General features: G+C 33.3%; 1 protein-coding gene across 2 annotated transcripts; it reads left to right on the top strand.

The window, feature by feature from the left end:
• The first annotated feature begins 37,171 nt into the window (after positions 1-37,171).
• Positions 37,172-140,932, top strand: LOC115886333. Of its 2 annotated transcripts, none has more exons than XM_030905427.1 (13): positions 37,172-41,040; positions 53,594-53,739; positions 66,170-66,326; positions 69,480-69,584; positions 96,435-96,637; positions 118,112-118,339; positions 118,405-118,555; positions 120,473-120,616; positions 125,784-126,066; positions 132,546-132,737; positions 136,334-136,629; positions 139,441-139,605; positions 139,699-140,932. In XM_030905427.1, exons 1-13 carry the CDS (start codon positions 39,381-39,383, stop codon positions 140,433-140,435), a joined length of 4,467 nt encoding a protein of 1,488 aa, XP_030761287.1. In that variant the 5' UTR covers positions 37,172-39,380; the 3' UTR covers positions 140,436-140,932. The 2 variants fall into 2 exon arrangements, with proteins under 2 accessions (XP_030761287.1, XP_030761286.1); XM_030905426.1 differs by having other exon boundaries at positions 37,173-41,040; positions 139,675-140,932.
• The last annotated feature ends 3,247 nt before the right edge of the window (positions 140,933-144,179 follow it).

The following is a 144,179-nucleotide window of genomic DNA, read 5'->3' as shown; positions in this document are numbered from 1 at the left end:
GGGTACCAGCTCAGCTACCAATTTATGTTCGGTTGCTGAAGTCGATGTGATTTGAACTGGTGATCAACTGAAAATTCCATTGTATTATTTCCAAACGTATTTTTTTTTTTTTGAGGAGGAGGGGAAAAATCTTGCACAAGACACCGTTGGGTAGTGTCGGATTCCTACCGACTAAAAAAACCCTCCTCGCATTCCATCGCTCTATCCAGCTGGAAACCGCTTGCGCATTACTTCAGATGGAAGGCTGTCTATGCTGTTAGGCCCCGCATTCTATTTCCTTTGGTTTCTATTATTTCTCGAATGCATCTATATGTAATTTTCCATGATGTTTCACTACTTAGCAGCCCTTGCATCATATTTTTGGCATTAAAGACTTGTCAACCACTGTCCCGTTGCAATGACTCTCTAAACTGCTTCCATTCATTGCAGAGTAATAGTGTGTGTTCGACACTGTCAACTTCCTTGGAATACATACACAAATTTGAGATGGATCTCTCCCTTTTATGCAAATAGTTGTTAAAGCATCCGTGCCCTGTCAATGCCTGAGTTAGGAAATAGTCCGTCTCTCCAAAGCTTCTGTCTAACCAGATATTAATGTCTGGTATGAGATCATGTGTCTATCTACCATATCTATCTAGATCCCACTCCTTTTGCCATTCAATCATCAGTATGCTTGTTGCCTCCAGTTTTGATGTCCCTTTGTATCTCTCTCTTCTCTCCTCTACCAGTAGGTGAATAGGCGGCACCCCGGATATGACATTTAATGCTTCAGCGGAGACGGTTCTATATGCACTGCAGATCTTGAGGTTCAGTTTACGGTGTATAGCTTTAAGTTTTTGCCTTATATATCCCTTTGATATTGCGAAGTGCCACATTGGGGCGGCATATAACAGTTGAGAGTGTGCTACACACGCTAGGATTCTACGTTTGGAAGCAAGTGGCTCTCCTATATTAGGCATCAGCCTACGCAGTGCGGTCAAAGTTCGTTCCGCCTTTCGTATAACTTGATTTATATGCTCGCCGAATGTAAGCTTTGAATCAAGCCAAACTCCAAGATATCTTATTGCATTCTTTGGTGAAATTGTTGTACCGAGAAGCTCAAATGATATATGAGAGAGTTTCCTCTTGGTGGTTAATAAAACCGCTTCAGTTTTGTTCGGTGCTAGTTTTAAACCTTTGCGCTCGATCCAGTTGGCTACTTTTTGTAGTCCTGCATTAGCAACACTCATGAGTGTCTTTTTGTTTTTGGCCGTTACCACCATCGCTACGTCATCGGCAAAGCCGATTAGTGTTACTCCTTCGGGCATAACCGTTTCCAGTAGGTCGTTGTATTGGATATTCCATAGTGTTGGGTCAAGTACTGACCCCTGTGGCACTCCACTGGTTACGTTAATCTGCCTTTTAGTAGTATCGTTTTCAATTAAAATTGTCCTTTCAGAGAGATAAGATGCCACCATGTTAGTCCAAACATATGGATATCAAGTTAGAATATGATGTTCTCTCAAGAGGACTATTGTAATATGGACCTTATTTTTGCTGAGTATTAGCAGTTCTTTTGTGGTTTTAGAGTTACTTCTTTGGTCGTAGGCCTTGCTATGTTTGTGCCCCTTTATATTTCTCCAATGGACACTCTCAAGAGACACTCGACGTTACAAGGAGCTGAACAGGGCTGTGCGAACTGAATGTCGAAGAGCAAAGGAGCGTTGGCTAGCAGACAAGTGGAGTGAAATGGAGACCTTGCAAAAGAAACATGATTTGTTTAACATCCACAAAAATATCATAGAATTTACAAACACAGGAATTTTACAGGTAAACAGTGTCGAGGTATTCTGAGAGATGCTAACAATAGAATCTTGGGGTAGGCGTCGAGGAAAAGCTCGCTCGGTGGATGAAGTATGTTGAGTTACTCTACGCAGATACACGGTCCGATCAACCACCCATAGCTAGTAATCTCAATGATTCTAGTCCTGATATTACAAAGGAAGAAGTCAAACGCGCCATAGATCTTCAGAAGAAAAGCAAAGCTGTAGGACCAGACCTGATCCACGCGGAAACCCTAAAGCTAATCGCCGATGCAGATGACAGGGGTCTTAAGATTCTTACAGAACTGTTTATTCGATATACAAAGCCGGCAAGATACCCACTGATTGGCTAAAATCCACTTTTATCCCATTACCCAAAATAACCAAACGCTTCTCAATGTGATGACCACCGGTTAATCAGCCTGATGTCGTATGTCTTTAAAGTATTCCTCCGCATAATTCATACCCGTATATACAACAGATGCGAAGGACAGGTTGAGTATACACAGTTTGAAGAAGAAGAAGAAGAATGGACAGTCTGCTGTTCCTTGATTCAGAGTTTTACTACACTACGGATCATCATTATCATCATTTCCAGTTTATTCAACCATTTCCAATTTATGTTGTAGCTTCCATCACATACTCTCTTTGTTATCCCTGCTAATTTCCTAATATTATGGTCCCATCTCCAGATTTTGTCTCGTCTATGTCTCTTCCTCGTGAGTACCATTCTCTAATTTTTGTGGTCCATCTGTTGTCCGTTCTTCTTGCTTACGGATCATATATTTGCTTATTTCCAGTACTGGTTCTAGACCAATATAAATCATGTAATGGTAAAAGTAAAAAATATATTAAATTAAAGGTAAATACATAAAAACATATTAGTATTTAGTCTAAGATTATTAAATTTAATGACGCCATATCGTCGTATTTTCGTCTTTCAACCGCCAAAATTTGTACAAGTTTCGATGGACTAGGTGTTTCCTGGAATGTTTGCCAGACATCTCACTCAACGCGTCGATATTGTCATGTATTACAGTGTTGTTTCTCTGGCATTGAAAAGGAAGATCTACGGAATTTTATTTTAAGACGACAGAAAATGTTGCTGTTTATATTGTTTGACTTAAATAATATTTTTTTATGGAGAATAGATTTTATGGATATTTCTTTGGACACTAAATGCCATTTTAAGAACCATTCTGAAACCTGCCTCTTAATACTGAAATAGATAATATTAAAACGGATTAACGGTTTCCTCTCTCAGAACGTTAGAAAAGATCAGCCGCATAGCTAAACATAATAACATTAAAACTGTTTTTAAGTCGGGAACTACTTACTCTAAAGACGAGTTTTAACAAAAACAATGCAAGAAATTTCAAAATAAACACATCGCCAAAATTATTGCATATATCGTTTAAAAATATGCGGAAAGGAATTTAAAGAATCTTCTTTATACATAGCTTTGATAATCTGTAATAAACATTTTTTTGTTAAAATGGATATGGTAAACAATGTTTATCCTTCAAACCCAATATTATTACAAATTCTTGCACATTTCGATTTGTGGTCTCTTGGGTTTCAGAAGAAATGTGACCATTGTCTTGGCCTTAAAATGCCTAGAAACATTATTTCACAGTTTAATAGAGTCAGAATAGGAACAGTGTCTCAACAGGGCTACCGGCAAGTTGCAATAGCTGAAATTGTAGGAGTTGTTAGCCAAAACGATGTTTCGCGAATATTTAAAAGAAATCGGGGAGACAAACGAATTTCCAGATCGGCCTGGAAGAGTTAGAAAGAGAATTTCTACTGCTGTGCAAGACCGTCAAATATCCCTAATTGCACGACGCAATCCCATGCTTTCTAGTACTGCTATTAAAAATGAGTTAGCTCGCTTTGAAGGAGTAAATGTTTCAAGAAAGACCATAGCAAGAAGACTCCATGACAGAGGATTACATTTAAGGAGGCCTCTACGTGTTCCGAAGCTTAATTTACAGCACAAAATTACGCAACTACAATGGGCTGAGGAGATGAGAGCAAATGGACGTAATTGGAATTTCGTCATGTTTAGTGATGAAACAAGAATAGGCCTAGTGTCAGACTCGCGATGAACTTTGGTCTGGAGAGCATCTGGAAGACGAGCACGCTTGAATGCAGCTCAATCCCGTGTCCCGTTTCAAGGGGAAGCATTATGGTATGGGCAGGTATAATGCACGGAGCTCGAACTCCTCTTGTTTTTATTGATGGCACAATGGCAGGTGACTCATATTTTAGAGACGTTTTGCGTTAATGTAATGGGCACCTTGTAATGTTTACTCACTTGTTTAGTCGAACTGCTTGAATCCATTTTTGCTTTTGATTAAGTCGGTGTGAAAAGCTGTGTATATGTAAAATGTTGATTCGGAAGAGTTGAATTTTCGGGAAATTTGAATAGCCCTTGATTACATTGAACGCGGGTCCGTGCGTTTTTTTATACGTGCGAGCTCTGACGGAATTTACACGCATGACTATTTTATTATAGTGGTTACATTAGATGCGCGTTTATGGTGTCCCTTCTGTTGGTTTTGTCAAAACAAGCGCCACTACTTTGATGCTGTGTGAGGATATAATATTAAAATAACTACTCATGAAAAGAAGAAAATGTTGGGTAAATGATTTATATGCCAGAGAGATGAAAATGAATATGTAAAACATTTCATGAATTAAGACAGCAACCTGTCAAATTTGGTGAATATTTTAGGATGTCTCTATCAACATGTGAGAAACTCTTCTCACAGTATATCATGGCAACTTTCATTCCCATCTGATTTATGCTATTGTTTGCTGGGGTCATTCATGTCATGTCAATAAGGTTTTTGCGCAGCAGAGGAAGTGCGTGCGTATTATTGCAGGGTTGGGTTACAGGGAGGATTGTTGTAATTTATTTAAAAAATTTAAGATTTTAACTTTGCCCTGTGTGTACATTATGCAGTGTTTGTTGTTTATCAAACAAAATCTTGATCTATACAGGCCACATGAATATTTTCACAGCTACCCAACAAGAAATAATAGCAATCTTGTACCGGACTTTTGCCGGCTTGAGAGATCCAAGAATGGTTCAAGATATTTGAGCATAAAGTTTTATAACCTGGTACCAGCTAAAATTAAGGCTTTTGATTTTAATCAGTACAAAACAGAAATCAAAAACTACCTTATAATGAATGAATTTTTTTCTTTTGAGGAGTAATTCAGTTCCAGCTTTAGTCTGTGATTTCATTTGTTTTGTCTGTGTTAGTCTGTGTGTTGTATCTGTTCATTTATAACATATATTTGACATACATATTTGTTTTAATTTTAAGGTTTTAATGATTTTTCTATTGTTTAATTGTATAAATTTTATTTTATCAAATTTGTGTATTAATGATGCAATGTAAAAACAACAAAAAAAAACTGTAGAAACTAAATTTTTATCAATTTTTATCATTTTATATATATATTTTTTGACTTGTAAAAATATTTTTCTTGTATGCTATTACTAATAAACTGAACTGAACTGAACTGAACTGAACTGAACTGAACTGAACTGAACTGAACTGAACTGAACTGAACTGAACTGAACTGAACTGAACTGAACTGAACTGAACTGAACTGAACTGAACTGAACTGAACTGAACTGAACTGAACTGAACTGAACTGAACTGAACTGAACTGAACTGAACTGAACTGAACTGAACTGAACTGAACTGAACTGAACTGAACTGAACTGAACTGAACTGAACTGAACTGAACTGAACTGAACTGAACTGAACATTAATATATCCCAAATAAAATTAAACCTGGTATTCAAAAACATTCAAATTTTTCGGCAATATATTGGGATCAGAGAGGAAAAAAACGAACGCTCGAATATGCACGTATTAAAAAAACAAACCAGTTTGTTTTCATCCGACCAACGGAAATTGAAGTACGTGCACTGACGCGCAAACTCCGATGCAATGTAGCCGCCTGCGTAGATACCATATACCCTTTGTTTGTTTTTGCTGCGTGCACGTCCGTGCACGTACGATCAAAAAAATTGAATATCATTATATTATTATTGAATGCTATTGCATCCAACAACCACGTAATTAAGCCCTCCTTCACGCGTTAACATTTTTTCGACAATTTTATTAACATCTGAAATTATCAGAACACGACGCGACGCCCAGTTTGAGTTCTGTTTTACTTAATTAATTTTTACTACCCGAAACAGCGTTACATCACGCAAACCTCGTACCTGGGTGTTTTATAGTTCCAATAACTGCACTAGCAAAAAAAATATACTTAAATATTATGACAAAACCCCGATTTCAATATTATTTTAATGCGATCGACATGAGGGCGGCGCGGCGTTGTTGATATTTTCTGATTTCTGCAGTAGAGTGCGCTGCGGTCGGAATTTGTTGAAATCAACTGAAATGCACCAAGCCTATATGGAGGATCAGTCTCCAAGTTCCTAGGCTTCTTGAAAAAGTGTAGAACTAGAGAATGTAACCTAAGTGTCAGAAGTGGAGCACAATAGATCAGAAAAGGTCGCAGTGAATCAGCTCTAATTAACATTTTGAGCTTTTTAGATGGACATATTTATAATATAGAAACAAACTCTCTATCGGGAAGTTGTTAGAGTTATATTTCAATCGACTGAAAATTAATCTTTAATGGCAAATTCGTAGATATTTTTAGACGAACAGAAATTTTCGGATTCGTTACAAATGCGATGCAGCTGGTGCCTTACCTGATTAGCTCGTCCCGTTTCCACTTCAATTATTACCTCGAGTTAGTTTATTTAGAAAATAATTCACCGTGGAAATTTTGAATAACGAGCGGATAATTGTGAAGTCGTATAAGAAGCGACAGAAAAAATTAATTGATTAGAATCACAGTCATAGACTAAAGTATTATCATTTCTTAGAGAAGATTGGAAGAAAGAAACGCTTACTCAGCATATAAAAGACCAAACCTAACCATAACGTGGTATACTGATGCTTCCAAAACCAAAGCAGGGACAGGGATAGGAGTATTTGGGCCGAAAACTAAATAGTCCGAACCAATGGGCACCTACCCCAGTACACTTCAGGCAGAAATTTACGCTATCGAAAGATGCGTACAATTTATCTTAGATAGGAACTATCGAAAACAGGAAATTGCCATCCTATCCGATAGTCAAGCAGCACTTAACGCGATCAACTCAGTAACCATCAATTCGAAGTTGGTCAAAGAATGTCTAGAGAAGCTCAACAAATTAGTCAAAGAAAATAAAGTCCTCCTTCTCTGGGTGCCTGCTCACAAAGGGATAGAAGGCAATGAAAAATCAAATGATCTAGCTAGGAAAGGAGCGAACACTCCCGCACTAACATAACCAGAACCGTTCTGTTTTCCAAACGGGAACCAACTGAAAGCGGAACTGAAGAATCTGGAAGACTCCATCCATAACTTGGAATGGGTGTCCTCCAACGGTCTAAGACACTCGAAAAAGTTCCTCAGAACTTACGACCGAGAGAAATCGAAAGTTTTCCTTGAGTTAAGTAAAAACAATCTTCGGATTGTCACGGGGTTTCTAACAGGACACTGTCTCCTCAATGAACATCTCAGTAGGCTGAAGCTGAGAAACAACGGCGAATGCAGATTCTGTGGGGAAAATGGTGAAACACCAGAACCCCTTATCACTGAGTGCGCCGAGACGACGACCATTCGTGCCATGAACTTTGGTACGACTGATGTCGAGGATAAAGAGCTGGCCTCTGTGGAGCCGTCTCAGATACTGGCTTTTGTTAAAGCCCTGAGACCGTATGATAAGTTATAACTTGTTGTAACTCAAGAAAGGGGAATACACAATAGATCTGTAAGGTCGCGGTGATTAACTCCCCTCCTAAACATTCTACATTCTATATTCTAGTGAGGCAATGTCTAAATTAAAGAAATTTGACAAGCGATAATTCATAAACTATCCATACATATTATAAAAGCTCAAAGGGTTTTTTGTTACATCCATCCCGCCGAAACCGCTTCACCAATCTTGATTCTTTTTTTAAATGAAAGTATACATGTCTAGATTTGTTATGAAGTATTTTTATATCGTTAAATCGCTATTTCTTTATGTAAAACGAATAAATATTAAAACATACCTGAAAAACACCTACACACAATACCTCCAGAAATAAATTATTTGTCATTGTCAGTGGTGTGTCAGTTAGATTATATATCAAGTTTTTAGATATTTTAGGGGTCACTATGGGGTCAGTTCATATCGCCAGCTTTAGATACATAAATATTAGCACAAATGTTCGTTTAAATGACATTAGTGATTAGTGAATTAGCTACGTAAAGCGATTTTAGGAAATACTTCCTCGAGTGTAAAATTATGTCGAACAATTTGTTGTATGAAAATTCCATCTGACATGACTATCTACTACAGAATGAATTAGAAGAGATTTTTGAAATTCATCAACCAAATGGGTAAAATTAGTAAAAATGTATATAAACCTTCGTGACCTCTGGATTATACACATAAAAATTTGCACAAAGCATCATTTAAAAGACATGAGTTAATTATTTGGACAAAGCGAATTTATGAAATTCATACCCTTAGGGAGTAGAATAGGGAATGAAAGTTTGGCTCTACGAAAATGCATTATTATAACATCTAAAAGTATAAAATTTTATACAATGGTTTATTTAGTGACATCAATAATATGAACGAAATATTTCTTCTTTAAATCATCCTTACAGTAATAAAAAATAACGTATAAAGAGTGTATTAGTGCTCTTGAAAAATAAAAAAAGGGGAGTATATCAAGAAAAGCGACAATTGAAAACTTCAAAGTTTAGTTTCAAATATTCAATGGAAAACTTTATTTGTCAGAGCTATTTATTTTAATAATATAGTTTATACAGTTTATAATGGGACCATAGGTAGGGTTCTATCCATAGAGGGTACATAATCATTTCACTATTTATGTTTTTCGAGAGATCTTCTTTTTTGGGATTTTGCAAAATTCGTAAATTACCACTAATAATATTCTAGTAACTAAATCCACTTAAAATTATTAGGACTCTTTCTATTTTTCATTCTTTATAACCTTCTTCCTTTAAAATTTAATTTAAATCGCCAATAAATCATTGCTAATCGTCCCGAAATACATAAATGTCCCCTCTGTTCCCATAATAAACACGTACACACAAACCTCTACACTACTAGTAACAATAAATGTATTTTTAGCCTTTACATCATGGAGTATCATATGTATTGGTGCTGCTGTAGTGGTTTTGTTGCCAATCTTTCCCCTGTGACGTCAGAACAGCATAGTCGATTGCATCGCGAAAGTGACATTTTCGAGATTGTTTATACTTTAAAGAGAATTTTTTTTGAGACTTTCTATAAACAAGAATTGGCTTGTTTTAATTACAAGATTTACAATTACAGAAATAAAATAATATAACTGAGATATGAAAAAATATATTTCTGTAGTTTCAGAGATTTAATAAATAAACAAAAAATATATTTTTCCAGACCTTTTTAAAAAAAATTGGCACGTATAGCCGCCCATACTAAAATATGTTAATAAAAAGTTGGTAGGCAGTTCTTTTAGTTTCACAGTAAAGGAATTTTCCCAATTTTTTTAAACAATATTTCATATTTTTTTATCTCAAAAACTGCGACTTTGACTGATTTTGATGTTATTACAAATCTTGTTGCAAATATTATTTTTAATCTTAAATTGAAAACCGCGTTTCGTTAGCTACTGTAATTTTGGCGTTACGATTTTTTAAAATTTTTAATCTCCACCCATACCTCCTTACCAACCCCCCACCCCCAAAAAATTAATGGCCAGATTCTCGGGTGCCACAGTATTTTTGTGCCAAATTTGGTTAAAATCGGTTTAGCGGTTTTTGAGTTATCGTGTTACAGACGGACAGACAGACACCATGAAAATATTTTGTATTTAGGTCATTTATGACCCAAATAACTCATTTTGAGTGAAATTAAAAAAACTTTTTTTTGCCGATCTTAATAGCCTACCATACCTGTTGGTACAAACTAACCGAAACCATTAAAAATTTTAAAATACTCTAAAAACAAAAAATGTTCAGTTTTTAATTAATTGTACTGAAGCTGTGGTTGGTTCCTTGTGAAACATCGTTGAAATATTAGTATTTTAATAAAGCACGCTTTTAGATGTTTCAAAAAACTTTTAATAAGAGTAACTTTAACTCTACATATATGTTTCGGCTTGTTAGGCCTTTTTCAAGAGTTTTTTAAGAACTAATCGTCTAACTACACTGTAACTATATATATATTTGCTATGGGGGTGGGTTCAGAGTCAGTGTTTAGAAATCCTTGTTGGTCGTTAACATTATTTTCGTTTTTAACAGATTTTAGTATTTCTAACTGTTCAATGTAATTTAAGCGTCTACCTTTTGTTTATTAAACAGTGCCTGAAAAATAAGGTGACACCACAACACATGAAAATTGTGTGCAACCACAAATCTCGTGAAGCACAGGAATCAGTGAAAAAAGCGTACACTATATGGCTACAAAATGAAATTAAATTCTGGTACAAAAGAAGAGACAACATCAACCTACATAAGAAGCTACATAACATGCTACACGGAGTTGTTAGAAAAAGAAGGTCATTTTGTTTTTCAATACAGAGACAGACTCATAAGAGAAGAAATTAGTGACTTAGTTAGTTTACATTATAACACACAATTAAAGAAACTTAATAAACTTATTAAATCCAACAATTGTGACAATGTTAACAAGGTGGTAAGTACACAAAATAACAGTCTTTTTGCATTTCACCCTACACTTATTAATTTATCAAATATTACTTTTTCAAATGATGAAATTTCAACATTGGAAAAAGGATTAAAATATTCCCCAGCTGTTTTTAACAAAAAAGATATAGAATTGCTAGCAGTTAACACTGAAATCGCAGTTGGGACTTTACCTCATGCCTCAGCATGTAATAAATATCGCATACTAGAAAATTTCAATAATTGTAACAAATATTTAAAAACTAACAGTAAAGAGAAAAATATCATACAGTCTATAACCAAGAAAATAAATGATGACAATTTAATAATTACAAAAGCCGATAAGGGCAACACTATAACAATTCTTACAAAAACAGAATATGATAAGAAAATAGCTGATATTTTAAATAATGGAGATTTTACTAAAATTTCTGATCCAACATGTAAAAGTCGGGTGTATATAGGGTGGATTGCAATGATTGTGATGCCGTGTACATAGGCCAAACAGGTAGAAATTTAGATATAAGGATTAAAGAACATGTAAAGTCTATTAATAATCTCCAGCATAGTTCTGGTCTTGCAACTCATTGTATAGTAAATAATCACAAAATTAATGAAAACTCAATTAAGTTACTACACAGAGAAACAAAGGTAGACGCTTAAATTACATTGAACAGTTAGAAATACTAAAATCTGTTAAAAACGAAAATAATGTTAACGACCAACAAGGATTTCTAAACACTGACTCTGAACCCACCCCCATAGCAAATATATATATAGTTACAGTGTAGTTAGACGATTAGTTCTTAAAAAACTCTTGAAAAAGGCCTAACAAGCCGAAACAAATATGTAGAGTTAAAGTTACTCTTATTAAAAGTTTTTAATTATCCACCTAATAAAAAAATAATCTGCAAGGTGTTCCAATTAAAAAAAAACGAAGAAAAATTATTTTATATTTTAGAAAGTTTGGCGTAGAATTTTGAACACCCTGTATGATCTAAGACTCCGATGTTTATAGTAAAGTAAGTACAGACCATCTAAACTAAACACCTAATATAGTTTTGATTTCAGGACAGTTCTTGTATTTTTAATAATTTTTTAAGAAGAAAACCCGAAAAAATCAAGCAATTTTCAAAATTTAACCAAAAAATCTTATTTCTTTTTAATTTTTAAAGTAAAATAATTCGGTTATTTTGGACTTATTTGAAAAACGATTCTAGGAGAAAATATGATTCTTTTATCGATATCCACCATCCCTAAAAATATTTGCACTTATTTAAGACTCACCCTGTATATGGTCTATTATTTTTCTGTTTACATCTGTTTTTTTATATATTTTAGTAAGTATACATATTATGTCTTTTTGTACTATTTGTTTAAGATTGTTATTATTTTTTTTTGTTTTTCAAATTTAATAAAAATCAAAAAATTAATTTTAAAATTCGTAAAGTACCTATTTTATAAATATTTATATAAAACTCATAATAAATGAAATGTTTCAATAAAAATTATTGAAAAGATGCAACTACCGCCGCCTGCCGGGAAATCACGGAAAATCGGGAAAATCTGGAAAAGCCATCGACGTGATTCAAAACTCAACAACAGGGAAGTGGCGCCACCAACGGCTTAGAGATAAACTAAATAATATCGGGCAAGGCCAGGCGGCGCTTATAAATAGATATTTAAATAATATAGCGAATAGTGTGAAACACAAAGATATATTATTTCTTATTTTTATTAAAGGCTGTATCTCATGAAAGCTCTAATAAACTAGTTAAGTTTCAGTGTGTTGTATATCGTGTACCTACAGGGTGGCCTTAAATTTGAATCTCATCACTGAGATCTTTGTAACTAAAAGAAATACCTACGGGGGCGGTCAAATGTAGTCAAGTTGCGCAATTTGATACTGATTAAAATCCTATTTTAGAAGTTAAAAACAGGCAGACTGCAAGCAAAGAAAGACGTTAACTTAAAATTTGTACTTTATGTTCCAATAGCTTCGGAATTAACTATAACCTATAACATGCAGCTACCTCCATCTAGTGGGCGATCTAGGCGCACGCCACGAAAAAAGGCTCGACATGCCCCTTTCCTAAATTTACCGCAACTATGACGTAAGACAGCGAATTTTTCGCGCTAGTCGCTGCCGTACGCCCGATTTAATAAGGCGATCTAAAATTAGCAGTGGCGATAGGCGATGGCGTGTCTAGAGTAGTCGCTTCTATAGAAGAAGCCATTTCCGTCATCAATTTTTTGTAGGTGAACATCTCTTCAATATTCGGCAGTACAATAGGAATTAGCGAAGAGAAAGCCGCTAGTGTCATCGCCTAGTCATCATCTGTATTTCTTGCACTGGTGCATCCATAACTTATCCAAGAGCGAAGCGCCTATTCCTTCCAGCATAATGCTTCTCAGTCGTTTTGGTTTTAAAAGCATTTGATTGATTCTGTGATGTGGTACTCTCATATCTACTGGTTTTAAGGCCGACAGTGTTTAGCCTTGAGTAAAAGCAGCATTAACAGGCACCTAAAAATATCTCGTCTCATATGTTTGTAGGAAATTCGAGACAGAAGCTTAAATTTGCAAAAATTTCCCCGAAACTCATGAAATAAATTGGAATTGTTCGAATTATTAATCAAAAACTGTTCTGTTTATTATTACTGTTAAAATTATTGTTTATTAAAGTTTGACGATGAATATCTTTCCTCTTCCTTCTTCATACTAGGCGAATCGCCTGTTTGGTTTCGTCGTCTCTACCGGTCAGACTGACAAGTTGTCGCTCCATCGCTTTCGTGGACGTCCTAAGTTTCTGCGACCTAGCGGTGATTTGTCGCGTGAAACTCTTCACTATCTCAATTCTCTTTGTCCATTCTGCTGATATGCTCGTTTCATTCTTCCTTTCTGCTGAGTACCCACTCATTTACATTTTCCACCTTGCATGCTATTCTTATGCTTTCATTTCTCTTCCTGTCCAGAAGCGTCTTTCCAGCTATTCTGCGTAGTACTCTCATTTCGGTTGTCTCTAGTATTTGTTTAGTTTTCGCTGTATCAGGTCGAGTTTCTGCAGTGTATGTCATTATTGCCTTGTAAATTCTCGCTTTAGTTTCCACCTCAACCGATTTTTGGGAACGCTAAGTGTCGGTTCTGGGCCCACGAATGGCGAGCCTGCACCAATTTTGGCGAGGGAATCAGCACGTTCATTTCCCTCTAGGCCGACATGTCCCGGTATCCATATTAGCGACACTTTGTTCCTATCTCCCAGTATATTGAGTAGTTTCTTACAATGAAGAATCGTCATAGACGTGCTTTTCGTTGCCTCAAGTGCTTTCAGCGCAGCATGACTATCCGAAAATATGCATATTGTTTTCCCGGTGTATTGCTGTTCTACCAGCAGTTGCACACAGGTTTCAATAGCATATAGCTCAGCTTGGAAAATCGTGGTGTGTTTTCCAAGACTGTGGTAGATCTCAGTCTTTGGACTGCTGCAGTAAATTCCTGCGCCAGATCCTTTTTCGTTTTTGGATCCGTCCGTGTACCAACACATTTCCGCATGTAATAAGCCGTTTCCCGGCTTATCCCATTCGTCCCTGTTCGGAAACAGGACGTTGTAGGTGCGCGTCAAGAGTTGGACTGGTGGTGTAAGATCCGAGATCATTCCCATAATCTCATCTGACTGTAGTTCTTCTACTAGGTCATCGGCATAGCACAGAATAGTAATTTCCTGGTCGCCCATACTGCATCCCTTCAGTAAACGTACATTTTCTATTATTTCGTCCATAATGATGTTGAAAAGAAGAGGGCTCAGGGCCTACATTTATTGGTTCGGTCAGGACCCCGTTAATTTTGGCTTGAATTTCGTTCGCTTCATATGTTTTGTATGGTTTTAACGAGGTTGTGTGGGATTTGTCTGTTGTAAAGAAGGTGTACAACGTCTCTTAGCTGCACACGGTCGAACGCTTTTTCTAAATCAATAAATCACATATACACCTAACCGCACGGGTCGGCGTCGGCTGTTTACATTTTTTACTTGCCGTTCAATCTGGATGAGTCAACGGTTCGTTGAACGCTTCCTTCAATAAAACTAGGAAGACCTTTCAGCATTTCATCGTTCAATTTTAGTGTACACTTTGGATGATTCATCCAAGTTGTACATCCAAAGTGACAAATGTAAATGAGCCTTTAGCTCATGTTCATGGATCAACATATTGATACTTCAAGCGGACGCAAAGGTTGGTCACAATGCAATCATGCAATCGGTGACGCGATGGCTTCTTTTATAGCAACTACTATACACCCGATTTAATATGGCTGTCTAAAATTAGCTGTGGCGATGCCGTGTTTACATGGGATCGAGGTCCCGCAGACCTGGCTATTTTTAGCCGGCCGGCTGCCGGCTCGACGCGACGGTCAGTCAGATGCTGCGGAGGCCTGTAGGCTGGACCAGTGACCGGTCCGCAGGTTGCTGTGGAGATGCGGTTCAGAGGCTCCGCTGCCGATTTTTTATGAGAAATAACGACGAGAGGAGTGACTAATCCAGATATTATCGCAGCGTATTTTTTAAGATTCGGCTTTTTAAGGAATCATAAAAACTAATTTTTGAAGTAAATTTGCTACAGAGTACAGGGTGGGCGCCTCTCAGATGAGGCGGAGGCTTCATGGAGAACGGTACTTTATATCGAAATGAAATTTTGGTAGTATATGTAGGTTACTTTAGAGCATTTTTGAAAAATATAGAGGATTCTCCAGGCTGTTCCCAAAAAAGTTACGCATCAAAGTAGTTTTTTTTTGTAATGGAACATCCCTCTTTCTCTTTCTCTTTCTCTTTCTCTTTCTCTTTCTCTTTCTCTTTCTCTTTCTCTTTCTCTTTCTCTTTCTCTTTCTCTTTCTCTTTCTCTTTCTCTTTCTCTTTCTCTTTCTCTTTCTCTTTCTCTTTCTCTTTCTCTTTCTCTTTCTCTTTCTCTTTCTCTTTCTCTCTCTCTTTCTCTTTCTCTTTCTCTTTCTCTTTCTCTTTCTCTTTCTCTTTCTCTTTCTCTTTCTCTTTCTCTTTCTCTTTCTCTTTCTCTTTCTCTTTCTCTTTCTCTTTCTCTTTCTCTTTCTCTTTCTCTATTTCTCTATTTCTCTTTATCTTTTTTATTTTGAAGCACCTGGGTGCAACTTAATTTCCCCCCATAGAAAATCCAGCGTCGATTCTAACAGTTTATATTTAATTCCTATCGATCGGACTCAAGGTGATCGCCGTTCTATTTTCTAACATGTTTAATATAAGTCTCCTATAAATAAATGTTGGAGCTTCGAACTAAATATTTATTAATCGGAAAATGATTCAAATATCGAAACGTAAAATAAATCTAATAACATTCGGATAATATACATCGAAATAAATATGTATGTAGCCATAATCCGTCCAGAATTAATGTCTAAATTTCGTCCAACTAGCCAGGGAAAATTTCTACAAGAATGACAGAATATTAAGCAATTTATCTGCGAATTAAAATGACAGATGTATGCTCTTGTTTGACATACTTTATATACAGGGGGCATCTCAAAAGTGGCTCACCCCTATAGCTTATTTATTTTTTCGTAATTAAATATCTTTAAATATCTCAAAAACCAAAGCTTTTAAACACATTAAACTCTTCAAAAAAATCCAAAAACGAAATAAAATACCGGGTGTTCCATAAAAAGATATAACTTTGGTATGGATCTTAGTTCTGACACACCCTGTACATTTCAAAATAATTTTAAATTATGCACATTGCCTCTCCACATATACCCATAAAATATTTTGTTTCTACATCTTTTCGTTTTCGTATAATCAACCGAGGCGAATGATGTGCGCTACCCTGATAGATATACAGGGTGTCCCAGAAATAAGTGGAAGTATTTGAATTGGTAGTATAGTTCAACCCCCGAAACACGCCTATGAGGTTTTTTCGCGAAAAAAAAAATCGAATTTTTTTTTATTTTTTAGTTAAAAAACATAATTTCTTGATAATATTGCAATATAGGTATTAGATTAAATTTACAAAAAAGAAAATCCAGAAAAGTTCCAGTGGTTCGTAAAATTTTAGCAAAAAATAATTTCTTTTGGAAATTTTCCAAGTAAAATAACTCCGTTATTTTGGACTTATTTGAAAAACGATAAAGAGAAAATATGTTTCTTTTATCGAGATCTACCACCCCTTAAAATACTTGTACTTATTTCTGGGACACCCTGTATATGCTACTGTAAATGTCCGAAATGCGGTAAAACCTAGGATAAGTGCGCTAGACCTAGGATTTACCAAAAGCGTTAACTAATTAGGTTAGCCTGGTTTTTTGGAGGGTGTTAATGCATTGGTTAGCCTGGTTGTTTGGAGGGTGTTAATGCATTGGTTAGCCTGGTAATTTGAGGGGTGTTAATGCATTGGTTAGGTGGTTATGGTTGGTTTTTACTACCACTTGCTTTTAGTAAATCCTAGGTTTTACCGACATTAACATACACATAACATACAGTAACATATACATATATTGCTTTCTTTAAAAAAAAATCAGAATAACATGGAGAATGGAGACTGCTATTATAACCGATTCCACTTAAAAATTAGGGACAAGAACAGATTGCCAAAAGATATAAACATGAAAACGTTGTTACAAAATAGTTATGCAACAGTTCCAGAAAATATTATCGTTTATTTTTTAGCTAGGCTCTAAAACGTGTCAAAATATTTTCATTGTTATTATTAGTTTTACTAGAAACGCTTCGATAACATCAAACAAGCATGTACCGCGACGTTCAACCGGAGTTAATATTTTTAAATTCCTGAGGAAACTCCCTAGTTTTGCATATGCCGTTAACATATGCTTGGTTTGGCATTTTCACAACATAATATTTTTTTCAAATGTGTTTCTGGGTCAGTTCTAAATCCCGTTGACCCGGAAACTTTGACAAAAATAAAGAGGTTTTCGGCCAAAAGTATAGTGGCAGTCAGTAGCGGCGCGTGGTTCGATATTTTGTGAGTGGCGCAACCTTAAACCTTGGTTTCCTACAACGTGGTAGCGCTAAAGTGCGGCCGTAATTTAACGGTGAGCTGTACTGTACTTACAAATTGGTGTGTGTTCCGCCAAAGCGTTCGGCTCGAAAAAAACAGCAGCGTATTTTCTGAAGCGGCCTCTCTGTACGGTGGGATATCGCAAGCACGTTTTTTGACGGTTCATTATATTTGATTCGAACCATAGAGAAACCAAAAAAAATATTATATAATAAAAAATATTATACAAGGTGCTACAAATTCGAGGTACGAGCAGTGGTATCTCGGTAATCATAATAGACACGAACATGGTTAAATTTTTGGGATTGCTGAGTTTTTTGGAAAAAACGGATTTTTTTGAAAATTAATTTTATCTTTTTCTGTTGTTAGTTTTAAGAAAATCGAAAAACTAATTGCACATTCTCATATCTACTTTATTAGGGCTATCTGATAGGATTTTTAGATTTTCAAGTTAGCTGATAATTTGTGAGATATAGAGGCCAACTTATTTTTTTTAAATACGGACCTGCATTTTTTATTTCCGGTTTTGAAAGAACTAGGTCTCCTGAGTACAATGATATGCCTCACTTTATACTTTTTTTGTTTTGGGTACCTTAACACCAACAAAACTATTAAATTATTATTTAAAATTATTTCAAGTCCAACTCTGTTTTTTTAATTATTTAATCTGATTGTATTCATCGCAACAATATTGATCAGCGCTAATCAACATGGAATAAGGAAAATGAAGCCCAATTGGAAGATTCAAATAAATTATATCCAGGTCAGCAATTTAACTTTTTTTATTGTGAATTTGAAATATCAGTGTTCGATCTAATAATATGCGTAATATTCATCGTAGTTATTATAAATAAATCAACTTCTACAAACTAGTTTGTAATGCTCTGACTGTTTGAAAGGGTTACCACCTTCCCTATTGCACAAATTTATTTTTCGTTCAATTTTATTGATAGCTCTTTGAACTTTCTTCTTATACTTCCGAAAATATTTTGTACTCTTTATTGTAAATGTTGAGATGTATTGATTTCACTTTTACAAATGACGTGAAGTAATTATCTAAATTTGTCCATTAGATTGAAACATATTGAACTTTAAAATACGTGAAATATTGATAGAATATTAGTAATAAATTTATGAGCAGATTAGTTTTGAAGAATTACCCTGTATACAGTATGTTCCAGGATTGTCTTTACAAGAGTAAAAACTTTATTATTGACATTTTGAGAAAAATTTTTGCTTGTTCCAAAATTAATCCCATTTATACTTTTACAAATTTCCATACCCCCTTAGAGAGAATTAAGAAAAACATGAAAATATGGTTGAATTTTGTCCTATAAATCAAAAGGCGTTTCCATGGTAATATCTATTCGATTTCATTCTTTGATAGATGGTTACCATTAATTTTGGTTACCGTCATATTCTTTGCTGTTAAAGTATCCTATTTTCCGATAACTATCATCACCCTTTCCTTAGCATTGAACTAAATAAATTTTGCGCTTCTTTAATATTTTAGAACCGCAAAAAATATGACGCTAATTAAAATTCTATCAATAACAGTCTATTAAAGAATGAAAACGAAATTACATTTGCCAAACCTACCATAGAAACGCGTTTTGATTTTTAGAACTTAGAGAAATTTTAACCATATTTTCATAAAAAATGTCTATATCTATGTGGCGGATTCATCTCTCCATAAAAATCCTATATGTGTATTTCGCCATTGCAAGAAAACTTACAAAATAAAATAGTTATTTTTTGTAAACACTGCTGGCGTTAATCCAACGGAAACTACTTGTTAACAGTTAGGTTTACAGATAAACAAATTTGCCTAACGAACAAAAAATGCTTAACAAAAAGCTTATCTTCCGTCGTCGGAAACCAAAAAAAAATACAATAATATACAAAGAATAAAGAAAAAAACTATTTAAAATATTTAAATGCAACTATTCGAGAACACTTTACTTTTTTTAGACAGATACGTCTACAAAATCCGTTGACGTTGGTAAACGTGTCTTGTAACCTTTTTTGCTTAAGTGATCTTTAGGTGATTTGGACAACGTAGTTACAACGTTGGATAATATAGAGTTTTCCGACGTCAGTTTCAGGACCTATTCCAACGTTATGCAAACGTCGTCTGTTTTACTAATTCCAACGTTGTTTAGATTTCCTTATTCTTACGTTGGTAGGACGTAGAGTCACTACCTTTTTGCAACTGTATTGAACCATAACCTTAAATCTTAAATTTTCACTTCATTGTTCTGTTCAGTCAGACAGTTCAGTGCTGTTTTTGTTTTTATAAAAAAAAAACTTAATTAAAATGGGACATAAGAAAGGTACATATAAAACTAAATTTAAATATACATCGACATATATTACCGATAGTTTATCCACTCCCTCGTTTATTTATATTATAGAGGGCGGCACAAGCTAGACTCTAGGATGACTAAATTAGGCAATTTTGCGACTAGTATACTACCTGTTAAGGCCGAACTGCGACTTTATTAGTCCAGTATGCGACTACTCGATCTACTCCATCTTAATCCCCAAAACAACAAAGTGAAAGCCGCCATGTTGTTAAATAAGAAAATGTTTCGTTCCTAAAATAGCAATTTCTGCTTTTTGAATACATTAACTTGAAATATTTGACCCTAAAATTTACTAATCACAACGTTGGATTAGTTACAAAAAATAGTTAGCTCCCTACCTTGGGTATTAAAATAAATTTAAACGTTTTTATAACGTTGTGCCGACGGTGGACTAGTACTACAGCAAAGTAGGAAGCTTCTGCGACGTCGAATAAACGTTGTCTTGTAACCTTTTTTGCTTAAGTGATCTTTAGGTGACTCGGACAACGTAGTTACAACGTTGGACAATATAGAGTTTTCCGACGTCAGTTTCAGGACCTATTCCAACGTTATGCGTTGTTCAGTGCTGTTTTTGTTTTTATAAAAAAAAACTTAATTAAAATGGGACATAAGAAAGGTACATATAAAACTAAATTTAAATATACATCGACATATATTACCGATAGTTTATCTACTCCCTCGTTTATTTATATTATAGAGGGCGGCACAAGCTAGACTTTAGGATGAATAAATTAGGCAATCTTGCGACTAGTATACTACCTGTTAAGGCCGAACTGCGACCAGGTGGATGACACTTCTTATGGGAGAACTGGCAATGATTGAAAACTTGACTACAAGCGATTTTCTAGGAATCTTCCTTACCGATAAATTATTGACAAGAGTGACAGATACAGCCTTGACGTTCTTTCAGTATTCCAGTTCATTTCTTTTTCTTTCTAAAGTGTGCGTTGAAAGGAGACAAAATTAATTTTTGGTGACCCATAAATTGTTATTCGAACACCACTTTTCTCCTTGTCGGGTCGTTGACGTTGACTTGTCGCCATTTTATTTATTTTGTTTACACGCTGCATTTTGCTTTGCAAATTTAATACATAAATTATTTAGGCAAATATATAGGTTTTTAATAAAACTCCTCGGACTAACGTGTAGGTAAGTGTTGATAATTTTTTTTTCATCTTAACATGCTCATTGTCGTTCTCCTGATTTTAGGTGACAGAAAAGGATCATCAAATCAAATTGAATTTTATATTTTCCTTCCTATTTATCCTTCCTAAATATCAACGAGATGAGCCATCGGAAGAAAGGGACCATAGTACAAAACAGAAAGGTGATCTTTTTTCTTTCCACTTCGGATATTGAAATTATTATATACTGTAGTCGTGTTCGGCATTATGCTCTGAGAAATATAGATAAACAAAGAACAACAGATATAAAGCATCCCAGAGGAAAAGAGAGGCAATACCTGTATGTACTCTCTCTGATATTTGTGAAAGTTACAGCAAAGTATTGTTGTAAATGTCATCTTTTTGATCGACCTGAAAACTTCGAGCAAAAAGATGACACTTTCAACAATACCCTGACAGATATCAGAGACGATACAGGTTTTTCCTCTCTTTTCCCCTGGAATACTTTTAATTTATTATTCTTTGTTTATCTAGATTTCTCAGAGCACTATGAACGAACTCAGCTTGTATGTTTGAAATAATCGTCCAGTTGGCTTAAAAATGATGATCGAAGACATTTCCCATATAATTTTACTTTCAAAATTATGATATATCTTTTATTTCTAAGCCATCTATGACGCCATTTTTTTCAGTTTTGTTATAATTAATTTTGTCTCTTGATCTACTTGTAACATTATTCTTTTAATTTTATTAATTTATTGTGGTGAAATTAATTTCTGTTGTATATTTGATATTGATATTAAACATATTTTTAAAAAATGGTGTATTTTTTGTGTTTTTGTGTATGTCATAATTAAAAATAAATGAAGAAATAAATTTTTTATTTTTTAAACTTCCCGCCATGCGTGACAATTTAGTCGGTAGTTCCTACAAGCGAAATTGGGGGCGCTAGTAGCAGTAGACTTGTCAACAGTGTCAAATTTAAACGTCAATTTCACTTTCCAATATTTAGCAAGGCGCTCGCACTTCTTCTTGTGTATGTGTTTTGTGACTGCGACTTTATTAGTCCAGTATGCGACTACTCGAACTACTCCATCTTAATCCCCAAAACAACAAAGTGAAAGCCGCCATGTTGTTAAATAAGAAAATGTTTCGTTCCTAAAATAGCAATTTCTGCTTTTTGAATACATTAACTTGAAATATTTGACCCTAAAAAACACGCGGAAACAATTTTTTCGACTGCGAATAAATTATTCTCATTTTACTAAAAAAAAATTCAAGAAAATTTTTAAAACTTTTCAAAGTAGAAACAATACATTTATCAATAAAGTTGTTTGCGTTTAACTTTTTTGCCTTGGGTAACGAGTTACAGAGTCGGTTAAAGTGTTTCAATAATTATGATCTTCAAACATCCTCCACACTTAAATACTTTTGTTTTGTTTTCCTTGACTGCCATTTGACATATGTCTCTAACTAAATCATAAAAGTAATATTTTTACTATAATTATCTCAATTTAGGATAAAACGCGACTTAGACGCCATATTAGTTTTGTATTTCTGTGAATTAGGATTTTAAACAACGTTGCAGTTTGTACTAAATTAGGCTTCTAGCCAACGTCGGTATCCAACGTCGTTTCGACCCAAAAATTATTCTCCAAACTAGTGCAGACTAGAGTTGGCACGAGGTTGTGCCGACGTTGCGCCCCGACGTTTGGTCGCGTGACACAACGTTGTCCCGACGTCCAAATGCTGCTTGGGCAAATTTGCCTAACGAACAAAAAATGCTTAACGTTTCGGAAAGCTTATCTTCCGTCGTCGGAAACCAAAAAAAATACAATAATATACAAAGAATAAAGAAAAAAACTATTTAAAATATTTAAATGCAACTATTCGAGAACACTTTACTTTTTTTAGACAGATACGTCTACACAATCCGTTGACGTTGGTAAAACCAAAAAGCCTCAAACGTTCTGTATTTTTTTTTGTTTCATATTTTCTTTATATAATTTTCTCTAAAACGGTATGGAAAGTTGGAAAAGTATAAAGGGGATTAATCATTTTGAAACAAGTAAAATTTTCTATGGAGAATGCATTTTTCTCAAAATGTCAGTAATAAAAAAGTTTTTCCTCATGTAAAGACAATCCGGGGACATACTGTAGATGTAATCGGGTTCTGATAGCATGAGCTCTACTCTATTTTTGCCTAAAACCTATTTCTCTTCCAATACTTCTGCTTCCATTGTGTTGTCAATTCAATTCGCACAGCTCTACAAACTCTATAATATCGCCAGATTGAAAAATGTACTACATAAATTCCCGGAGTATATACGTCTGCCTGGCTGATTTCTCCATTGTCGAGAATCTCTGCTCCAAAAGACATTATTTTTGGCTAGACAGGGTGTTTCAAAAACATGTACAATCTCTCGTGGGGCGATTTCTAACGTAAAAATACGATTTATTTTTCATATCAACATTGGTCCGATTCTGCTTTTTTTCGTAGCTACAGGGTGTTAAAGTTTTAATAATCTTTGGATTTATTATAATTTTCTTCCAAGTTCTTTTAGTGGTTCGAATGAAATTTTGAAGGTAAAAGTTACTATAAGTGCTACATATTTTAATGCTAAAGAATTGTCGATAAATTAATCAGGGACTTGCATATGGGGTATCACTGGAGTATTTTCCAAAATAAACATATGCGCCACTGACTTTTTTCTTTTAATAAAAAGTTATCTCTTGATATTTTGTCGAATTCGGCCTCCTTGATGAGATAAACGCAATTTTATTAATCACAATAATTAATAAAATTAAAAAAAAAAATTAATAAAATATATTTTGCCTAATTTATTATTAAATATTGTTACTATTAGTCCCGCCTACAGCAATTTCAATTAAAAAAATAAGTAAGTATTTAAGATAATTACAAAAAACCTAAGTTTAAAAAAAATTATTATTAAAAAAATTATTATTATTATTAAAACTAATTTTAATTTATAACTTTTGCAAGTCAATGCTATTAAATTTTTTTAAACTTAATAAACTAAATAATAATACTGCTGTTAACACTTAAATTAAGGCAGATTAATAAAATTGCGTTTATCCCGTCAAGGAAGCCGAAATCGACAAAATATCAAAAGACAACTTTTAATTTGCATTAAACTGCTTACACTATTTCTCTAATAAGAGGAAAAAAGTCAGTAGCGTACATGTCTTTTTTTTAGAAAATATTTCAGTGATAACCCATCTTCACGTCCCTGGTGAATATGTCGACAATTTTTTAGCTTTAAAGTATGTCGAATTTATAGTAACTTTCACCCTCAAAATTTCATTCAAAACGCTAAAAGCACTTGGAAGAAAATTATAATAAATCGAAAAAATATTAAGATTTTAACACCCTGTTGCTACGAAACAACGCAGAATCGGACCTATGTTGATATGAAAAATAAATCTTATTTTTACGTGAGGAATCTCCCTACGATAGATGGCACATGTTTTTTAAAACACCCTGTATATTTTTAAATATTTCAATAATACCAAATATCTACCAAGCACCAACCAACCATTATTATTAATAAAAAAATTTCGCTGTTTATAATAATGTACCGATTAAAATTAAACGTTCGTACTCTAAATGTAACTTTACGAAAGCTAAATATAAAGCCGTAAAGTTATTTTCGATGCGCTTGTTCTGAGTACTGAGTACCATTATTTATTTATAATGCACCGCTTCACGACGTCGCACCTATTATTGAAACGATTCCATGCGCGGTTTTTTTTCGCTTCGAAAATATGTGTCAAGATTTTGTAATAAAATATGCGAAATTAATGGTATTGTGACACTTTATGAAATACCTAGTGTCGCCTAAACATTAGAAGATCATACATAAAACGCTAAGTGATCTAGTGGGCCTGTTGGAATTTTAGTCGAATCCTGTTAGAAACTTTTAAAAATAATAGCTGCACATTATTTTTCGACGGTTAAGTGAAAAATAATAAAATCGCATTTGTGTAAAGCGTATATGTCGCAGAGATTAGCATCACCTTAAGCTGAAGGACCAGTAATTTCATGTTATTAATTATTAAGTGTATTATTAGTGAGTTAAATTTAAACAGAAATTTAACTCACTCGAAAAAATTATAAGGATAGTACTGTTATAATATTAATAAAAATCAATAAAATTAGACATGACTAGTCATGGAATATTTATATATACAGGGTGTCCCACTAAGAATAGCTCTCGGCTGTATCTCGGAAAGTATTAGCCGTAGGGGCTGCGGAAAAAAAATATTTATAACAAAAGAGGCTATGGGAAATTGCTGGAAATTATTTTCAAGTTTGTAGAACGACCGCTAGGGGGCGCAACTGCAACAAAAATAAGAAAATGGAGTTTTTACACAATTTTGCCTAGATAAGGTTTACTATAAGTAATAGCTTCATAATCTTCAGCAAATTTTGAATATTTCTTGTTAAAGCCATTTCCCCCTATCTACCAAAATAAAGTGGTGGGGGAAGGTTAGATCTGTTTTTATTTAAATATTAATAACTGGACTGGATGATCGGAATCCAACAAGCGAGGGCTCGTTTAAAAGAACGTTTCTTACTCTATATTGATCCATATAAACAATAATAATAAGCTTTTGAACGTAGACGCTAGGGGGCGTTGTCTTACAATTTAACAAACATTGCGCGTTTTTTCAAAAAAATTAAATGCAATAGTATATGTAATTTTAGCTGATAGTAGAGAGTCGTAAAGGCTTACAAAGTCAGCGAAAACCGCATCTTGATATCTTCTTTCAAACCGAAGATATTTGCATAATTATAATAAATACCAAAAAATCAGCGCTTAATTACCTTATTTTTACAACACGGTATCAGTAGCCCTCTTAATTATGCCCATTCTAATAAAAAATAAGATAGAAACAGTTAGTTTATTTAAAAATCGACGAAATACCAGAATACCATAATACCAGAGGTATTAATATATAATAATTAAGATATTAATAACAGTGAACAAGAAACGATGATTCGTTGAAGTCATGGTAGGCTTTGGAAAAAAGTTGCTTTTGACGTAATAGTATAAATCTCAAATTGTTATTAGATCAACATTTTGATAGCCATATCAGCGTTTTTTTATCTTTTGATTGCTTTTTCTAAATGCCAACAACTTCAACTATTTCAAATGATAATGGCATTTTGAAAAAGCAATTAAAAGATAAAAAACGCTGATAAGACTCTCAAAATGTTGATGAACTACAAGCACAAATTAACGAAGTTAATACAGCCAGCAATAAAGTGGGTCTCAAAATGAACTTAGCAAAAGCTAACGTAATGTTCAATTACTACGTAATGCAGAGGCTGATGATACCAAACTGACTTGGAACCGACATTTGGAAAATGTCACAAGGAGGGCGGTGACGACTTCATTGAAAAATCAAGGGCCTCAGATCACAGATGGTGCACTGGCTGTACTGAGGCCTTCCGTAACACCTGCATCCTTGGTATGGTGGTCTAAGGTAATGCAATAAACAACAATGCTCAGCCTCAGCAAGGTGCAAAGACTTGCTTGTCTGAGCATAACAGGGGCGATGAAATCAACGCCCACTGCATCAATGGATACGCTTCTGGACCTCCACCTCTTTACATAGGATCCAGGCGGAGGCAAGAATGGGACTCTATCGACAACAAAGTGTTGTCTCTACAAAATAGGAGAGAAACAGGACACTTAAAGATGGGGAATTCTATCGGGGGACCTCTGCTCCAAATAACCCCTCTTTATCATTACCACAAACCATTCGAGGTGAAAAAAATGGATCGAGGAATGTAGATAGATATAACACTCCTTCAGGATGGACTAACCTGGTACACAGACGGGTCAAAGACCGCTGAAGGAACAGGAGCTAGAATATTTAGGGAAAGACCAAGGGTAAACGTATCCTTTTTCTTGGAAAAATATTCTTGTATTAATATTAAGCTAAATATTCTTGTATTCCAGGCAGAAATCTTTGCCATTCTACAATGTGTGAGAGAAAACAAACAATGCTCAGAAAGTCAGGCGGCACTTGGGCTTATGAGCCTGGGAATGCCTAGATGAAATGGTAGCTCTGGCACGAAGGAACAGAACTAAATTATTCTGGGTCCCGGGCCACAGCGGCATTCAAGGCAATGAAAAAGATGATGTGCTAGCTAGGCAAGGATCATCGGCATCCTATCTTGGTCCAGAGCCAGTGGGGAATACCCAAATGTATGGCCCGTAGTACACTAAAACTCTGGATCAGGGAAAAACAGAATGTCCACTGGAGAAACAGACAGTGGCACAGGCACAGCAAGGCCTTTATCCAAGGATCTAGCTCTAAAACTGCAAAAGAACTGCTAATGCTTAGCAGGAATAAAGTGAGGATTACAACAGGCCTCTTGACAGGACACATGGCTGTCAAGTGTTACCTGAACAAGTCTTTCCTGCAGACTCTGCGATAAATATCCTGAAACAGCGGAGAACATAATATGTCACTGTGAGGCTCTGGTTCGCAAGCGATACTTTTTATTTGGGAAAGCTAGGCTAGAACCGGAAGAGCTATGCTCCCATCCTATGAAGGACCTGCATAAGTTAGTGCAGAGCACAGGGATAGGAGAATGGGTGCAGATATAGGAAGGGGAAAAAGACAATAGGCCTCACAGGTCGCAGTGTTTCCGGCAGAGGACGGCCCCTTGTTATTGAAGAAATCTACTACGTAATGTTACAATGTAACTAGTGGACAGAAAAAGACATTCTCTCTAATAAATAAAACAAAACTGGAAATATTAGAAGAATACATATATTTGGGACAACTAATACACAGCTCGGGATCTCTACTACCAGAAATCAACAGAAGAATTGTTGGTATGGAGTACTTATGGAAGAAACAATCATATTCAAGGTAATAGATGTCATCCACAGAGTCAAATCCTTCAATTGGCAATGGACAGGACACTTGGGAACAAGGACGGACAACAGCTGGACCACAAAAATTGCAGCATGGTGACGAGGAATTAAGAAATTTAGAAGAAGACCGAAGCTGAGATGGGATCATGATATTAGGACATTAGCAGGGATAACTACAAAGATAGTATATATACATACTATCCATACGCCATAATTTGAACACCATATTGGTGTTCATTGGTGTTCATGGATATGGCTACACCATAATTGGAAATGGTTGAATAAGCTGAAAATAACGATGATGATGATATTATACAGGGTGAGTTTCCTACGATGTTCTCTATGGGTATCTCGGAAACTACTGGAGATAGAGAGTCCGTTAAATGGGGAAAGAATTGCAGTTTTGTGGGGTCATAAATATGCGCCTTTCAGATTTTTGAAAAAGTTCATGGCTTACTAGATATTTCGAAAAAAACAAATTTTGGCTATTTTAAAAATTGTCCCTAATTCCATTATAAGCTATTTTGGACAAAAAGTTTTCGGATAAAAGTTGTAGATAATCACATCCTTAATGAGATTGTGTCCTCCGTTTTTTTTCTAAAGCCTGTCATTTTTGACATATGACACAAACATATGTTTTTTTAAATGGAAAACATAGTTGGCCATGACTTCATAAAAAGCGCCTTTTGATATAGAGTTATAGCCAATTCTTATCATTTATAAACAATTTCACTTAGTTAGCCATGGAAACAAGTTTAATCGTCTCTGCTCTCATAAATGTGAAGCTGTCACATCCAAACTTTGTAAATTAAAATAAATAAAAATTGTAAATATGAATTTTTCGAATGAAGAAAAGCGTGTAGGATTATTGGTTCAACTTTTCTTGACCATACATTTTCGAGAATACGTTGACCGGTGAATGTTACGTTTTTTAGAGAACGGTTTTCAAGACATCTTAGGAAAGTTAAATTTAGTTAAAGCCAATTCTTATCTTTCTTGACTAATTTCACTTAGATTGCATGGTATTTTTATTCTGTTATGATTTATAAGTTATAAAAAGTCAGAATATATTACTAAACGGTTCTTTACAATTTACATTACACAAACTAAAGCTTAAAAATATAATATCACTACATACACTTTAAGTTATTTTAGAAAATGTTCCGCCATTGATTTGAGTTGCATCTTTTTAAAACTGAATTACTACCTATTCTCACAGAAGGACCGATCAATTTAATTAAACTTTTCTCGTACCGCCACTTCGAGTGCCTCTCTTAATTCATAAGTTCTTTTGTAAACCTTATTGTTAACCATACCGCATAAAAATTCTAAAATGGATAGGTCAGTTGATCGAGGAGGCCCATGCAATTAGTCCACCTCTTCCTATCCCTGCGTTTGCATAATTATGATATAAATAATTTTTAACATTTCTTTCATTATGGGGGGTGGGGGGTAGTGTGTCATAATGAAAGTCATGTTGGAACCACTCTATTGATGCGCGAGTATCTACACGCTTTCCTTCATTTGAAAAATTCATATTTACAATTTTTGTTTATTTTAATTTACATTTTTACAATTTACAATTTATGTTTGGATGTGACAGCTTCACATTTCTGAGAGCAACGGCGATTGAACTTGTTTCCATGGCTAACTAAGTGAAATTGTTTAAAAATGATAAGAATTGGCTATAACTAAGTAATTTTTCGAAGAAAATATATTATAGCTTATATCACTAAAAAGCTTAAAAAATGGCGCTTTTTATGAACTCATGGCCAACTATGGTTTCCATTTAAAAAAACATATGTTTGTATCATATGTCAAAAATGACAGGCTTTAGAAAAAAGCGGAGGACATGATCTCTTGAAGGATGTGATTATCTACAACTTATATCTGAAATTTTTTTGTCTAAAATAGCTTATAATGGAATTAGGGACAGTTTTTAAAATAGCCGAAATTTGTTTTTTTCGAAATATCTAGTTAGCCATGAACTTTTTCAAAAATATGAAAGGCGCATATTTATGGCTCCACAAAACTGCAATTCTTTCCCCATTTAACCGGCTCTCTATCTCCAGTAGTTTCCGAGATACTCATAGAGAACATCGTAGGAAACTCACCCTGTATATGTTACAGTGAAGGTTTGGTTTGGGTAAAAAAAACACTCGAAGAAGTTTGATTTAAATAAGAACAACTTTCGGTTTTTCATAGGGTTTAACAGGACACTGACTTTTCAATGAATACCTCATTATATATTGAAGCTAAGAAGCAACGGTGAATGCAGATTTTGTGGGAAACAACAAAACACTTAATCACTGGGTACGCCGAAACAACAACCATTCATGCCATAAACTTTGGTACCATTGATTTAACTTCTGTAAAACCCTCTCATATACTGGCTTTTGCCAAAGCCTTGAAGCTGTATGCTGCATTATAACTGAAGAAAGGGGGATACAATCTATACTAATATATAAAATCCTTAAGTGACCGACATACTGATTAATCACGATCCTGCTCAAACCACTCAACGTAAGAAGCTCAATTTTGGCATACAGGTTGATTCTAGGGTGTAGAGGTTCGATAAGAAAGGATTTTTCGAAATTCCAGTTCCAAGAGGGTGAAACCACCCCTCAAATATTACAATATTTTTTATTTAAAAAACGTTCAAGTTTCCGAAAAAACGCTTAAACACGTATATTTTATTTTGTTTTCTACATATTTTAAGATTTTTTAAAAATGTATACAGGGTGTTTTGAAAAATCTGGTCATTGATAAATAACGATCCTGCTTAAAGCGTTTGACGTAAAAAGCTGATTTTTGGAAAACAGATTGCCAAACCAAACTCGAATTCTAAGGGGGTTGTAGTGTTTTTTATAAAACATTACCACTGCGAACGGCAGCTTTTCATCGGAGAGCAGTCGTGGATAATGTATTTCACTAGAGAGAAAACTAATCAATAACAATAAACAAAAAAAAAATGGACGTCTGCCCATACGTTGGACACAGTCCGTCCATAAGACCCTCGAAACATTTCCGAGGGCTCAATAATAAACAAAATAACTGTCCTTTCTTCCATTTAACATTCTGGAGGACAACAGCAAAAGTACACCAACGTGTCAGCAAAATAAAAATACGAGCTAAGGTGGGTCAATCCAAAACTCTACCCTGTAGCTTCGAAATGGCAGCTGATTCAGATTTTGCAGCAAGATTTAAATTGCCATTTCTAAAAGCAGGATTTGCAACCATGCCGCAAACTGGCCAAAAACAAAGTGAGGGTAAAACGCAGAGAGGCGCCTTCACATATAACAAGGATTTTGACAGCGCGCGCCTCCACAGAACAGTGAAACGATAGCAGGGTTGGAGACTAGGGAACGTAAAAATTACGCCAAGCGTGCCAAATAAATTATCAGGCCTGAACGATACGGAATCCGGTGATGGTAGGCCAGACATCATATATTATATATAAAAAAGACATGTAACGAACCAAAAACGTTACAGGGTGAAACTATCCCTCAAATATTAAAATATTTTTTATTTAAAAACCGGTGAGTTTTTCGGAAAAACTCATAAACACGTATATTTTATTTTGTTGTTTTACATTTTTTATAAATTTATACAGAGTGTTTCATAAAATATGACCATTGAGTAATCACGATTCTGCTTAAACTGCTTGACGTTTAAAGCTGATTTTTGGCAAATGGATTGACTGTGGGGTGTAGAGGTTCGATAAGGAGGGGTTTCTCGAATCTCAAATTCCAAGAGGGTGAAAACGCCCCTCAAATATTTCAATATTTGTTATTTAAAAAATAGTTAGTCTTTCGGGAAAACGCTTGGACAAGCATAATTTATTTGTTTTTTTTACATATTTTGAAATTTAAAAAAAAATCATACAGGGTGTAACCAAACCAAAAAGTTGGGTAATTTCTTAACCACGATTAAACTGCTTAAACTGCTTGACGTAAAAAGCTTATTTTTGGCAAACGGATTTTTCGAAAGTCAAATTCCAACGAGATGAAACTACCCCTCAAATATTACCAAACGTGAAAAAAATTTATCCAGTTTGTATGTTAATGGAAATTCTTGCTTTGCTTTATCATCACCATTACAAATGATTAATTCGACGCGAACGAAGTCGCTGGTACACGCTAGTATATCTACAAAGTCGCGGTGATCAATTTCTTCCTAGAAGATCTACTGTTTTAAAACTCGTTATATAAAAACCGTCCTCTATACTGATCTTTATATTCTTTTTCGCTACAAAAACCACTGGAAGAATAAAGAAAAAAAAAAAGAGTAAACTAAATAAAATTTCGACCAGGCAACGATAGATTTTCGATTATCAAAAACGAGCGAGTGTTAACCGTTCCTTTCTAAAAATATCCCAAAGAAAAATATTATTTTTCATAATGCTCGGACGTGTTTTGATTAGAAAAAAAACGCAAAATGTATAAAATATTCCTCGAGGAATAAGTTTATGTTAGGGCCTGTTGATGTAACCGCTTGTTTGTTTTTATTTTGATCAGTTGTCTGGGTTGAGAAAGATCTTATTTTTTATTGAAAAAAGCGCATAGCAGCTGTTTTAAGACCTACCTTCTGTAGACTGGTTCATAGTTCACTTTAAGCATGCTTATATTTTTAGCCGACCATACCAGCAGGTATGGTAGGCTATTAAGATCGGCAAATTTTTTTTTATTTCACTTAAAATGAGTTATTTGGGTCATAAATGACCTAAATACAAAATATTTTCATGGTGTCTGTCTGTCTGTCCGTCTGTCAGTTTGTCTGTAACAAGATAACTCAAAAACCGCTAAACCGATTTTAACCAAATTTGGCACAAAAATACTGTGGCACCTGAGAATTTGGCCATTAGTTTTTGGTGGGGGTGGGGGGTTGGTAAGGGGGTATGGGAGGGGGTTAACAATTTTAAAAAATCGTAACTCCAAAATTACAGTAGCTAGCGAAACGCGGTTTTCAATTTAAGATTAGGGATAATATTTGCAACAAAATTTGTAATAACATCAAAATCAGTCAAAGTCGCAGTTTTTGAGATAAAAAAAATGGAAAAATTGCTTTACTTTGAAACTAAAAGAACTGTCTACCAACTTTTTATTAACATATTTTATTATGGGCGGCTATACGTGTCTCCCGGCGCCATTTTCTTATAATAAACGATCTCCAAAAACGGCGTCCAGTTGGCTTACAAACAACGATCGATAACATTCCCCATATAAGTTTACATATAAAATGACAGCGATCTTCATTTTTTCCTAGCCATCGCTGACGCCGTTTTTTTTTCGATCACATTGTACATTAAAATGTATAGAAAATATTTGAATAGAAATGTTAACTAAAATACTGGGTGTGTTTCACAAGTGGCTCACCACTATAACTTTTTTATTTTTTCAGATAAAAAAAAAACAAGATTTAGTATGTTAGTATGCGACATAAATTAGGATTGATTGATGTGTTCAATTATTGTTTTCAGTCACTTCCTGTTTCACCGGATATAGTAGTTATATCCGGTGAAACAACTTGTAGAAGACTGATACCGGAAACGACTACAACTTTTGAGTTTGAAATGGTTTGACTTTTGAAATGGCACCCTCCTCAGTATATTTTTACTTTATTCGATAGAAAATAACACTGAATAAAATGACATATCGTATGTCAACTTTTGACATTTTCGCATATGGTTTTATTTGAAATTGTAACATGGGGTTCATAACGACACAAATTGACTCGAAATACCAAGTGTGTGGTACCAAATTATTCGTAAATTTTTTTCGCCTTTTCCAAACATGCTAATGTACCAACTGGTTCCATTTGAAAAATTGAGATGTGATTTAAAAAAAAATCATTTGGGACTATTGATCACCGGTGATTCAAAAAATTCTTTTTTTAAATGGAACACCCTGTATATTATTGAATTTTTGGCTTCCTTTCAGATCATTTTACATAATCCTAATATATCAGTAATATATATTTGGATAGTTTCAGAGATATTAATAAATAAATTAAAAAAATATACATTTTTTAGTCTTTCTTAAAAAAATATTAAAAATACAAGAACTAGCCTGAAATCAAAACTGTATTAGCTATTTACTTTAGATGGTCTGTACTTACTTTGCTATAAATCGGCATACGGGATGTTCAAAATTCTACGCCAAACTTTCTAAAATATAAAATATTTTTTTTTAGTTTTTTTAAACGGAACACCCTGTGTATTATTTTTTTATTAGATGGACAATTAAAAAATAAACATTTTTTGTATTTAGAAAGTAAATTTTTATCAAAGTATTTGTATTATATGTATTTTCTCTCGTATTTTATCACTGAAACGGCCATATGAAATAATATTGCGTGTATCTGCAAAACCATTAAAAATTTTGAAATACTTTAAATACAAAAAATGTTCAATTTTTAAATCTCCATCGAATAAAAAAATTATATACAGGGTGTTCCATGTGTGTTCCATTTTAAAAAGAGAAAGAAAAATTATTTTATATTTTACAAAGTTTGGCTTAGAATTTTAAACACCTTGTATGATTTACAATTACCATAATTAGAGCAAAGTTAAGTACAGACCTTCTAAAGTAAATACCTAATATAGTCTTAGTTTCAGGACAGTTCTTGTATTTTTAATAAATTTTTTAAAAAAGGCTGAAAAAAATATTTTTTTTACATATTTATTAATATTTTTAAAACTATACAAACATATTAAATATCTTAGGATTAAGTAAAGTGTTCAAAAAGGAAACCAAAAATATAATAATATACAGGGTGTTCCGTTTAAAAATTCATCCCGATCCACCCACTCTTCTACATACACCCTAGTACTGTGCTAGTACATACTTTAGGCTAGTTTTTTATTCTACGCGAGCTACAGATGCCCGACGCCACTATTGCCGGACCATTTAATCACTGAAACGGCCATATGAAATAATATTGCCTGTATCTACGAAACCATTAAAAATTTTGAAATACCTACTTTAAATACAAAAAGTGTTCATTTTTTAAATCTCCAATGAATAAAAAAATAATATACAGGGTGTTCCATTTAAAAAGAGAAAGAAAAATTATTTTATATTTTACAAAGTTTGGATTAGAATTTTAAACACCTTGTATGATTTACAATTACCATAATTAGAGCAAAGTTAAGTACAGACCTTCTAAAGTAAATACCTAATATAGTCTTAGTTTAAGGACAGTTCTTGTATTTTTAATAATTTTTTTAAAAAAGGCTGAAAAAAATATTTTTTTTTACATATTTATTAATATTTTTAAAACTATACAAACATATTAAATAAATAAATAAATAAATAAATAAATGCCTTTATTGTCAAAAAATTTTTCAATTTGTGGACAAAGGTAAACTAACAAACAAAGTAAAACAAAACAAGGTACACAAACAAACAAACAAAAGATAATACAAAACTTTATACAAATAATATTGTCAGTCTTATTGTTAAAATAGACATATATAAATGTTTACAATGTCAAAGAACAAAAAAAAATAAAATAATATTCAAAAATATTTAGCCAGTTTATAGCAAAATATCAATAACCTCTAAATAAATTAATTTCGATGTCATTAGTAAATATAGCAATAGCAAACATTAGACCAGTGTTTTCAAGATCAAATTCGATTTTCAATTCAAATATAATTCATTTACGGCCTAGAAAGCCTTGTCTAGTAAATAAGAGTTCAATGCTTTGCGAAATGAAAAAAATGATGTTAAGGATTTGATTTCAAATGGCAGGTGATTGTGCATTTTTTTCGAGTTGTATAATATTGAACTTTTAACTAACTCTGAGCGTGGGGTAGGTAGATAAAGATCTTGCTCCGCGTTCCTGAGTGGATAAGTGTGAGATGGCCTTTCTTGAGAAGCTGATACATGTTTACGTATTAGGCAAACGGATTCAAATATAAATAAGGAAGGAAGAGTCAATATTTTTAATTCTCTAAAAAAGCCCCGGCAATGAGTTCTGCTGTTTAGTCCCAGTGAATATCGAACAGCTCTCTTCTGGAGCTTGAAAATGCGGTCAAATTGAGCCGCACAACACGTACCCCAGAATGGAAGGGCATACCTGAGGTGCGACTCAAAAAGTGCATAATAAACAGTTCTAGCCACTGACAAGTTAAGCTCCTTAGAAACAGACCTTAATGCAAAACAGGCAGAGCTCAATTTTTTCGACAAAGCTTCGATATGTATGTCCCATTTCAGAGAATTGTCCACAACAAGCCCTAAGAATTTTACGGATTTTACGACGTCAATGGTGGTGTTGTCAAGTACAAAAGGCTGCAACGAGTTTTTATACGACAAAGCCTTAGTTTTAGAAATGTTGAGACTCAGGAGGTTCGAATCGCACCAAGATTTAATGGTGATTAAGTCATTTGATATAATCCTATGAAGTGCCGCGATGTCCTTGTTGCTCCAAGTGAAGCTAGTGTCGTCCGCAAAAAGACATATTTTGCCACTGATGTTTATGTTAGCAATGTCGTTAATAAAAAGAAGAAACAAAATAGGGCCTAGTACTGAGCCTTGTGGTACTCCACATTCTATTGGCTTGCTAGACAACGTGGTATCCACCCTCACAAGTTGACTTCTGTTGCTCAGATACGACTTAAACCATTCGAGAGATGATCCCCTGAACCCATAGTGCTGCAGTTTATTAATTAGGATCTTATGATTTACACAATCGAACGCCTTAGAAAAATCACAGAAAATTGTTGCTGTAGAATGATGGTTGTTTAGGCTGGAGTAAACTTATCTTAGGATTGAGTAAATATCTTAGGATTGAGTAAAGTGTTCAAAAAGGAAACCAAAAATATAATAATATACAGGGTGTTCCGTTTAAAAATGCATCCCGATCCACTCACTCTACTACATACACCCTAGTACATACTGTAGGCTAGTTTTTTATTCTACGCGAGCTACAGATGCCCGACGCCACTATTGCCGGACCCCGTATAAATACTCTCATCACACTCCAATAAAAATTCGCCACGCCTCCACGACTCTCTATCGAAAACGCTTTTTTATTTTCCTCTATTTTCACGGAAAAACCGGGCCGGCCTATGCGAAAACTGCCCGCCCGGTATCTCTTGCCAAATCTTGATATTTTTGTTTCCAACTTAAATCTCAATTCCCGCGTCTCGCAGTTTTTTGAGTGAGTATACCAGCGCGACGACCGATTCACCAACCGTGTCCAAAAATCGGCCCGCAAAACTATCGAAAAACTCCGAAAATATAAACCGGTTCTTCTCATTAAGTGTCGAGGTATATTAAAAAAAACGCGAGTGTAAATAAAGCTTGGATATTTCTTCTGGAAAGTTATGCCGGCAAAAACCCTAAAAATATGAAGAAGATTTAGTGTGAAGCTGTATAAAAAAATCGCTTGTGAAAAAAGTTGGGAAGCATCTAGAAGTTTTTATTTGTGACAGAAGACTCAAAGTGCGAAAAAAAAACTCTTCTGAAACTAAGATATGCAGTGTTGAACAAGAAAGAAAGCTTCAATTGATTGAAGTAATATTATTGGAAGCAATCCTTAACAGATAACCTAGAAAATATTTCACAAAAATATATTTTTTTAAGTCAAGAAAATTCAGTAACAAAGAAGAAAAAAATATCCAGTGACGGAAGATGTTTTAAGATATATTACTGGAAGCAGTCTTTAAAAGATTCATGCTTAATTTTAATCCTGGAAATTTTAAATTAACTTCTTCCTTCAAAAGAGAAAACCTAAAAAACTATTTTACCAAAATAGGTCCCTTTAAGTCAACAAAATTCAGTGTTAAAAAAGAAAAAATTGTTTCAAGTGATATTATTGGAAGCAGTTTTTACCAGGATTAAACTTTTTTTAAAATTGGAAAGCAGCTAAAAAAATCGTTCTCCATAACAGAATTCAGTGTCCAAGAGGAAAAAAATCTCTAAAAGTAACAGATGTTTTTTTAACTGATGTTTAAGCTATTTCTTTAAAGACTCAAAGTGACTTTTTGCAAAACGGTTTCGTAAAGCAGTTTTGAAGAGATGGGTTTTAAAAAAGAACTTATTAAATATCCGATATTCAGTGTTAACCTGTAAAAAACCGCAAGTAACAGAAGCTGTACTGAGTGATATTATTGAAAACAGATGTGAACGGGTCAATTTTCTGGAAATACAAATTCTACTTGATATAAAACCTATCAGGAAATTCCAGATAAAGCTTTTTCTTAGATCAAAGTTATTCTGTGTTGAAACATGAAAAAAATTGTCTGAAAAAGTTCTTTAGAGTGATAGTGATAGTAGAAAGCAATTTGGTTTTCTCCATAATAAAAATCTTCAAAAAAACAATTTTACATCGAAGATTTTTCAGGTTGAAAGTAAAACTTAGCTAAAGTGGCATACTGAAAGCAGTTTTTAATTATTCTAAGTTCATTTTTTTGAGAAAAAAAAACCAAAAGTTGATTAAAACAATTAATATTGGCTAATGAAAAGAGTTGTTTGGAGATGGATTCATTATCTTTTTTGGAAGCATCAAATCCACTACAACTTCAAAAGAACAGCTTCTTTGTGACAAATTAATAAAAAGATACACAACTAATAAGTTAGAAAAAAGTTGGAACTAGTCAGAACCTTCTTGTGTAATGCAAAACTCTTGAGGTATTTTAAACACAATAATTGTAATAAAAAATAAATTTAAACAATAAACTGTGGCTATTAAAATCATTTTACTTAATAACACAAGTAACTTATCTATGAAAGACCAATTGAATTATAGAAAAGTTAATAAGAAGAACAACAGGAACATACAGTGAACTAAAACAAGTTAAAGGAGCAATCCAAAATAGTTTGTGACAATACTGAAGCAACATATAAGAAGAATTTTCAAAAAATTCTCAAGACAGTGTGAAGTTTGGACCTATCTGTTTGTTTGTGAAAATTGTCGCGTACAATTTATATAAATAGACACCTAAAAAACAAAATTTTAGTTGTTTTTCTCGGACTATCCTGGATAAAAACCGTCACGTATCGGGATGCATCCAGTCTCTATCCAGACAAACACTCCGTTCGCGGCATGCTTCATATCATTTTAATAACTCAATCGGCGCGAATTTTTGTCCAGGCCTGTCATCCGTATAGCAGCCGCGGTCCAAAAATTTCGGCTTTTGCCCACGCCAGTCGCTTTGATTTGAGAATTCGCTGCCAAGAAAATAGCACAAATGTTGCCACCGACTTAATTGTGATACCGGCGACATAATCAAGTGGACGAACCTCAGCCTTATGCAAAATTATTTTCATTGCTCAGTTTGCCAAATAATGGCCCCCCGGATTCACTTCCATTCGCGATGAGTTTATTTCTTGACTAGTTAACCTCTAAAACGCGGAGAAAAATGGCAGAAAGAGCCTCTCAGAAACGAAAAAACTTAGGTAGAAGTGCCTCAACTGAAAGCACCGAGTATTCCATCAGCATGGGGCGATCGATCAGGAGAAAAAAGCCGAAAGAACGATGGTTGCTGACGAGGAAAACCTGGAAATACATGGCGGATGCAGGAAGGAAACTTATACCAGAAGGCGCAAAGAACTGCCCCGAAGACATACCGAAAATTGAGGCGCACTTTCAGGAACTGTGCAGGAAAGAAGCCAAGTTCTTGTTGTGGAGGAAAAACTCATACCCTGGTGCGTTAGGGTTCAGGAAAAAAAGAAAGAATGTCCCGAAGAAAGGAGGGAGTTGCCGAAAGGCTATGTCAGAAGGGGAAGTTGATATTCTCAAACCTGAACGACCCAAAGATTTACTTCTGGAGCCAAAAATTCCTGGAAAATTCGATATTAAGAAAATGCGAGAAGATTTCCTTAACAGTCCTTCAACATCTACACCAACAGGAATACCCTCAACATCTGCAACGCCTGACCACGAAACACATGAAGATAAACAGTTGGTAAGCATGCTAGAACAGTATCTTCGTATGGCTAACACTCCTGACGCTCTAAAAACAGGGTCTGCTGATTTTAACTACCAAGAACTGATTGATAAGCTTCAAAAACATCTTACTTTAACATCGAGTCGTACCAGTTCTCCCTCACACTATAGTAGTAACAGTAATCTCTCACCAAGAACCAACCTTTCACCATATCAGTCATCAGAACAAGTCAACTTCCAGGGAGATTACGTTCAAAGAAGCCTCTTAGATACTCTTTCAAGGTACTTTAGCCAAAGTCCTCACAGAGATAAGGTGGTTTCTGATCTGCTCACTGACCGAAAGGCTTTGGAGAAACTTTACTTCGAACTCAGAAAAGCCAAGGGTTTCAGGGGAAGTCGTGGAGGTACAGGGTATTCTTCTCCTAGTGGTTATCACTCTCCATCCAGGACTTATCACAGTACTCGTCTGGGACTTAGTCATCGAGACCGGGAAGGAAAATTCGTTCCAGGACATCCACCTCCATTGATTGAAGTCCAAGGTGAAACTATTGAAGTAACTTACAGGAATTGGGGAACTCAGACTTTGCCAATACCTGAACATGTTTTGCTTGAGTGCGAGAAAGCTTACAAAAAGCAACAGGCTGAAGAAGAGGAGGAGAGAAAAGAGAAAGAGAGAGAAGATAAACATAAAGGAGGTTCTAGAAGGAAATCTAGTGTGGAAAACGACGACGTGTCTCAGTCTGTATCAGATACAATTAAAAGATACTTAAGAATGGCTAGGAAAAAGAGTGTGGACTCGGACAAACTAGACAGTCGATTCAAGCGAGTGAACTATGACAGAAATTTGAGGAATATCAAAGCTAAAGGGGAGATAACCAAGCCCGGGGATGACGATGGGCTGAACAAGGGTTGCCAGACGAACGACGAGTGGATTGTGACGTATCGCGATCTTAAAATGGCGGACGTGTATGACGTGTCGGACGATAGTCGGATCTCGAGTGCGAGGAGTAGTGTGGACATTGGGGTGTTCGAATTGGAGGGGGGTAAGGGGACTCCGACTAGCCCCCCCAGTTCGAAAAGTGGTCACGGGTTCTTGAGTCACCTGTTGCACGGAGGAAAACATGATAATAAAGGTTAGTGTTATAACTAATATAATAAATAAAAGAATAGTTATTTATGCTACTAGTGTGTTATCTTATATACAGGGTGACGCACCTCATTCGCCTCGGTTGATTATACGAAAAAGGAAAGATGTATAAACAAAGTATTTTATGGGCAATGTGCAGAATTTAGAATTATTTTGAAATATACAGGGTGTTTCAGAACTAAAATCGATACCAAAGTTATATTTTTTCTTATGGAACACCCGGTATTTTATTTCATTTTTGGATTTTTGAGCCCAAAAAAAGGCTTTTATTATAAGGATTAAATATGTTATTAAAAAATAAAAAATATTAAAAATCTTTGGTTTGTGAGATATTTAAAGATATTTAAATTTGCTAGAATATATTATTAACACCCTGTACATTACTTTTAAGAATTAATTCTTGTGCTGAGTTTAAAGGTAGAGAAATAAACTTTACTGAAAAATGGTATTGCTTCCCTAAATTTATACAGGGGTATCAAAAATTGTTGATCTATTTAAGGATATATTTTATATAAAAACTTCGTTATTTCAAATGCAATACCTTGTATTTTTTTACATAAATCGAAGTAGATTCAAATGCTCTTTCAAACTATATTAGGGTTTCCTATACCTATCTAGCTCAGGTTTTCAATAAAAATCGATTTTTAAATAAAATTGCAATCAAGGTGGCTGGTGTCGCAATGGCAATTTTCTAGTGAGAGTTAGTAACTATTTTCAAAGTCGACATTAGTTTATGGACATTATTATCTATAATTTATAACAGTTTACTTAAATTTACCTACAATAGTTTAATAGATAATATTTATTAAATATGTATTTATTATTTTTGCGATTTTTAACGATAAAATAGTGAATTATCAACCACCAAGTCAGATTTTAAAGAAAAATCATTCAGGAAGATCTTCCGCAAGGAATTATTAACCAGGCAGAGGTGGCTACAGCAGAAATACTGCCAGAAAAGTCTCGTGGCGTATATGATAGGGAATTCAAGGAGTTTGAAGAGTTGATGAAAGTAAAACATGTCAAAGGTATAAACGTAACTATCTTGCTCGCTTACTTCTTTGAACTACTACAGAAGAAATTTGTTCCATCATCCTTATGGACTAACTATTCAATGTTCAAGTCAACTCTCCTCAATTTCTCCGATGTCTAAAGGTGAGTTTATACAAGTATGTCATATAAACTCAACTTTAGACTTCTTTCTTAGTCTTTTAATCGATGCATGGAAACAGGTACAACAGATTTTTCTTAAAATGTCAAAGTCAATGCCTACTCATCATTCTATTTTTATTCATAAAGGAAATGAAAATATGATGTCCCTTTAACAGATTCAAATAATAAATGTAACTATTTAGAGGAGTGAAGATTCAAGTCAATAAAATCGAACAATTCAACAATATCTTGTTAGTATCATTATCTGCAATGTTTGGTTTTTCCTGTACGTATAATGTGAACATAAATAACATATCTTTTTCCGTGTTTTTATTCCTTGACATATTGTTTATTTATTTTCACTCACTAGTTATAACACCGCCTCTTTGTAAGCCTACTTAAATATTTTACATTTGTGTATATACTGTATGTCATACAATTCGTTTTGTTCAAATATATCCAATTATTTCAACGAAATTATTTTTAAAATAATATCTGTGTAAAAGTGATAATGTTTAAAATATGCCTAATGTATTGAAATAAACTTTATTATAACGTATTAAAAGCTTGCTTTGTTGAGCTGAATCTCATTGTCCTTTTATGGTACCAAAAAGCCTGAGCATATTAAATTTTAATCGATTTTAATAAATGTAAAAAAAATATAAAATAATCATTGGTAAATAAAAAAAAACTTAAAAGAAAACAAACTGTAATTCGAACGGCTATGGGTAAAGGCAGGTTCTTGTTCAGGATGGTTCATGACATATATTTGCCTGAAAAAAATAACTCTTTGTGAGTATGCCGGTTCTACAAAATTCCTAATATTTATTATTAAGGTAAAATATCACAGTTCAAATGTTAAACGGGTATTAAACGCAAAAAACCCTTCACAAATAAATGTCCAAAACATATTACGGCACTAAACGCGAAGAGTCCTCTCTAAACAACTGGTTAACCCTTGCCACCAGCCTAGTGAACCCTTCCCACTAGCTCTTCAAACAACTGGTGAACCCTTGCCACCAGCCTAGTGAACCCTTGCCACTAGCTCTTGGTGAACCCTTGCCAACTAAATAGTGAACCCTTGCCACTACCAATAATAACTTTAAAACAATATATTTACCCTGTACTAAGACGTGCAATGACACCAAACGCAAGGGTCTGTTTCAGTTACCGAGACAAACAAATCTTTATAAAGAAGATACCTCTTTAAACTAATAACTCTTAAATAAATCAATTATAAATTAAAATAGAACATGTATAGAATGCATACTCAGTGAATCAATTCACCCTTTAATGTAGCTTTAAAACTGCCACAAGACTGTTACAATTTTGTAACTGTTTAAGTTAATTATTTAGCTCGTATTTAAGTTAACGTTTAGCGACACTCCACTTCTTTAAAAGATTCAAAAGCCACTAAATGCTAACCCAAATGTTTAATATTTGGGTTGGCATGATCCTCTCTGATATTGTGTGCATCTTTCATAAAAAACTAGAAGCCTTAAGATATTTTTTAAGTACCGTGACCAGCGTTCTGTTTATTAGGTTTGATCTCACAGCGTGTTCCCAACATGTCTGTGACATGTTTGTGACTTCTTCCACACCGGTGTTAATGCGCAGGTCTCAAATAATGCAGTTTCTTATCGATTTGAAATTGTTTGTGTGAACAGCGAATCCCCTACTCTTCTTTTTTGATCTAATAATACCACTAATTTTAACTTCTACGTAATACCGAATAAAGAAGAAAACGAACAGGGAATTAACCAAGACATCTTTTAATGTTTTTGATTTTGTTCTTTTTAATGTTTTAATGTTTTGTAATTTTGATTCTTGGGCCTGACCCGTTCCTCCATCAGCTCTTTTAGGTCTGTATCTGTATCCGAAAATTCGGACGCCTTAGATTCTTCGGTAGATTCAAAATCGCTCATTTCTTTTCTTTATTTTTTGAAGAAAAAAACACTAAACAAAAACAACACACGTTTTGTATGTTAAGTTTACCAATATTAATGACGTCGGGTCGCAATACGCATGAGCCGGACACTTTACTTGCAAAAGATCCGCGAACAGGCCTGGCTGTCAGCTAACAATCAGAATTTTCTGTGCGAACAGCGTACTGTTGGTTGGAAACCAATCACAAAGTTCTGACTGAATCCTTATATAATTTTATTATATACCTCTACTGCAAGAAATTTGTTTTCTATTTTATAATTTGGCTTGCCTGAAAAAAAAAGCCTTTTACCATCCTTTTACTATCGATAGTTGCGCCTCGGTGGTACGAAAGTACTACCATTGCACGCAGGCCGCTATCTCGCGATGCGGGACTTAATATCTTACCGCTACTTTACGACAAGTCGTATGTATATACTCTGCGCTGTGCTCGACATATTGTGGAAACGACCTGAGCTCACCTGATGATAGGGTAGGGCCCCGAAATCGGTAGTGAGAGCGGGTTGATCCACATTATGTCGAACACAGCGTGGAATTAATTTCTATATAAGCAGTTCAAGGCAAGAAACTCTTATATAATTTTATTATATACCTAAAAACTGCAAGAAATTTATTTTCCATTATATAATTTGGGCTAGCCGAAAAAAGCCTTTATTTACTATCGATAGTTGTGCCTCGGTGGTACGAAAGTACTATCATTGCACGCAGGCCGCTATCTCGCGATGCGGGACTTAATATCTTACCGCTACTTTACGACAAGTCGTGTATATATACTCTGCGCTGTGCTTGACATATTGTGGAAACGACCCGAGCTCACCTGATGATGGGGTAGGGCCCCGAAACCGGTAGTGAGAGCGGGTTGATCCACATTATGTCTAACACAGCGTGGAATTAATTTCTATATTAGCAGTTCAAGGCAAGAAACTCTTATATAATTTTATTAATTTATAATATTCCGATCTCCTATTTGAAAATAGTAAAATGATTTTTCAATGAAATTTTACGCGAGGATGCCAATTTTTCACCTGATTTGTTTTAGACATCACAAAAAAAAACACTAAATCACCACAATACACCAAAACACTTTTACTTTTACATTGGACGCGCGTTTCGCTAACCATGTTAGCATTATCAGCAGATGATTTTAAACTAGTGTCAGTTTATAATGGTTACCAAAACGCGTGTCCAGTGTAAAAGTAAAAGTGTTTTGGTGTATTGTGGTGATTTAGTGTTTTTATTTTGCTGTGTAACACCAAAGGTTCCAACGCTCAACTGTAATCTTAGACATCACATTTTACAGATACGATGCCATCTTGATTTTTTCAAATTGAAATCACGCATACTTTAACAACGTCCGGGGATTGAAAATTTAAATCTACCAATTTTAAGATGCGTATTCACTATCCGAACGAACAAACGAATGTTCATTCGTTCGTTCTGTAGTAGTATTGACGGGACCGGATTTTAGAACCAAACAAAAACACCTTAAGGTGCGTATTCATTATCCGAACGAACGAACGAACGAGCGAGCGTACGAATGGAATTCGGTATATTTGGACGGTGGACCGAACGCATGCGGTCGTTCGTTTGTTCGTTCGCTCGGCCATCCGTTTCGAGTCGGTACATCAAAGGCGTTCGCAAACGAATGGGATAAGGTGTTTTCGTTTGGTTCTAAAATCCGGTCCCGTCCATACTACTACCGAACGAACGAATGAACATTCGTTCGTTCGGATAGTGAATACGCACCTTTAACCCATTCGTTTGCGAACGCCTTTGATGTACGTTAAAGTTTTATTTTTTTTATGTAAGGCATTCTCGCATAAAATTACATTGAAAAATTCTTTTACTATTTTCATACAGGTAATAGAAAAACTATAAATTAAAATTAAAGCCTCTTAAATTGACACTGGAAGATTTTATTTTTCAACCCCTCGTTTATCTAAAACAGTAAGTGTTAAGTGTATTTTGTGTCAGCTATTGTATTATTTTATAAACACTCTCCATTAAGAGTCTATTTCACTAGTCCGAAAAAGTAGCAAAATAAGCGTTCGGTATGGTATGGTTCGGTACGGGCTAGGTATTTTTACACAAATACAGAAGGAAATTAAAGATAAAGGATTATACTATATCCGTATTGTAGCACCTTTTTAGACAACTTCTTTATTTTTAAGATTTTGATGGTCAAACATCAACAAAATATTCCTTATGTTTGGACTAAATTTTCTCGAAAATAAAGACATAATTTAAAATTCAGTTACAATAGGGAAATAGATTGAAGTTTTGTGATTAAATTGATATATAATTTATATGGTTTTGTAACAAATTGCTCGCTATTTCATGACAAATGCTGAAACTCTGCAAACCTTGATCAAAGCACGTGTGTTTGGAATTTTGGATGTGGCTTAACACGACAGGATCGGGCTAAGCCTTAGGGCAGATTTCTGAAATATAATATATATTTTCTTCTCCTACACACCCGCTTACCCGACCCCTGAGAGCGACCAGAACAGTACAGCGTAATAGACTCTCAAATATTTAATAAATAAAAAAATCAATTAACAGAAAATATGTCTTAGAAAAGAACAAAAAAAGAACGAAAATGGAAGAATAATTTAAAAAGATTTTGCTCCTGCGTTGCAAGACGAAAACTAGTCAGGTCATATTTTTATCGATAAAGCGTTTGTAATTTTAGAATGGCTGAGAAGGATGAGAGGTATTTTTATTTTTAGTAAAACACTTGTTTTGTAAGGATAGGTCAAAATATTAGCACGTTGGAGTCGGTTTTCGATATTTTAAAAGTGAATGTAAATAGAAGAGTGGGTAGCTGAATCTATATCAGTCCTTAAAATATAATTTTCATTTACTTTTTTATTACAGTTAACCGCTTTCTAGTATTTCCAATCTCAACTGGTTTTTGAAAGTGTAGGAGTAATTAAAAGAAAAATATATAATGAATTAATTATAACATAAATTTATTAGTATTATATTTTTTAATAAACATAGTGTAACAATCATTTTAAACAGATAGTTCTAAAGAATCTTGTTTTTAATGTTAGCACTAATTGGTTTTTGTTATTAAAATGCTGAATGTGTTATAATTTTTTGTATTAACTAATTATAAATTCTAAAATTGAGTCCGTTTAGTTCTGGATGTTGCGATAAGCAAAGCTATTTGAACCTTACTGAGTGGCGTTGTACAGGGTGTCCCACTAAGAATAGCTCTCGGCTGTATATCGGAAAGTACGGAAGCCTACGGAAAAAAATATTTACAACTAAAAGGGCTATGAGAAATTGCAGAAAATTATTTTCAAGTTTGTAAAACGGCCGCTAGAGGGCGCAACTGCTATGGAAAATAAGAAAAAAAATTTTACAGAATTTTGCCTAGATAACGGGTACCACAAATAATAGCTTCATAATCTTCAGTAAATATTGGATTTTTTTTTGTTAGAATCATTTTCCCCTATCGGCTAAAATAAAGTGGTGGGGGAAGGTTAGATCTGTCTTTATTTAAATGTTAATAATTCCGGACTGGGGATCAGAATCCAACAAACGAAGGCTCGTTTAAAAGAGCGTTTCTTACTCTATATTATACCGTAAACATAATAATAATAAAGTTTTGTTACGTAGACGCTAGGGGGCGCTTTCTTACAACTTAATAAACAAAGCGCGTTTTTTCAAAAAAATCAAATACGATAGTATATGTAGTTTTAGCTGATAGTAAAGGGTAGTAAAAGCTTAAAAAGTGAGCGAAAACCGCATCTTGATATCTTCTTTTAAACCGAAGATATTAGCAAAATTATAATAAATACCAAAAATTAAGCCCTTAATTACCTTATTTTTACAACACGGTATATCAGTAGCATTCTTGATTATGCCCATTCTAACAAAAAATATGGTAGAAACAGTTAGTTTATTTTAAAATCGACGATATACCAGGATACCATAATACCAGATGCATTAATATCTAATAATTAAGATATTAATAAGAGAGAACAAGTTCTAAGGTTTTTCAACCAGAAGATTCTGCGTTTTCCAGATCTTCTTCTGCATAATACATTTCCTTGGAGAAGCTACCGAAGCAGACCATAATATCATTTGGTTCCGCATTATGCGTCCGATATATTCTAATTTGCGTCTTTAGAATGTCCACTATTTCGGTCTCATTTTGAAGCACTTTTTAAACTTCTTTCTTGTTGGATTTTGGATACGTCGTCCACTCATGGATTCTAAAAATTCGTCTGTATAGCCATATCTCAAATGTGGACGCTTCTGTCAATATCCAGACATAGCATTATCACATATGATGTAGATTAATTTTTGTTTCTGGAATTGCATACTTATAATCTGAGCGTACTGGAGAAAATATGTAGAATTTCCATTATTAAAAATTGTTTATCATGCTGTTGTTGAAAGTAATATACGATATTGTATAATATTTTATGGAAACTTTAAACAAATTTTCTAATTGCAAAATTGCCTTGGAACAAACGTTATCTTGAGATTCTTCGCGCCTATTTTTGTGGAATTTAGTCGTGGATTTTCCTCTGTGTGATATTTTCAGAACATTTCCAGGTGCAATTAAATCGGAATTTCTTGCCGCTGCTTCTAAATTGAAAGCTATGTCGCGTGCCTTTTTATATGTCAGATTCTTCTGTTGAAAAAGTTGTTGTCTTATAACATCGTTTTGCAAGCCGAAAACTAACTGATCCCGTAGCTGAGTTTCCAGATTTGATTCAAAATTGCAATACTTGGATAATCTCTTCAATTCCGCAATGTATGTAGCAATTGTCTCACCACTTTCTTGTTTTCTCTATCTGAATTTATACCTTTCTGCTATTTCAGATGGTCTGGGTTCTGACGATTTTCCATTAATTTAATTAAATCACCGAAAGCCATCTCTTCTGGTAATACCGGACTACACAAGTCAACCATCAACTCAAACGCTTCATCACCCACTACAGTTATTAAAATTGCAGTTTTTAGATTTTCTTCCACTTTATTTACTTTAAAATATTGGCAGATTCTGGTCACATAAGAACTCCAATTACTTTCACCCACTCTGAATGCTTCTAATTTTCCAATTGACATTTTCTTCAAACTTAATTTCACTTAATAATTTATTTATTGGTTTCGTTTACCGACTGCGCCAGTGTAAAGTACTTAGGTTTTATAATTTATATATTTATTAATTTAGATATATTTAATAATATAACGAAAGCCAACTGCGAAGTGAAGTTTTTATTCTCTATTTTACATATATTTATAAACTATCAAACCACATTCCTTAATATATAAATAAGGTATTTTATAGCGATGGGAACTATCGAATGAATTAGACTATCGAATGGTTACTGAATGAATGATTTCAACTATCGAATGGTTTTATTCGAATAAAATCATTCATTCATTTGTATACTAAAGCATATGTGACAACCTCGCCGTGCGACTAAATGGTTATCGTTGCGCCACGACTATCGAATGCTTTTGATAAATGAAATTTAGTATTCGTTTGATTTTTGTGTGCGTCAGTGGCATTATTAGTTCTTCCAAATTTTTATAACTTCGCCTTGTAAATACTATCCTATTTTTACGTTTATTAAAATATTTAAAGTACTAAAATAGTAGTTTTTTTTAATTGACGTTTGTGTGCGAAGTGGTCAAAATTTTTCCAAAAATTTGTGTGATTTTCCGTAGCCCGATCTTTCAATTATTTAATTTTATATGGTATATTATGGTTAGGTTAGATTGCACTTTTTTAAAGGGAAATTTTGAGAAGTAGCAATTTTTAACAGAGATGAGATGAACTTACAATTAATTTTAAAAATACATATTTGTATTTTAGATGTTTTAATAATATGAATTAGTTGACTTAATAATCATATTTAAGTAATGTGGTTAAGTAAATTGTTATCGAACTCAAATTTTGGGGTGAGAAAATTAAATTGAAAGTTTTACACGTGCCAATTTAAGAAAAAAAGTTAACAATGTTTGTATTTTGTTTATGCTAATTCTCTTACATGTAGTTTTTTGCGAAGAAATATTTCATTTATGTTTTAAAGTAAATGCCAGCAAAAGTAAATATTATTTTTAAATAATAATATAAAGTAATAAAAAGTAATATAAATAATTTTGATTTCTAATTTTTTATTATATTTTCCTTCCATTACACTGCATGCTTAGAAAATTAATAAATGTTTATATTTCATGATTTTAAAATTTGTTGTTAATATAACAAATTAGTTCTGTAATTATTATTATTTATTAAACCAACGTTGCCATTTAGAGACTATATTATTTTTAAATAGGATCTAATATAAATACTTTTGACTTCCTATTTGTTGTTTATATATTGCTACTACTTAAAACAAATGTTTATATTATTAAATGATTGTAAATTTTGTTGTTAATAGGTATAACAAATTATTACTGTTATTATTATTTATTAACCAGTCTTTGCTTAAAAACATTAAAAATAATTTTCCTACATCAAAAATAGAAAGTATTATTGCAGTGTAACAACAGAATATTAATAAAAAAATGCAAAACATATAGACCTACTATCCCTAACTAACTAATGCTAAAGAATAATATTCTTTGCTAATACCAACTAATACGAATATATGGCAACAGCGCCCTTCATAATATATTTTCTGTGTAAATACTAGCACCTCAATAAAAAAATAATGTGTCCTTATCTTTATTTGACTCCGCAAAAAATCAAAGATGCCGGCTTCTTTCATAGCATTGCCACCGACCGCTGTCGGGTTTCTAGGAAAGAAACCTACGTCGCCGGACGACAACTAAAATCCAGTTTATATTTTATTAAAATCGATCCTGACGAATAAATGAATTTGATAAATGAATGAATTTTATAAATGAATGAATTTTATAAATGAATGGTTTTTGCTGCCGAATTACTAGAATAGGATATTTCAAGGCAGATGACGCATCTATTCGATAATTTTTATTCGAATAGTTTTCGACGAATGTTTTCTTACTAGCTATCGAATTATTCGAATGAATTGCAACTATCGAATGTTTCGATAGTATTCATTCGATAGTTCCCACTACTAGTATTTTACACTTAGAAACTAACAATTTGATTTCATCATTTATTCTACAATAAGTAATATTCAAATATATTACAGCAATGACATTGAGAGACTGTTTATAGTCCAAAAGAGAGCTTTACGTACGATGCTTAACATGGAATTTCAGGATTCTTGTAGAGGGAAATTCAAAACCTATAATCTACTGACTATCGGTGCAATTGTCATTCAGGAATGCTCTTTGTATCCAAAAACCGGAACGAATACACCATCTTGACATGCCAATGGAAGTTAGAATAGAATAGCCTTAAGTCTCATACTTAAAACTATTGATTTGACATTTCTATAAGAAATATTATACTGGGGATTTTTGACATGCCCTTCCAAAAATTGTTATTAACTTGATTTAATTATTTATTTAGGGCGATGGTCCAGCTACGTCGAAACACCGGTTAGAACATTATCCCATTAGAACATCGAAGTTAAGCGACTTAAGGCGATAGTAGTGTATGGACGGGTGACCGGTTCGAAACTCTGTATCTCTGTTGTCCTGTTGTCCACTCTGTATGTGCTGTTGTCCAAAAAAAGGCAAAAGTGTAAAATCTATTGACACACTCCGCTCATTCACGCTGGTTCGAGGCCGGATGAGATCGGATATCTCATGTAGCGATGGGAACTATCGAATGAATTAGACTATCGAATGGTTAATGAATGAATGATTTCAACTATCGAATGGTTTTATTCGAATAAAATCATTCATTCATTTGTATACTAAAGCATATGTGACAACCTCGCCGTGCGACTAAATGGTTATCGTTGAGCCACGACTATCGAATGCTTTTGATAAATGAAATTTAGTATTCGTTTGATTTTTGTATGCGTCAGTGCATTATTAGTTCTTCCAAATTTTTATAACTTCACCGTATAAATACTGTGCTATTTTTGCGTTTACTAAAATAGTTAAAATACTAAAATAGTAGTTATTTTTTAATTTTATTTATTGACGATTGTGTGCATGTGCAGGTGGTCAAAATTTTTCCGAAAAGTTGTGTGGTTTTCCGTAGTCCGATCTTTCAATTATTTAATTTTATATGGTATATGGTCTATTTTTTAATGGGAAATTTTGAGAAGTAGCAATTTTTAAGAGAGATGAGATGAACTTAAATTAATTTTAAAAGTACATATTTGTATTTTAGATGTTTTAATAATATGAATTAGTTGAACTTAATAATCATATTAAAGTAATGTGGTTAAGTAAATGGTTATCGAACTCAAACTATGGGGTGAGAAAATTAAAATGAAAGTTTTACACGTGCCAATTTAAAAAAAAAGTTAACGATGTTTGTATTTTGTTTATGCTAATTCTCTTACATGTAGTTTTTTGCGAAGAAATATTTCATTTATTTTTTAAAGTAAATGCCAGTAAAAGTAAATATAATTTTTAAATAGTAATATAAAGCACCTAATATAAATAATTTTGATTTCTAATTTTTTATTTCTATTTTCCTTCCATTACACTGCATGCTTAGAAAATTAATAAATGTTTATATTTCATGATTTTAAAATTTGTTGTTAATATAACAAATTAGTTCTGTAATTATTATTATTTAATAAACCAACGTTGCCACACACAAAAAATTTAGAGACTATATTTTTTTTAAATAGGATCTAATATAAATAATTCTGACATCTAATTTGTTGTTTATATTTTGCTACTACTTAAAAAAAATATTTATATTAAATCATTTTAAATTTTGTTGTTAATAGGTATAACAAATTATTACTGTTATTATTATTTATTAAACCAGTCCTTGCTTAAAAACATTACTAACTTTTCCTACATCCAAAATAACAAGTATTATTGCAGTGTAACAACAGAATATTAATTAAAAAAATGCAGAATATATAGACATACTAACCCTAACTAACTAAAGCCAAACAATAATATTCTTTGCTAATATCAACTAATACCAAAATATGGCAACAGCGCCCTTCATAATGTATTTTCTGTGTAAATACTAGCACCTCAATAAAAAAAATAATGTGTCCTTATCTATATCTGACTCCGCAAAAAATCAAAGATGCCGCCTTCTTTCATAGCATTGCCACCGACCGCTGTCGGGCTTCTCGGAAAGAAACCTACGTATCGAATATTTCGATAGTATTCATTCGATAGTTCCCACTACTAATCTCATGAGTAAGAGTCGATTTAGACGCTTGCCAAGTCGGTAGGCCATTAACAATGATATGGCCGAGGACCGCGGTTCGGATTCCGCGTAAACAAAGTAAAAAAGAAGACGTTAACTGAAATCTTTACTTTACTTTAATTATTTATTCAGTTATCATGATTTAAAATAATTATTGTTTAGTTAATACTTATTCTGTTTGTTTCAGCTGTTACAGCCACCGCTATGCAGAAGAGCAAATCTTCTTCTAGCGTGATGCAACAGGGAAGTCGTTTGGTGGCCAAGAAAATCTTCAGGTCGAGATCGAAAAGTCAGACCAGGCCATCGCAAACGCCGTGTAGTTGGACTCCACGGGTAAGATTTAAGTTTTAGAAGTATATATACAGGGTGAGTCTTAAAGTGCAAATATTTTTATGGGTGGTATATTTCGACCCCAGAAACACGTCTATGAGATTTTTTTGCGCAAAAAAAGATGTTCGAAAATCGTGCATTTTCTGTTAAATTTCGCTGTATATTTTTCGAAAACTTTTTAGAACTGCCTGTTTACCGCAAATTTTCCCACGGTATAATTTCTTAATCTCTGATATTACCATAGTTATGGCTTAACTCTCTAACAGCAGAGGCTTAGATGGGCACCAAAACTGTAGCTGTTAAAACAACGCAAGGAACTCCACAAGGTGGAGTAACCTCCCCTTTGCTGTGGAGCTTGGTGGTGGATGAACTACTAGATGAATCAACTCTAGCGGGAATACACTGCATTGGGTATGCAGATGACATAGTCATGATCGCTCGGGGGAAACATGAAGGCACCTTGTGTGATATTATCCAAAGAGGACTCCGTATCACTGAGAGATGGTGTAGGACTGTCGGGCTGAGTATCAACTCAGACAAAACCGCGATAGTGCCATTCACCAGAAGGCGAAGTCTGAAAAATTTGAAAAGAATCCAACTAGATGGAAAGGAAATACTGCCAACACAGGAAGTTAAATACCTGGAAATAACCCTGGACAGTAAACTCCTGTGGAACAGGCATATTAAGAACACTACCAGGAAAGCCATAAAGGCTCTCATGATATGCAGAAGACTGGCCGGAAATAGATGGGGCTGCTCCCCTAACATTTTGCGCTGGATGTATACCATGATAGTAAGACCCATGATTACTTATGGAGCAGTTGACTGGTACACAAAACTAGAGCAACGGACGGCAAGGCTAAACCTATGCAAAGTCCAGAGACTAGCATGTGTTTGCATCACAGGAGCCATGAGAACCTGTCCAACAGCAGCAATGGAGGTCATTCTAGATCTAACACCACTGCACATTGTCATTGGTAGATATGCCAATGCGACAATGATTAGAATGGTCACTAACGGAATTAGTACTGGGAGAATTGTCAGATCAGGGGCTTGGAACACCCTCAAAAAGGAAATACCACTCCTGCAACTCCCATTGGACGATATGCCAAGAACGTACAACTTTGACAAACATGTCAATGTAGTATTGAGCAATAAGAAGGGTTGGAAGAGCGAAACGCTTGCCCAGCAGTTAAAAGACCATACCATAACTTGGTATATTCATACTTCCAAAACCAATACGGGAACAGGGATCGGAGTGTTTGGGCCGAGAGCTAATTACTCCGAACCAATGGGCACTTACCCTAGTATCCTACAGGCAGAAATCTACGCTATCGAGAGATGCGTACAACTTATCTTAGATAGGAACTATCGGAAACAAGAAATAGCCATCTTGTCTGATAGTCAAGCAGCGTTAAAGGCGATCAACTCAGTATCAATCAATTCGAAATTGGTCAAAGAATGCATAGAGAAGCTGAATAAATTAGGCAAAGAAAACAAAGTCCTCCTACACTGGGTGCCTGCTCACCAAGGGATAGAAGGCAATGAAAAAGCAAATAATCTAGCTAGGAAAGGAGCGAACACTCCACTAACTGGACCAGAACCGTTCTGCTTTCCAAGTGGTAACCAACTCAAGGCGGAACTCAAGAACTTGGAAGATTCCATCCGCAACCTGGAATGGAAATCTTGCAATGGTCTAAGACACTCGAAGAAGTTTCTGAGGGCTTATGATCAAGAAAAATCACAGATCTTCCTGGGTCTGAGTAAGAACAATCTTCGGATTGTCACGGGGTTTTTAACAGGACACTCAATGAACACCTCAGTAGATTGAAACTAAGAAGAAACGGCGAATGCAGATTCTGAGGGGAAGATGGGGAAACACCAGTACACCTCATCACTGAGTGCGCCGAGACGACAACCATTCGTGCCATGAATTTTGGTACGACTGATATTGGAGATGGACTCTATAAAACCGTCCCAGATACTGGCTTTTGTCAAAGCCCTGGGACTGTATGATGAGTTATGATTCAAGAAAGGGGGACACAATGGATCTGTAAGGTCGAAGTGATTAACCCCCCTCCCACTCATTCTAAATTCTAAATTCTAAAAATGGCTTAACTCCATGCATGGTTACGGCACTAAAAGGGATGCAAATACAGAAAAAATCCTGTGGCTCTCAAAATTTTTTCAAAAAACAAACTTAACTGGATCTTTTCCGAATTTTCTTTCTTGTAAATTTAATCTAATATCTATGTTGCCACATTACCAAGAAATTATATTTTTTTAACTAAAAACTAAAAACAATTCCAAGAAATTTTTCAAAAAATTTCAAATTTTCAAAATTCTTTTTTCGTGAAAGACAACTCATAGGCGTTTTTCTGGGGTTGAACTATACTACCGGTTAAAATAGTTGCACATATTTCTGGGACACCCTGTATAATAAATACACTCAGATGCAAAAAGAACACAACGGAGAAAAATTTTTAAACTGTTATATTTTTTTTAATTTTAGCCCTATTTTCATGAATTTTTTAGCAAGCTGTATATAATTATATCAACTTTAATTTGTAATCTGAGTTTTTATAAACTTTAGTATTTGGCATATCATACAGGGTTAATCGAGGGGTTGCTTTTTTACCCTAACTTTGACACACCCTGTGCAATAATTTCGTGTGTAAATTTTCCTGAAATATAATTTTCTCAATTGGGTATAATTTATTTTTGAAGTTTTTTTTTTCAATATGACAAGGCAGCTTTGGTGATTATTGGGAACTATATACTACTATGAACTGCCCATCATGTTCGACGTTTGGGAAATGCCTGGCAGGACGGTTAGGGGTCGCGAAGCGTTACCAGCTTCATTAAATGAACTTCGCTTGGTCCTTAAAGAAGAACGGAAAAACATAACGCAATATGATATATGCAGCCTCAGTGACAATATGAACAAACTTATACAGGCAGTTATAGCAGCCAGGGGAGGCAATACAAAGTATTAGGGTATTTTTTACAATTTTTTTTTCTGTTTGTATGCTTCAGTATTACAGATGTTTTCCTTAGTATCGTTAGTCTATCGTTTTCCTTAGTATCGTTAGTCTATCGTTTTCCTTAGTATCGTTAGCTAGTTCTGTTATCGTTATTAATGTTTATTAAAACCAGGACTGTATCGTTAGTCTTTAACGTCTTTTTTTAAATTTAGTGTAGTGTATCCGATGCAGCGTAATATGACGTTACGATAATAGTCACCAAAACCACCTCATCTTTTTAAAAAATTACATCAAAAGTAATGATAACTGAAAAAATTGCAAATTGATCATGATCAGTTCATTTCGCTCTTAAAAATTAACCAAAACATGCATTGACGTCATCCAAAAATCAAAATGCTCAGGAGACATGGTTCTTACCGTAAAATTATATTTTAGGAAAATTTACATACGAAATTATTGCACAGGGTGTTTTAAAGTTAGGATAAAAAAACAAGTCCTCGTTAACCCTGTATAATATGCCAATTACTAAAGTTTACAAAAAACTGAGTTTACAAATTAAAGTTGATATAATTATATACAGTTTGTTAGAAAATGCATACAAATAGGACTAAAAATAAAAAAAATATAACACTTTAAATTTGACAAAAAAATTCTCTGTTGCGTTTTTTGCATCTTAGTGTATTATTATTTCTATGTATGATAAATTTTTAAAGTATGAAATTTTATACAGGGTAGGTCCTAAATAAGTGCAAATATTTTGAAGGTTTCGATAAAATAAAAAAATTGCGTTGCCATTTTCAACATTTATTTATCACCAAAAATTTGCCGAGGTCCAAACAATCCACCCTTAAAAATATTTGGATTTATTTAAAACTCACCCTGTATATTGAGTGATGATGTAATGAAACGAAATAAATTTATTTTTAAACTGCTTCAAATATAACCAAATTTAATTGAAACAAAAATATGCCAGACATTTAAGCAAAACTATTTGCCGCACATTCTACTGCCAATTGTTTTGAGTATTAAGAATTTCTGGTGACAATACGTTTAGTCTGAATATAAGTATGCGATCGGTTGAAAAATATCTGGCTCTGTCGCTTAACTAATAAGTTAGAATAATTATAATTCTTCCCTAACTAAGTGGTTTTATCGCTAAATTTAACTAAAGCTAAGTACAACACAAATCTTAAATACGTGGACTGTTATAACAACAAATACATCGTAAAAGACTATTTTGGTAGCATTCTGAACTAGAATTCAAGTTAAACATTTTAGAAAATAATTTAAAGGAAAAATGTTAATTCAATTAATATTAATTTTTGTATACTGCTCAGATTTATCTGGTCTGCTATCATATATTTTGGAAATTAGAGAATTACCTGAAGATTTTCATCTAAAAATTGGCATTGATAGTGGTGGTGGATCACTTAAAGTTTGTCTGAATGTGCTCCCTGAAAATGATCCCGAATATTTCAAGAAATATAAAAGTGCTGGAATTAATAACTATTCATAATTGGCTTAGGACCAAAGTTGTCTGAATCTTATGCTAACATTAAAATCCTCTTTGAGACGTTAGATCTGCAGTTCATATGTGGAATGTGTTCCTATACTTTTGCCGCTGACTTTAAGCTTATTATGATTCTCCTTGGTCTTCAGTCAAATTCATCCATTCACACTTGCCCATGGTGTGATGTAAATGTAAAGGAAATGGAAATTAAAGGATCATTCAGAACTATAAAAAGTATTACAGAAAATACAAATTTATGGCAACAATCTGGAGGAAATATAACAAAAGCCAAAGATTTTATTAAGCGTTTTTATTTGAAATATTTATTTTTGTATTTTTTAAACTGTTGTTCAATGAACCATATAAAAAGGGGCAATTATTTTTTAGAAAACTGTATAAACTTACCTTTCATCATTGGCGACGAAGAAACACCTGTCTTAAAGTATATTCCCCCTCTTGAGCTTCACCTTTTGTTAGGTGTGGTTCAAAAACTATTTGATTGTCTTGAATTGGAGAATACCAATGTGGCAACAGAATGGATAAAAAAGCGGGATTGAAACTAGATCATTATGGAAAATGTAACGGAAATAACACCAGACAACTTTTAAAGAAAGTGGATATTTTGAAGACGATATCGCCCGGTAAAGAATCCTATTCAAAGTTTTTAGAACCAAAAACCTAAACATTTTTTTTAGGAAATAAATATATTGCAGTGTTGTCTGCATTCAATCAAGTAGTTTCGAGTTGTTTTGGTCAAGCACTAAACAAACATTTTGAACATGACATCGAACAATTTAGATTGGAAATACTCAACTTAGCTATTAAGATAACTCCAAAGATTCATGTAATTCTGCATCATGTGCCAGAGTTTATAAAAGCAAATCATAGAGCTCCAGGATTTTACTCGCAACAAGCATCTGCGAGCAGGTTAATTTTTCCTTTAAATTATTTTCTAAAAAGTTTAACTTGAATCCTCGTTCAGAATGCTACCAAAATAGACTTTTACGATGTATTTGTTGTTATAATAGTCCACGTATTTAAGATTTGTGTTGTACTTAGCTTTAGTTAAATTTAGCGATAAAACCACTTAGTTAGGGAAGAAATATAATTGTTTTAACTTATTAGTTAACATTTTTATGCAAAATAAAACATATAGCTGTAATATGATTTTTTTGACAAATTATTTGTCAGTTTTGGGTCTCAAAATTCAAAGTTACGGTACGTCACTGGATCTATGGAAATGATTTAGTTGATCGATGATTTTGAAAGAACGCCATTATGACCATTAAAAAATTACTAATTTTACAATTTATATATTTTTTATTTTGAATCATATAAAAACCGAACAGTGATTAGATATAATTTAAATGTGTTGATGTTATTAAATATAGTTTGTTTAAATTATTACAAAATTCGCGAAATCTCTCATTGCAAATATTATTTTCGTTTTAATTGCTGCTCACAGCTACAATTTTTTTGCATTACAACCGGCGCGGTTCAATTTGACGCACCCTGTACAGGGTGGGTCAAATTCGACGCTTTTAAATGGAAACACCCTTTTCTATAGGAGATAGACAAAAACTAATATCGGTGTCTGGAGCTCAATTTTTGTCAAAAACATGATGGTGAAAACCGCATATCGATATCTGTTACCGTTTCGGAGTTACGGGGTGTTTTTCAAAATTATGCATTTTTAACAAATCGCTGTAACTTTTTTGCTATGGAAAATTTTGTATTTTTATGAAAACATTTCCAAAACACCTTTTTACGTAGAATTTAATGGTTTAAGTATAATTTTTTTTTGAATTAATAATTTAAGAATTATCAACAGAAAATTTATTTTTTTATATGGGACACCCTGTACATTTTTAATTTATTGAAAAGAATTTAAAATTACCTTTCCAAAAATATAACACACGTGATATTTTGCTCGATTCCTCTTCGAGATATAGGGTATATAAAAATTCGCACGCTTTAAATAATTAGGCTTTGCACCGGCTGTAATGCAAAAAATTCTAGCTGTGAGCATCAATTAAAACGAAAATAATATTTGCTATGAGAGATGCAGAATTTTATAAAAATTTAAAATATATTTAACCAACATCAACACATTTAAACTATTTCTAATAACAATAAAAATAAATAGTAAACCAAGACATGAGATTTTGCTACAGGTGTTCGACATATCGACTGTCTTTTGTTATGGACAGACGGGGCAGTTTTTGAACATTTCCCGCGGAATTCATTAACTCAGTCGGGGTGAAAGATACCCTTTCATAACTGCTAAGTATTTCTAATTCTTGTCTAGATTATACGGAAGAATAAGGAACCTTTATTCTTCCGCAAATATATCCATAGGATTAGATCCTTGGGCACTATGTCAGGCCGGCTCGACGGCCAACGGCTGGGATCTTGGTTAGCTATTCAATTATTCTTGAAATTGGCTGCAAAAATTTGCTGATAACTTCAGCGTTCAGACGCGGTGCGTCGTCTTGCTGGAAAAATATGTTTTCGAGTTCCATTAAGGGCATATCATCAATAAGGAGTCCAAAGCCTACTAGTTAAAAGTGGCGAACTTTTGAAAATTCTGTATTTCGAAGGGGATTATAACAAAATATCAAATGTGCTATATTTTTGGAAAGGTAATTTTATATTCTTTTCAGTTAATTAAAAATATAGGGGGTGTCCCAAATAAAAAATCATTTTTTCTGTTGATAACTCCTAAATTATTAATTTTAAAAAAATTATACTTAAACCATTAAATTCTACGTAAAAGGTGCTTTGGGAATGTTTTCATAGAAATACAAAATTTTTCATAGCAAAAAAGTTACAGCGATTTGTTAAAAATGCACATTTTTGAAAAACACCCCGTAACTCCGAAACGGTAACAGATATTGATGTGCGGTTTTCACCATCATGTTTTTGATGAAAGTTGAGCTCCAGACACCGATATTTGTTTTCGTCTATCTCCTATAGAAAAGGGTGTTTCCATTTAAAAGCGTCGAATTTGACCCACCCTGTACATTGGGAGTTGGAGAGGTGGCATTTTCCTTTTGTGGGTACGAGTATTAGTCACATTCGTCGATTTTTCTTTCCAAGCCTACACTGACGCCCTATTTTTTTCGAACGTATGTTATTTTTTGCTTTTTACATAAACCAAAAAATGTGTTATTTCGAATAAAAAACATTAATTTTCATTTGTTACTCTAAACTTGTCACTGTAACAAAAAAAACAAATTCTCTTGTTTGGAAATGGAGACTAATTCATTAGAGATTAACACGTTTGTTGTATAAAGTAATCTTAGAGGAAATTCATTATTTGCCATCCACGCAATATCGCGGCGTATATAAGTCAGAAAGTACAAAAAAATAAATGCTCCCATAATTCCTAGTTTTAAAAATAATCTTTTTTTATTCGAACAATGTTTGGATTAAAGGCAGATTTAATTATTAAACAGAAAATTAATTGGATTAAAAATAAAATTACGCGTTCCAGGAATAGTGGAATCGGATAGTCTCGCCTATTTTTAGAACAATTTTGCTTTGATTGAATTTCAAAGAAAAAAATTTATAATAAGCTTATGTAATATATACAGGGTGGATCAAATTCGACGCTTTTACAGGGAATCACCGTTTTCTATAGGAGATAGACGAAAACTAATATCGGTGTCTGTTTATGAGTTGCGGGGTGTGAAAAATGGGCATTTTTAAAAAGTCGTTGTAACTTTTTTGCTATGGAATATTTTGCATTTTTGTGGCATTTCGAACATTCGAAGGCACTTTTTAACGTAGAATCTAATGGTTTAAGTATAATTTTTTTAAAGAAAAAAAAAACAACGCTTTATTGTACAAAAAGCCAAAACAGCTTCATCGACAAAGCAAAACAAAAAAAGCACAAAAACAAATATACAAATAATACAAAAAATGTCATACAATACAAATCAATTTAAAAAAAAATACGTCATAAAATTACAAATAAAACATATATGGACATTGCAGAACACAGGCGTATCTAGAAAATTTTACAAAAGGAAAACTGTAAATGGATAAAATCATGTTATAATAACATAAAATCAAGAGTTATAAAATATTAAATACTAGACCTTTAACCAGTGTGTGAGATGATCAAAATATTAAAATTAAAATTCTAAATTGTTCATGATTAAACATCAACAAAGAAGTCGTTTACCGCATATAGGGCTCTCTCCAGTACGTATGATTTCAGAGCTTTGCGAAATGCGGGAAAGAATGAAAGTGACTTGATATTCGAAGGCAAATGATTGTACATTTTCTTGGCATTGTACAGTACTGAGCCCTTAACTAGTTCTGAGCTCGGGGTTGGCAGATAAATATCGTGCTCCGCATTCCTAATTGGATAGTTGTGAGAACGCCTTTCCGGAATAGAGAATATGTGCTTGCGGATTAAGCAAACGGAGTCAGTATTTTGAAATTTTTAAAGAAATTGTGGCAGTGAGTTCTACTGTTTAGTCCCAATAAGTATCGAACTGCTCTCTTTTGAAGTTTGAAAATACGATAAAATTTTGTCGCGCAGCAAGTACCCCAAAATGGAAGGGCATAACGAAGATGCGACTCAAAAAGGGCATAATAGACCATTCTAGATGTTGATGAGTTAAGTTCCTTAGACACTGATCTTAGCGCAAAAAAAAGTTAATAAACTAATATAAAGTATTGCCTCCTCGATTTGTTATGAGTGCATCAAGTAGTCGGGGCATCCCCAATCCCCACTATAAGGTTGTGTATGATTTCTTGAGGTAAGTTCTGCCATTCCCCTTGAGCGGCAAAGATCAACTTCTAGCGATTTCTTGGTGGGTTATTGCTGCAAAATACAGCTCTGGTGATGTAGTCTCAGACATGTTCACTAGGATTCATGTGGGGGGAGAGTGGAGGCCAGTCCAGTCGTCTTCCCTTTATTTAATGCTTCCTGGACCATCCTATCTCTGTGAGGACGAGCGTTATCATCCATGAGAATAAAATTATTGCCGATTTCTTCTCGCAGTGGATAAATTATTGGTCTGATTACAGTTTTCACATACAAATGAGCGTCCATCACCTCAGGAATATGAATGAGCTCTGTTCGCCTATTGTACACGATGCCACCCCAGAACATCTCAGTTCCTCCTTGATAAGGAGTAACAGAAGAGCTGTATTCAAGCGATGCTTCCTCCCTCCCTCCCTCCACACTCGCTGACGATAGTCATCACTGATCAAACCTATCCTGGTTTCGTCAGTGAAAATTACGTTTCTCCACTGAGATAATAACCAGTTCTGGTGTTCTCTAGCCCAATGTAGCCTCCTTTGCCTATGGTGTAAAGTTAATAGAAGGACTCACAGTGGACATTCAAGTCGCCTGGAAATGGTTCGGCTTGATATCACTCGGTGGTAAGTTCGTTGAAACTGAGATCGTAGCTCTCGAATTGGAACTGACCCATTTCTTCTGGCAAATTGAGCCAAGTAGCGATCCTGTCGTTCAGTCGTTACCCTTGTACGGCCCAACCTAGGACGAGATCTTACATTTCCGGTGTCCATATACCGTTGTATAATTCGGCTTACAATACTTCGCACTAAATTTAAACGATCAGCAAATGATGCCTGCTGAGACCTTCTTCATGCAAAGTGATAATTCGGGCATTATCGAAGGCAGAAATTTCGTGCCCTGGCATTTTTGTGGCCTTTTACAACATTAACTACAAGATTGAACTCGAACTAAGAAACAAAATTTGACCGCAAATAGCAAAACCATACACATTCCATCGATAAGGTTTTCTTTCATTGCTTTTATGACCTATTTTTTTGACACATATTAAGGTATTTGTACACATAGCCACAACAATATGCTATGCAAGGAAATAAATTTATCTGGGAGGTGCAAGACTTTTGCTGATGAGTTTATTTCCTAAGTCAATTGGAAGTATTATACAGGGTTGTTCACCACATACGACACGGAGTATTGTAGCTAAACGATGAATTTTTTAAGTCTTGGGTTCGATGAAGGACTATTAGAGGTACAATTTAAAAATAATTTTACAAGATACAGAGTGTCCCAAATAAGTAAAAAATATCAAAGTTGTATTTTTTTAAATGGAACACCCTGTATATTATTGCATTTTTAGTTTCTACGATTAAAATAAAGGTAAATTTGATTAAGGTTTATTATACTTAAACCTTACCGTTTTGAAATATTTTCAATTTTGTGAAATTGCAGTAAAAATTTTAAGGCTTCATTCCTCCAAGGGTACCAAAGTTTTTAATACTTAATATTTACTGAAGTTTATTTATTGATCAGTTATTGTGTTGCAATAATAAAAATAATACTACCTTATACAGAGTGTCTAAAAATTTATTTTAAATAATTATTACCTTCAAACGGCAATAACTTGTTTAAGTTAAATGGAACACCCTATATATTTTACGAGAATCAGATGCACAATTTAATTGTCTATCAAATTATATTATACCATTTTTTACCTACCTCTTTAAGTTTCCGTAGAAAATGCATTTTCTTGTAATTTAGATTTTATTTATCAATATACCCATGGAATATTGACATTTTAGATTATTTTTAAAGATGTACCAAATTTTTAAAGAGTACAGATACTAATATTTTGGATATAATTCGTTTATTTCATTAAAAAATAAAAAAAACTGTTTAAATATTTGTTAAAGAGGGCCAATTAATATGATTCCAGTATTCAAACTGCATTAACTGACTGCATTGATTAATAATAATTGTTCCAAATACTAAAAAAACTGAATTTTGTATGGGTATTAGACAGTGTGATAAAAACTAACACCTTAAAAATGATATTTCATTTTTTAATAAATGCTTATTTATAACAAAGAGACTTTAATTTTGATAACTTATTATTATATTGATTTCTGACACAAATCCACATTTATTTAGAATAATTTATTAACGAATACAATTAAGTATGTAATTAATTAGTATACGGGCGGAAATAATGGTGCTATATTTAATTAATGGTATACTCTTTTATAAAGATTTAAATAGTTTTCTTTTTGCATACAACATTATTGTTTTTAGCAAAACGATAATATTGCTAGAATGTCAATATATGATGTCAATATTCCATGGGTGTCAATAATAAAATGTCAATATTCCGTTCCATAATATATTTATTATGAGGTCTAAATTATAAGAAAATGCATTTTCTACGAAAACTTGACAGGATAGGTAAAAAGTGGTATAATACAATTTGATAGACAATTAAATTATGCATCTGATTCTCATAAAATATACAGGGTGTTCCATTTAAATTAAACAAGTTATTGCCGTTTAAAGCTAGTAATTATTTAAAATAAATTTTTAGAGACTCTGTATAAGGTAGTGTAATTTTTATTATTGCAACACAATAACTGATCAACAAATAAACTTCAGTAAATATTTAGTATTAAAAACTTTGATACCTTTGAAGAAATGAAGCCTTAAAATTTTTACTGCAATTTCACAAAATTGAAAATATTTCAAAAACGGTAAGGTTTAAGTGTAATAAACCTTAATCAAATTTACCTTTATTTTAATCGTAGAAACTAAAAATGCAATAATACACAGGGTGTTTCATTTAAAAAAATACAACTTTGATATTTTTTACTTATTTGGGACACTCTGTATCTTGTAAATTATTTTTAAATTGTACCTCTAATAGTCCTTCATCGAACCCAAAACTTGAAATTTGTAAAAATCTAATCGTTTAGCTACAATACTCCGTGTCGTATGTGGTGAACAACCCTGTATATCCCGACGATGCCGACAAAGACAGTGCCAAAATTAAGAGTCCCAGTCTATTCCAACTGACTTCAGATCAACTATGTAAATGGCTGCAAATACGAATGAATGTCAATAGAATGGTAACTTTTGCTAGATGTGTTCTCGGCTTAATATTGTTTTTTTTTGTTTCAGGGTAGCGGTGTGTGGACCAGCGTGACGGGGAGAGAAGTAATTTTAGGAGATACAAATTTATTGCATTTAACGGATATAGAGAGGAAGGTCTTGCAAAAAGTTGCTATCGCAAAGTTGCAAGCCTTAAACTTGGGCGTGTCTGTCAAAGTTCCTACAGGTAGGTAACTTTTTTACAGTTGTGACAAAACTTTCAAGATTTGTCCGTTAACATGGTAGTGTGGCCTTTATATAATTATAATTAAAATAATTTACTGAGCGGTAGGCAGAACTTGGATAATGAGAACACCGACTTTTCAGAGCGTAAATATAGATTATCGTTTACATATAAAAAAACAAAATATATCCAGCTAAAAATAGAAATTAAGGTATCGCACTTTTATGGTAAGAGTTCTTTCTAAATTCAGTTAATATACAATTCTACTACCACTTACCTTATTACGTTTTAAGCAAATTATTAGTCTGAATCTTCACGTCGTTTTAACCTTTTGAAATACCTATGCTGAATTATGCTAACCCACTGAATCTTTCTCTAACCCAGTATATTTCCCTTCCAATATGATGTTCGATCTTCAAACGTATCTGGTGTAGGATTTTTCCCACATGTAAGGTTTCTATCCTCTTCCGATGTTTCACATGCCTGTTGACTTTTAGCGGTTTATATCCTGGGCAAATATATACTTTTTACCTGGAGTCCAACTCCTGCTCCGCCATATCTAGATGCCTACATTCTATCTTTGAATGCAACCCATATGAACGATCTGGGTGTTTATACGAATCGTCCAGTCTAATTATTCCACAGGTACCAAATTTATGAGAGGGATGGATTTACTTATGGTCTGAGGTGTGGCTGTCAAATTTAGTATACGAATAACGATTTCTCTGTTCTGTTGTTTAGTGGGTTCTGAAAAATTCGCTATCGTAGCCGCAGAGTTCTGCTGCAGTATGGTTCAACAGTTCACAAATCACAGTGCCTGTAGGGACTCGAGTACTTACAGATACACTATATTTGCAACCATGTAAAGTTGGTATAGTTATTTCCTCACGAAGCCTAATCGAACTAGGTTGCTTAGAGCAAGCTAATTCTTCACTGAGAATGTGGCCAGCATTCAGTAGTTTCAAACTTGTGAGTACTTTCTGGTTTATTATTTTTCCATGAGTTATTCGTATACCTTTGCGGTCTATTGTACTCTTCGAATTGAGGGTTCGAATTTTCCTCACTACGTGGTCCTTCAGCATTCCTGCCTTCACAGTGTAGCTCGTTGTTTATGTGTAGTACCTTGTTTCCCCTGACTTGCATACAATAATCGACTGAAGTGGATCCCCTGTGCCCCTAGCTGTGAACTTCTTTCACATGCCCTGTGGACTTCCTCCACACTGTCAATACCCGACAGTACTGTCTATTCCAGACAAAAAAACATAAACTCGGGTTTTCGGCCCCTCTGAGTTTTGGCACGCTCTAGTCGATAGGTTCCTGCCCCCTTGACTTCGTATGCCATCACTGACCTCCTTATCAGTGAACGCAGGTTTCACACTCATTGTCCTGGATGACAAATCCGTGGCAGAATTAGACGTACATCTGATATGTCCACACTACACTTCTGAATTTTCCTCTTTAGTTTGTCGATAGTCCTTTGCAACTCTTCTGGACTTAGGAGTAGAAATTCCTTCGGCTCCTTCCTCGCAAAACTAATGTATGTTCCTATCCATGATTATTCCTTCATATTACATTTTCTCGTGCTTACTTGTGCTTTTCGGAGACTGTCTGGCCACCCTTAGTGAGTGCCTAGATGAGATCCAACGTCCTGTATGTAGTTTGAAAGGAAACGTTGACCTGAAGCCCATAAACCAATTTGCCAACCGTGAACATCTTCTTCTAAACATAACCTTACATGCCTTACGCAACTTACATGCGCCCCCTTTATCTTTGGAACATTGTCGAAAATCTACTTCTCTTATTTTCGACGACTACTTTTTAAAACACCCTCGTAAAAAGTTGGAGCTCTAACGATGAGACGTAACCGTCGCTTCATTGTGTCCCGTCTAGGTACCTACTATTGAAACAGGGGTCTCAAAAAAAACATCTGGTTCCAATTCACAAGTGCATCCATTTTCATCTAGAATTCGTTATCTACAAAGGTTACCTAAACTCTCTAAACGCAGAACATATTTTTTGCTATTAATGTTTTTTAGAATGCATAAAAGAAATGAATATAAACTGACAAAAAAATTGAAGTATACGGCAGTATAAGTAAATTGTTGCAAACCCAGGTAATACATATTCAACAAGCCAAAACGCCTAATACGTTTTGCAACCATTTCACAAAAATTAACACAGCTGACTTTTCCATTTGTCCAACTGTAATAAAATTTTAACCTTTTTAAGAAACACATATAAAACAAGTTATTAATCAAACAAAAGTTATTCCATTATACAAGAAATACTTACAGAAACCAAAAACACTTAATATTTTAGTCAAATCAACAAAGGTCCACAACAATCCTTATTACTGTATAACGACATGTGAATACTTCGTTGCATGTCGAGAGAGTTCGCTGACTTTCAATTAGTTCTATCTATATACGAAATATTACGTGCAATTACTAATTACCAAAAAGAAATTACTTAGTTGACCACTGTTCCTGCTGCTGACAGATGTTGACATATTTACTTGTGCGACTCCTTGTCATAAACATTTTAGCTAATTACTTTATCGCCATCGATTTAATAATAACCAGATAATAACCTTCAAGTTTCCTTAACTTTCAGAATATCATTACGTGAACTTTACTTTAATATTTAAATTAACAATTATACTTGTTTTTATCCAAAATCTGTTTGTATTAGCCTGTGGGAGGTCTATCGTGAGAAGAGTGTCGTCTTAGGAGTTTTATTGCTTTCTAGGGGTTTTGCTTATATATATAATCTCGAAGTTAAAATTTAGGGTTTTACAGCCTTAATGACTGATGCTAGTCGTTTCTAGCTTTTTCAAAGCAAGTATTATATTAATTTATGGACGTGGGATTTTACACCCAACAGAAAAATATTTAGTTTTTCCCATAGAAACGGGTCCTTCATTCTAAACAGTTTTTACGATCTTCTGAAAAAAACCAATTTAAGGGCGGAAACACATGATACGCTTTTAACAAGCTAGGTTTGTTGTCTGCTCTAAAATATTCCATTACACAGTAAATCACATCTACTAAACTAAATGCTGTTAAAATATTGAAGAAATCTATGACTTACATTTCGTTTACCAAATGTGAAAGAAATTTACATTGCATCAAACTAATTTTGGCTTTATTTTTGCAGAAACTATTGGGTCAGTTCCTACCAAGAAAAGAAGGCCATATTTACTGAAAAGAAAAGCCATAACAACTAGTATATTCGATAGCAGTAGGAAAGAAAGTGAGAAAGGTAAGTTTTATTATTTTATTTACTAGATTGGTTATCGCCACAACTAACATTTATCAGAAATACAAATAAAATCTTATTTCTATGTTGAGAATTACATATTAATTTTTCTTGCAATATTTGACAGATATTATGGTTAACCACATGTCATTTTGGCCTTTAATTATCTTTCGTCAAGAGAAATTGTGGTTAGAAATCAAAAGTTGATTGTTTTATAAGCTAAATATTAGGTTTTCTCTATGGATACAACTGACTACCGCCAAGCTGTTGCTAAGATATTCTATTAATTTTAAGTGTGTTTTTTTAAACATTGCGAATGATCGTAAACTAAAAAGTATTAAGTGTAATTGAAACCACTAATTTATTCCACCAATTGCGAGGTTCTGAATGAAGCTTAATAGTTTGAAGTTTGAAAAAAACCGCCGCCATCTTGGATTTTTTAGTTTTATTCAAATATCTCCGTTTGTATAACTTTTTTCGAAAAAACTAAAGATATGTTTTTTGTAGAGAAGTAAATTTAGAATATTTTTTCTTTAATCATTTTTTCTATAAAATAAATGGTAATAGAAATAGAGCATTTTTTTACTATACGTTTTATAAATTTTCCAGTTTTTTTAAACCAATCAGCTATAATTTTTACGTTAACAGTATAGTGTTAATATAGATAAACCAAGTATAAATTTAAGCATTAAAACAATTAAAAATAACGTTTAAGTATTTGTATTAAATAAACTTATTGTTAAAAAAATTATATTAAATTAAAGTTAAATTAAATAAAATATGCTATGAGGTCAACCTGAGCGTCATTTTCGTCCAAAACTAAAATACAAAAGTTTGTGCGACTGATTCCGTAGCACTGACCAAACTTTGAAGAACATTTTCCACTTTTCAGTTTTCTACAAGAGCAATTCTTAGAGCACTGACTCTTTGCAATTGCAAAAATTAATTTTAGTAGGTCAGGAGGCACCACATCTTCTGTTGATTGAATAGGTGTCAGGTTGCCTTTTTGATATTTCTTCCATCCATATTACAGTTGAGGGTTGGAACCTTTGGTGTTTCACAGTAAAATAAAAACACTAAATCACCACAATACACCAAAACACTTTTACTTTTACACTGGACGCGCGTTTCGCTAACCATGTTAGCATCATCAGCAGATGATTATAAACTAAAGTACAATCTACAAGTTGAGCGTTTATATACTCGCTCAGTGGGCACCGAGTGGGCGTGGCAAAATCTAGCCAACCGAGTCAGAGCCCACTGAGCGTAACAGTTAGATTTCCGCCACTAGAGTAGTAGGAACAAAGAACTTGAAGGAATTGGACCGTTGACTCTGTTCATACTATCTTTACATTTATTAATTCTGATGCTTTCATATGCATCTAATTGCCTGTAATTTGAGACTTGTTTAATTAATTTTAAATTATTAAGATCTATACAATGTTCTTTATCAACAATATGTTCGGCAACGCAAGATTTATCCGGTCTACCATATCTTATCTGAGCTAAATGTTCCTTAAATCTAGTTAATATTGATCTTCTAGTTTGCCCAACATATTTCTGATTACAATCTTTACAAAAAATTTCATAAATACCCGACCTTTCCAGTGGAGGTGTTTTATCTTTTGGATTACCTAATAATTGTTGTAATTTATTATTAGCAATATACACAAGTTTATAATTGACATTCTTAAAAATTCCTTTTAGACCACGGGATAACTCTCTATCAAACGGTATCGAAAAATATTTAGACGTATCTTTCCCCACTTGAAAAATCTAATTTTCAGAAATCATTAACCTATACCTACGTTTTCTAATTAATTTATCAACTAGTGAAGGAGAATATCCATTACACTCAGCTACATTCATAATGTAATCTCTTTCTATTTCAAATATTTCGTTGGAAAGTGGGGAACTAAGTAATCTATGAACTAAGCAATTTAAACTAGCCATTTTATGTTCAACACTATGATGTGATTCATTAGGAATATATCTGCGCGTGGTCCTATTTTTCCTATAGATATCAAATTCCAGGCAATTATTAGTATTTCTAGTAACTAATACATCTAGAAATGGTAATCTGTCGTTGTTCTCAATTTCATGCGTAAATTTAATGATATTTTTGCTGTTTTTGACACACATTCAGACACCATAGATAATTTTAATAAATTATAATATAATAATTATAATATAATAATTATAGTAATAAATTATAGTTAAATAATCGTTTTCCTACCATTAAATTTACGCATGAAATTGAGAACAACGACAGATTACCATTTCTAGATGTATTAGTTATTAGAAAAAATAATAATTGTCTGGAATTTGATATCTATAGGAAAAATACGACCACACGCAGATATATTCCTAATGAATCACATCAAAGTGTTAAAAAAAAAATTTAAATATATTTTAATTTAAATTTAGACTTTACTATTAGATTACTTAGTTTCCCACTTTCCAACGAAAGATATGAAATAGAAAGAGATTACATTAGGAATGTAGCTGAGTGTAATGGATATTCTCCTTCACTAGTTGATAAATTAATTAGATAACGTAGGTATAGGTTAATGATTTCTGAAAATTCGACTTTTCAATGTCTATGGTAGACCGGATAAATCTTGCGTTTTGTCTGACTCTGTTGGCTAGATTTTGCCACGCCCACTCGGTGCCCACTGAGCGAGTATATAAACGCTCAACTTGTAGATTGTACTTTAGTTTATAATCATCTGCTGATGATGCTAACATGGTTAGCGAAACGCGCGTCCAGTGTAAAAGTAAAAGTGTTTTGGTGTATTGTGGTGATTTAGTGTTTTTATTTTTCGATCTATATTGTAAAGAATCTCACTTGTTACCAATTCTTTCTTGAATCTAAAAAATACAGCTTATAACATTTCCTATAATAGATATATCTTTACAGTTACCTGAAAGTATGTACTGAGTAAATGGAGTTTTGCAGAGTTCTCAGTTTAAGGCAAATTAGCTAAATTAATGGTTAGTCTTAAGGGCTTGTCTTGATGTAATCCTATTGTCTAGAGTGTATCTCAGATGGTTAATATTTTAATAATAGCTTGGGCAGTGATATAGCATGAAAAGATAATTTAATCTTGATTGAAACATCATCTTCGTTAGAATTTTTTCTAAAAATACTTACGTCGAGGTACAGCTCTCGTCTACCATAGCATGGCAAGCTGTACCTTGCTACTCCCAAGGGGTTAAACGCTATATACGGGAGCTATTATTATATTATTATTATTAGATACACTCTATACAATAGGATTACATCAAGACAAGCCCTTAAGACTACCTTTAATTTAGTTAATTTGCCTCCAGCTGAGATCTCTGCAAAACTCCATTTACTCAGGACATACTTTCAGGTAATTGTAAAGATATATCTATTATAAGAAACGTTATAAGTTGTATTTTTTAGATTCTGCTTAGATTTCTGCGTCTTAAGTGTTCTTCAAAGTGTGGTCAGTGCTACGGAATCAGTTGCACAAACTTTTATATTTTAGTTGAGGACGAAAATGACGCTCAGGATGACGTCATATCAGATTTGATTTAATAACTTTAATTTAATAATATTTTTTTTAACAATAATTTTATTTAATAAATAATATTTAAACGTTATTTTTAATTGTTTTAGTGCTTAAATTTATACTTGGTTTGTCTATATTAACACTCGAGCTTAACACTATACTGTTAACGCAAAAATTATAGCTGATTGGTTTAAAAAAAACTGGAAAATTTATAAAACGTATAGTAAAAAATTGCCCTATCTCTATTACTATTTATTTTAGAAAAAAAAAATGATTGAAGACAAAATATTCTAAATCTAATTCCCTACAAAAAACCTATCTTTAGTTTTTTCGAAAAAAGTTATGCAAACGGAGATATTTGAAAAAAAAAAGAAAAAATTCAAGATGGCGGCTGTTTTTTTAAACTTCCTCCACTGGGACCGAATGGGACTTTTGAGAGATCAAATAGAAGATCATATTATTTACATATTCCCGTTGAGATTGGTTGGTTACTAATTTTTTCCACCTTTACATATAATACTCTGCTACGTTTACTGGCCTACAATAACTATTTCTACTAATTGAAAACGCCTAACACTAATTTTGATGTTCTCAATGCTTGCATTGCAATTAAAAGAACAAACTTCTACGTTAATTGAAACCACTAATTTATTCCACTAATTTCGAGGTTCTGAATGAAACTTAGTTCTTAGAGTTCTGGTAAAATTTTTCAATTATTCATCAAAAATCTCTACATGTCTTCCAGCAAATCCAAACCCCAGTCAGCCATTCAATATTTTAAACTTTAACGCTTATTTATATAACGTTTTATACATCATAAAACATGTATTTTCAGAGCAAGTTGTAGTTTTAAGAAATGGCCGAATTATTTTCGACGTTCTATTTATATTTATACTAGCAAATAGTTTATGGAAGCATTCAAGCTGTTATCACTAAATTTTAGCCGATTTTTATCCATGAGTCAAATGTTGATTTGATGAAGTAATAATATTTTAATTGGTGTAGGTCTATATTTGATTTCTAATAACTCAGAATAAGATGGTTTTAATGGTATAAGATGATAAAATGATGGAGGAATGTATAAATATTTATTGGGACTTAAATGCGTATTACTATTAACTGGAATCTAGCCGAGGGAATCACAGAATCTGGTAGAATTTCGACATATAACAAGCAATTGATGTTTTTTTACCGTATAGAGCTTCATTCAGAACTTCGAAATTAGTGGTTTCAATTAGCGTAGAAATTTGTTGATTTAATTTTAATTTATGCATTCAGAACATCAACATTGCGAGGTTCTGAATAAAGCTTTAAGCTTCATTCAGAACATGAAGAGTTGTTGATATCCTTATCAACTGTCTATAGTCAACTGTATGTAGAATAAATTATAATTTTCCATCAGAAATATAATCAGCCATTGTAGTATGCTTTTTAAATAATATTTAACGCCTATGAAAGTTGCTGTTTCTTTTCGACATTTAGGGAATACCGAGAAATGCCATAAAGCAAAGCCAGCGCAAAAATTTGCTGGAAGTTCGCCGCTGTGTCCTCTAAACGTGCCCAATGCTACCCTGGGCACCTTGAATGGCTACAAAATAGTGACTGGCCAACAAATCCCTGGAATGGTGGAAAAAATTCACCAGGGCAAAGACAGACGAAAAAGTTTATAGTAGAAGATTCTACAAAGTTTACAACAGACCTAATAAGCGAAGACAGAAAGACTGTCAGAACCGTAGTGGGTCTACTAACAGGGCATTGTAATATATCGCTGGGCATGGTCTATATAAGCAGGAAGTGAAATATCTAGGAATAACCCTGGATAGTAAACTTCTCTGGAACAGGCATATTAAGAACATTACCAGCAAAGCCACAAAGGCTCTCATGATATGCAGAAGACTGGCGGGAAATAGGTGGGGCTGCGCCGTAAAATTTTGCGCTGGATGTATACCATGATAGTAAGTACCCATTATTACATATGGAGCAATTGCTTGGTATACAAAACTAGAGCAACGTACAGCAAGGCAAAACCTGTGCAAAGTACAGAGACTGGCATGTATCTGTATCACAGGTACCATGAGAACATGTCCAACAGCAGCAATGGAGGTCATTTTAGACCTAACACCACTGCACATTGTTGTGACATTGTCGTTGGTAGTTATGCCAATGCGACAATGATTAGAATGGTCATTGCCGGAAACAGTACTGGGATAATTTTTAGGTCAGGAGCTTGGAACACCCTCAAAAAGAAAATTCCACTTCTCCAACTCCCAGTGGATGACATACCAAGAATTTATAACTTTGAGAAACACCTCACTTGTAGTATTGAGTAATAAAAAGGATTGGAAGGAAGAAACGCTTACTCAGCATGTAAAAGACCATACCATAACGTGGTATACTGATGCTTCCAAAACCAAAGCAGGGACAGGGATAGGAATATTTGGGCCGAAAACCAAATACTCCGAATCAATGGGCACCTGCCCCAGTATCCTTCAGGCAGAAATTTACGCTATCGAAAGATGTGTACAATTTATCTTAGATAGGAACTATCTAAAACAGGAAATTGCCATCCTATCCGATAGACATGCAGCACTAAACGCGATCAACTTAGTAACCATCAATTCGAAGTTGGTCAAAGAATGCCTAGAGAAGCTCAACGAGTTGGGCAAAGAAAATAAAGTCCTCCCTCTGGGTGCCTGCTCACCAAGGGATAGAAGGCAATGAAAAAGCAAATAATCTAGCTAGGAAAGGAGCGAAGACTCCACTAACTGGACCAGAACCGTTCTGTTTTCCAAGCGGAAACCAACTGAAAGCGGAACTGAAGAATCTGGAAGACTCCAACCGCAACTTGGAATGGGTGTCCTCCAACGGTCTAAGACACTCGAAAAAGTTCCTCACAACCTACGACCGAGAAAAATCAAAGGTTTTCCTTGATTTAAGTAAAAACAATCTTCGGAGTGTCACGGGATTTCTAACAGGACACTGTCTCCTCAACGAACACCTCAGTAGGCTGAAGCTGAGAAACAACGGCGAATGCAGATTCTGTGGGGAATATGGGGAAACACCAGAACACCTCATTCTGCGCCGAGACGACGACCATCCGTGCCATGAACTTTGGTACGGCTGATGTCAACGATGGAGAGCTGCTCTCTGTGGAGCCGTCTCAAATACTGGCTTTTGTTAAAGCCTTGAGACTGTATGATGAGTTATAACTCGTTATAACTCAAGAAAGGGGAACACACAATAGATCTTTAAGGTCGCGGTGACTAACTCCCCTCCTAGTTCCTATTCTCTTTCCTCCTCCTCCTATTCTACATTCTACATATAAGCAATGTTTAGATTTTGTCAATTTGAAGAAGAAACCACAGAACACATTTTATGCCAGTATGGAGTGTATGGAGAATATGCGTTTCTTTGTCTTCTTCCTTCTTCCTTCTTCATACTAGGCGAATCACTTGTTTGGTTTCGTCGTGTCTACCGGTTAGACTGACAAGTTGTTCCTCCATCTTTTTCGTGGACGTCCTAAGCTTCTGCGACCTAGCGGTGATTTGTCGCATCACAACTCTTGCTATCCTTCTGTTGTCCATTCTGCTAATATGCTCTTTCCATTCTTCCTTTCTGCTGAGTACCCACTCATTTATATTTTCCACCTTGCATGTCATTTCTCTCTCTGTCCAGAAGCGTCTTTCCGGCTATTCTGCTTGTGAGAGTGATTGTGAAGTGAGAGCTATTCTCCTTCGGTTATCTCTAGTAGTTGTTTAGTTTTCGCTGTATCAGGTCGAGTTTCTGCAGTGTATGTCATTATTGGTTGTACCGTTGCCTTGTAAATTCTTGCTATAGTTTCCACCTCAATGTTTTTATTTCGCCATATTGTGTCATTCAGGCATCCTGCTATTCTGGTGGCCTTCGTTCTCGCACCTCCGCCTCTACATCACCATATCCTGAAATTTCTTTGCCTAGATACTTAAACTTCATTTCTTGCTGGGTAAAATTGCCCTCGATTTCCAGTTTGCATCTTAGTGGTACTTTTGATGTCGTCATGCATTTAGTTCTCTGGGTCGATATTATTGTATTAAGATTTCACACCATCACTCGATTGTTGATTATTGTTCTTTATTTTGATTCATTCAAATGTTTTTAGCAATCAAACATCGTACAATGGAATGTTATCCGCGTAGTAAAACGTATAATTATTTATAGCTTAAAGTAAATTTTACTCTAAATCGACTCTACTTATGTGGGCACGCTTTTGTGTACTTATCTACTGATGTGTGTTTTTATTCTCACACGTCCGGAATTCCACCTGTCAACCGCCGATCACTTGACTCGTCAAAATTCGAAAAACGGGCGCAACATGTGACTTTTCACAGGTAGACGGACACGCACGCGGGAAAAATATGTTTGCGAAAACGAAAATAGCATTTTGAAAAATTTTTGCGTTGGGTTTGAGAGACATTGGACAAATATTGTTAATTTAATGCCGTTGTACGTAATTACAATGATCATTCAGAAATTAGTAGTCATAGTATATAATAAACACCAAATTACTATAATGAATCCATCATGACTCAAAAGGGCCCTACACGCAACGATATTTGAAAGATTTGTACTGTAAGCTCATCGATTCAGTCCAAATCTCAACGTGTAGTAGCGGCTTTATTAAAGATTTCATTAGAGATCTTTCAACATGCTGAATATTTTTAATTGTACAGTGTGAGTCAACGATAAAGTCCATTATCTCATTTGTTTCGAGGTTTACAAAAAATATTTAATACAAAAGATACACTAAAATTTGGTAGGAGAATTTTACAGCGATATAGAAAAAGACCTATGTAAAAATAGTTTAGTTAGATGCTACAGGGTGTTCAAAATATATTTATGAATTTCAACTACTTAAAAATAGGAAATTCCTAATTTTTTAAATGATACACCCTATATATTGTCATTTTTTCTGATAGTTTTTACAAAACTCTTCAACTTTTATTAAGTAAATCATATACCTATTTTTAATAGGTTGCGATTTATTCCAATTTTTTTTCTATTTTTACCGATATTTTTAATACAATTACGCTATAACATCATAGTTACCATGACAAAAAGTAATAATTATCAAAATTTCATGTCTGTTAAGCAAGTTATGAACAAAATTTGAATTTTAGTTTAATTTGTTGTAATAAGTATAAACAGATTTTCCCTGAAATGAATTAGTCAATGTGACTGCTATACACGAACAAGCCAGAAAAAAACAAATTTTTTGGTTCAGTACTTTATATTATATAGTACTTTGCAAAGTACTATAAGAATAGATGTAGATTATCTAGAAATCATCTTCAGTGTGTAATGGGACGGTTTCGCGGCAGTAGTAATATTGGCTTTACCAAATGAATTATAAACCAGAATTATACTACGAGAAAAAAACTTTACTGTATGTCGAAGAAAACTCCTATATCAGTAGTCTTCAACAATTAGGTAATCTAGTATTACCCTAATCTGTGGCTATTCACCCCGACGGAAAATCTCAAGTGTCATTTTTCATAATATTTTACAACAAATATTTTTTTTATACACCAAGAAATTTATTAGTTACAAATGCGATTTTAGTTTATTTGAGTAAAGTTAATTAATTTTAACTAATACCAGCAATTGTAACTAATTATTAAGCTACTTGTTAAAGATAAGTAATAAACCTTTAATAAACAGTTTTGTTTTGTCATGGCAACTATGATTTTATAGGGTAATTTTTAATAAAATTACCCTATAAAATCATAGTTGCTAGTATAATGGGTAAAAGTAGAAAAAATTAGAATAAATCGCAAACTATTAAAAATAGGTATATGACATACTTAATAAAAATTCAAGATTTTTGTAAAATGTATCAGAAAAAATAATAATATATACGGTGTCTCATTTAAAAAATTTGAGATTTTTTAATTTTAATTAGTTGAAATTCATAAATATATTTTGAACACCCTGTATCCTTTAACTAAAGCATCTTTACATATATATTTTTTTTCATCTCTATAAAACTCTCCTACTAAATTTTAGTACTCCAACTTGTGAATGGAATTTTATGATATGAAATATAGCATATTAGTTAAAAGACCTGTTATGAACTTACAATTCAAGGATAAAACGGTCATATAAAACAAAATAAATTTGAAAAATATATAAAGATCGGTCAACAACAGAGAAAAAAACACCAAATGGCGCTTGTCATTATATGTTTTGTCCCACATATCCAGTTTATTCACTCTATCGGACTTCGAACCACTGTAAACAATTTTTCCACATCATCAAAAGAGAGAATTTTTCTCGACGAGAATGACAAACGTTTTAACAGATTTTGGCAGGCGCATGTTAGAGGAGGTAAAGGAGGATTCTTATTGGCATTCGCCGTGTACTTATTGTATTTTTAACCTTGTCTCACGCATTGACAAAATAAATTCCTTTTTTTTCTGCTGAAACGGAAATAAAACGTTTGCAGTTACATGTTCATCTTTTTGGAAAGAATGTATCATTTTCCTATTAATTTAATTTCTCCCAAACATGATTTGTCATAAAATTGAAATTAGTTCATAAAAATTAAGGTGATTTTTTTTATCTGGATGGCGTTAAGGCCTTTAACCCATATTCTCAATATGCGTACCGATTCTACGCTTATTCGCATCTTTTAACAGACTATTAGCCCCAAAAAGAGTCTTTCTTGGGCAGGATCCCGTGGGAATTTTTTTCTAATTTTTTGCACCTCCAAAATACTGATCCAAGCACCGCCACTAATGAGAAAATACTTTTATTGCAATTAAACAGTAATAATTTGTATTGTGTAAACAAATTTTGTGATTCATCACGTACGCAAGACATGTTAACCTTTCTAAATCTAATCGATCTCTAGAAAAATAAACGGCTGCTTTCAACATAAGCTCATTATCTTCTTATCAACAATATTTCCCAAATTATAATTATTGAAAGGTTACGAAACCATCGTCTATAAAACCAGGTTGTTTATAAATGAGGTGGGCTTCTTACCCAACCTGTTGACTTGGAATTTCCAGATTTTTGTTACGAAAATCTATAATATCGACTGGACGAAAAATGTTGGAAAAATATCAAACAAGACATTCTATGGAGCGTAAAAAAGCAAACAGATGAAAGATTTTTGTTGCTATGTTAATTTTCATTTCGGGCTAATAAAAAAGCGAGATTATGAAATTAGTTCTAATAATAGAAGACATTATTTGAAGTGAAATCAATAATAAACATAACCTTTAGTGATGAATTGCAGACTATAGACACGCTTAAAAGCAGTGGCGTTGCGTGAATTTTTACTTTAGGCATGCACTACGAGGTAATAATCATATTAAAAAGCGTGAGCCCGCAGAAGGCGGATTCTTTTCGGTACTGGATCCAATTTTCGCCTAGAAATCGTTTAAAATCGTTAAAAAATAGCCCTGTCTATGAAAATATGATTTATTTAAAACACTAGCGTGTACTCGCGACTTTGTTCGCGTCGAATTAATCATTTGTAATGGTGATGATAAAGCAATACAAGAATTTCCATTAACATACAAACTGGATAAAATTTTCTCACATTTATGTCAGCATGAGAAAAAACAATATGGCGATATTATATTTTGGCAGTTACTAAATTGCCCAACTTTTTGGAACACCCTGTATGATTTTTTAAAAAATTTCAAAATATGTAAAAAAACAAAATAAATTATGCGTGTCCAAGCGTTTTCCCGAAAGACTAACCGTTTTTTATATAACAAATATTGTAATATTTGAGAGGCGTTTTCACCCTCTTGGAATTTGAGATTCGAGAAACCCCTCCTTATCGAACCTCTACACCCCACAGTCAATCCGTTTGCCAAAAATCACCTTTAAACGTCAAGCAGTTTAAGCAGAATCGTGATTACTCAATGGTCATATTTTATGAACCACCCTGTATAAATTTTTAAAAAATCTTAAAATATGTAAAACAACACAATAAAATATACGTGTTTAAGAGTTTCTCCGAAAAACTCACCGGTTTTTTAAAAAAATATATTCTAATATTTGAGGGGTAGTTTCACCCCCTTAGAATTCGAGTTTCGAAAAATCGCTTTTTATCGAACCTCTACACCCTAAAGTCAATCCGTTTTCCAAAAATCAGATTTTTACGTCAAGCGCTTTAGGCGGGATCGTGATTAATCAATGACCAGATTTTTCGAAACACCCTGTATACATTTTTAAAAACTCTTAAAATATGTAAAAAAACAAAATAAAATATACATATTTAAGCGTTTTTTCGGAAACTTGACTGTTTTTTTAAATAAAAAATATTGTAATATTTGACGGTGGTTTCACCCCCTTGGAACTGGAATTTCGAAAATCCCTTCTTACCGAACATCTACACCCTAGAATCAACCTGTATGCCAAAATTGACCTTCTTACGTGGAGTGGTTTGAGCAGGATCGTGATTAATCAGTGAGTCAGTCACTTAAGGATTTTATATATTAGTATAGATTAAACTCCATTCTTCTAGTTTTTTCACAAAAAATCCATAAAACTATTTAGAAGTCTAAAACCCGAAACTCGAAATAAAATCAACACTATTCGTCAGCGAAACAGAGACGCCAAAAACTTTCCCGATCTGCAACCTGCGACTAAAACAAAACAATTATTATGCGAGCATGCATAATGTTTCGTGCATGCATTTCTTTCATGACCTCGACGCGCTTAGTATAGTCTGTCCAACGAGAAGATCCTTGACAGTGATAGACGTGTCTGTCATTTTAATTTCAATGTAGTTTATTTTATTTTACAAAGAAATGAGATGGTACAACTGGAACGCATAGCAGGAAATAGCAGGAAATTAATATATGTATTTAAAATTTGACTGACAAGTAACTTCAAAATATTGTGAAAAAAACTGTATAAAACTGAAAAAATGTTATCGAGTTATTTTGTTTAATAAAAAACGGCATGTGTTAATACAAAACAAAGAAAAACAAGACACCACATACCAAAAAATATAAAAAAGAACTATTTCTTACTTTCACGCTTTATGAAACTTCCCGCATTTATGATTATATTTATCAATATAACTTATGTACAAATACAAATTTGTAATATTCCGCAGGAATAAATAAAACAACATAAATAAAACAAACTATGTATGTATTAAAGATCGCGCACACTATACCTACACGGACCAGTACGGACCAGCACAGCACAAACCTGCATCCTGCATGACGTCGCACACTTTACCGCCACAGACCAGCAACATAAGCGAGAGTTTCGAAAAAAGTACAGTTGTCAAGGCTCAACTACTAGAGCGTGCAACATAGAAGTATTGAAAATGAGTAGTTCAGACGAAGAAATTATTATTTTAGCCATGTTGTGTGAAGAAGAGGAGGAAGAGAAGGAAGCTAAGAAAAAAAGAAGATTTTGGGTTCACCCTATAAATCAAAAGAGAAAGCAATATGGCGAATTTCATTATTTGTTTCCTGAATTAAAAAGATTCGAAGAAAAGTTTTTCCAATATTTTCGAATGTCACAAATCAAATTTAATTATTTTTTTTTGCTATCGACTCCCATATTGCATCTTTTCTTTCTTGGTCTCTATATATAAAATGCTTGGCTCGTATCGCACAGCTCTGAATACTTTTGTACCAGTAAAATAAGCTTTTTTTCATTCATATTTAAAACGATTTAAAGGTTCGAACAAAAATAAACGAAATCTAACCTACATCATGCAACTTGAGCCAGCTAGCGTACTCGAAATACTGACAAACCCTTCAATATTTGCATGTTTGTGGAGGTGTGCTGGTTCGCCGGTGCGCACATTAGGTCGGACCAGCACGACCAGGCATAAATATTGCCGGTCATATTTGTCCCTGACCGACACGACCTGTTTTGACGGTCGTGGCTTGTGGCGGTACGTGCTGGTACTGGTCTAGTGTGCTCTACTCTATTAAATAACACGGTCACCTTCACCGGTAGATTTTACTGGTCTGGTCCGTGCCGGTCCGTGCAGGTATAGTGTGCGCGATCTTTTATAAAAACTAGTGATAAATTCTTATCAGTCATGAAAAAAAATCAGAATCGCCTCAGCAAGAAATAATAAACAGAAGTAATTTTAGGCCAATATAACTGATCTAAAATACAGACAATAAAACTTATAAGAGAATATACGATTATGCGTTAATTTTGCTGGCGAGTTTATTTAAAACACCCTGCACTTGTGTAAAATTTTCATTGATATTTACAGGAAACTTGCATCTATATTTAAAAAAAAGTGTTTTGGTGTAATTGTAGCAAAATTCCTCTAAAATGACCATAAAAATTTCTACTAACCTTAAAGTAAAACAGTAACAACCGTTTTTAAGAATACCTATAAAACTATCAAGGATAATGGACCTGAAAACTTGACTAGAATTACTTTTGTTTCAGTTTAACATCAATCTATCGTATAGAATTTTATTATATCGCTTGGATGAATAAAAAATAGCAAGATCAAAGAGCATCAACATCTAGTATCCGTTACAGTTCGACAGGAAAAAGCGTGGGTACGCGTTAATGTTCTTCAAACATTATCGAATTTCAAAACAGAATTTTTGGGTCACTTTCCGAATATTTTTCTCTATAAAAAGATTGCCAGTTTAGAAAAAAGATCTTAAGGTGCTTTAAAATATACTACATAAATGTTTTTTTTATCTTTAGTAGATATATTTTTGTTCTTCCTTGTACGGTTTCAGAAAAAAAATATATAAAAAATTACAAATTCATTATCTGCCCCTGTCAAGTCGAGCACAGCCGTACCTTGACCATGTAACTTCATTGTGGATAAAGCAAGAATATTAATTTTCACTACACATGAAGACATACTATAGTTGGCTAGGTTACCACAATATCTAGTAATTACCCAAGTAGCATTTTCACGACTTGCGACCACATGTTTACTAAACACAACGTTGGATTAGTTACAAAAAATAGTTAGCTCCCTACCTTGGGTATTAAAATAAATTTAAACGTTTTTATAACGTTGTGCCGACGTTGGACTAGTACTACAGCAAAGTAGAAGCTTCTGCGACGTCGAATAAACGTTGTCTTGTAACCTTTTTTGCTTAAGTGATCTTTAGGTGATTTGGACAACGTAGTTACAACGTTGGATAATATAGAGTTTTCCGACGTCAGTTTCAGGACCTATTCCAACGTTATGCAAACGTCGTCTGTTTTACTAATTCCAACGTTGTTTAGATTTCCTTATTCTTACGTTGGTAGGACGTAGAGTCACTACCTTTTTGCAACTGTATTGAACCATAACCTTAAATCTTAAATTTTCAATTCATTGTTCTGTTCAGTCAGACAGTTCAGTGCTGTTTTTGTTTTTATAAAAAAAAAACTTAATTAAAATGGGACATAAGAAAGGTACATATAAAACTAAATTTAAATATACATCGACATATATTACCGACACTTCCTCGTTTATTTAGATTATAGAGGGCGGCACAAGCTAGACTCTAGAATGACTAAATTAGGCAATCTTGCGACTAGTATACTACCTGTTAAGGCCGAACTGCGACTTTATTAGTCCAGTATGCGACTACTCGAACTACTCCATCTTAATCTCCAAAACAACAAAGTTAAAGCCGCCATGTTGTTAAATAAGAAAATGTTTCGTTCTTAAAATAGCAATTCCTGCTTTTTGAATACATTAACTTGAAATATTTGACCCTAAAAAATACGCGGAAACAATTTTTTCGAATGCGAATAAATTATTCTCATTTTACTAAAAAAAAAATTCAAGAAAATTTTTAAAACTTCTTTAATTTCAAGGCCCATTAGTATTTTTTAAAGTAGAAACAATACATTTATCAATAAAGTTGTTTGCGTTTAACTTTTTACCTTGGGTAACGAGTTACAGAGTCGGTTAAAGTGTTTCAATAATTATGATCTTCAAACATCCTCCACACTTAAATACTTTTGTTTTGTTTTCCTTCACTGCCATCTGACATATGTCTCTAACTAAATTATAAATATAATATTTTTACTATAATTATCCCAATTTAGGATAAAACGCGACTTAGACGCCATATTAGTTTTGTATTTCTGTGAATTAGGATTTTAAACAACGTTGCAGTTTGTACTAAATTACGCTTTTTGCCAACGTCGGTATCCAACGTCGTTTCGACCCAAAAATTATTCTCCAAACTAGTGCAGACTAGGGTTGGCACGAGGTTGTGCCGACGTTGCGCCCCGACGTTTGGTCGCGTGACACTACGTTGTCCCGACGTCCAAATGCTGCTTGGGTATACCTCATAGTTTATGAATTGTCGCTTGTCAAATTTCTTTAATTTTGACATTCACTCATTGATAGATCATCAAAATTCTAAGGTACATGTGTCACAAAGTTCAAATTTCGAATTTTAGGTAGCTCTCAGCTTATAATGAAAGGAAAAATTATCACGGCCTTCTAATAAAAAAATTATATATTTTAAATATTGCAGTAAATAGCGAAAATAAATACTTATAGCAAGACGGATCATATGATTTATAAATATACAGGGTGTTCCATTTGAAAAAAAACATAATGTTACGGATTCCGTGGGTCCACTATTTAAACTCACGATAAAATACTTAACGAATTTATTTGTTTCACTCTGTACACACAACTTATACTATTTACAACACAACTTATGCAACTACTATTACTCTAACGGTATTTCGCGATATTTTCAAACTTCAGACTTCAGACTATCTTCAGACTTTAGACTTCAAACTTTAAACTTCCCAACTGTCAAAGCGCGGGCCTTATATACCCCCTGGCGGTTGTTCCTAGATTTTTCTAAAGAATTCTATAATTTTCTTTACTTTCTGGCGAATGCGCCAGGATTTTTAGCAGTATGCAGTTATGCAACCAGTAATACACCTTGACATTGCCCCCTTCTCAAATTTGATCGTCCCGATCAAGGTTTCCTGTCTGGTATCTCTTCAATTGATCCAGATGAACTACTTTCATCTTACTTCTAGGGCTGCGTTGAATCCGGTACACAACATCATTTATCCTCTTGATGACTGTATAAGGACCTTCCCATGCTGGAGTTAACTTTGGGGACCTTCCGGTGCTTCAGGATACGCTAGGTGTACCAGCCGACGTAAGTCTGCTTCAAATTCCTGCAGACTCTCTCCGGACCTCTGCAGGCGTGTCTTGATCTGGGCCTGGTAAAGTTGACGTCGATGTTGATCGCCATATCTTCTGTCCAATGCAGCAACCAAGGTTTCGTATTCCTGCTGTTGGGCTGCAGGAATAGTTTGCAGCAGTTCCAGGGCAGGCCGCGCAGCGCGATGACAAGTGCCGCTGCTTTCTCCTGGTCAGTCCATCCGTTGGCAGCGGCGGCTGCTTCAAACTGACGGTGGTACATTGTCCATGTCGTTTGTCCATCGTAGGTCGGGGCCTTAAGGTTCGCTGTTCCTTGAACGCCAGGTGTCTTTACTTGTACCTTGGTCTTCTGTAGGTCCATCTCTCAATCTTTCTATCTTCTGCTGAAGGCGTTCCTCAAGATCTTCTACGGCTTCTTGAAAGTGGTTCTGTTGTTCCTGGCAACGTACTTCCAACATTGCTTGTTGCTGTTCCCCAAGCTTTTCTGAAGTCGAATTTCTTGATTTTCTAAAGTTTTCTTAAGACGGTCCTGATCTTCTTGTCTTTCTTTCTGGCGGCGCGTTTCTATATCTTCTAAAATTTCCCTCCATTCATTTTTTCTGACGAATTTCTAAATTACCCAGTATTTTCTCAAGCCGGTCCTGTTCTTCTTGTTTCTCTTTCTTTTGACGGGCTTCTAAACCTTCTAACATTTTCTCTTGATTTTCCATAAGTATTTTCTGTAGATGGTCTTGTTCCTCTTCTTTCTTTCCCAACCTTTCTTGTTCTTCTGCCTTTTCTCTTCTCATATTCTCCATAAAATCGCCCAATAATTTGCTTACTTCCTCCATTTTCTTCGCCTGCTCCCTTGTACCAACCATAAAAATACTCTAATTCGGTCTAAAAATCTTCCAATCCACTTAATTTCTTCTTAAAATCCTCTTGAATCCCACTTCTGACACCAATTGTTACGGATTCCGTGGGTCCACTATTTAAACTCACGATAAAATACTTAACGAATTTATTTGTTTCACTCTGTACACACAACTTATACTATTTACAACACAACTTATGCAACTACTATTACTCTAACGGTATTTCGCGGTATTTTCAAACTTCAGACTTCAGACTATCTTCAGACTTTAGACTTCAAACTTCAAACTTTAAACTTCCCAACTGTCAAAGCGCGGGCCTTATATACCCCCTGGCGGTTGTTTCTAGATTTTTCTAAAGAATTCTATAATTTTCTTTACTTTCTGGCGAATGCGCCAGGATTTTTAGCAGTATGCAGTTATGCAACCAGTAATACACCTTGACAATAATTTTAGTTCATATTTTCAAAAATATTTTTATATAAGATTAACAGATAAACAGACTACGCCACTGTATTCTACGTAAAAAGTTCTTCAAGAATCAGTTTTCAGCTTCTCGATATTATCCACAATAACGGAGATACGGGGGCTGTCTCAAATTGCAAAATTTTCGATAAGGCCTTGTACCTCAGAAACGAAGGGGGCTATGAAAATTTTGTTTACGGCATCTTTTGTTTCACAAAAAGTGGGACAGGTTGGTGAAAACCGCACCCTTCTATCTTTACTAATAACGGAGATACAGTATGATTTCAACTAAAATGGGACACCCCGTAGAGGGCTTTTAGAGATATTCAATGTGAAACCTGCAGGTTTACCTATTGGAGGAATTTAAAAGCTTTAAATACAGGACTTAAGACTTGTAAGGTTTTACCTAAGTATCCAGAAAGTAAAATAAAAAAAACTATATATAGTTATAACAACCTAAATTATAATTATTATTATTACTGAATTTTCAAGGCCGATTGTCCGACAATTTTACCTGCAACGCAGTTACCGAGACGTCGTTTTTTATGATTTTTTGCAAATCCGCGTAACGGCCAATAAAAAGGCTACTTATTCTAATATTGATTTAAATTTACCGCCTGAAAAAACAATTAAATCGAATTTATGGTACATATTTTAGGCGCCTCTACTGTAAGCAAGGACGTGTAAAAAGTGTTTTTATTACTACGTTACATTTACTACACGTTAAGGCGCGTACACGTCTGAACCTAATGGGTGAATTTGTGACAAGGTTGACTTGATTTCCCCTTACGTTTCAATTGCTGTACGGTGGAGACACCGATAACGCATAAACCACTTATTTTCTCTAAAGGCTGATTCATGGTACACCGGGCCGTACCCGAGCCGGGCACGTTCCGTGCAGTAGACACCGGGCCACGTCCGGGCCTTCAATATATGTTACACCGAGTGGACAACGGGGATCATGTCCGTGCCGATTATATTCTAGAAAACAGTGTTGCCGCAGTGGTACATTTGTACCAAATTTGATACTTTTAATTCTATTTGGTACAGTGGTACTACATTTTCAAATCCAGGATAATTTGGTACAATAATTATTTCCCACGCGCACCGAAAATAATAGATATTTAATAATTATTGTTGTTGATATTGCATTAAACGCGCTTACCGATACCATTCGGAGAGAATCCGCATTAATTAACGACGTATTATAAACGTTGTAATGTCTATAGCGTTGCCTATATTAAATAACCCGAAGAAAAAACTTGAAAATTTACTGTTTCTAACATGCTTCTATATTTGCGTTTTTTTAATAAAATTTAAGTTTTCCAAGTATTGTGTGTAGTATTAGAATTACTTAGATTTCTTCAACCTATACATACTTATAATTGGGTTTTCTGAATTTCTATTTCATGTTTTTCGTCTCGATTTGTGTCTTTCTCCAGGAAGTTTTTTTATGTAGAAATTTATGAAGAAATTCACAGCGACCAAACCGGTTAAAGTCATTTGCAGATGTATTTTGTTGTGCTTTAAAAAATTGTACCAAAGTGGTACATTTTTAGTTTATAATGTGGTACGCGCTAAAAGTTGGGTGCGGCAACACTGCTAGAAAACAGTCGCTATAGACCCGTAGACGAACGAAGTATTTAGCCCGGGCGACTCATTTATGTTTGCCGCAACGGGGCCGGACCGTAGCGGATGCGAGGAAAAATGTACACCGACATTTCTCGGACGGGGCACGGACGGGTTCCGGCGAAGCTCGGCCCGTGCTCGGCTGAGCATGAATGCATAGGTATAAATAACATTTGACAATGTTTGGCCGTGCCTTCACCGTCGCACGGCCCCGGCCCGTCACGGTGTACCATGAATCAGCCTTAATTCGGCCGACGAAGGCATATCGAAGACGGGGTGGATCTGAAAACGACAGTGTTGCCATGCATTGAAAATGTATTTGTGTTAAACATAGAATAAACAACAAAAATAAAAATTCTTTTCCAGGTACTGAATATGTTGCATGCTCTAAAAAAAGGCGTTTAGTTGGCTTGGAGATGACGATTATTGACCTTTACCATAATATTTTACATATGAAATAACAGCGATCTTCATTTCTAAGCCAACTCTGACGCCGTTCTTTGTTTAATCGTATAATATTATATTAAATTGTTTAATGAGAGAAAATCCGTATTATTAATGTACAGGGTGTCCCATTTTGGTTGAAATCATACGGTATCTCCGTTATTCGTGAAGATAGACTGGTGTGGTTTGCACAAACCTGTGCCACTTTTTGTCAAACGAAAGATGCCGTAAACAACATTTTCATAGCCCTCTTCATTTCTGAGCTACAGAGTCTTTTTTAAAATTTTTCAATTTGCGACACCTCCTGTATCTCTGTTATTGTTAAAGATATCGAGAAGGTGAAAACTGTTTATTATAGAAATTTTTACGCAGAATACAGTGGCGTAGTCTGTTATTCTACGAAAAGAATATTTTTAAAGATATGAACTAAAGTTATGTTTTCTTAAATGGAATACCCTGTATATTTATAAATTATATGATCTGGCTTGCCATAAGCTTCTCAAAAATATATATCACTCAATATTTGTTTTCGCTATTTAGTGCAATATTTGAAAAAATATATTAAAATATCAAATTTATTAGTAGGCCACGATTGATAATAAAAGAAACTAAAGAATTATTAAAAGTATACAGCTCTCTGTCTCTTGTTTTATTTTGAGAACTAACTAATATATTTTTTATATTATATTAGGGAAACTTAATTCTCTACCGCTGCTGTTCGTAAATCTTGGAAGCTATCGTATCGGAACTTTTAAATATTCCTTTTTCCTTTAGCTAATTTACGAAAAAAATATACTTTCAAAATACATACTCCAGAGCCCCCGAGCCCCCCCACCCCCCTTGGATCCGCCACTGCTTGCGACTCAAGCTGTTTTAAATAATGTTTATACCTATTCGGAACGTCGTTTTTTTCGATCATAAGGTGTATCAGGTAATAAATTATGTAATAAATGTAATTTTGCTGCAGATCCAACCCTACTAGCTAGTATTAAACTCTCTGCTCGGTGGCACTGAAAATAGAACGAGAAGTTTATTTGAAAAAGAATCGGTTTGGCGATTATTTTTTCATTTCTATTATCGAACCGTTTCAAACAATTTTGATGGGTTTGTTTGTTAAAAATAGCAGCAAAGATTCTATTTTGGGGGAGACGCCGGGTGTTCGTTGTAATTTTAGATTCTTCACCACCCACGATCACCCAACAGTGATCAAATATTGTGAATACGGCCAAGACTCATCAGACTTGGCCCATAAAATATATCTGTCAATTTTAGACAAATAATAGGTTTGTTCCAGCCAATGACTAAAGAATACACGGACCAATAACACCTAGGACCAATTTGCATAGTGGGTGTTATATACCGGGTGGTGACCCGTCGTTGTAAACATAGGAAATCCCATGCGAATTTTGAACTATCCAGATATTGGCTCTTGCAATTTGAGGAAAACTGAATCGATTTTTAAATTTAAACTGAATAGGTAACAATCAAACACCAGTCAAAAAAACGCTCATATTATTTAAATAGAGATGAAAAATAATCGAAAGCGATAACTATTTTTAAAATATTTATATACTTTACTTGCGCATAGTTTTATGCGCATACTTCTCCCGCGCTCATAGTCACGACTGACTAAGTTTTGTGTTTAGAGGATGTTTGGTCATTACAATCTGTCCGACTGATTAAATATAACTTTATAATAGCTGTCTTAATAACATACAGGGTTGTTCACCACATACGACACGGAGTATTGTAGCTAAACGATTAGATTTTTACAAATTGTAAGCTTTGGGTTCGTTGAAGTTCTATTAGAGCTACAATTTAAAAATATTTTTACAAGATACAGAGTGTCCCAAATAAGTAAGAAATATTATAGTTGTATTTTTTTAAATAGAACACCCTGTATATTATTCTATTTTTGGATTCTGCGATTGAAATAAAGGTAAAAAAAATTGATTAAGGTTTATCACACTTAAACCTTACGGTTTATATTGGAAATTTGGATTGGAAATTACATTGGAAATATTTTCAATTTTATAAAATTGCAGTAAAAAATTTAAGGCTTTATTTCTCCAAGGGTATCAAAGTTTTTAATACTAAATATTTACTGAAGATTATTTATGGATCAGATATTGTGTTACAATAATAAAAATTTTACTACCTTATACAGAGTGTCCAAAAATTTATATTAAGTAATTACTAGCTTTAAACGGCAATAACTTGTTTAATTTAAACGGAACACCCTATATATTTTACGTGAATCAGATGCACAATGTAATTGTCTATCAAATTGTATTATACTATTTTTTACCCATCTCTTCAAGTTTTCATAGAAAATGCATTTTCTTATAATTTAGACCTCATTTATCACTATACCCATGGAACATTGACATTTTAGCTTATTTTTAAAAATGTAACAAATTTTCAAAGGGTACAGATACTAATATTGTTGATATAGTTCGCTTATTTAATTAAAAAATAAAAAAAAAACTGTTTAAATATTTTTTGTTAAAGAGGACCAATTAATATGATCCCAGTATTCAAACTACATTAATTGACTGTTTACGTTGTAGTAATAATTGCTCCAAATACTAAAAAACTGAATTTTCTGTGTGTATTAGACAGTGTGGTAAAAAGTAACACCTTATAAATTCTATTTCATTTATTGACGAATGCTTATTTATAAAAACAGAGACATTCATTTTTATGTCTTATTATTATATTGATTTCTGAGCCAAATCCACATTTTAAAGTATGTAATTAACTAATTTTTGGTATTTTTGGTAGGAAATAATGGTGGTATATTTAATTGGTACACACTTTTACAAAGATTTAAATAGTTTTTTTGTATGCCAATGGGCTTGCAATATTTACCACCTGTACAATTTGTACATATTATGGTGCTATAAAAAATCTGAAATGTCAATATTCCATGGGTATAAATGATAAATGAGGTCTAAATTATAAGAAAATGCATTTTCTACGAAAACTTGAAGAGATGGGTAAAAAATGGTATAATACAATTTGATAGACAATTACATTGTGCATCTGATTCACGTAAAATATATAGGGTGTTGCGTTTAAATTAAACAAGTTATTGCCGTTTAAAGCTAGTAATTATTTAATATAAATTTTTGGACACTCTGTATAAGGTAGTAAAATTTTTATTATTGCAACACAATATCTGATCAATAAATAATCTTCAGTAAATATTTAGTACTAAAAACTTTGATACCCTGGGAGAAATAAAGCCTTAAAATTTTTACTACAATTTCATAAAATTGAAAATATTTCAAAAACGGTAAGGTTTAAGTGTGATAAACCTTGATCAAATTTACCTTTATTTCTATCGTAGAATCCAAAAATAGAATAATATACAGGGTGTTCCATTTAAAAAAATACAACTATAATATTTTTTACTTATTTGGGACACTCTGTATCTTGTAAAAATATTTTTAAATTGTAGCTCTAATAGACCTTCAACGAACTCAAAACTTACAATTTGTAAAAATCTAATCGTTTAGCTACAATACTCCGTGTCGTATGTGGTGAACAACCCTGTATATGTAAAAATCAGACATGTAAAAAGTAAAGTTCATTTAATTTTTGTGGAGCTTTGATAAAGTCTATCTTTATCAAAGATCCACTTTTTGATTTGCTATCGTCTCATAAAAGTTCAGGTCCATGGAAAGTGTCTGATACTTTTGATACTATTTCAGAGTAATATTCTACAATACTTCTTAAATCAGCCATACAAATTTAAGTGAAGTAACTCTTAATTTTAGTTACCTTTCTCACCCTGTATCTGCCAAGGTGTCACAGGGCGAATTCCTCAAACACTAGTACGAGAGAAAAATACTAGCAACGTCGGAAAAACAAGTATTTTAAGACGTCCGGCTCTTTGATATATCTTTTACTATGTTCTCTAGAACAGCATGCGGCCCGTCTGGCTGCCGGTAAACGTTGCGTTCCCTACTGCGCATTGAAAGAAGATCCTATATTTTTATTAGTCCTTTAAATTCTAGTATTGAATATAAATCGAAAGTGTCTCCATTGCGCAGTGCGTAGAGTTTCCGACCACGAACCGATGATTCAGAGTTCGAATCCGGGTACTTGTTTTTTTAATTACCAGGATTATTTAATACTTTACTATCAGAATATAAACGAAAATAAAATAAAAAGGTCTTTGACCTGACCCGGATTCGAACTCTGAATCATCGGTTCGTGGTCGGAAACTCTACGCACAACGCTATGGAGACATGTTCGATTTATATTCAATACTAGAATTAATAGGATTAAATTAATAAAAAATATAGGATCTTCTTCCGATGCGCAGTAGTAAACGCAACGGGTGTCGGCAGCCAGACGGGCCGCATGCTGTTCCAGAGAGCATAGTAAAAGATATATCAAAGAGCCAGACGTCTTAATAATACTTTCTCGAAAACGTTGTTAGCTCTTAGACTACACGCTGGTATTTAAAGCTCATGAGAGCACTATTGAGAGCCTAAGGTTTCATCCATGTGAAAATAAGTTATGTCAGGTTGGTCTGGGATCTTACTCTAAGCTGTTGCTGTCTGGGGTAACTGATTGAGATCTATACAGCTCCTTAGTTAAACTGCTGTCACTATTACAAGATCCGATCATCTGGTTTTTGGAGTTTTTTATATATTACTTGGTAATTTGTTTAAAGTGAATTTTTCTCAATTTTTCTCTATTGTGTATGTTTAAACTACTTACTATGAATTGTTTATTATTTATAATTGTGTATTAATTGGGATCCTGTAATCCTGTCAGACAATAAAGTTATTATTTATTATTTATAGCATAAGCAAATATTTATTTTTATTATTTATAGGGTTCTTGGCTTTTGGTCAATATTAAACTTTTTCGGGGTTTAGGAAGTGTTTATTATATAACTAACGTTTCGGTCCAGTTTTAACCTTTTTCAAAGCCTACAATACGATATTATCAAACTACAACTGTGTAAAAAAAAATATAAATAAAACTTACCACAAAACGTACATTTCCTTCGTCAAACTTGTATTAAAACATGGGTGCATAAAATTAACAGGTGATAACAAATAACATTTAACTTAAAAAAAAAATTATACTCAAACAATATCACCCACATGACACAATAATTAACATATACAGTTTAACATTTTAATAAATTGTGATGGCCGGCTCAATGTATTTTCTGTACTGAAGCGTTTCTATTTACAAGATTGGTGTGTATATTCTACTTAGCTTATCGACATCTTTTTTTTCGTTAATTGCATTTTTGTTTTTTTGTATCTGAATCATTTCAAGGAATTCTCGTTTTTTCAAATTAATTTCGGTATTTAAAATTCTTGTTTTATTGTAATCAAAGGTGTGATTATTATCCTTTTCGTGAGTAACAAGTGCTGTAATGTTTTTTTTGTCATATTTATGACTCTTTAGACGATTTTCCAGATATTGGCCTGTCTGACCTATATATACAGCGTCACAATTATTACAAGGAATTTGGTACACTATGTTGCTCTTTTTGTTTTTAGAAGTCTTTGATTTTAATTTTGTGTAACATTCCGATAATAAATTAAAGCCTTTGTGACACACTTCAATATTATCTGTTTTAAATAGACCTTTTAGTTGATGGGATAAGCCTTCTATATATGGTATTGGTAAGAATTTTTTGTTTATTTTTTGTTTAATTTTTGTATCAGAATTATAATATTTGTGAATTCTTTGTTTAAATGTTTTGTTTATAAGCTGAGTGGGGTAATTATTTAAAATTAGTGCATCTTTTGCTTTTTTTATTGCATTTTCCCTGTATTCCGGGTCAGATAATGATATCGCTCTATCAGCGAGACCTATGATAACTGATTTTTTGTTTTTTGGGTGGTTTGAATTATAGTTCAGATATCTGGAGGACCATGTTTTTTAGTGTACCACATAGTTTTTAGAGTTCCCTGGGTATTATAGATTATGGTGTCTAAAAACTGATTGAATTATCTTTTGTGTTTCGATGGTGAACTGGATTCGTTTGTGGAATGCATTAAATTCCTTCAGAACGTATTCATTTTTTTCTTTAGGAATTAGCATAATACAATCATCTACATAACGATAGTATAACGGTATTTCAAATTTAAATTTTTTTTAATACAGATTCCTCTAGATTTTCCATAACGGGTTGGGCTATTACACTAGAGATGGATGATCCCATTGCGCAACCCTTGATTTGTTTGTAAAAATTGTTTTTGTATTGGAAATATGTTGAGTTTAATGTTAGTTCACATGCATATATAAATTCTTCTCTTGGTATATCGGTGAATTTTTGTATTTCATTCCATTTTTTGTTGATAACTTTTGTTGCTAATTTTATGGGTATGCTTGTATATAATGACATGACATCAAGAGAGATTAAATTATAATTAACTGGAACCTTAATATGTTTAATTTTTTGTTTAAAATGGAAAGAATCTTTTATGTAATATTGATTTTTGTAAATGACATTCTTCAAATATTTATTAGTACGTATGCAAATTTGGAAAGAATCTTTTATGTAATAAAGTAAGTAATAAAATAAAATGGAAAGAATCTTTTATGTAATATTGATTTTTGTAAATGACATTCTTTGCAAATATTTATTAGTACGTATGCAAATTTTCATGCAAATGATAGTAAGTCGGCAGGCTGGTGATGAATAGGCTGTAGTTCCAAATCTTGATAATCTAAGATTTTTTTAATGAAAACAAAATATTTAAAACAAGAAAAGGAAATACTAATGTCTCATTTTCCTTTCCAGATGGATCTACGCCTACCGGAGGTGGCTTGGTGTTCGGCATACCACTGACGCAGTGTGTTGAAAATGACAGGCTCAGTCGGGCAGCGTTCAGGACCTCCAGGACTGATTACGTCAGTTCCCCGGAAGAGAATACCGGCAGAGGAATGGCGAGGCACGGGTCCAGGTCCAGCTTTAGCTCGCTAATCGACACGCCAAAAGATGAGGTACTTGTTAGTTTGTTTTCGACGGAAAAAAACATAGAATTCACAAAAAAATCTGGTATAGTTATGTCGGATAAATTACAACTCAAGTGTAAGCAAATATGAATTAATGTGTTGGGTATAATTGTTCATCATTGCTCTGTTGGTGCATCATTGTTCTGTTTAGTGAAGGACGAGTAATCCAAAGAGATTGAAGCACTGATTAAAGAATTCGTTGTAGAATGGTACCTATACCACTGCTTCATTTTGTCAAGGTTACCCTTCAGTTGGTAATCGTTAAATAGTACTACAGTTGCTCTTCTAAGACTGCTTCTGTATGTTGTTCAAAAATGTCATCGTTAGTTCTTTATTGTATTGCAAAATATCTTTAGTACATTTTCACCTGTCTTATTCACACCAGCATTTCTTGAAGTTTTTTAAAACAATTTTAATTTTATCTGGCATCGCTGGAGAAACCTAACTCCAGAGAAACCTATCTGGCATATTATGCTGGAGAAACTTAACTATTTTTAAATTGACTATCTTCTGAATCAACTTGCCAGGTTTTTTGTTACAACTACAATTTTTATGTCTTTTGGTCCAGCACCAATATTGTCTTGGTACTATAAGAGATCTTGAGGTGCTTTTGGACCATATTTCAATGCAGATACGTTGGTTACTTCGTAGTATTAGAGTAGATACGCTCAAACAGACAAAACCGCGACAAAACAAAGACTCATTGCCACTTTGAGAAACACTTCTTTGCATCCGTAACTTAGATGACGCCTCATATCGGAGGTGGGGAACTGACGCCTGCAAAACTGTCTCAGATACTGGCTTTTGTCAAAACTCTGAGACTGTAGTGATGATGAATTATAACTCAAGAATCCATATAAATTTAGAATCTACAATCGCTACTGCAATACGATAATATCTAATGTAACTGAAGAAGTCGGAATCCATAAAACAAAAATAACTCGAGTTATACGAGAACTCCCGGCTGTTATTCTAAAGTGTCGTGTGTACATAGTACCCACGTCATCAACATAAAAGCCATTGCCTCACACTTCGCTCATTGACGTCATTCTTGACATAGTTGTCAGGTAGGCCTGTCGCAACTGGATCCCGGTTTAAACTTATTTTAAACTATCGTATTTTCGGATGAAAAATGCACTGCTTATATCGGTTATTTCGGGCGACATTGTTTTGCAACAGCCGCATCGACGTGATGAATCAGGTGATTAATGTAGAAACTATAGCTAGAAGATAATAATAGTGATGGAAAACACATACTTGAATGAAGTATTTTTGGGGGAAGTATAAATATTTTTAATTTTGATGTCTAATTGGGTCAGTGGGATCAATCGAAAAACAATATTTTTGTTTATCATAGGTGTAAAACAGTGTTTACAAAAGTTGGACAGAAACATATTTCATGTTAATTTAAATTTAATTTTTGGTCAAAATATCTGAAATTGATGAATTAGTATCGGTATATACATATATTAATAGGTTTAAAACGTTCTACGTCTTCCAATGCCATCTCCCCATGCCTGTCTGTCTCTCCATAAAGATCTTTCCTACATAAACGTGTCAATCCCTTCCTGCCAACTTCTTCTCGGTCTACCCGGTTTTCTTCTTCCTGCAGGTTTCCAGTTTATAATTTGCTTTGGGATTCTTATTTTTGCCATTCTTTGGACATGCCCGTACCAAATGAGTTGACTGTTCCTTATCTCGTCTACTGTTTTATGTTTAACTTTCATAATCTCTCTTATATGCGTTCATTAGTTATTCGTTCGAGTGTTGTTGTTTCCTTAATTGGCCACACTTCACAGCTGTACGTGGTTATACTCTTGATGATGGTGTTATATATTAGTGTTTGTAGTCTGGATTTGAATTTATATAGAAAAATAAAAATGGTTTCCATATTACCCGAAATTACTCTATTTTTTCTCGGTTCATCTCGAATATCTTACAAAAAATTATCCTCTTCAAGGCTAATAATAATTTACTTTAAAGCGCATACCTTAAAAACATTATTTTCTCTGACTAACTACAATTCGCAGAATGGAATTGTTTGGGTGACCCAATTAGAATTCCGATTTTATTTATTTTCGAAAAGCCATTTATAACTCATTGATGTGGTTTCAAAATAAAAAAAGTGTTAAACGTATTATTGTGATTACAGTTTTATATCACCTTATTTTTCGATATGGTCACGGTCAATTCACAAATAAAGTTCTAAAATAACAGATTTTAAGGACACAATGTTAAAATAGAGAATAGAGAAAGCAAATAAAACAATATCAAATAAGTGAATAAAAGCGATGAGTCCAATTGACATTATCGTGCAATATTTGAAGACAACAACTTTTAGACCTGGGCTTTTAATTCCTTAATACAAATAATATTCTTTAATTTAAGCCTTCTTAGAATATCGATTAGATGTATGGTCGCGTGATACTTTGATTCAAGCTATGATTAATACTAAAAGTATTAATAAATATGGTTATGTATTAAATCCAATGACTAAAGAATACAAGGACATATAACATCTGATACCAAATTGTTACCATGGCTCCAAACAGTGCCGTGGCCATATATTTTTCTTAACTTAGCTGCTTGAAGAGGTATTTATATTTTTGATAAATGTTTCGACTACGCCTATGGTGTAGGCGGTGGTATCATACTAATTAATTACGAAAAAAACGTATTAAAATGTTAACAAAAGCTACAAAACTATAATATCGACGTATAGCACATATCAAGTACATATAGTATCAGAAAAATAATTACCAAATTCAATAAGAAAACGCTGAAAAGATGGAGTGGACTGTTTATTTACTTATGAAACACAACTCCTGGCTCTTTCTTATCGTTGCGGCTTTTACACTTGAAAGCTGAACACATCATCACCATTGTAATAAAGTTCATACAAAGTTCACTCACAAAAAAATATTAAAAATCGCCAAAAATTGTCGCTGTTGACGAGACGGTGACTCATCCGTAGGCTCCAACATGATGGCGTCTAACGTAACAAATTCTGCTGCAGGCCGTATATGGGCGTTACCTGTCTTTGTATTCTTTAGTCATTGATTAAATCAATATTTAATTAATCTAAGGCTATGATTTTTGAATCAATGGCTTGCCCTGTGAAAGATAATACATTTATTTTTGTTCTTATTGATCTAATACAATTCCAACTTTCCAAATATATTTTTATAACTTCAAAAAATTGTATACCTACTCTACCGTAATCTTGAAACTGTCCGAACGATCGTAGTAATGACGTCATTGGTAAGAAAAATCGAGTCAATTGACATGGCGGATAAAAATACGCCCAAGGTGTTCACCTCGACTATAATTATTGTTATGTCTTTTTATTTTTAGACACTTACACTAGACAGACACACGGGACCCATAAAACCTGTTGAAATTGATAAAGAAACGGATAAATAAAAGAAAAACACAAAGAAGATATAAAAAAGGAAATACATTTAGAGAATTTGGGGTTTTCCACAAAAACAAATAAAAAGATTAGGAAACGTTATACCATTTATACATACATACATACTGACATTACTCGCTGACGAGTATTTGACACACATCAGAAGATGGTCACGCAAGGCGTTTTCTTTCATGAGCTTTTCTGTAACTGAAAAGCCGGATACGTGATGTTATCTGTCTACCGCACTCGGGATATTCAAAAATCTCATTGCTTTGTTGCCTCTTAACTTTTTGATTGTCGCAGTTAACTGAGTTTACAATTCTTCTCCATTGAGTTCTATTGTGAGCTGATTCTTCCCACTCATTTTGCATGTTAATCTCCTTTAAGTTTTCGTGGAAAATATCCTTGTACCTTTTGAGTTGTCCATCTGACCTCCTCTTACCGTCTACAAGCTCACCTTAAAGAAGAGATTTTGGTATGCGGTTTTCTTGCATTCTGCACACGAGACCAGCCCATCTTAGTGGGGATTTTGTAACCGTGACTTCAATACTCTCCCAGTTAGCTTTTTCAAGAACCGATACGTTTGAGACATGATGGAAACATTTGATTCTTAAGAGTTGTCTAAGGTGTCTCTGTTGCAACTTATTTAATGAAACTATGAACACTTCCTGGACACAAACGATACATTGTGAGACAGGAAATTGTAGAGAGAAACAAGCCCTATAACATAGGATACAAAATTTTAATGAACAGTGCTTTCCATAAAATGAATAAAATGAAGAATATTGGAAATAATATACAAGTACTGATTTCTTTAGAAAATCGACATCTATGAAACTATGAACCCTTCCTGGACACAAACGGTACATTGTGAGGCAGGAAATTGTAGAGAGAAACAAGCCCTATAACATAGGATACAACATTTTAATGAACAGTGCTTTCCATAAAATCAATAAAATGAAAAATATAGGAAATAATATACAAGTACTGCTTTCTTTCGAAAATCGACAGCTATAAAACTATGAATCCTTCCTGGACACAAACGGTACATTGTGAGACAGGAAATTGTAGACAGAAACAAGCCCTATAACATAGGATACAACATTTTAATGATACAGCATTTTAATGAACAGTTAATGAACATAAAATCAATAAAATGTATATAGGAAATAATACACAAGTACTGATTTCTTTCGAAAATCGACATCTATGAAACTATGAACCCTTCCTGGACACAAACGGTACATTGTGAGACAGGAAATTGTAGAGAGAAACAAGCCCTATAACATAGGATACAACATTTAATGAACAGTGCTTTCCATAAAATCAATAAAATGAAAAATATAGGAAATAATATACAGGTACTCATTTCTTTCGAAAAGCGACAAATATGAAACTATCAACCCTTCCTGGACATAAATAGTACATTGTGAGACAGGAAATTGTAGAGAGAAACAAGCCCTATAACATAGGATACAACATTTTAATGAACAGTGCTTTCCATAAAATCAATAAAATGAAAAATATACGAAATAATATACAAGTACTGATTTCTTTCGAAAATCGACATCTATGAAACTATGAACCCTTCCTGGACACAAACGGTACATTGTGAGACAGAAAATTGTAGAGAGAAACAAGCCCTATAACATAGGATACAACATTTTAATGAACAGTGCTTTCCATAAAATCAATAAAATGAAAAATATAAAATCGTGTTTCAAAGTTGAAGAAACAATTACGTAAATATGTCTACATTGAGATTTTGGTTTTCAGGCTAGTATATATTTACACAAAAATGATTGCAATGGATCTTCTTGTAGTACAAATGATTAGAATATTAGTTTACACCACTTACGCCTTAAAAGCGACAGTTGTTGTCATAACCAAATCACATTTTCTGTCATTTTTTGGATGTCGTCTGTCGAAATCTTCTGTATCTTGTTGGACAGATTTTATATTTTGCACAGTAGTAGAAGAAAAGCAAATATGGACTCGAAAAACTATATCTTTTCAGGATTAATAAACTAAAGTTACAAAATAATATGTTGAAATATTTCATTTTCTGATGACGCAAATCATATAAACGTAGAATAGTTGCAATTATTAAGTATTCGTAGCGAATTCCAAAAAAGAATAATTTGAACGGTAGCCAAAAATTTCAGCTATTCTCTCTAGGCGTCTCCTTCTGGCATTTTATTATTTTTTCACTTTTTCGCGGATCACACGTACGCAAACACTTGCCGCGGCAGCTTTTTATTTTCGACGATGAAAATATAAAAATTTGCTGATAAATTATGATCGATTTGATATTCAAAACATGTTTTTTAAATAAATTTTTGAAAGAGTAAAGACCTTGAAGTGTGAAACTAATTATTAATAAATTTCACATGGAAATATTCTGTGACGTACAGGGTGTCCCAGGCTGAGCGTGCATTAGAAGTTTTTAGAGAACTACAATATCTAGATCGGAGATTTTTTGCACATTAGTGTTTCACAACGAGGTCTATCGATTAAAAATATTTTCAACATCGCGGCACTTCCGGAAATACCGGAATTCGACTTGCATACTTAAATTTTCTGTAAAATTTTATGAATTTTGACAACAAACACTCTATATCTAACATTAACCGTTTTTGAGTAAAAAATATTTAAAATTTTTGGAGAAAAAAACCGCTTGTCAAAAAAATTTGTATAGCCTAAACGACAAATTTAGTTATTACCACAACCACTGTGGCATAGACAGAGAAGACAGGAGGCTATCTATTTCAAAAATTAAATTGTTCGAATGCCATATAATATTGGCAGCAGCTGTCATGAAATTGAGCGATTAAAAAATTATCATAAGTCATTTTTTTTTCAAATGGCGCAAACAAAATTTTCATAGCCCTCTTCATTTCTGAGCTACAGGGTCTTTTTGAAAATTTTGCAATTTGGGACACTCCTTGTATTTCTGTTATTGTTAAAGGTATAGAGACGGTGAAAACTGTATATTGTAGAACTTTTTACGTAAAATACAGTGGCGTATTCTGTTTTTCAACGAAAATAATTTTTTTAAGATATGAACTAAAGTTTTTTATGTTTTCTTAAATGGAACACCTTGTATATTTATATATTATATGATCTGGCTTGTCATACGCTTCTGAAAAATATATATCACTCTATATTTATTTTCACTATTTACTGCATTATTTAAAAAAATATATTAAAAGATCATATTTATTAGTAGGCCATGATTGATAATAAAAGAAACTAAAGAATTATTAAAAGTATATACTGCTATCTGTCTCTTTTTGTATTTTGAGAGCCACTAATAAATTCTTTATATATTAACTTAACTCTCTACTGCTATTTGTAAATCTTGGAAGCGATCGTATCGGAACTTTTAAATATTCATTTAGCTAATTTACGTGAAATATTCTTTCAGAAAGATGAAAGATGGCTCCTCTTCATAACTTAACTTATAACGAAAATATTAGAATTTTGTTAAATTATTATTTCTCAAATTAATGAATTGGAACCAATGTGCCAATATGATGGCCTCCCTGATTCCCGGATTTGTCCGTTCTCGATTTCTAATTTTGGGGATTTTTGAAATACGAAATATATCGTGGCAACTAATACAATGTCGAACACCTGGAAAATGCTTTAACAATGCAAGTTTTTAGATATTTGCAAACTCATCTCGTTATAAAAAAAGAAAAATATATTCAAAGATTCAGTGATAACAGTTCAAAAGTAAAATATGTCAATTACAAATAAAATTTTAATATGTGTATGACTATTTTAGTAAATACCAATTTGATTTTTTCTTATTTATCATGGCCTACTAATAGGAAAATGATATATTTTAAATATTGCAGTAAATAGTGAAAAAAAGGCCTTAGAAATAAACGTGAAATTATAATCAAAGATTTAGAAAAATTAGAATTAGATATAATTGCATTAACAGTAAACAAAAAGAAAGGTAGTGGGTCTAAAATAATAGGCAATTATCTTCATTATTATAGCGGAGTGCCCAAAGATCAACGTGCTAAAAGAGGTGTTTCTGTACTTATAAAGAACAAGTTTAAGAAAAATATTACAGATTGGGAAGGTATAGATGAAAATATTATCAGATTAAATTTAAAACTTAGAAATGTAAGATTAACAATATTAGGTGTATATGCTCCATCCGATGACGAGACTGTAGTAATTAAGGACCAGTTTTTCACTAAGCTCCATGAGATAATTAGTGACATTGGAAATACGAGAGATTTAGTTTTGCTGGATGACTTTAATAGCCGAACAGGAAGAAAAGGAAATAATAAAATCATAGGCCCTTACGGAGAAGAAAATATCAATGACAACGGTAATAGGCTTATTGACATATGCGAGTATAACAACTTAACAATAAAAAATGGTTTCTTTAAACATAAACAAATTCATAAATATACTTGGATTCAACCAACACGTGACCTAAAATCAATAATAGATTATATAATTACAAAACAAAGTAACAACATAAAAATTAATGATGTAAGAATCCTAAGGGGCACCGGACACCACTCAGTTCATTACCCTTTAAGATCAAAAATTCTCTTTCCACCATATCAAATTAAACAAAACAATCAAGAGGAAACAGGAAGAACGAAGCCAGTTACCACAGTAAGATATAATTTAGAAAGTCTAATGCATGACAGCGTCAAATATCTTTACCAGAACAGGCTTGATGAAAAACTTATAGAAGATTCGGAAAGGCCTTTTCACCTAACATACAATAATATAATTGACAGTATTCATGGAGCCGCAGAGGAAGCATTAGGAATAAAACGGAGACGAAAGAGCAAAAAGTTGTGGTGGACTGATGAACTTGAAAAACTTGTAGAGGAAAAAAAGATACTGTATTTGAAATGGCTAAATTCGAAATCTGAACTGGACAAGCGCACTTATAATGACAAGAAAAATGGGGTGAGGAGAATGGTAAAAGAAGAAAAGAATAAAGTGTGGGATGACAAATGCAAAGAAATTAATACGTATATAGGCGGAAGAAGGAATACGGAAGTATGGAGATTTATAAAAACAACAACAACTGAAAACCAGGAGTCAGCCCTTATAGAAATAATAACCAACAAAGAATGGGTGAAATATTATTCTAAATTGTTGTCAGAGAACAGACCTGAGTATCAAGAACCGCCACAGCCAGAAATAAACATTGAAGGAGAGGAAATATACGTGGATACCAACAAAATAAAGACCGCTATAATGTCTTTAAAGAATGGAAGAGCATGTGGCCCAGAGGGAGTATATGCGGAACTCATAAAATCTGGAAGCAAAAAACTGTTTAGAATGTTAATAAACATAGTTAACCAGTGCTTAAATGGTCATCCAGTACCTGAACAGTGGAAAAAAGCATAATCTCCTCTATATATAAAAGGGCTCAGGAATGATCCCAATAACTACAGGGGAATTTCGGTCACCAGCACTATGAGTCGCCTCTATGGAAGGATACTGAGGAACTTAATTGAAGAGGAATACTCCAGCTACGAAGAAGAAGAGCAGAATGGTTTCAGAAGCGGAAGATCATGTACAGATAATATCTTTGCATTGAAACAGATCATCGAGAAGAAATCTGCAATGAACCAGGAAGCTCATATAACATTCATCGATCTACAAAAAGCATATGATACAGTGCCAATAATAAAATTATGGGAAGTATTGCACGAATCAAGAATTAACGCAGCTCTGATAAAAGCTGTACAGAATCTTTACCATGGAGGAAAATCACAAATAAAACGGTCAACGGTCTCTCAGGAAATTTCTATCACTAAAGGGCTCCGACAGGGTTGCTGTATATCCCCAACACTACTTAAAATTTATATTGCCAAGGCCTTACATCTATGGAAAAGAAAATGTAACGGAATCGGTATAGAACTAAATGACATATGCCTATACACCTTGCAATTTGCAGACGACCAGGCCATGATTGCAAACGACAAAGATGACATGGAATATATGGTGCGGAAAATAATTGAAGAATATGCTAAATGGGGTCTCACAGTTGGAGCTAATACAGAAAATCTTATTTTAGACAATAATATGGAAATTAGGGCATGTGAAGATTACAGGTACCTGGGATCGATATTTACAGGAGATGGAACGGACGATAGAGAAATAAACAACAGAGTAATACAGGCACGAAGAGTTATCAGATGCATAAATGGCATTTTATGGAGCACTGAAATTACAAAAAACAGGAAATATAATATATACGAGAGACTAGTTAAAAGCATATTACTCTATGGATGTGAAACATGGCGACTCGCTGAAAGGAATAAAGGGAAATTAGAGACAACAGAAATGGACGCGATTAGAAGAGCAATGGGAATTTCACGGAGGGATAAGATCAGAAATGAAGACATTAGACAACAGATGGGAATAGAGGGAACAATAGTAAGTGATATAGAACAAAAACAATTAATATGGTACGGCCACGTTCAGAGAATGCACAATGAAAGAATTCCAAAACAAGTCATTCATTGGATACCACCTGGTAAACGAAAGAGAGGACGTCCCAAGAAAACATGGATGGAAGGAATAAGGAGGTCGATGAGCGAGAAAAATCTGACCGAAGATCGATGGGAAAATCGCACAGGGTGGAAGTTAGGCATCGGACAACGTCGTAGGACGTTCTGACCCGAATTTATATATATATATATATAATAGTGAAAATAAATATAGAGTGATACATATTTTTGAGAAGCTCATAGCAAAGCGGATCATATGATTTATAAATATACAGGTTGTTCCATTAAAAACATAACTTTAGTTCATATTTTCAAAAATATTTTTATCGTAGAAAAACAGACTAGGCCAATGTATTTTACGTAAAAAGTTCTACAAGAATCAGTTTTCACCTTCTCGATATCATCCGTAATAACTAGTGTTGTAAAAGGAAGTATTTCCATTGGAAATATTTCCATGGAAATGGAAATATTGGAAATTTCCAAACGTGTCTCGGAAATATTGGGAATATTGGAAATATTTTAAAAAATAATTAAATCTTGGCATTAACGATTCAAACCCGATGTTTATTAATATATCTTTCATATTTTGTAACCCTATAAACTGTAGAACAGTTTTACAAACATATAATATGGTGAATATATCGAGTTTGAGGATTCACCAACTTATTTGCAACCTCGCATTTCTACAGGGAAGTCCCGAGCTCATAGATCGTAGCGCAGGGCAATCCCTGATCAACATTAGTGATGGGAATAATCGAATTATTTTCACCATCGAATAATTAGTAATAATTCATATTTCACAATCGAATTAATAATTCGAATTATTTAGTAGTATTATAAATTTAACTTAAAAATAAATTCGTCCCAGCTAGGACTCGTCTAGGGGCTATTTTAAACAAATCTGAACCATTGCCATACCTATATTCTTTCACTGAATAAAAAATAAAAAAAAATTCTTTATTCAATATATTCTATTATCTGTGCCGAAGCCGTTTAATAAATTAAACCATAATTTAAAGTTTTAAATTTAAAAGTGCCGAGTTTATGATTGTTTCAATACCTATTGAAAAGCTCATATCTAAAATAAAATCTTCTTCTAAAACGATATACCTAAGTATGTCCTTGTTTACATGCGGTTCGTATTTCTTTTTATTTTATCAGTTGCAATCAATAATTATTTAGATAAAAGAAGAAAATTCATTTTAGTGTTCGGCAGGTGTTCGGTGAAATTTGGGTGAGATGGAAATGAACCAAATAATAGTAGTAATCTTTCGTTCTGAACGAAATGAAAATTTTCACTTAAACTGATTTATTCCTACGTGGTATAGGAAATAACAATGATTTCTGGATTTTTCTATATCGGATCGTTCGTTTCTTTGTCGATTCCCTTTATAAATCAGTTTAAGTGAAAATTTTCAGTTCGTTCAGAACGAAAGAATACTACTAATAGTACTATACTAATTACTAATATTCGTATTCGTCCATAAGAGGTTATGTTTTATGTTCATTTGTAATTCGGTTACCACAGATATAATATAAAATACTACTAATTTTTATCTGGATTATATCGAAAAAGATAATTCGAATTAGTTAGTTTTAATTAACTATCGAATTAGTCGTATTATTTAATTCGAATTTTCCCAACACTAATCAACATAAATATCGTATTATTTGCTAAAGGAAGAACGTAAGTGCCGCAGTTCGCTATTAGAAAATACTTTTATACATTATACGTTGTGTAAAGTATATTTTGTAAGATTTGGTAGTTTATTTTTGATTTTTAGTTAGTGTCAATGGTTAGTGAATTTTAAAATTGGAAACAAAAGACATTGTTTGGAAGTATTGCATTTTCCCAAATTTCCAACCTAATTAACATTTTTGAACCTATTGGCAAATGGTTAAAAATTGTAGAAGGAGATTATAGCACTATTTATTTTGCTGTAAAAGCATTTTGTGATATTAGAAGTTAATTCAGAATAATCTTGCATTGTCCTCAGTTGACGACAAAGAAAAATCCGAATTGTTGGAGTTTGTTAACAAAAGAGAAAAATTTGCTATTAAACCCATTCATTATGCTGCAGAATTACTAAATCCAGAATCACAAGTTTCTGAACTTGATGAAACCCAAATTCTTTCTGCCATAGAATGCATACTTAATATATCAAAAAATAAACTCAATATAAAGGAGCAAGAAATAATAGATGAAATAGTAGATTACCGTTTTAGAAGAGGTAAGTTATTTGGAAATACCTTCATATGGAAAAGTAGTTTTGATAACTGCGTTCTTCATCTTCATTATCACAAGAAGCTTTACGAATTTTGATGATGCCAGAATCTTCGGCTGCAACGGAACGCAGTTTTAGCGTTTATAGTCATATTCAATCAAAAAAGAGAAACAGGCTTACTAATGATAGAGCCGCTAAGCTACTCTATATATCCCAAAGTATATCCCATAATGAAAACTTGCTGAAGAAAATAGCAAACGGCAATAGATCAATTTTTATTTCCGATACTATTGAAGATTTTGAGGAAGTAGATTGGCAAGATGTTATTGAGTGTGATGCTGATGACAGCGATACAGATATGCCTAATGCTGATGACAGCGATGAAGATATGCCTCTTGCTCGACTAGTGTGTCAAAAATAATTTTTTTTGTACAAATTTAATCTTAATTTATTTTTTAATTTGAAGAATAACTCTTTATTTGTGTTTATGTATAAGCATTTTGTGTTTTGCGATGTTTTGTTATGATTTTTATAAATAAATATTTCAGTTTTTCTTATTTTTTTAAATATTTCATATATTTCCAATATTTCCATATATTTCCAATGTTTCAGGAAATATTTCCGGAAATATTTCCGAAAATATATTTCTGGAAATTTTACATCACTAGTAATAACGGAGATACGGGGGCTGTCCTAAATTGCAACATTTTTGAAAAGACCCTGTAGCTCAGAAACGAAGAGTGCTATGAAAATTTTGTTTACGGCAATCAAAAGTGGCACAGGTCTGTGCAAACCGCACCCTTCTATCTTCACGAATAACGGAGATACCGTATGATTTCAACTAAAAAGGGACACCCTGTACAGGGTGGGACGTTTTTAAATGGAAACACCCTTTTCTATAGGAGATAGACGAAAACTAATATCGGTGTCTGGAGCTCAATTTTCATCAAAAACATGATGGTGAAAACCGCACATCAATATCTGTTACCGTTTCGGAGTTACGGGGTGTTTTTCAAAACGGAGGAGTTACGGGCCATTTTTAACAAATCGCTGTAACTTTTTTACTATGGAAAATTTTGTATTTCTGTGAAAATATTTCCAAAGCACCTTTTTACGTAGAATTTAATGGTTTAAGTATAATTTTTTTAAAATTAATAATTTTAGAGTTATCAACAGAAAAATTGATTTTTTATTTGGAACACCCTCTATATTTTTAATTAACTGAAAAGAATTTAAAATTGCCTTTCCAAAAATATAGCACACTTGATATTTTGTTATAATCCCCTTCGAAATACAGAATTTTTAAAAGTTCGCCACTTTAAACTAGTAGGCTTTGGCACTTATTGATCATATGCCCTTAATGGAACTCGAAAATATTTTTTTTTCAGCAAGACGAGGCACCGCCTCTGAACGCTGAAGCTATCAGCAAATTTTTGCAGCCAATTTTAAGAATAATTGAATAGCTAACCAAGATTCCAGCCGTTGGCCGTCGAGGCCGCCTGACTTAGTGCCCATGGATCTAATCCTATGGATATATTTGCGGAATAAATAAAGGTTCCTTATTCTTCCGTATAATCTAGACAGGAATTAGAAATACTTAGCAGTTATGAGAGGGTATCTTTCACCCCCACTGAGTTAATGAATTCCGCGAGAAATGTTCAAAAACTGCCCCGTCTGTCCATAACAGAAGACGGTTGATATGTTGAACACCTGTAGCAAAATCTCATGTCTTGGTTTGCTATTTATTTTTTTTTGTTATTAGATATAGTTTAAATGTGTTGATGTTGGTTAAATATATTTTAAATTGTTATAAAATTCTGCATCTCTCATAGCAAATATTATTTTCGTTTTAATTGATGCTCACAGCTAGAATTTTTTTGCATTACAGCCGGTGCCGTTCAAAGTCTACTTATTTAAAGCGGGCGAATTTTTATATACTCTATATCTCGAAGAGGAATCGAGCAAAATATCAAGTGTGTGATATTTTTGGAAAGGTAATTTTAAATTCTTTTCAATAAATTAAAAATATACAGGGTGTCCCATATAAAAAACCAAATTTTCTGTTGATAATTCTTAAATTATTAATTTTAAAAAAATTATACTTAAACCATTAAATTCTACGTAAAAAGGTGCTTTGGAAATATTTTCATAAAAAAACAAAATTTTCCATAGCAAAAAAGGTACAGCGATTTGTTAAAAATGCATATTTTTGAAAATCACCCCGTAACTCCGAAACGGTAACAGATATCGACATGCGGTTTTCACCATCATGTTTTTGACAAAAATTGAGCTCCAGACACCGATATTAGTTTTTGTCTATCTCCTATAGAAAAGGGTGTTTCCATTTAAAAGCGTCGAAGTTGACCCACCCTGTACATCATTGTCCGTAACATCTATATTAATTTTATTCTACCGAGATCTCTGATAGACACACAAGATTTTCAAATAAGATAGGCAGATACATATACGCGCAAGGTGCATGTGCATTTTGATTGCAATTCAAAAAATAGTTATTTTTAGATAAATAACGCGCGTTGTGTAACAGAATAATAATTGATTTTGATTTAAAAGACGTCAAATGGCAACTATTTTGTTTGTTAATATAGATATTTTTAATTGGGTTATTTTTAACGACCATCTAAATTTAACCCTACAGTCTAAAAACGCATTTAGGTATTCAGATTTAAAATTAATTTGTTGTTAATATACAGAGAAGACCAGGCTACTAGTAACATAGCAAGTTGCCGAACGAATTTACGTTTACCCGTTTTGCGTTCGTACTCGAGAGTCACTGCCGGCTAGTCGGCCGGTCAGGCAGTACGCAGTTGCTGTTGTGCTTGGACGGGTCGGTCGTGACAGACTAGGAATATGACGCGAGTGCCGTGTATTTATTATTTTCATTTTAAGTGTTTACCTTCACTTAACTCTTTCAGGTACGGAAAATTGCCATAAATAACTTAACTCTTTCAGGTACGGAAAATTGCCATAAAAAAAACACTAGCAGTATGAAGAAAAAATGAATTCCAAAAATCAATATTTTGTACATTTTTCTAAAAAAAGATGCTTAAAAACAAACACAAAGATAAATTTCAAACAATTAGACCTATTGTTATAAACAAAATATGGTGGTTTAATATGTACACCACAGTACCTGAACATTAAAAAATACTAATTATGGTAATTCTGAAAACAAGTTTTTGAAGCCCCCAAACAAAGAGGTACATTGCAAACACTGCAATGCCAGTTGGTCCTGACATCATTATTTTTGGTACTACAGACAGCGCATCTCCTGCGAGTAGTACGCATTGGTTGATGAGCACTTGATGTAAATCTTATTGATTTTGAAACGGATGGTTTGTGTTTTTTCAAAGGTAAAGATAATTCCGTAGGCAATGACAAATGCTTAACTAAATTATTTGATACCAGACCCTCTGACACTTGCCTTCGAAAATTTTTTATTGTCAATTGAGGAGATTTTTTTATTTATAATGAATGCATTTACAAGCGCTGAGTCGATAAAGAAGAAAAATATTCGGTGCCACCATTTGTGACTTTTTCTATCGATACCATAAGCAGCCCTAAGCTGATCAAATTTATCCACAAAATTCATGTTCTTATTATAATCCCTAAGCATAATAGGACATGGCACTTGAACCTGCGTCCCATCTTTTTCCTTTCTTTTCACCTCAGTGCTTGAAGACGGATTGTGATAATTTGATAACAAATGTACCGACCTTCTATCACGCCATTTTACCGCTGCCAGACCCGCATTACTAGAATACCAATCAAAATCTCCCTGTTTTAGCTCTTTATCTGTCTTAAATTTAGGCAAATTTTTCCTTGTTGAGTTGCAGTGCCACAAGCATACAAATGTTGTTGACGAAGCTCTTCCATCAGTGGTACACCGGTAAAAAAATTGTCAAAAAAGACTTTATGGTTTTTGTTTGCTATTTCAGAAGTCATATTTTTAACTACTCGAGCACCTAAATTCTGTTCAACTTCATTCCCTACTATTCCTGTGTAAATTTCAAAATTTAGGCAATACCCAGATGAATCAGTTAACATCCACACTTTGTAGCCCCTTTTTATAGGCTTTTTGGGCATATATTGTTTTATAGAAATACGACCTTTGAATTTGATCATCGATTCATCCACCGCTACATTCTCATGTGGCTGAAGACAATTTCGAAAATTAGCTTTTAGGGAATCCAAAAACGGCCTTACTTTATATAATTTATCAAAATTAATTGTATCACGTGCCGGAATAACACTATTGTCATTGAGGTGAACATGTGATAGGAGCCAACCGAATCGGTGTAAAGTCATAATCCGACTTATGTAAGGATCATGTAAATCAGGCGCTGTGCTCCAGTAATCTCTGTAGCTTGGATATCGTTTTATTCCCATTAGGAGGTTGATTCCCAAAAATGCCTTTATTTCGTCTGGGTTAGTTTTTTTGTATGGTTTGCCCATGTTGGAAAATTTTTGTTCGGCATATAAATTAGTTTCGAAAACTATATGATTGATAATGTCATCGGTAATAAATAGTCTAAAAATATCTAGTGGGCTAGGGTTCGGAATATCTCTGATAAACTGATGCAGTCCGGTATTTTCACTAAATGGAATTGGTGCATGAATATTAGCCAAATTCTTGTCCCATGAAATCTGTTTTTGCGTTTCATTTCTGCTGCTAACCGAGCTAAAAGTACCAAATCTTCTGCATCCCACTCATAATCTGAATCGTCCGAGGCGGAAAGCACGTATTCAGGTTCAGGTTCTTCATTATCACGAACTAAACTAGTGGAAGCATCCGCATCTTGATCATTTTCATCGGTACTGTCATTTTCTGAACCTGAATCTGACGGTATTGCTACATTTTGTTCGTCAATGACATCTAGGATGTCATATAGAGCATTTGGATCCAGTGAAGTAAGATAATCACATCGGTATTTGCGATCGCTGTTCATTGCCTTAGAAGTATGGTGGTTCAATTTTTGAACACTGCACTAACAAAGAGAAAATGCGCATAATCAAACTAATATTCAATTAAATAAAGTATTAATTACCTTTTATGCTTTACGTAAACCACTTTCCACAATTGTAAGCACAAAAAGTTAGTCAAAAAGCACATTTACCAAGCGCCACAAATTAACATAAACGTGCAGTAAATATTCGACCATCATTTTGCAGTGCACGACACACGCTAATATCGTTGCGTGGAGGGGGAAATTGCAAGGCCGGCATCCTAATACATGCGTTTCCTCGGCGGTACAATAAATAAATCGATGTAGCTTAGCGCCAGAAATTTAAATCTAGGTGGTTTATTATTTACCTCACCGTACCTCAACGCGTTAAAAATTGGTGGTTTAAATTGTGATCCACCGTACTTGAAAGAGTTTTATGGTAACATTTAAAATAAAAATACTTAAATATTTATTATTTGAGTGTGTTTACAAGCCAAAACTAAGAATAAATAAATTTTCTAAACCCAAAAAAAACTATAATATTACTTTAAATAAAAAAAAGTTATAACAAGTGTTCAAAAAGACCACTATCTTGTGCTAGACAGAAGCCTAGGAATTTGCTAACATATTAGGGCTAATAGTTTGGAAAGCCTCTCGTATTTTTACTTGAAACTCATCCAGATTATTAGCCCTATTATGACCATACACTTTGGATTTTACATAACCCCACAAAAAGAAATCATTGGGGGAAAGATCCGGTGATCTAGCGGGCCACAAAATAGTTCCATATCCACTAATTAAACGGTTGGAAAAAGTATTGTTCAAATATTCTTGAACAATACGGGCATTGTGGGCAGGGCTACCACCTCAGCAATTTGATTACTTGAAAACGTGGGATTTTGATCCGCGGTAGCACAAACGAACACTTGCTTTAACTCCTGTTCTACATTAATCAACACATCAGGCTTTTTGTGTTTTTGTGAGGACACGCACCCATTTGTTTCAAAATTATTAATAACTCTTGATATAGTAGATAAAGATGGAATTTGCCTATTTACAAAAATTTGTGGAAAAATTGTTTGTATATCCCGATAAGACCTATTTTGGAAATACCATTTTACAATTTGAATTTTCTCATGAACTTCATAAACATCTATTATTTTACTTAAAAAATAAATTTTACACGAGAACTGTCGCGAGAATCTAAATATTCGTTTTGGCTATTAAAACACGAATAAATACAAATTCTGAAACATTCTTATCACATATCGACCTATTTTTATTTTATCGCATTTTTTTGCCTGCTTTTTATCCGGCGGACGGGTATACGCTAATTCGTCCGGTTCTGCCTATGTTACTACTACGGTGGTCCGGTCTGTATACTATATTACGCCCAATAGTCGAATTCGGGCAATGTCCGAGAAAAATACGTAAATCTAGTTTTGAGCAAGGAATATTTCCCAAACCCGAAAAATTAATTTTATTCGATTTTTTTTGCTTATAGTGTGATCTGATTGCATTGGTTTCACTCTTTCTGGTTGGATTGGTTTAGTTATATGGCGAGTTCGTTAGCGTGGTTATTTGGAGGGTGTTAATTCATTGGTTAGTTGGTTTTTCGGGTTTGGGAAATATTCCTTGCTCACAACTAGATTTGCGTATTTTTTTCGGGCATTGCCCGAATTCGACTATGGAGCGTAACATATACAGTGTTGAGCCTTAGCCGTAACTATTAGTTCTGAGCTCGGTGTTGGCAGATCAAGATCGTGCTCTGCATTCCTAAGTGGATAGCTGTGAGATGGCCTTTCGGGAATAGCAGATATGTGCTTGCGGAGTAAACAAACGGATTCAGAAATGAATAAAGAAAGAAGAGTCAGTATTTTGAAATTTTTAAAGAAATTCTGGCAGTGAGTTCTACTGTTCAGTCCCAATAAATATCGAACTACTCTCTTTTGAAGTTTGAAAATACGATCAAATTTTGTTGCGCAGCAAGTACCCCACAATGGAAGGGCATAACGAAGATGTGACTCAAAAAGTGCATAATAGACTAATCTAGAGGTTGATAAGTTAAGTTCCTTAGAAACTGATCTTATCACAAACACGCAGTGCTTAGTTTCTTTGATGAAGTTTCGATGTGCAAGTCCCATTTAACGAGTTGTCTACAACAAGTCCTAAGAATTTCACAGAGTCCACGAAGTCAATATAGTGGTGTTATATTAAGTACAAAAGGTTGTATAGTACTTTCATATGACGAAACTTTAGTTTTTGATAGGTTGAGGCATAGGAGATTAGAACCTTAGATTAACAATAGAACCGCACCAAGATTTAATGGTGCAGTATTATACAGGGTTGTTCGCCACATACGACACGGAGTATTGTAGCTAAACGATGAGATTTTTACAAATTGTAAGTTTGGGGTTCGTTGAAGGACTATTAGAGCTACAATTTAAAAATATTTTTACAAGATACAGAGTGTCCCAAATAAATAAAAAATATCAAAGTTGTATTTTTTTAAATGGAACACCCTGTATATTGTTACATTTTTAGTTTCTACGATTAAAATAAAGGTAAATTTGATTAAAGCTTATTATACTTAAACCTTACCGTTTTTGAAATATTTTCAATTTTGTGAAATTGCAGTAAAAATTTTAAAGCTTCATTTCTCCAAGGGTATCAATGTTTTTAATACTAAATATTTAATGAAGTTTATTTATTGATCAGTTATTGTGTTGCAATAATAAAAATAATACTACCTTATACAGAGTGTCTAAAAATTTATTTTAAATAATTATTAGCTTCAAACGGCAATAACTTCTTTAATTTAAATGGAATGCCCTGTATATTTTAGGAGAATCAGATGCACAATTAAATTGTCTATCAAATTGTATTATACCATTTTTACCTATCCCTTCAAGTTTTCGTAGAAAATGCATTTTCTTATAATTTAGACCTCATTTATCAATATATCCATGGAATATTGACATTTTAGATTGTTTTTAAAGCAACAAATGTACGAAATGTACAGACTAGTAATATTATCGTTTTTAGCAAAACGATAATATTACTAGCCCATTTGTATGCAAAAAGAAAACTATTTAAATCTTTATAAAAGAGTATACCATTAATTAAATATAACACCATTATTTCCGCCCATTTACTAATTAATGACATACTTAATTGTGTTCGTTAATAAATTATTATAAATAAATGTCGATTTTTGAGTCAGAAATCAATATAATAATAAGTTATCAAATTAAAGTCTTTGTTGTTATAAATAAGCATTTATTAAAATATGTAATATCATTTTTAAGGTGTTACTTTTTATCACACGGTCTAATGCCCATACAAAATTCAGTTTTTTAGTATTTGGAGCAATTTATTATTAATCAACGCAAACAGTCAGTTAATGTAGTTTGAATACTGGAATCATATTAATTGGTCCTCTTTAACAAATATTTAAACAGTTTTTTTTTTATTTTTTAATGAAATAAACGAATTATATCGACAATATTAGTATCTGTACTCTTTAAAAATTTGGTACATCTTTAAAAATAATCTAAAATGTCAATAGTCCATGGGTATATTGATAAATAAGTTCTAAATTACAAGGAAATGCATTTTCTACGGAAACTTAAAGAGATAGGTAAAAAATGGTATAATATAATTTGATAGACAATTAAATTGTGCATCTGATTCTCGTAAAATATACAGGGTGTTCCATTTAAATTAAACAAGTTATTGCCGTTTGAAGCTAATAATTATTTAAAATAAATTTTTAGACACTCTGTATAAGGTAGTATTATTTTTATTATTGCAGCCACAATAACTGATCAGTAAATAAACTTCAGTAAATGTTTAGTATTAAAAACTTTGATACCCTTGGAGAAATGAAGCCTTAAAATTTTTACTGCAATTTCACAAAATTGAAAATATTTCAAAAACGGTAAGGTTTAAGTATAATAAATCTTAATCAAATTTACCTTTATTTTAATCGTAGAAACTAAAAATAATATACAGGGTGTTCCATTTAAAAAAAAATACAATTTTGATATTTTTTACTTATTTGGGACACTCTGTATCTTGTAAAATTATTTTTAAATTGTACCTCTAATAGTCCTTCATCGAACCCAAAACTTACAATTTGTAAAAATCTCATCGTTTAGCTACAATACTCCGTGTCGTATGTGGTGAACAACCCTGTATAGTGCCGTAACATCTGGGCCGCTCCAAGTGAAACTAGTATCGTCCTCAAAGAGGAAGATTTTACCGCTAATATCTAGATTTTTTTGGTTGCCATAAGTTTAAAAATGCCGGAGATTGGACTTGACATTGATTGTATAACATTTTTTTTGTTCTAGACTGATTCCTGTGATAGTCTGATGGGCAGAGGGATAGTAGGAAGCGTTCCGGGACTCCTCGACGCCCTATCCTGTTCCTCGACGGCTGACTTGCCTTGCGCCATCAACGACGAAGAATCCGGAGCCGTTCCTAACATCATATCCGAATGCATTAGGCACTTGGAGCAGAACGGGTTGCATACGAATGGCATTTTCAGGGTTAGCGCATCGAAGAAACGATTAAGACAGGTAAAATAGAATATTGAACATTATTACTTGAAAATATGTTAGTAATAATGGTGAATATATTCTAGTTAAGGGAAGATTTTGATTGTGGGAAAGAAGTATCCATAGAAGAAAGTCAATGTCCCCACGATGTTGCAAGCTTACTAAAAGAATATCTGAGGGATTTACCTGATCCATTGTTGTGTCGAGACCTGTACCATGCTTTTATTCAAACGCAAAGTAAGTTAAGATTATAATTTATGTTTTTTACTGTACAGGGTGAGTCAACGATAGAGTAAAGTCCATTATCTCATTTGTTTCGAGGTTTACAAAAAAATATTAAATATAAAAGTTGTAGAGGTGGTTAAGATACACATTTTAAAATTATTATACAGTATAGAGGGTGCTTCAAAAAAGTGTGGCGAATATAACATATGTTTTTTTAAATGCAACATCCTATTTTTTATTTCATTTTTAGATTCTGCTTAAAATTTCATAACTTTTTTATATATAATGTTATACCTAAAATTAATAGTTTTTGTTATATTTAAATTTGTTTAAACAAATGTTAGATTGCAGTGTGATAAAAAATTGCCATTGATGGCATTGATTCTGAAGTTTGACAACTAACATTTGGTTATATATATCTAGAAAACATCTTTAGTGTATAATGGGACGGTTTCGCGGCAGTAGTAATATTGGCTTTACCAAATGAATTATAAACCAGAATTACTACGAGAAAAAACTTTACTGTATGTCGAAGAAAATTCCTATATGAGCGGTCTTCAGCAATTAGGTAATCTAGTATTACCCTAATCTGTGGCTATTCGCCCTGACGAAAAATCCCAAGTGTCATCTTTCATAATATAGAAATACATCAAGAAATTCACTACTGCGATTTAGTTTATTTGAGTAAAGTTAATTAATCTTAACTAATACCAGCAATTGTAACTAATTATAAAGCTATTTGTAAAGGTAAGTAATAAATAGTTTTGTTTTGTCATGGTAACTATGATTTTATAGGGTAATTGTATTAAAAATATGGGTAAAAGTAGAAAAAATGGGAATAAATCGCAAACTATTAAAACAGGTGTTTGACATACTTAATAAAAGTTGAAGAGTTTTGTAAAATCTATCAGAAAAAATTATAATATATAGAGTGTCCCATTTAAAAAATCTGAGATTTTTTAATTTTAGTTAGTTGAAATTTATATATTTTGAACACTCTGTATCATTTAACTAAAATATCTTTACATGTATATTTTTTACATCTCTATAAAACTCTCCTACCAAATTTTGGTACTCCAACTTCAGAAACAATGGCACCACTGACAATTTTTTACCACAATGCAATTTAACATTTGTTTAAATAAATTGAAATATTACAAAAACTATTAATTTTAGGTATATAACATTATAATATAAGAAAGTTATGGAATTTTACGCAGAATCTAAAAATAAAATAAAAAATAGGGTGTTGCATTTAGAAAAACATATGTTCTAGCCGCCACACTTTTTTGAAGCACCTTGTAAACTCTATAATAATTTTAAAATGTGTATCTTAACCATCCCTATAACTTTTATATTAAACATTTTTTTTTAACCTTGAAACAAATGAGATAATGGACTTTACTCTATCGTTGACTCACCCTGTACAGGGTGTCCGATTTTCGTGTGTTTTATGAGGTTTCTCGTTTATGATTAAAGATACAAATATGCGGTTTTCACATCACTATGCCCCTTTTTTATAAAACTAAAGATGCTACGCACAGATCTGTGCTAGCACAGTTGGTTTATGTACAAATACAGGGAGAATACCCCTTTGTATCTTGATTATTTTATAACTTATTAAAAAGTGAAAACGGTCACCCTATGAGATTTTTACGTAAAATCTAGTGGCGTAACTAGTTTTTTTGCTGGGAGCTGTCGTTTTAGAAATATGACTCAAACTTATGGTGTTTTAAAAGGGATACCCTGTATATTATGTTTTTTATTTTATTTGCCTTGGTTAAGAAATTTCTAAACTTATTTCCATAAATAAGGTAAAAATGCATTAAATGCATTATTAAATTAATATTTTTAAAGCATATTATGATTAGATTTCTTAAGGAAATTCATAAATTAAAATGTAAATATTTGTTCTTCTAATCATTATAGGGATACGTAACAGGAGACTGCAGTTTGAAGCTCTACAACATCTAATTCAATTGTTACCACCAACTAACAGAGACACCCTCTACGCTCTGCTAAGCTTTCTGGCCAATGTCTCCAAATATTGTAATGACACCAAGAATGCTCTAGGTAAGCATAGGTTACACATTTGTTTCATTTGAACTGGCATCAATTGAAAAGAAGACCCAAGAAACATATTTTTAATTAAATATTCATCTGTTTATGACAGATAATATATATATACAGGGTGCTACAAATTCGAAGTACGAGCATTGGTATCTCGGTAACCGCAATAGATACGAACATGGTTAAATTGGGGCAAAGTTGTGTTTTGGGATGTTCACCAAGATGCCATCAAAAAAGTTTTGGAAATTTCAAGGATTGCTGAATTTTTTGGAAAAACGGATTTTTTTGAAAATCAATTTTATATTTTCCTGTCGTTATTTTTTAGAAAATCAAAAAACTAATTGCACGTTCTCATAGCCACTTTATTAGGGCTATCTGATAGTATTTTTAGATTTTCAAATTAGCTTATAATTTGTGAGATACAGAGGCCAACTTAATTTTTTTAAATACGGACCTGCATTTTTTATGTCAGGTTTTGAAAGACCTCAGTCTTCTGAGTATAATGATATGCCACACTGATGATGATGGCTCAAGTCACCCGAGTGAATAATGGCTATAAATTGCGAGTTGAATACTATACTTTGTCCACGATCATTATAATAATTATGAGGAGTGTTTGAATTTGTATTTTTAATGTTAATCTTACTATTAATTATTGTATTCATGTTTTAGGAATGTACATTTTACCTATAATCTACTTAAAATTTGGCAATTTCAAACGTCAAAATTAACTAAAAGATAATAAAAACGTCAATATCATCATCAGTTGCTACGCATCGAGAGTCGCAGTCATCTCGAACTATTCTATTTTCAAATATTTGGGAAGTTTATTATTAGATGTGTTTTACGACATACCTGTATATTAGTACTTTTTTCTACCACCTTTAGTAAAATACATTTGTTGAAAAATGATAGATGATGGTGGTACCGCACCAGCAGCTGACTTTTTGTTGTTTTGTGTAACTAAAGTTGGTAATTTGTGTTTTATTTATCGTTATACCATGCTGGCAACTGTTACTTTTGGGTCGGTATTAACATGTGTGGAAGTAAATCGCATGGGGATCTTATTAAGTCGGAGTGAGAGAAATGCGACCGACCGACGCGACGCGCGACCGACCGACGCGACGCGCGACGGTGTGCTGTTGCGGCGTTGCCGATACGCCTTTCCCTATCAAGTAAAGTAAAATCACGATCGCAAACCGTTCATTTTTAAAAGACTTATTTTTCAAGAGATAACTAGATAAAATCATTAGATATGTTTCTGAGCATCTGAAATGGAATTATAAGGACATCGTTAGGGTGTCATTTTTTTATAACGAGAAAACGTCAGTAATCGCGATAATTTAAAAACTTTTTAACACATAACTCAAGAACCACTTTAGATATTGAAACTTTTTTTTTTATTTTCCATATCGGATATTTTACAATATGTTTACATAAGAAAAATTCGATAAGGTTGTTTATTCCATTCAAAAATTGTAAACAATCCATCCATTTACTTTTAGAGCATAGCAATTTTGCGAAATCGTGTAATTTTTTTATTGATAAAGATTTTCACATACTGTCTACAAAGAAAATACAGCAGAAATATTAACAAAGTTCTTGAAAAACCTACAATCTATTATTTCTAATAGATTTCGAGATATCGATTTTTGAATTCAGAGTTCTAATAGCGCGACCACTATCGAACACCCACACAATTCCACTTATTTTTAACAAAAATGCAAGTGTTTCTAGCTTGCCTTTAAAAAAATTCAAGCTATAGGTAAAATTACAACGACTCGTTAATAAATAAACAAATTAAGTAACACGAGACGTAATTAAATCGTGAAGCTGAACGCATGACGTACATCTTTCCCTAGAACTTTAAGTACTGACAGAGATATTGATTGGGTCGACCGGTCAACTGCGACAAATCTGCTATATCCCCTTCCACGTCTCTTGGCGATGTGCACAGTTTCTCGGTTTATTTCATACGTTTGGCGACGTGTTTACTGTTCTCTCTTTGTTCAGTACATTATAAACGCATTGTACTCTTCTTACATACGGAAATCTCGACCCAAGACTAACCTTTGCCAGCCCTTAGTATATGAATTTGAATTTTATTGATGCTGCTTCAAGTTTTTTGCAATAAAACATACTTCTACCAACTTTAGTTGAGTACATTTGTTGGAGAATGATAAATTGGAGTACCAGCATCTGACTTTTTGTTGTTTTGTGTAACTAATTTGTGTTTTATTTAAAGTTATATATGTATTTGAATTTCATTGATATTATTTCAAGTTCTTTGCATGAAAATATGGTACCAACATTCTTTAGTCGATCTTTATCAGGAGATTGATTTTTGTTCCGTTTCAATGGCAACTAAATATACTAATAACACGGATTTGGAAAACGAATTTACGCCTTTAGCAATCCTCCAGTCTAGAAAGTTTTTATAGGCAGACATGTAATGATCCTTAAATTTTTGCGGTAGCAATCCAAGACTTGTTAATTTGGCCGCCTCTGCTATCTCTGCTGATGTACAGGGTGGGTCAAATTCAACGCTTTTAAATGGAAACACCTTTTTCTATAGGAGATAGACGAAAATTAATATCGGTGTCTGGAGCTCAATTTTTGTCAAAAACATGATGGTGAAAACCGCATATCGATATCTGTTACCGTTTCGGAGTTACGGGGTGTTTTTCAAAAAAATGAATTTTTAACAAATCACTGTAACTTTTTTGCTATGGAAAATTTTGTATTTTTATGAAAACATTTCCAAAGCACCCTTTTACGTAGAATTTAATGGTTTAAGTATAATTTTTTTAAAACTAATAATTTAAGAATTATCAACAGAAAATTTTATTTTTTATATGGGACACCCTGTATATTTTTAATTTATTGAAAAGGATTTAAAATTACCTTTCCAAAAATATAACACACTTCATATTTTGCTCGATTCCTCTTCGAAATATAGAGTATATAAAAATTCGCCAGCTTTAAAAAAGTAGGCTTTGAACGGCACCGGCTGTAATGCAAAAAAACTCTAGCTGTGAGCATCAATTAAAACGAAAATAATATTTGCTATGGGAGATGCAGAATTTTATAAAAATTTAAAATGTAGTTAACCAACATCAACACATTTAAACTATATCTAATAACAATAAAAATAAATAGCAAACCAAGACATGAGATTTTGCTACGTTATGGACAGACGGGGCAGTTTTTGAACATTTCTCGCGGAATTCATTAACTCAGTGGGGGTGAAAGATACCCTTTCATAACTGCTAAGTATTTTTAACTCTTGTCTAGATTATACGGAAGAATAAGGAACCTTTATTCGCAAATATATCCATAGGATTAGATCCATGGGCTCTAAGTCAGGCGGCCTCGACGGCCAACGGCTGGGATCTTGGTTATCTATCCAATTATTCTTGAAATTGGCTGCAAAAATTTGCTAATAACTTCAGCGTTCAGAGGCGGTGCGTCGTCTTGCTGGAAAAATATGTTTTCGAGTTCCATTAAGGGCATATCATCAATAAGGTGTCCAAAGCCTACTAATTAAAAGTGGCGAACTTTTAAAAATTCTGTATTTCGAAGGAGATTATAACAAAATATCAAGTGTGCTATATTTTTGGAAAGGTAATTTTAAATTCTTTTCAGTTAATTAAAAATATAGAGGATGTCTCAAAAAAAAATCAATTTTTCTGTTGATAACTCTTAAATCATTAATGTTAAACAAATTATACTTAAACCATTAAATTCTACGTAAAAAGGTGCTTTGGAAATGTTTTCATAGAAATACAAAATTTTCCATAACAAAAAAGTTACAGCGGTTTGTTAAAAATGCACATTTTTGAAAAACACCCCGTAACTCCGAAACGGTAACAGATATTGATATGCGGTTTTCACCATCATATTTTTGATGAAAATTGAGCTCCAGACAGCGATATTAGTTTTCGTCTATCTCCTTTAGAAAAGGGTGTTTCCATTTAAAAGCGTCGAATTTGACCCACCCTGTACAGTGCTCATTATCACTCTCATAATTCATTTTTTGATTTTAAACGAGTTCTTGATATGCCACTTAATAATCACTACCTACTTAACATTTGACAATTTTAAACGTCAAAATTAATAAAAAGAAAAGATAAGAAAAACGTCAAATCATCCACGCCGCGCATCGGGATGTTGTGAGTATCATGTTGGCATAGCCACAAATGTAAAGTAAATGCAAAGTGTGATTTATGATAATTCACTGTTATCAGCTGTTATATTTCACTCTATTACAAATATGGGCACCATATTCCTTCAGCTAGGAAGTAGAATATTGATTTATTATTAAGTGGTCGTGGACAAATTCAGTTAGTGAATAATATTGAAAATAAGTCCACGGTTACATACACATACCAAATGGTAAAACTCAAATTAAAATTGGCTTTACAATGCAATTATAAATAAGATAATAATTAGGTTTGGTTGAGCCCGCAACGAAAATAGAATCGGATCAAGAAAACAAACCAATAAATGTTTCTCAACATTATAAAAACAATAAACACAGGATTGCATATTATGTTATTGTTCAATATGAGTAATAATTTAATTTTAACTTCTAAGATAATAATTTTTTAATTTCACAGACTATCCGCCTTTAATTCGAACATATATTTTTTTCTCAAAATTTTTTAATCCAATTTAAAGGATTCTTACTATACCTTCCGTTTCCATTCCATATCCGTTCCGTATTTTTGATTGTATTGACGCTATACGTAAGCTTCCGTTCTGTATCAGTTCCATACTTTTTAATGTACAATTTATATCATTACGAAAGTTTTATTTTAAAAATTTGTATCTTTTGAAAAAGGTAATAGATTTAATTAAGAAGTATAAGAATATATAAATATCAGCAATATGTTAATAGAGATGGTACAAATGTAACAACTTGACAACGCTGTTTCCGATACGCTTCAGTCCCTCCGCCAAAAAAAAAATGTATGGAAGGAAAGGGTATGGAACGGAAGGGAAACGGAACGGATAGTGTGCATTGTCCTATTCATTTACATGATATAATATTTTATATACACGGAAGGGAAACTGAAGGTGGCTGATACGGAAGGTATAGTGAGAATCAACCTTTAAGGTTAGTTATTACTCAGTTTTTGTCTGTTTTTGAATTGTTTTCTTTTTCCAGGGGAAGAGCTTCCTGGAAACAAAATGGACACTAACAACTTGGCCACTGTCTTCGCTCCGAACATTCTTCACTGCATCAAACCTGGAGGTAAAGATATGTCAGATAGATCAGAGGATCGCATCGACATCATAAACGTTGTAAGGACGCTGATAGATCACTACAAGCAACTTTTCTTGGTACCTGCGGAGTTGTTGGATGAAATCTACGTTCACATGATGGACTCGCATCCGGAAGCTTTGGATCAGTTGTTGAATAAAAAGGATGCCATAGCTGGGGCAGACGAGTAAGTTTATATTAAGGCTCTATTCGCACATATAGGTCACGCCTCAGTTATAGTTTGAAAGTTTAGTTAACTTAATCGAAGCCAGAGTTCCAAATTTATCCAGACAGTCTTAGTTTTTCGGATTAGTACAAATTGAGAGACATTGAGAATAAAATTACTTTTATTAACCGACCATACCAATAAGTATGGTAGGCTATTAAGATCGGCAAAAAGTTTTTTTAATTTCACTCAAAATGAGTTATTTGTATCATAAATGACCTAAATACAAAATATTTTCATGGTGTCTGTCTGTCTCTTCGTCTGTAACACGACAACTCAAACACCGCTAAACTGATTTTAACCAAATTCGGCACAAAAATACTGTGGCACCCGAGAATCTGGCCATTAGTTTTTGGTGGGAGTGGGGGGTTGGTAAGGGGGTATGGGATGGGGTTAAAAATTTTAAAAAATCGTAACTCCAAAATTACAGTAGCTAACGAAACGCGGTTTTCAAATTAAGATTAGGAATAATATTTCTAACAAAAGTCGTAATAACATCAAAATCAAAGTCGCAGTTTGTGAGATAAAAAAAAATTGGAAAAATTCCTTTACTTTGAAACTAAAAGAACTGCCTACCAAGTTTTTATTAACATATTTGAGTATGGGCGGCTATACGTGCCTCCCGGCGCCAATTTTTTTATAATTTAACTGCCATAACTACTTAGGAAAATCTCTAATTATTTATCCTATTGAAATTTTGGGACATAATATCCTGATTCGTTCAAATATTGGTACAAAGGTAACTTATCATCAATTTAGATCCTTTTTTAATGTATCGTCAGTAAATAATAAATATCGAAAAATAAAATAAAATACATTTTTGAAACCGGTAAACTTTTTCATTACACAATTACCAAATTTTTGCAATTAATGTTATTTTGTTTATCAGAAATATGATAACATCAACAAACTAGATGAAAATGCACAAACAAAAAAACAAAGGATTCGCTCTCCCATTTATATCCATTGCTGTAGTGTAGTAAACACAAAAATTGGCGCCGGGAGGCACGTATAGCCGCCCATACTTAATTTTTTTTTATCTCAAAAACTGCGACTTTGACCGACTTTGATGTTATTACAAATTTTGTTGCAAATATTATTCCTAATCTTAAATTGAAAACCGCGTTTCGCTAGCTACTGTAATTTTGGAGTTACGATTTTTTAAAATTTTTAATCCTCTCTCATACCCCCTTACCAACCCCCCACCCCCATCAAAAACTAATGGCCAGATTCTCGGGTGCCACAGTATTTTTGTGCCAAATTTGGTTAAAATCGGTTTAGCGGTTTTTGAGTTATCGTGTTACAGACGGACAGACAGACTACAGACTTTAAATTTGACATTTAGGCTAAACAATTTTTTTTACAGGCAGTTTTTTGCACCACGAATTTTAAATATTTTTCTCCCAAAAACGGTTAGGTGTAGAATGTTTGACATAAAAATTCACACACATAAATTTTGATAGAAAATTTAAGTATACAGGGTTGTTCACCACATACGACGCGGAGTATTGTAGCTAAACTATTTAATTTTTGCAAATTGTAAATTTTGGGTTCGTTGAAGAACTATTAGAGCTACAATTTAAAAATATTTTTACAAGATACAGAGTGTACCAAATAAATAAAAAATATCAAAGTTGTATTTTTTTAAATGGAACACCCTGTATATTATAGCATTTTTAGTTTCTAGGATTAAAATAAAGGTAAATTTGATTAAGGTTTACCGCATTTTAATCTTACCGTTTTTGAAATATTTAGGTTTTTGTCAAAATACAGTAATAATTATAATGCTTTATTTCTCTACGCGTATTTAAGTTTTTAAAACCAAATATTGTATTGAAGTATTTCTATTCACTAAATTTTGTGTTGCAATAATAAAAATTATACTATCTTATACAGAGTGTCTAAAAATTTATTTTAAATAATAACTAGTTTTAAACGGCAATAACTTCTTTAATTTAAATCGAACACCCTGTATATTTTATGAGAATCAGATGCACAATTTAATTGTCTATCAAATTATATTATATCATTTTTTACCTATGTCTTCAGGTTTTCGTAGAAAATGCATTTTCTTATAATTTAGACCTCAAATTATCAATATATCCATGGAATATTGACATTTTAGATTATTTTTAAAGATGTAACAAATTTTTAAAGGGTACAGATAACAATATTGTCGATATAGTGCGTTTATGTCATTAAAAAATAAAAAAAATGTTTAAATATTTGTAGAAAGGACCAATTAATATGATTCCAGTATTCAAACTACATTAATGGACTGCTTGCATTGATTAATAATAATTGCTCCAAATACTATAAACTGAATTTTGTATGTATATTAGACAGTGTGGTAAAAAAATTTATTTAATTTTTTGACGAATGCTTATTTATAACAACAGAGATGTTCAATTTCATAACTTATTATTATATTGGTTTCTCCATTTATTTAGAATAATTTATTAACTAACACAATTAAATATGTAATTAATTAATATTTGGGCGGAAATACTGGTGGTATATTTAATTAATGGTATAGTCTTTTATAAAGATTTAAATAGTTTTATTTTTGTATACAAATAGGCTGGTAATAGTATCAATTTTAGCACCTGTACATTTTATACATTTGTTGTTTTAAAAACAATCTAAAATATCAATATTCCATGGGAATTTTGATAAATGATGTCTAAATTATTAGAAAACGCGTTTTCTACGAAAACTTGAAGAGATAGGTAAAAAATGGTATAATACAATTTGATGGACAATTAAATTGGGCATCTGATTCTCCTAAAATATGCATGGCGTTCCATTTAAATTAAACAAGTTATTGCCGTTTAAAGCTAGAAATTATTTAAAATAAATTTTTAGACACTCTGTATGAAGTAGTATTACTTTTATTATTGCAACACAATAACTAATTAATACTTAAACTTCAGTAAATATTTAGTATTAAAAACTTTGATACCCTTGGAGAAATGAAGCCTTGAAATTTTTACTGCAATTTCACAAAATTGAAAATATTTCAAAAACGGTAAGGTTTAAGGGTGATAAACCTTAATCAAATTTACTTTTATTTTAATCGTAGAAACTAAAAATGTAATAATATACAGGGTGTTCTATGTAAAAAAATACAACTTTGATATTTTTTATTGATTTGGGACACTCTGAATGTTGTAAAAATATTTTTAAATTGTAGCTCTAATAGTCCTTCAACCAATCCAAAACTTACAATTTGTAAAAATCTAATCGTTTTGCTACAATACTCCGTGTCGTATGTGGTGAACAACCCTGTATAATAAAAAATGGGGGTACTCATTTAAAATAAGAAAGTTGTTGTCAACTTCCGGTATTTCCGGAAGTGCCTCCATATTGAAAATATTTTTAATCAATACATCTCATTGTGAAACAATGATGTGCAAAAAATTTCCGATCTAGATATTGTAGTTCTCTAGAAACTTTTAATGCGTGCTCAGCCTGGAACACTCTGTATGTAACAACGTATTATCCAATAAATTCAATTTTCCTCCCCCTCCCATATTTATAACATCGATCAATTTCATATTTCATCAATTCCCTTTTACCCTAAAATAAATCAGTCTTTAAACTTTGCCGTTCGAATAAAAACTTCCAAAAAACCGCTCAATCCATTAGAGTTTTATCTAAAAAGTTTCACTCCTTGTACCCTAAATATAACAAGTTCGGGTTTTCCGGTTATCACCCACACCGACGTCTTTAATATTCTTTAAAAGTTCTCTATCAATCAAAAAAGTTTCTTTTCATTTTGTGCTCAGTGCGAGGGGAGAGATACGTATCGCCAAAAAATATATGAAAAAATATGATGTCGAAAAACATATATAGTTTTTTTTTGTCGGACTAAGGTTGTAGGGGAGATAATCTTATTTTGAAAAAGGGAGGTTTTTGTTCTTTCGAAACATAAGGTAAAATTGTTTATACAGGATGGTAAACTTTTTGAAGAGGGATTTAATAACAGGGGCAGAATCTCGCCAGAAAAAATGTATTAGAATTTTTTTTTTCATACCAATAACTGTTAGCCCACGGCCACACAGAAAGCGTTTTTAGCGTTTTGCGTTTTTTGCGTCTCAAGCGCTTTTTGCGATTTTACCGTTTTAAGCGCTTTTTTCGATTTGTGTCCATTAAAAACACGCAAAAGACGCGGCAGGTCTGCAGTTTCTATCAATATGTCAATTAGTAACGTCGCAAGCTCGTGGATTCCCGGCCCGTCCAACAATCAATCCTGTGAGAAAGAGATAGGCGAGATCGGCGCCGTTAGCGTTGAAGAGACGAAGATAAAAGATGCTGGGATTGAATTGTGGACGGGCCGGGGCATATATTCGGAGACAAACACAATCTACTGCTAGTGCCAGTGGTGTGTGTAAAAATAATAATTATTATTTACCATTTATTTTACAAATTTTAGTTTATGTGTGTATAGTTTTTTTATGTTGTAGTGTTGTGGTTAGTACTTGTTATAATTATAATATTATATAATAAATAATTATAATTATATAATAGAATAGTAAATAACTCTAGTTGCTAATGCAATTTTAGGACATGATTTATGAAACATTTTGGAGTGAAACGCCGTGGTCTTTACGCGCGCTGGGAGTAAAAATTCAAAGCCGTGACATACGAGCTGGTGAGACGCCCCTGACACACGACCTCGTTGTAACGAAACGTGTTAACGGCTTAGAAATACGTAGTGACGCGACGTGTATTTATGAGCAGTCCACGTGTTTTTCAAAAATACTGATATTTTAATACAAATTTTGTAAAAGTGAATCAAATTACGTGTAAAAAACATTTGTTACACGTAAAAAATTATTTTTTGCGCGTATAAAACTATTTGTTATGTGTAAAAATCTATTTGTTACACGTAAAAACTTTTTTTTACGCGTCAAAAACTTATTGTTTTTGGTGGAAAACCTTTCTTACGGCAAAAAAAATTTCCGTATAAAAAACTATTTGTTACCCGTAAAAAATTATTTTTTTACATGTCAAAAACTTATTGTTTCTGGTAGAAAACTTTTTGTTACACGTAAAAAATTATTTTTTTACATGTCAAAAACTTATTGTTTCTGGTAGAAAACTTTTTGTTACGCAAAAAAAAAAATTTTTACGTGTAAAAAACTATTTGTTACACGTAAAAAACTATTTTTTTTCGCGTCAAAAGCTTATTGTTTCTGGTAAAAAAACTTTTTTAGGCAAAAAAAAATATTTTTTACGTGTATAAAACTATTTGTTACACGTAAAAAATGATTTTTTTACGCGTCAAAAACTTATTGTTTCTGGTAAAAAACTTTTTTTACGCGTAAGAAAATATTTCTTTAATTTATTACTTTTTCAACATTTCAAACTACATTTTTTCAAACATTTCCTTCAAATTTTTGAGTTTAATAGAATCTTCCTAAACAATAGATGATCTCTATAAAAATATTTTTAGATAATATCCTAAAATGAAAAAAAAACATTTAATTTAATTTTTATTGCATTATTAAATATTACGTCCGCCTATGACATGACGGAGTCTAATAGAAAACGCTAAAAACGCAAAAAACGCTTTCTGTGTGGCAGTGCACTTAAAATTGCCTTATATCTATCAAAAATAGTAGATAAAATAGTACTGTAACCGCAAGGGTAGATTAAATGATACTGTAACAGCGAGAATAGGTTAAAAACTTTATTTCTTCCGACACGTTTTTTAATTGCTTCCATTTTTGAAAATTTTTGTATTCCTTTTCATAAGTTATTCGGGATTTAAATGGAGGTAGTTTGGATATGGCGTTTGTCGCCAGCATGTGTATCTGTTGGTAATTTACTTATATTTCGTTTTGAGCCATTTTTGGCTCCAATTCAATCAGCAATCGACACGAAAGAAAATTAAAAAATATTGACTCAAAACTGACAACTAAAGAGACAGCTTTATTTATTTGTCAAATTACATAGAAACCAACGCCAACCAAGCACAATATTTTTTCTACTCATAATAAATTCCTTGAAATAGTAATTTCTGAATATTTTTTAAAATTTAACTCGCTATGGAAAAAAAAGTATTGTTTTATACACGACGATAAAATTGCATTATCGTCTTGTATAAAAAATAACTATTATTTGCACTTTTTAACAATACTATCAATTCAATATTTAGTAAAAAGCAAAATAAAAACACTAAATCACCACAATACACCACACTTTTACTTTTACACTGGACGCGCGTTTCGCTAACCATGTTAGCATCATCAGCAGATGATTATAAACTAAAAGTTTATGGTTAGTTTAACATGGTTAGCGAAACGCGCGTCCAGTGTAAAAGTAAAAGTGTTTTGGTGTATTGTGGTGATTTAGTGTTTTTATTTTGCTGTTTAACACCAAAGGTTCCAACCCTCAACTGTAATTTAGTAAAAACATTATTTTTTTTCGTATAGATCAGTGGATGAACTTGACTCAGAATGCAATTCTGCTCCATGGACACCAACTCAGCCGAACTCGGAAGTTTCTATGGAAAATGCGTTCGATCCGAAATATATACAGAGTGAGCCGAAAAAGACCTATTCTAGAGAGGAGTGTCTTCACGAGGCTGCAGCCACAGGTGGTCCTAATGTTGGTATGAGGATTAGGTACGTTACTTTTATTTCTATCCATTTATACAGGGTGGTCGCAACTGTATTCCGAAAACTCCGGCACTATATTTTGCTGATAAAAATAAGTAAAAAAGTTCCTATAAATGTATGTCCTAAAATGCTTAGATTCAGAGATAAAGCGTGTAGAAGTTTCATTTTTATTTCGATTTTTTTTCAAATAATTTTTGGAGTAACGTCAATATACAGGGAGTTTCAAAACAAATGCGAAAAACTTTAGGGGGTGATTCCTTGTTCAAAATAAACGGTAGTTTGCTTTATAAAGGTTGGGTCAAAAGTCAACCATTAGGGAGATATCGCGGTACAAAGATGGCGGAAAAATAATGTTTTTATTTTTTATCTTGAAAACGAAAAGAAATAGACTAATGAAATTTTATGGAAGCATTACTGTTATGAAAACACACTTTCAGGTAATTTTTTTACTTTTTTAAAATGAGTGGAAGGGGTTGAAATAAACTACCCCTATCATTCTTGTTACCGAAATTTAAAGAAAAATCTTATCAAACACATGCAAATGCTTTAATTTGGATAGTTTAGTTGGTTTAGAAACTTTTTTACCTCTTGTGTTTTTTCGATAAAACTCACCGATTGGAAATTAAAAAATAAAATGTAAAGCATTACATGTCAGGACAAAAAACATTTTCTGATAAAGAATCTAGTGATAATAACGATAAGAATAATCATCTAGATAATAACGTATTGCAGTAGAGTAATGTCAAATAAAATAATATTAGGAACATCCTAAAAAGTAACAGCGGCCGATTAGATTTTTTCCTAAAAAAATTACAGCAGCCCACTAGATTCTTTATCAGAAAATGTTTTTTGTCCTGACATGTAATGCTTCACATTTTTTTTTAATTTCAAATCGGTGAGTTTTATCAAAAAAATACAAGAGATAAAAAAGTTTCTAAACAAACTAAACTATCCAAATTAATTTTTTTGCATGTGTTTGATAAGATTTTTCTTTAAATTTCGTTAACAAGAATGATAGGGGTAGTTTATTTCAACCCCTTCCACTCATTTTAAAAAAGTGAAAAAATTACCAGAAAGTGTGTTTTCATAATAGTAATGCTTCCATAAAATTTTATTAGTCTATCTCTTTTCGTTTTCAAGATAAAAAATAAAAACATTATTTTTCCGCCATCTTTGTACCGCAATATCTCCCTAATGGTAATGGTACTTTTGACCCAACGTTTATGAAGCAAACTACCCTTTATTTTGAACAAGGAATCACCCCCTGAAGTTTTACGCATTTGTTTTGAAACACCCTGTATACAGGGTGTTCCAGAAATAAGTGCAAATATTTTAAGGGGTGGTAGATCTCGATAAAAGAAACATATTTTCTCTTTATCGTTTTTCAAATAAGTCCAAAATAACGGAGTTATTTTACTTTGAAAATTTCCAAAAAAAATGATTTTTTGGTAAAATTTTGAGAACCACTTGATCTTTTCTGGATTTTCTTTCTTGTAAATTTAATCTAATATTTATGTTGCCATATTTTCAAGAAATTATGTTTTTTAACTAAAAATTAAAAAACAATCCAAAAAAATTTCGAATTTTCAAAATTTTTTTTTCGCGAAAAAAACCTCATAGGCGTGTTTCTGGGGTTGAATTATACTACCAGTTAAAATATTTGCACTTATTTCTGGGACACCCTGTATATATAATCGAAAGCACCCATTTTACCCCTGAGGGTGACTGGGTTACATGTTCATGTTTTCTTGTCATAGAAAAATGCAGACCATTTCTTCCTATCTTGTGCCAATTGTTTTGCTCTTTCCCACGAACTCCCTTTTCTTTGTAAAATATGCTCAACTATTTTATTCCACGTTTCTTTTGGTCTGCCTCTATTTCTTTTGCCTTGAGTCCTTGATTCCCATATTTTCTTCACTGGAATGTCGTTATTCGTTCTTTGTAAATGTCCCCACCTAATGACATAACGTCAATATTTGGATGAAAATTGGTGTCTGGGAGTTTTTTAACATGAAAAATTTGATTCTGATGCCAATATGACTCCTGTTTGTAGGGGGCGCCACCTACATGTGTTTTAACTGTTTTGAAGCGTAATAACTTTTTGTACGTACCTGTATAAAACTACTGAGTGAAAAAATATACATTTCCGTGAGTTTTTGCGTAAAAAATATCTCTTTGTAAAAATCGCCACGAGCAACCGTTCTCAAGATATTTAGAATGGAAATAGTCAATACATGTCATTTTGTCATTATTGACGAAAAATAAACACGTTGAGTAGATAGTTATTTCACTGAAATACCTAATAACCTTGGGAAATTTTTATTTTTTTTAAATTATTCATCAATTTTTCTGCTAAAATAATGATAAAATAGTTTTTGTTGAACTTTTGGCACAAAAATATTTCAAATTTATGATTTCAGTCTAATAACTATTTGGTAAACATGCTGTTTAATTTATGTCAATGATGACAGGTATTGATAAATTCGATTCCAAATATGTCGAGAACCATTACTCGTAGCGATTTTTACCAAGAGACCTTTTTTACGTAAAAAACGCCGAAAATGTATATTTTTTTAACTCAGTAGTTTTATACAGGTTGTGACGAAAAGTTATTACTCTTCAAACCAGTTAAAAAATATGTAGGCGACCTCTACTAGTAGGAGTAATATTGACATCAAAATCAAATTTCTCATGTCAAAAAACTCCCAGACACCAATTTTCATCTAAATGTTGACGTTACTTCAGAAATTAATTGAAACTTCTACACCCTGTATCTCCGAAACCAAGGATTTTATAGGACATAAGTTTATACCTTTGACTAAGAAGACTAAGGAAGGAGCATATCAAAAATTTTAGGTCCACCGCGATGGGACTCAAATATGGCCGACTTAAATTTCGGTTTATCAGTGCCGTTCTAATTTTATTTAAAAAATGTAAAACTATGATGTAGGGTAGACGTGGGGTAAACTCAATATTTTTTTTTATATTACGTTGTGAATAAATGTTGGTAGTCATTAAAATTGTTATAAAAACATATTATTATAATAAAAATAGATAAGTTTTACTAATTATTTATTAACACAAACATCCGATACGCTACTGAAGCAGGTAAGTCAAATTGATGTATCTAAATTCTTTGACATCTAATCTTTGACAAGTGGTAAATAAAAGCAAAAATGCAAGAAAAAATATTTAATTAGTTAATTTAAGTGAACTTCACAAATGATCGGTTTACAACACGTATGTATATTATATAGTCACTTACTAGCGAAAAGTTGTTCCATTATTTCACTCGATTTTTGCCGAGATCTACCGGACGCTACACAACCAACTATTTTAGAGTCCTTTTTCCGCCGCCCATGCATGAATACATGGATAGCATTATGCTCCTTCCTTAGTCTTCTTATTCAAAGGTTTATACGAACTTTTTTACTTATTTTTATCTGCAGAGTATGCTGCTGAAGTTTCTCAAATACAGTTCGGACCATCCTGTATAGTATACCCCATTCATCAAAGTGATTGATAAAAAGAGCTGCGGTATTTTGGAAACCTTAGAAACTTAGAATTAATTTTGTGCCTAATTATTTCAACTTTCATTTCAGGCACAAAGACAAGATTCGAGAACGCAGCTTACGACGCAAACGCGAAAAATACGAGGACGGTCTGCTGTCCAGAGCCAGAGGCGCAAGGGACGATGACGTCTATGCCAAACACCGTTCCTCGTCCATTGAAAGTACCAGTTCCACGCACACCGATGACGTGGCCCGAGTTCTGAGGATGAGCGACGAGAACAGTAACATCGAGAGGCGAAAGTCCAGCCCGTACATTCTGGACAACAGCGGAGTTTTGACAGCCAGTTTGACCATTCCCGTTCAAACCGGTGTTTCATACAATACAGGTAGATAAATAAAAAAATACATTATCTTAAAAATATTAGCACCTTGTAGTTTCTTGAGTTATAATTTATAACTCATCATACAGTCTCAGGGCTTTGACAAAAGCCAGTATCTGAGACGGTTTTACAGAGGCTAGTTCTCCATCTCCGACATCAGTCGTACCAAAGTTTATGTTCGTCGAGCAATCATTTTTCGAGTTTATAAAAAAAACCTTCTAGAGAACAACATTTTTACTTATCTCTTAATAGTCCAAGATCCCAGAGCGATCTGATATAACTTATTTGCACAAGGTGCCACGCCCTTTCTTATTTGAAGTTCAATAAAACACAAAGTTTACTTAATTAGGATGAGTTGCATAGAGGCCACTAGCTTTTTAATTTTTAACAGCCGGGTGGTCGGGGTTCAAAGATATTAATAAAAGGGCGCCACGAGATTATACTCTATGAATTCGGCATAAAAGATGTTACTATTAAGTAGACTTCAACACTAACCTCGAACTGTTGAGTGTAACTACCATGAACTTCAAATATACTATAATTACTTGAACTTAAGTGACTCTAACTTAACTATGAGACTAGACTGTAAATAATACTACTAAAAATATTTAAGCAATTTATTAAAATATCAAAAAGTTTATATTTAAAGAAATGAAATTGAAGTTAAATGAAATGTAAAGTTAAATGAAATTTAAATCAATAAGTACTAAACCTATGACGTCAAACCCCCTTATCTAACTTAATACTAGATACAAACAGGGTGATTTACATAAAGCAAATCTAAATCTAAACAGTCTTACTCTAATCGATGTACAATCTTGAAACAACTCGGAAGTTCCTCCGGCTGAGCTACGGTGTATAGCTACAGGGTGGCTACGGCGGTGCACAGCAGCTCGGCGTACTGTCACTGGAGCCCACGGATTTCAGCAGACGTACGGATGCCGGCCAGGTGTAGGACTTAAGGTGAACATAAAAAACCCTCAACGAGGGTTTATGATGTCCAACGGGTAACTCTACACACTGGCAACAGGAACGGATGGAATTCTGGACTGTTCTGTGCTACGGTCTGGATCGGTCTTCTTGCTCTTGGACCTGTTCGGGGACTTCTTGGGCACGTGGAATCGGAATATCGGTCGGAGAATTTGGCTATTTTAATCCCATTGCGGAAATTGGTCGGCGGTCCATAAAAATCATCAAAATCCAACCACGTCTCTGACCAAAGGTGTTTCGGAAGCCTTAATCCTTCTTTACGAAGACCTGCTATTCACCAACAGGGAATGCTTCACGAAACGGCAGCCAGTTTTTCACGACGATATTCTGACGGTGGATACAAAAGAAGTGATGCAAGGATTCGATTTCTTTCACAAAATCAGATTTCAACCGGAAATCTCCCTCCAGGATATAGATAGAGAACTATATATCTTGACTAGTCCAACTCACAAAAAGGCATAAATAAAAAACGATGTTCTAGAATATTTTCTCCTCAGCCATATTTCATATCTGGTCAACGAACGAACTTAACTCACACATTCCCACAATTAAATGAACGAATTGCACACTGCGATCCACATCAAAAATAACCAATTTAACTACGAAATTTTATCTGATAATTATAAAATTTCAATAACCAAAACAAAGGATAAATAAATCCAAAAACATCTGATTTGACTGACAGTGACAAGTGACAAGTGATGACCAAAGATAAAAAAGAGGTCGACAAAAATTCTAATGCTGGGCGGCATCCAGTAACAATATTCTGTGGCTCTATAGCGCGGTGTATATCGGGTTGCATAATGGTAAAATTTAAATAAAATAATATTTAACAATAAAATTATAGTAAACATGATGCAAAAATAATAGCTATTTGCGATATTTTATGAGCTAGCACACAGAGGTCGTTGCGAGGAAATTTGACTGTTACAAAGGATGAAACCGTAGGCTCTCAGTAGTGCCACAGATTATATAGATTATAAACTTTGTTTTTTCTTTTTGTTTTTCGTGGTTCCAATTTTCGGAATCGGGCACTAGTTAGGTTACTAGTGTGCGCACATAGCACGCCCACTTATGCCCTCTAAAATTGTGCACAGCGCCTGACCGGCACAGTTATTAGAGAGATATCGGAAAACCGAATAGCGTCATGCAGTATTTACGCGTACCTTATCATGGTTACGATATGCGCGAGTCATTTTTTAACGCAACACCCGCTAATAACGTTACCGCCTGACGTAGTTTGCGGATCAATTACACCAAGCGCTATTTCTAAATAACGTTTAAAAATTGCATAAATGGGCAATTGCAGGTATTTACAACCGGGGCCGGCCGGCGAGATCTTTTATTTTAGGTTATGTTTGAATTGTTTTGAATTATTACTTTAGTTTTATTAGGTAATTTGATATTTAAGTAGCTGGGATTAGTTTTAATTAAATAAATATGGCCCAAAATATGGATTCCACCTCTTCCAATATTAAATAACCTATAAAGAGGCTTAGGTTTACAGCAGATGACGACTTAGCCCTTCTAAGAGAATTTGTTGCTTGTTGCTCTAAACCCACTGGCAGACGTTGAACAATAAAGCACTGGAAATAAGCACTTTAGCCCTTTAGTTTTAAAATACCTAGTAAACAAAACAATTACTAAGGTTTCATCCTTGTGAAAATAAGTTATGTCGGATCACTCTGGGATCTTGGACTATGAGGTGTTCATTGACTAGACAGTGTCCTGTTAAAAGCCCTGTAACAATTCGAATATTGTAATAAAATTAAGAACTTTTTACACATATCTCATATTCCTTAAGTAACAATATTTATTTACTTTCAGATGATGACATTCCTTACATAGAAGACGTAGACAACACCCGACAGCCCACTGTAATAGGACTGGTCAAAGCGCCCACCATACCACCCAGAAGAAGAAACATTTCAATCGGAAGCGACTCATCCATTTCCTCAACCATTCAACCCATCACCGGATCACTATCCTTAGGTACGTCCAAAAACTCCGCCAACTCCAAAACAACAATAAAAACAGAGAACGCTGTTCTTTTATCTTTAGGTCAAGGATATGATTCTGCCGTAGGTTCATCAGCGCCCACAACGTACTCATCTCCGCACCAGAATACCCCTACTTCAGTGTCGTCCAGTATGGCAGACGCTGGACACTTCTCATCGCCTCCCAGCTGGACAAGCAGTCCTCCAACGTCTCCGGACAGTATCCAGACGTCGGTAAACTACATCCCTGATGACGTCAACATTCTTAAACCAGCTCCAAAAGGAAGGGTTGTGGCCAAGGAGATGCCCACTGTGCAGAAAGTGTCATTTGCTCAAACTCCTTCTCCCCAAACTATCCAGAAAGTTCGTGAGTTGAAGGCAGCAATGCAAGGAGCTGATATTCCCAAGAGTTCCAGCGTGGTGACCTTTCCTGAATCGAAATCAGAAAGAGAACCACGTTTCACACCGAGCATTACCAGCATAGGAAATGCCGTTCTTCGATCCAGAACCGCTGATTTTGAGAGGATCAGCAAAGTTGAGACCAAACCAAAGAGTTCCTCTGTTACTACACCTTCCTCTGTTCAAAGCAGTACTGTTGCACCAACCACAACTAGTATTGGATCATCGGATAGGGATAAAAAGAAATACACCAAGAGAAGGTATACGGATTCAAGGCATATGACTCGACATATTCCAGATTCTGAGACTCTGGATTCATCGGCTAACAGTGTTCCTAAAACAGAACCTAGTCCTGTTAGTGCAGGTCCAAATGTAGGTCCGTTGTACAAAAGAAGAGAGCTGATTTCTAGTGTACCATCTAAGTAAAAATTATTTTTGGTGTAAATGTTTTTAATGTTTTTCAAATCAATTCAAGGTATTGGAGACCAATAATAATATAACACAAAAATTGCATCTCAAAAAAAATGATTTTAGAAATAAATCTTGTTAAACGCAAAGAGGAAAATGCCAAAAATATTGAGCTATTTTTCCTGAATTATTTTTATATAAAAAACTCGTAGATTTAAGTAATAAAATTATATATAGCTTGTATAAAAATGTAATATAATATTAGAACGATGTTTAAATGTGTTCAAAGTTGATCTTATGGTGCCAATAAAACATAATTTATTGTAAGATAATACTCAAGTTATTAGGTATTAAGTTAAAGAAAGTATAACGTGATGATAAACGCTTAGTGTTTTAGATTCTAGTCAATAAATGGTTGATTAAAATAATAATTGTTGCCTTAGAGGAATTTATTTTGTAAGAAAGTGCCTTAAAGCTTTTTGTTGATGGAAAAAATACCCAATAAATTGTATATATTTCAGTAAACTGTTGTTTATTCTTTTGATAACAGACCATTGGAAACCCTCAATATTCACAATAAACCTTGCCCCAAAGACGATTGGTTTTCCATTTAAATTACATGGGAATTTGCCACTTTTTGCAAATATTTTTTTTCTCTCGATCTTATTCTCTCGCAGCCATGATAATCACATATTCTTATACAGAATTGAACGCTCTATAAAAAAGGTCTCATACAATTTTTCGATAAACCTACTCCTTTAAAAGGTATTCCTACCATTTTAGTATAGCTGATTTTGGTTTAAACTTCATTAGACTTAAATATTTCTTAATTCCCAACCTTAACACCATCAGAATGAGGAAAATGCATGTTTTTAAATAATGGTTTTAAAAAATAGTTCATATAAATACAAATTGAACAAAAAAAATCGTTGATATCGGTTAAGAAATGCCTCTAATATAAAATAATTAAATATTGTTAATTTAAATGGCCGGGCAAACGCTCTCTACCGCGCCTTGCCGCTGTGACGTCTCCCGCCGTTCTTCTGGTTGCGTGGAGCCAGACGCGTGTTTATTTTACACAGTTTGCTTTTAAACGCTGTTGAATCAGAGTCAAAATTTTAGTTATTTGTGTTAATTAATACATAATTAGTAATTAGTGATATTTATAAATAGTAATGGATGAGCGAAAACAGAAAAAAAAAATGGTCCAAGGCCATGAGAAGAGATGAAAAGAAAAACGTTAAATTATCCTCTATTTTTACGATTTATTGTTGTGAAGATCATATTGATGTAAGTTCATATATTTATGTATATTGTCTTACATAGGTATATGAAATTTGAATGTACAGGGTTATTCATTATATTTTGACACCCACACACAGTTATTATTTTATCACAGTTATTACACCCACACACAATTCTAGTTATACAGGGTGTCTCAAAAAAGGTGGTCCAGAAAATTTTTGGCTTTTCAACTGTCAATATTTCGTAAACATTTGAAGATAGGTATAGGATATTATACATGAAATATATCTAGAATATCTAGAAATTTCCGAAGAATCCAAAAATTTATAGGGTGTTTCACTTAAAAAAGTAACTTAATTTTGGCGTCTGCTTATGGGACACCTTGTATAATATTTTCATTACTGATAAACAATTTATTTCCTATAATTTCGTAAAAAAACAATCTTTAAAAATAACAAGGGTATGGGGGTGTCAATATATAAAAAAAACTTTCTTTTTCACGCTATGCTCTGGAGTTATTTTTCCACGTACTAAACAAATATTTTCGTCTCTTTTCACTTCTACATAACCTACAGCATTATCTCCATATGTCTCCCTACCTAATCTGAAAAATTAGTTTATAACATTAATATCTATAACTATGTAAACGTTCGTAACAGTAGGTACCTACTTATACTTAAATATGCCTCAGTACTACAAAGAATAAATGTTACATACCTCTCTGTTTTTTTCCTCGTAATTCAGCACCAATAAATTGGGAATTTGTATTTATAAAAGCAGCCAACATAAAAGCATCGACTTTTGGCAAGTTATCTGATTGTGCTTTTACAAACCCGGAATCTGCCGTTACTTAAACATTCTCAGAACACACAACACATACAAATAATAACTGCACAAAAAAGCATAAAAAGCCCCTTCAATCAACGCTAAAAGCAACAAAAATATCTTAGTACGCCACCTAAATACGTACATAAACGGAACACGTCTGGCTGCTACTGGCCATCGCGCGTCGACGAGAACGGCGGGTGACGTCAGACCGATAGAATATCGTTTCAATTCGCGAGGCGTCGTTTACGTTATCCATAGTATTTTAATGGCCCGTTTTATAAAATTGTGGTACTGCTTTCAAGAAAAAAGTTTTTTTTTTGCATTTACACATATTTATTCTAATAAATTGAACAGTTTCTGGCGAAAAATAAAATATATGCGTCTTCCTCATTGTATATTTTTACAGTAATAGATTAAATTTTTCAAAAATAATCATAATTTTGTCAAACAAAATTGAAGAATTTTGGAATTTACCGAGTGGTTAACTTTAACCGTGAATAACTTTTGAAGGAGTAGGTTTATCGAAAAATTGTGAGAGGCCTTTTTTGTAGAGCGTTCAATTCTGTATAAGAATATGTAATTGCCATGGCGGCGACAGAACAAAATCGAGAGAAAAAAATATTTGCAAAAAGTGGCAAATTCCCATGTAATTTAAATGGGAAATGAATCGTCTTTGGGGCAGCGGCGTGCGGTGACAATTATAGGCGGGGAAGCGAATCGGTAAAAAACCCTATTTCGAGACATTACTTTTACATTTTCTTAAAAAACTTACCTTTGAAAATTCCGAGGCCAATTCCATTGTTCGATTAAAATTCTATCGAAAATTGTTAAACAAACAAAAACATATAGTTATAATAGTTAAAATACGATATTTTAAATTAATTTTCGGAAGCACTTGACGCGCGATAGGCACCTATTTGTATTTGAAGTCTATTCAGTCATTGCAAATTTGTCTATAACATCATCATAAAATTTTGGATTTTCCGTTAATTGTTTTACGCACTGTTTCTCTAATATACACGGCCAAATTTGAAAGTCTGTCTTTGCTTGTTGAATTCCTCATGAAATTTTTTATATGTTTTAGTACTGCAGAAGATTGTCTTTCTTGACCCTCCATTACAAACGAAACAGTAAACACTAAGTTAAATCCGAAAAAAATACAATATTACCTGTAAAATCGCAAGCGAACCCGTCCCGATAAATTAAAAGTCTCGGAAGGCGACCGAAAGATCGCTGCCGTAGCTAGCAACGGTGCGCGATTTTCCGGTTTAAATTTGTCGTTTGCGTTCGAGGTCAATAACACCTACATGAAGGAGGGATAGGCGACCGGCGGCGATTTCCGGGCGCGCATCCATGCAGTAAAAAGCTAATTAAATTTACTACGTTTATGTAAGGTTTCAAATAAATAATTTTAACAAATTAAATTAACCTTTTGTTATAAATAGTTTTATTAACATTAATAACTGTATTATTAACGTTTAACTATTTTATTTTTCTATTTTTGAAAAGTTTAGGGAAGCGGTGTTTCCCCCGCTTCCATGGACCGCACGCCGCTGCTTTGGGGCAAGGTTTATTGTGAATATTGCAGGTTTACAATGGTCTGTTATTGTTTTTTAGATAATAAACTAAAAATTTAGAGGGTGTCTTGAGAAAAATGATCAAATTTGTAAATAACGGACACCCTAATAC

Source organism: Sitophilus oryzae, unplaced genomic scaffold, assembly GCF_002938485.1.
Source record: "Sitophilus oryzae breed Bouriz unplaced genomic scaffold, Soryzae_2.0 scaffold_484_pilon_pilon, whole genome shotgun sequence".
Classification (NCBI taxonomy): domain Eukaryota; kingdom Metazoa; phylum Arthropoda; class Insecta; order Coleoptera; family Curculionidae; genus Sitophilus; species Sitophilus oryzae.
Note: the sequence above shows the minus strand (reverse complement) of the source record. Positions and strands in the feature narration are given on the sequence as shown.

Bases quoted from the DNA above. Each gene is read 5' to 3' on its own strand.
- LOC115886333 (XM_030905426.1), top strand. From the start codon at position 39,381: ATGGCAGAAAGAGCCTCTCAGAAACGAAAAAACTTAGGTAGAAGTGCC. The intron at 66,327-69,479 runs GTAGGTAACTTT...TTATTTTTGCAG, and splicing joins GTCTGTCAAAGTTCCTACAG to AAACTATTGGGTCAGTTCCT. The intron at 136,630-139,440 runs GTAGATAAATAA...ATTTACTTTCAG, and splicing joins CGGTGTTTCATACAATACAG to ATGATGACATTCCTTACATA.